General features: G+C 38.5%; 1 protein-coding gene across 1 annotated transcript; it reads left to right on the forward strand.

The window, feature by feature from the left end:
* The first annotated feature begins 5637 nt into the window (after positions 1-5637).
* dscama (Down syndrome cell adhesion molecule a) lies at positions 5638-98369 on the forward strand. The gene is given in 34 exon segments (XM_055046614.1): positions 5638-6672; positions 31396-31713; positions 31878-32027; positions 67010-67156; positions 67714-67992; positions 68137-68412; positions 68661-68957; positions 70140-70415; positions 72002-72280; positions 72415-72534; positions 73704-73883; positions 83352-83548; positions 84346-84442; positions 84546-84674; positions 84780-84947; positions 85901-85971; positions 86689-86932; positions 87746-87892; positions 88415-88570; positions 89744-89877; positions 90019-90172; positions 90507-90624; positions 90789-90952; positions 91034-91132; positions 91215-91403; positions 92350-92640; positions 92734-92910; positions 93000-93030; positions 93382-93497; positions 93608-93757; positions 95552-95629; positions 95632-95748; positions 95892-96194; positions 97104-98369. Coding segments are annotated over 34 exon segments (6075 nt in total). The 5' UTR covers positions 5638-6629; the 3' UTR covers positions 97484-98369.
* The last annotated feature ends 45810 nt before the right edge of the window (positions 98370-144179 follow it).

The raw sequence follows: 144179 nt of genomic DNA on the forward strand, positions 1-144179 counted from the left end.
AAAAGATGGCCACGGAGCCAACAGCAAGGCTAACATCTGTGCTCCCTGTGGGAACAACAGAGCAGCACTTTGTATGAAAGCAAGTCGCTGTGATAGTACGAGCTGACAGATGCTGTGTTTAATGTCCTGTGTGTTATCGCTGCTGCTGCGGATGGCTTATAAAGGCCTTGGAAAATCCCACACATGTGTACACACAAAGCCAGCGCTGTCTAGCGATCTGCCACTTCAATAAATATGTTTTGGGGATTAAATCCAGATTTAGTCTATGGATACCACAGAGCACAGATTTACATCCTGTAAGTCTATCACTGAGATTTGATATGGATAGTGGTGCAAGCATATAATCCAAATATCATTATGGATTCCTAAGCCTCTGTGCCTTTTTGTACTTTAAGGAACATCGCAGGAATGTTCTAGTGAAGCTAAACATCCTCTGAAATTGTGCTAATTTTCTTGTCACTGGATGCAAACCCCCCACCGCCAACTCCTTATGCTGCTCCATGCGGTCTGTGGCATGTGTCAGGTACAGCCTTTCATTACCACTCAGCTGCTCTCTCCCTGTCTGATGCACACACACACACACACACACACACACACACACACACACACACACACACACACACACACACACACACACGCACACACACACACACACACACGTACAAAGGACAGCATGTTTAGGGTCTGTTCATCTGGACTACGTGTCTGTGTCGATGTTTGTGTGAGACAGAGGGAGAGAGAAAACGCAGCACACAAGAGAATATGAAAAAAAGGACTTCATACATTTTTATGACCGCACCGATAAGGTCACTCATGTGCTGTGGTTACTAAGCAACGCTGACACCCCATGTTGGGCCGTTATGGACCTGAAGAGTCAAATTCAAAGATGTTTACTTTTGCTTCATGAATGACTGCTGACCAGTCGCTGACTTCTGGCATATCTGTAGAATATCATCCCAATAAGACAAATGTAAATATACAGAAACACTTCTTACAGCTGCTTCAGTGTGATGCAGGCCTTAGTGAAATCATCTCAGAGAAAATGCACTTGTGAAAATCATGTGCATGGGAATGGCAGGAGTAAAATTATTTCTGTCTGACTTTTCCACACAGGAGTAATTTAAAGGCAACCAAGACATCAGCCTTGGGGAACCTCAGAGATAACTGTTTCCTGACATTTAATTTAAAAAAAGGAAAGATAAAAATACACAAACTAAATTGTTATAAATGTGATACATTGAGACTTAAAAACTTTTTAAAAATTTGCCAGCACTTATCTATGAGTAATAGCTTCTGTATCAACAATTGTTTTTGTGGAAACAGGAAAATATGTTTGGTTTTCAGAGAGCTAATATAATGGTCCAAACAATTACAGTTATACTAAGACGCCGATATCAGCTTAGCTCTTTTTTGCGGATAACTCAAACTTGACAGGCGTGGATTTGACGGGAGAGACTGTTAAACCTGCATCTGCGAAGACACTTAACTCTCAATGTCAAGATGATCAGCAAAGATAACATTACCTTGCACTGATCAAAGAGGTTTTGCCTTCTTTTTAGATGACCACATGGTAGATAGTGCATATAATTAGCCAGCTGAATGATGCGTTCTAAACTGACCAATCACTTGTTTCAGTCCACTTTCAGCGACCTTTCTCTGCATCTCCTTAAGAACTTTGTGTTGTTAGATCACAAAATCTGCCCAACAACAGTCCTGTGTTTTCTGCTAATGTTTCAAGATGATCAACCATCAGACTAATAACATGCCCTTTTTTATTATTGCTTTAAATATCCTCTATTAAATATTATTAAAGAAATGACCAGATTAACAGGGTTTATATGTTGTTATAGTAGTCTATCTTTTATTTTTCAGGAACCATTGAATGAAGATTTTTATCTTTGCATTCATGCTAAATTGGGACAAGCGAATATGGAAAAGTCATACATTTGAAATATCTGCATTATTATTGTGAACATGCTTATGTGTTCCTCGCTAATGCTCTGTGTACACCTTCAAAGTGGCACTATTGTCTTGTTCCATTTTCAATCTAATGTCTACATCTGTCAAAAAGCAGCTTGAAGCTTGAAGGAAAAACAGCATTTTCACTCCAAACAGGTACTGTTAGAAAAACAATAACAGCACTAGTTTTGGAAAACCCCAAGTTATGAATAAACTTTCGTCATACTTGAACAGCTTTTTGGATGCCTAGGAAAGAATTAAAATGTTGTGCACTCATTTAGGGTGGAAGGAACAGCTTTCAGAAAAGTCAATTAATGAGCAGAAGAATATAAAGAGATTAGTGCCTTTTGATTTGATCATGACCTCACAACATGTCGGAGACCTAAAGAAGGGATTAGACAAATAAGGTTGGAGCTCTGTTTGAACATACTGCCAGTGATTTTAATCCAATCTCTGTACAGCATCCACCGGGATAAACGCCGGCGAGAACCATTCGGCATATGGCTGAAAGATTAGACAAACAATACAAAACAAGAATGATTTGGAAGTGTTAAAATGTTAAAACAAATGAAGGATAATGAATGAAAGGGATGTCTTAGTGCTTCCTGTTACAATCTTTATGGGTTGTGAGGATCCTAAAATCAAATTTTACAAGCAAGATTGCCATTTCATATTCAACTTTGAGTGGTAAGAGCACCATTTGGTGAAGTATGAATGCTGCAGCTGATTTCCAAACAATACTTTGAGCTAAAACTCTGGATTGATTTTGCTCAAACTGGCAGCGGAGGGTTGGATCTGAAAACATTTCTCCTCAGCTAAAGGGAACAAAATCCAAATGTGGCACTCCAAACATTCCTTAGAAATAACTAAGCACTTTATGGCCTTCGAGGAAACAAACTTTAACTTAATGAAAAAATAAACAGCAGAAAAAAAACTACTTTTGGCGTGCACATATATAATGAACCGTATTGGTAAGCATTTGATGTAGGTGTGTACGTGGAGATCTGTTTTGCTGGTGGATGCCTCGGATTGGTTTGTCAGTCGGCCGGAACAAAATAAAGAAAGCAGGGTTTCAAATAGTAATGTGTTTAAAAATGGATAGAGGGCATTGTACAGCACCAATCTGCAGATTAGAGCTGTGCACAATGAGGGGGGATTTGGTATAATCTTTACAAACACTGAAGCAAACACTTCTTGCACACACACACTCACACAGAGAAGCACTGCATGTTTCATCCCCACTGTCTTACGCCTGGTGGCTGCAGTGATAATAATCGGTTTTATTTTGGGACCGCCTGGCTGGGAGCGTATGCAGAGGCCAGACAGGCGGTGGCAGGTTGTACGTTCCTGGTGGAAAGAAGAATTGTTCACGTCTGGTATGGATGCTGAATCGATGAGACAGATATGAGGCTGGGTTTAGGGTTGGGGCTCGTTAGCGTAACTGGGTTGCGGAGATGTCACAAGTATTGGGGAGGGGTTTTTGTGTTGCACGTCTAAAGCGCTTCGTCGTTTGGTGAAATCTTGCCTTTGTAGTTTCTGCAACCAACTAAGTTTTTGTAATAACAGATGAAAAGTGGCTCTCGTGGGAGTTTTGTGAAGGAAAAAAACAGCCCCACAGCACGATGCTACCACTGCCACGCTAGGCAGATGCCCTGTTGTTAAGACTGAATTTGCCCAATTTTAATGTACAATTTAGACGTTCTCACTTATAACTTTCTTATTACACGCACATATTGGCTATTGAGTGTAAGCTTGTTAATCAGCCTCTCCTCAGGTTCTGATATGACTCGTTTTGTCGGATAAAAAGTATCGTTTCAAAATAACATCATAAAAGTAGGGATTAAACACACTTTTCCATAAAGCGCACATTTCTCTATTAAAAAAACGTGCCAGGTGTTTTGCATAAAGATGCTATTTTAGGTTTGCATGGCTTGGTTATAGGCGAACTCATTTGAGCACAACCTGAACACAACAACGGTCTTTTCCAGCGTCCCATCAAATCGTTTCTTGAAGTAACAATTAGCCTTCAGTGGGCTTTGCCATTCATCGTCATCGCTTGCGAATGCCGCGTGCGCGTCGGACTTTTGACAATTCCAAACTGTTCAGGCTGGAACCTTTTGCATTTAGAAAAAAAGAAGGGAAAAAAAAGCAATCATTTGCATTCAAATATTCAAAGTCTCAAATGTAGTTACAGTACAGTGAGAGTAGTTGGAACAAAAGTTAATTAAGTTTCCTTTTTTTTTTAAATGAAGATATCAATGAATAATCAATCAAGTTTAATCAGGTTTATTTGTATGGCACATTTCAGCAACAAGGCAGTTCAAAGTGCTCTACACAATAAAACCACAAAAATACATAGATCACACAGTCAACAACTGAAGCAGTTCAGTGACAATTTAAGGTGAAATTGACTATTGATTTCAAAGTAAAAAGGCCTATTAGAAGATATTTGCAAAACTGAATAGATTTTATGCGTTCCTAGTAGCACTTAAGCTGTGCTGTTAGAACAGAAAAGATTCAATAATTTCACATCCCAATATTAGCTCATATCTAGAGTCAGTGTTAACGTTGTAAAGAAACAGACTGCGTTAAAGGCTGAGGACGATCACTTGATTGGCCGTAGAGTAGGAAAAAAACCTTTCAAAGGATGCAGTTGTTTCAAACCGAGCCAGCGTTTTAGTCTCAGGTTGCAGTACAATAATTGCAGCACAGTCAATTATTTTTTTTTAACTTTATTCTGTGAAGTAAAAAGATTTAGCAGAAAATAATTCATTGCCAGGAAGTCGCCTTTGTCCATCACGCCAGTCTATTTTCTAAAGAGCCACCTGCTCATTACTAGCTGTGATATGTTAATGTGGAGGTCACCTCTAATTATTTCAAATGATCAACATTTACCTCGCAGTTTAGGCATTCAGTGAATCCCCCTCAGCCCTCTTGTGCAGTAGGAATGGACCAGAACTCATGGAGCGGGTCGGACCTGGCTGCTGTTTGAAGCCCCCTGCTGCAGACGGGGGGGATTACTACTCATATTTGTCAAGGTCAATTATTGAATGCAAGGGGGTTACAGCTGGAAGGATCCCCACCGCTCTACACACACACACACACACACACACACACACACACACACACACACACACACACACACACACACACACACACACACCTTGACCCTCCAGAACCTCCCCACGGAGTCATAAATGATCCAAACAACACATTTATTTTAAAGTCAGGATTTAGATCTCCCACCAATTAAGGTAATTTTTGTTGTTGTTTTTTTTGGTTCTCTCTCCTAAATGCTTCCATGGCCTCAAGTCAGGTGTCGGCTCCATCACTACCCCGTTCCTCCAGCCCTACACACTAGCAGTGCCAGCAAAAAAAAAAAAAAAAAAAAAAAAAACACAAACAAACCCCACAAGGATGTCCTGAATTACTAGATCTCTCTCACCTATTAAAGCAGCCCTGCCTCTGAGTGGGGCACCATGATCCGTCATCTCTGTGATATAGAAAAGAAAAAAAAATAATAATTTTTTTTTCTTGCTTTCTAACGCTCCTTCAGAGGCTCAGCTGCGCGCTCCCCCCTCCCATCCCCACGCACACCCCACCCCTGTACCTTTAAGGCAGTGGAGAGGGACAAAAGCGTGTGCTGAGAAGGAGGCGCGGGTTTATTCCGGCGCGCTCTGAGGCAGGGCAGGTTCTGAGCGCGGGGATCCACGGCAGTGCGCAGTGTGTGCGTGGAAGATGCGTGTGCTTGTTGCTCCGCGGACGGTGAGAGGCGGCGAAGAAGAGAGGAGTTTCCAGCGCAGCTAACAATCAACTCCATCCTCTTGATTTTTTTATTTTTGGTTGCTTTTTTTTTTGTTTGTTTGCTTTTCTTCTTCTTACCAACTTTTCGGCTGGGATGACTCATCTGGCTTCACGCTTCTAATTTTTCTTTAATATTATTATTTATTTCTCTTATATTTTAAAAGGCTTTTTTTTGTTTTGTTTTTATTGTTCTTGTAATTAAGTGAGCGCAAAAAGAAAAAAAAGATAGAAAGAGGCACTTTGCGTCTCCAGCCTCTGACTCAGCGGCAGCAGCAGCAGCAGCACCAGCGGAGGTGTCGGCACCACTCACCTGGACCGGAACGCGCCGAGCCGAGCTCGCTCATGTCCCCCGCAGAGCAGCGCTCCGATACGGGCGGACGGCTGCTCTGAGGCCCGGAGCAGCGCGGTCTGGTGCGGTCAAGTCCAAAAGGCGGCGCAGGGTGTGGAGGTGTGTGTGTGTGTGTGCGCGCGCGTGTGTGTGTGTGTATGTGTGTGCGCGCGCGCGGGGGGGGTCTGGGAAGGCAGCAGCAGAAGAAGACGCTACAGTTGTGGATCTTATACAATATCTGCGGCTGTACCAGGAGACAATCACCAGCAGGAAGAAGCTCTAACCTCCTCCTCTTCATCTTCTTCTTTCCCTCAACGTGCAGGATTGAGAGAGAGACAGAGAGAGAGGGAGAGAGGGGAAAAGATTTGCGAGCTCCGCTTTCTTTCATTGCAACTGACTTGTTGAAGGGATAATAATAATAATAATAAAAACTAAAAAAAGAAAAAAAGAACTAAACAAAAACGGAGAAACATCAAGAAAGAGCGCGTGGAGAGAAGAAGAAAAAAGCATTAAGATTGGATATTGAACGGAGCGGGGCATGTGGATATTGGCTCTTATCTTTTCCCAGTGCATCTTGAATGGTGAGTGATGCTTATGCGCACATCGGAACTTCAAGTTTAGCCTAATTATCGCAGGGTTTTCCGACGGTTCGAACCGCAGCCTGCACGGTGCCGGTCTGCGGAGAAAATTCAATTATTCTCTCTTTTTTTTCTGCTTTATAATGAACGGATGAGGAACAGGCTGTTGCTGTGTCCTGTCACAGGCTGTGGACTCTGGACGTGTGTGTGTGTGTGTGTGTGTGTGTGTGTGTGTGTGTGTGTGTGTGTGTGTGGAGCCCCCCCGCACACCCCCCCCCCCTCACATACAGAGCCCCCCCCTCCACACACACGTCCAGCTCTGTCCTCCTGGAGCTCAAGTGTAAAATTGTTTCAGCATTTCTGTAGGTTCAACATTTACAAATAACCCTTTTCTGAAGGGAGAAGAGAGGCAGACAGAGGAGAGGGAAGCAAAAAAAAAATAAATGTAGGCTGGTGATAGGTGCAGCCTGTGCTGCAGAAGCAACATTATGTATTTCCTAAAAAAATGTTTAAATTCCTCAATTAAACCTGAAATTTAAGGTTTGAACGACATCTGACAATTATTTAGCTTCATTATGAGCAGCTTCTGAAGGTGGTTATTTATTCTCTGTCCTAAATCTGCACAGGGCCTCAGTCTGTGTGGCTTTCCCTGCATTTGTTTGCAAATCAACAGCAAATAATCCTTTTCTGTTTATAAAACTTGCCTCAAGCAAGGATATTAATTGGCAGACAATTTTTCCTCAATGTACTCCAGCGCTTTCTTGGTGCAATCAGCAAATTGTTTAAATCTGGAAGCTGCATTTCTGATTTATTTCAGACAAATAACTTGTGTCCCTCAGCCCCCATTTAATCAGAACAATTATAATTGTTTGAATTCCACATGATAAATTGAGTTGGAAAACAAGCAAACATTTTTGGTGGAAACGGGATCTATTCACATGCATTTTGTAATACATGCATGCATTTTTATGATTTTAGGTTGTTGATGAATTGCTGTAACATGGGATTGCATGTTTTCATGTTTTGTTTTTTTGTTGTTTTTCCTGCAACATTCAAATGTGTAGCTTAAGAATTACGAATACATAGGTAGCCTGCGTTTTTTTGTTTTTTTTTCCCCGGCATTGCACCCGCCATATTAGAAGCGCAGACGTGGAGTCATTTTGAATTGGGGGGGAAAGGAAAAAAAGAAGACAAGCCCTTTATAACCCTTGCCTCAGTCCACGTCTCACTAAATGAATCTATACTTCGTTTTGAGCACCGCAAAAGTCCTCGAAAGACGGGCTGGAAAAGAAGCTTTCTGCTCACTTTGGAATGAGGGCTACTTTTTATTATGATTGTTACGGCGAACACAAGAATTGAGGAAAGGCGGAGGCTGTGAGGGGGGTGCACAGTGGTGATAGTGGGTGGGATGTGCGTGTGTTGGGGGGCAGATATTAGCTAGACAGAAAAGGAGGATGTTTAGAAGCTCTTCTGGGAGGAAAAAATTGAAAGAAAGGGGTTAAAAGTGGCCGGAGTGTGGTCTGAGATCAGAGGACGATGCGTCAGGCAAACCTGACTGGCAAACCATTTTGTGGCCATGCTACAAAATGCGAAGACAGGCGTTATTTGCGGGGGGGGGGGAGACTTGGAAAAGAAATGAAAAAAAATAAATAAATAAAGCAAACATGATTTTCTGGAAACAAAAGAGGACGCCGCTGGTCGCTGCAGGACTGCCTCTCTGTACCGAGCTTAAAAAAAATAAAATCCCTCTGTTTGCTTTGCTGGTGAATGGCTTTTTCAGTCTCTTTGGTCCAGGCAACAGTGTTGCAAAATGGCTGCTGCTACAGACGGCTAGAGGAAAACTTTGAACGGCAGACACAGCCAGTCGTGCAATAGTGACAAATGTTAGATTTGTCGTCTACATATATGTATATAAAAAGAAACCTTGCTCTGTTTGACACTGACCTTCTGTGTCGAGTCGAAGAATTAAACGCAGCTTTTTTTCTTTTTTGGGGGGATATAATGAAACACCCAGATGCACCATAAACAAGCCTCCCTTTATATTTTCACTCCTTTTCTTTCATTCGCAATAAGAAGCTGTGACTGCTGATCTCTGATAGCTTTGTTTCTGCTGCCTGTTTGTTGTGCTTGAATAGGCCTGCAGAGATTAAGGGGCTGGTGAGCAGCCTCTGGCAGAATGTTTTTTTTTTTTTCTGTTATTATTATTTTGCACCTCTTCTGGACTGAGAGCTGCAGCTCTACGAAATGAAAGCTTTTAGAGCTCCGGTCCAGTGCGGGCTGCTGATGTTGTCTCTATGGAGACCCAGGTAATGAGTGCTGCTGCAGTGTGGGCTTTGGGCAGGAGAAAACGCTGCACTCCGTTCAGGTGACCCGCGCAGCGCTTTTTCGCTATATTACAGCCCCTTTACTCCTTCCTTGCAATTACACGATGATTACCTTTCACTACTTGGTCTGATTTGCTTCAACGATCGCATTGATTTGTTTATATTTTGTTATGCCTTTTCATAAAGGAAGGAAAAAAAAAATCTAACTCCGCAATGAGCATTTGTGAGCCCGTCACACGTCCCCCACCCCACCACCACCGTCTCCCCTCATCCCCGTTTAGCGCCGAACTCCTATTTGCCAATTTGAGGACACATTTGCAAGCTCATCTCCAACGCATATAAACAATCCACTGCTGCAGAGAGTGAAAGCTGCTGTGGAGTTCACTTCAGCGCCGCTCGAGCCTTTGAAGTGCTCTCGCAAAAGCGCCTATTAAAACCATAAATGTAATAGGAACAAAATATTCAGATTATTAGGGGACAGAATGGAGGAAGTGGCATAATGTTGGTTTTTTGGGTTTTTTGCCCGGCCATGCCGGGGATGAGGACGAGGCCGAAGCGGACGCTCCATCAGACCCTAATAAGCTCTGTAAACATACAGTGGAGATCCTCTGTTGGCTTTCGAATACATTTAGCTTTCTGTGTGGAACTGAAAGACACATTAAGAGATCAGATCTTTTATTATAAGTTCATCATGTTATAAAGTCAAATTTAGGGTGTTGTTTTTTCACTGCACCTGGGTTTAGCGATAGTTTCTGCAAAATAAACTATTTACTTGGTCATTCATGTTAGAAAAATGCGTCCAAGTTGTCTGTCATCAGTAGTTTGACTGATCATCAGAGTCAGTGCAGCTCAGAGACAAGAGACAAGGTTGGAATAAAAATATCTTAGAAATGGTCTTAGATTGGCTCCAAGGAAACTCTTGATCACAGTGATTGGTCCAATGATGTGTTACCGTGGGTGGATGGTATGGACTTAGGATTTTGTTGTGATTTTTTTGTGGCACTATCGCGATAATGATAAAAATTATTCTTTAAAAAATTATTGCTTTTTTAGGTGCCTGTATGGTTATATTACTGCATTGCACAGTCTACAAAGCGCCACAAACACAAATCCTGATCTTGGAAAAATATTCTGATTTCAAACAGGCTTCTTTAGGATGTCAATGACTCACAGAAGAATGATTTATATCACCAAGCTACAAACAGTAACTACAAAAAGTTTATTTTCCAGATTCTCAATATTATTGTATATTATATTATTATACCAAAAAGAATAGGTAAATCTCTTTGACACTGTTCATAATGGAAAATGTCTCGACCTTTACAGAATACAAGAAGTGGATATTATTTTCAAAGGACAATTAAAGTGAAAAAAAAAGTTTTGATTTATAAAAAAAATGTTGACAAAAGATATTCACATGATTTGCATGATTAGGGTGAAGTGGACTAAAAATGTAGATTCAGCTTTTATTTTGGCAGACTAGTTCTATTTCCAAACTGCAGGTGGTAGTGCTGAGAAATAATACTGATGTGCTGCAGCAGAAGGAAGGCCTCACAGGTGTTTATTCACAAACCCAAAGTTTCATCACAATGATCAGATTTTACCAGAACAAACCATTTATGTATGTAGATTTTATCCAAAAGCTCCTCAGCATCTAATCATGGCTGCGGTACTGATCCACTGGTGTTAGAAATGTCTGATTTTTAGGGTTGTACTGATTAAACTTTTATGAACTGGTTCCAATATTTTAATATTTAAAAGTCCTTATTTTTCCAGATTTTTTTTTTGTACTAACTAAAGACAGAAACATAACTTTCTTCTAACTCTAGTTCAGCTACTTCTATAGCAAGTCTACAGTAATGGGCTTCTACATATTTTAGTAGCAGGCAGCTTTATGCAGTAGCTAAACTTCGATTGTAATATTTAGAAGCAAGAGCAAAATTTTTCTCGGATGTTTTTCATGTTTTTAATTTCTGGTTGAATTTGAAATTGCCTGCATCTCATAAGTTAATGTATGTTCACTGAAGTAGTTGTCAAACAAAATTCATTTGAACTTTGCTGATAGTGTCAAACACGGTTGTTTAATAAATTACGATTCATCAACATTATTTGGAAAACTTCTAAGTAAGGTTTTTTAAGAAGCCATATGATAGTAAATTTGATTTTTCAGAAATCCAGGGCAGCCACTTTGATAGAAAACATTTTTATAGTAGCAGCACTACAGAGGACGATCCACGTTCTGCGGTTCCTCAAAAGGCATTTTTAAAATTATTCTTAGACACCGTATTCTGTTCTAGTTTACGGTTTTAAGCAACTATCACCAGTCAAAACAAGAATGTTTAGAAGTCGCATGAGGGCCGGAGAGAAAGTGGGTCTCTGAAGACCCACGTCTTTTGGTTTACATTTGTCACTTCACATAGAGGAAGGAAGGGTTGACAGAGTCGCGGCAACACACATCAGCAAACATCAGCCGAGCTCAGCTCTTCAGTCGCACTTTAAAATCAGCACACCAGTCAACTGAATGTAGGCCACGGGGAGCAAAGCTTCAAAACGCTCGGTCTGAATAAAATGGTGGCCATATTTCCATTGGTTCCGTACAATAACACAGTGAAACGCGTCGTTATTTTAAATCCCGATACAATGATTTATTCTTAGTCACTTTTCAGGTTTTTATTTAAGACTGCTCATGACAGTGAATAAATTAAAGAGGCTTTAATCCCTCTGTAAACATGAGAAGTATCATAGCTGGTGCTCTAGATGGCAGTAAGAAGTAAGACCATTTTTATTTGTTTTAATAAGATGCTGAAGATGTAACATCAGAAAGGATTAGCGACTCACTCTTTTCGTGGACAGAGCGGACTAATCACTTCGGGATTTGTTGGCGCCATCGGGTCAGGATTCTTTTTAGTTTCTTTGAGGCTCCGCAGTGCGTACATGTGCCTAACTTGGCTGTGAGCAGACTCAAGCATATGTTAATGGATGCACATTGAACTGTTAAAGGTTTCATTTAACCCAGACTGGAATGCTTAAGGAGATGATAGTGTGTAGTGAGGCAGAAAAAGAGGGGGAGGAGAGAGGGAAAGACGGGACACGCAGAGACGGATCATCTTATTTTGCATCAAAAGCTCAAAGAGTCGGATCAAATTGGCTTGTTTTCTTTTTCTTCCAGAAACAAGATGGTGACACAGTCCTTATTCTTTGTTCGTGTCATTGTAAATACAGCAGGCCACGATCTGCAGGAACTAGACTAAACATTGTTGTTGCGCTTTTTGCCTTAGTAGTATGGGCTAATTTAAAGAGAGATTAAAACATTGTGTTGTGTTTTGAATTAAATATGGGAAAGATATTAGGTTAAATATACTAATTTGAAGTGAAATAGGCTAGAAAACAATTTCCAGTTGTAGAGAGAAATATTGCAGACATTAGGAGGCTGTAAGCTTGGGGAGGTTTGATAGCAAGACCTCCCCAAGCTTCCCATGGTGCCGTAATGTTGTGGTAAACCACCAAAACGTTTTTAGCAGTTATTCCACCTGCTGCAAAAACAGTGGATCATATTGTCGCAGTTGCAACATTGTTGTTTAAGGTCTTTATTTGGGTTGTTTTGACTTTGATAAACCATTTTGTGGAAATATGGAATTAAACCGTAATATCTAGGAGTAGGTTTCCTGTCTTTATCAAGTAACACGGACATAAAAAGTTCATATCATCTGGTTAATTGAATGGACTTTTTGCTCGGGTATCTAGCCTGCTGCTTGTCTGAGCTGCTGTTTAATGCTTGCCAAATCTATCTTTAATTTTCTGCCTTAAAACACCATGTAAAACACGCTTTAGTTTTCATACCATATTCAAGCATAAACTAACCTGTTTATGCACCTGCAGTGTTCAGCCGTTACTCGACACAGCCGATGAAAACTTTTCTCATTTAATCACTTTCTCTGGCTCATTTTCCACTAGTACCTTCTCAGCATGACTTCACTCAGCTCTGTGCAGTTATGAAGGTTTTGCACATGCAATGATTTTGTGGTACCAGGCCCATTTTGTCCTTCACTGGGACTCCCAGGGTGAAGAGTCGGGCAGAAGATGCATCAAAAGAGTGTTGGTCACTGGTTGGTTAGCGGGTGGAGTCACAAGGGTGACTCCCTTACTATAATAAAATACACCGTTTGTAAAAAAGCCACAACTGAGTCTGACAAAAAGCCATAGAGTGAGCCGTATATTCAACATGTCCTCCATTGTCGGGTACAGAACATGTCACGATACTTCAGACTCTGGAGTCACCCAACTAAATTAAATACCCGCCCACGAGGACTGTTACTCAACCATAACAGTGAACCTCTTAAACTGTTTAGATACTACAGCTCTTGACTGTCCTAAAAGTCACTCGATGATGTCACCAACTAATCTGCATATTTCTTCATGGGCTTTAAAAGAAAAACCTTAACGTCGGTAACTTAAAATGTGATTGAAAATACTCTAAATATGTTTTTGGCAAATAAATGACTGAGGCTGCGTGAATCAAAAGCACAAATTTATTTTAGTGTGGCAGTCTCAGTAAAACAACAACATAAAAATACTATATTTAGATTATATTTACATTCTTTGTAATTCAGAGTGGTATCAGTGGTAGGTTTGCACATTGCAGCGTGGGAATGGAATGGAGTTGGTCTCCTCTCTGCCCTGACTGCAGGCTGGGTTTGCTGCGCAATGAGGCGGCTGTCAGACTGACCACCTGCAGCTGTTGGGTTGGGAGGGTCTCAGTGCAGCGCTCACTGCTGATGTACGATTGGCTAGCGGGTGGAGTCACCCTGGTATGTTTTTGTTTTCACCAGGGTGACTCCACCCTTGTGAAATCACCCTTATGCTGTCGCCAAAATCACCAATAGCATAGAAAAAAGTTGCTAGATTTATGTCTAACTGCCTTTAAAAAAAAAAAAAGTTGCTAACTATAGCAACAAAGTCACTAAGTTGGCAACGATGTGTAGAGTAGAGCCGAGTCTGTAGAGCTGCTAGGTGCTTTTGGAAAAAGCACCTTCAGCGTATAACTGATCGCTAAGTCATACTGAATGCAGGTGCTCAACATGGCTGACAGCTGGGCGGACTTGCTGGGTTGGGCGAGGAAGCCGTTGATAACTGCTTGCAGTGAGTTCAGCAAGCAACAAACTGCAACAAAAAACAAGCAGCTTGCTTTCACAGACAGCTTGGAAACAGTAGAGCTTGTCTCTCAGGATAAAGAGAGGGATGGCAAACCTCATTAGTTGGATGTCTGTGAAATTTTCTGTTGTGCTCTGTCTTCTCTGAAAATGCCATGGCACCAAAAACAGCTTGGTCCAGTCATGCGCTGAAAGGAAAGGTGACTTAACAGGATAACAATTAGGTGTGTTATTTATGTCTGTGGACTTTTACATAAAGTAGGGCAGTAGGTCAATGCTGTGGCCAAGCAGGTAGTTGTAAATGAAGGATCCGGTCACTTTTTCTTCATTGTTTGGTTTTCTTTTTCCCACAGGAAGACAGATTTTAGGTAAACCTAAAACGCAATAAAGCTTAGTGAGGAACCTAACTGTAGGATTCATGGTGCTTTCTTCAGTTCATTTATGCGTAAAGTTTTTCAATCGCTAGAACATTGAGTATACAATGGAATTTAGCCTCCACCCATTTCCTTACCTTCCTAATTCCTAGTATGGTTTTTCAGCAGTCGTTGGGTAAAATTGTGGGGTACACCCTGGAAAGACTGCTGTGGCAACACAGAAGCAAACATCTTTGCAGACATACACATTTACTGTCATCCACCTGAGAGCCGCACATGTTTTAGACGGTGGGATGACTGGAGGGCCAGGGTACCAGCTCACAACGTTATATAAAAAAAAAATGGCAAGATTTACTCCACAACTCTATCTTGAATGTTGGCTGCTTTTATGTTGGGGTTTTGAAAATCAGAATACGATCACGCGTTTACACCGTTTGGAAATTTAACGCCTGGTGAAAATTCTGCGGTGATGCCTAAAAACATGTCGATTAGTTGATAAAAACCTGTTGTTGGATTTTTATGTCTGGGTCTTATTTTCCTCAAACAGGTTTATTAAACGTTTATTAAGCACACTTCTGTAAGATAGGGACTACTTCCTGCTGTCTTCTTTGTGGTTTGCGCCAGTGGCACCATCTGGTTGTTGAACGTGTGAGTCATGTGATGTTATCCTTGCAGTTTTGCAAAATTAATTAATTTTGATACAGCCCAAAAAATAAAAATTAAAATAAATAAACACCTCATGCTAGTGCTTCAACTTTTTTTTTATTGAAAAAAAAAAGTTTTTTCAAAATGTGGTGTTTTTTCTTTTAAGTGAATTTATTTTTGAATGAATGGAAATGCAGCTACTGTTCTCTGTGAAGCAGCACACATTTTTCATTTACAAGATGTATCTCTTTCCCAGTTAACTATCTTTACTTCTGCTCTGTTACAGTTCATCTGCGCCACAATAAGTTCACTTCCATCTATAAAATTGCAGCTGACACATGGAAGATGACGAGCAAGAAAAAGTCAGGGACTCTGGGGCTGATTTTGTGCCCCACTGACTTCCTTACTGGACATGTTCATTAGGCAGAGCCAAACTCTTGATTAGCATTCCTAATCCAGGTCTGTTCCCGCAGCCGGGAATGTGTAACATTTTCAAACATTCTGCCGAATGTTTCATTAAAGCGCTGTTAGCCCCCCAGCTCCCTTCCGCTCCAGTCTACGCTCTATCAGGCCTTACCCAGAAGTGATTATGCTAATTGCTGTTTGATCAGATGATTAAATTATAATTTGATTAATCCCGGGCACTAAACGCCCTGAAAACGTTGCTGTGTGTTTTTGCTGCCTGGCGGTGTTTGCCGGGCCCTCTGTCGCCGAGCTGCCGGTTTAGCACACGCGACCCAGGTGTCGGACGGGATGAGGGACACGCGCCAGGCTCCGACGGGAGGCGGGCCTCGGCCGTGAGTGAAACCCCGGTTTGATGTGCTGTGGCTTCGTTATCACAGGAAACACGGCAGTTAATGAAAGCCGCTTCTCATCTCTGTGCAGATTGAGTGCAGCTCTAATGCAGACAGCTGCCATTTTCTCAGTAGCGTCTGTCTGTGTTGCTCTCAGCCGACAGTGTATCCATCAGGATGATTTATCATAGCGGTGCATCAGGCTCCCTTCTACACCACTAAATGATTAGATTTCTAAACCATATTCCCAAATCACAAGGTGAGCTTTTAATGCACCGTGATGTAAGAAAAATACAGACAAAGCGATCTCTCATACTTTATGAATAACATAAAAGCAGAATGTAGATCCACCTGAATTCAGAATGTACTCTGCAGGTTTTGCATGGGGGAAGTAGTGAGGAATTAATACTGTTGCCTTCGAGGGAAATGGAAGGCTGAACATGGGAGGGGCTCTGAAAGTGGAAAGTCATCTGACCCACAATCCTTTCTTAACCCCAGGACTTTGATTTGCCCTCCACTGCCACCTGTGACCTGTTTTGTTGTTTTGTTTTTTTCACCTCTTTCTTTGTCTCTGTAGATAGCATGCACTGTGCTGAGGCTTCGCACGAAAGTGGTTGTATTAAAAAGAAAATCAGTCTATTTGAAATAATTCTTAAGCTAGAATCTGATGTCATGAAAGCAACACAAGGACTTTCAAATCAAAAGAATATGCACCAGTCAGATTGGTGGACAATTTCTAATCTCCGGTATTTGTGAAGCTATGACCCCACTGATAATGATGTTAAGTTGAATTCTCTTTTGATAAATAGACTTGAGAAGCATTCAGATTATTTTCTTCTAGACTTCCTACTGCGAGCGAGTTTTCATAATAAATGCAAAATCGCTCAATGAGTCTGTGAGTCCTAATTTAATGCAAAAAGAGACGATTGGAAGTTAGCATTTTAAACTGCCTTTGATATCTCATATTGACTGTTGTATACAGTTTAGTAATAAAGTAATCTATTGAGTGTTCTGGAGTAGATGAGCAAACAAATAAAAACTCGCCCCGTTCTGTAGTAGTTACCGAAACAAGTAAAAGAAATATTTGAAAAAGAAAAAAAACGCTAGTTAAAAAAACTACTCAGTGTTTTAAAAGAAAACATTTTAATGCAATATTATTAAAGTCTTTTGACAGGGAAACAAACCAATCACCTGTTGTCTGTGTTCTTGAACTGTTCTTTAGTCTTCGAGCTGTAATCGGAGCCAGGAATACCGATTAACCAGTGAATGGACTTTTCTAGACTAAGGTGTATTTATAATGCTATTACTGAGACCATCACTGCACTGAGCTGATCCTTGAACACCACTTGGCTGGACCTTTGTTAAATTAGGTCAGTTACCTGAAAGGGGGTGAATATTTACACAGTCACTTATTTTAAGTTACATATTCTTGTTGTTTAAGCTACATTTTAATATAAGTCAATATTTTTGCATAATCTGTTTTCTGTTTGATTTTAAAGGAGAATTTTACATTTGTTTTGGTCAAAAACTGATTTTTGTTGCTCATGACTAATTTGAAAACTGAATATTTATGTCCCAATAGGTTCAATACGTTTTGTAGGCCGTGTATTAAGAGCAGCTGCAGAAGCTGGTTTATTAGAAACATGATACCCAAATATTAATTGTGGAAATAATTTAGATTCTTGTCTAAATCCCTTCCACACCTCACCCTTATCTTCAGTAATGTTGCAACAACATCATCATTTTATCATTTGCAATTTCAATCCCTTATTTTACTGATTAGTTGAAAAAAAATTATTTGATTACAGGAGTGTGTTACTTCTAACGTTTTACTGCACATCACTGGTTATACTTACGTTGTTAAAGGGAGACCTAAAAATGCAGAAACGAGTGCTGGTGACAAGTTTCTTTCATGGAACGAATGAGCTTTAATTGCACTTTGTAGGAAAACAGATGACACTAAGAATGGACAGACAAGCTGAACATTGTGCTGTCATAAACATTTTCCACTGGCATTTTAGGTGCCTTGGGATTAATTGAAACAGACATGGTCACAATCCATCCGTAAATCTATGGTAAGATAAGAAGCTGTGTTTCCACTCACCTCATAATTGCGCAATGTGACATTTTGAGAACAAATTTGCTTCATGAAAATTTTGAAAAAACGATAATTTTTTATTAAAAGCTGTGGCGCTACGATGAGGTGGAGTTTTTTTTTTTTTTGCCACATCAAAATTGGTTTATTTCACAAAACTGCAGTGGAATTATTTTTTTTTCCCACATCATACGAGTCACTTGATCACAAACTGGATGTTGCCACTGGCTCAAACCACAAAGAAGACGACAGGAAGTAGCTGGACGGTGATGACATGGCATATTTTTCAATGACTTGTCATGTGAACACACTTATTCATGTGTGATTTCTTATTTAATCCCAATTTCAGAATTGGGATTTTTTATTTTTTGACATTAAGATTCACAAAGTTTTGCTCACATTTGTAACAGAAATGAAGTTATTGTGCCTCAAATGTATTTGTCCAGAAAAAGAAGTCAATGAAAAGTGAACTATTATAAACCACCATCTGCTGGTTTCTGGCAGATTAACGACACTGGAACTAAACATGTAGTGCCTCAGGTTATATTACGTATGTGCTGCAACATCGTATAAGTAGTGTAGATTAGCTTCAAGCTGTCAGCCTTCCCCCTCAAGCTAATCTCTCCATTCAAACACACACACTGAGTTTAATGTCCTCCCCCTCTTCCTACCTGAGCCGCTCTCTCCTTCCAACTCTTTTCCCCTCCATCAGCTCAGTCAGGCTGTGGTTTAGCAAGCGAGCAAATGTGGGTGGAATCTTTAATGAAACTGAAATAATGCCACTCAACCACTCTCTGAAAGCATGCACAGTGTATACTGCACTTCAAAGTATTGCATACAAATTTAAGTCAAGCACTGTCGAAAGGATCAGAAAGTCAGAGACTAAAGAGGACATCTCTAGCAAAAATGCTCTGTGTGAAACGCAGCACCGGCGGTGCCGAATGGAGGTAAGAAATTTAGGACTCCAAAGTTTCTGCACCAAAACCAAAGCCAACAAGGTGGTTGGAGCAGCATCCCTAAACATCCATCGCAAGCAGTGAGCATAGCCATGTCAACACACACGCAGAAATGCTGGAGACAGCAACGAAGTCAGTCGCAGAGTGAAATGAAAGTGTTTTTGAAGAACGATTGGAATTTATTTGCAAAATAGACCCGTAGAAGATGTCAGAGAGAAAATGTAGTCCATTTTATGAGTCCTCAGGCTGCAGAGCATGTTAAACATTAATGTGGTGAGCTGTGGGGAGTGAAGCACATAGTTAGGATTCTCTGTAAGATATGTCTATTATTACAAGGAAGGTAAGAAAATTCACAGCAAAGTATTTTTGGTCTAGTTTCTAGTGCAAATATCTTAGCACACTTGAAACAAATTTAAAAGTAACTTTTCATTGAGAAACGGGGGAGAACTAGTGCAAGTTATTAGAGAAATAATCTGCCAGTGGAACAAGAAATTTTCCCCATATTATAATTTAAAATGTCTTGTTCCACTGGCAGATTGTGGCATTTAGTTTTTCATCAGTCTTAAGGAATTATTGACTTAAACAAGCTCCTGCATTTTGCTGAAAAGTTATTTATTAGTCGCTTTTGTTGTATTTCAAGTGTACTAATAATATATTCGCACTAGAAACTAGATCAAAATCGCTTGATATGACTGTGTTTCGTCCGTGTTGACTGTTTTTCTTCATATATTAGGAATTAATTGGGGTGCAACATTATTTTCGAGAGGTTTAAATCTTGTACATAATTGCCACTTAGACTTGGCGAAGCCTGGAGATATCACAAATAGCAATAAGCAATGCTAAACTGGGAAAATATGAGGAGCAGTAAAACATGTAACTGGTCATTTTATTTGTCTTTATTTTAGAACAGTGATTTATTTAAAACAAATTGAAATCCATTTTCATCCCACCCTGACTGTGAGAGGTTCGTTCAACACACGGTTTTGCACGCGCACCATTCATTTATCTGTCTGGACGAGGATCTGGGATGTGGGAGGCCGCCGCTGTGCGAGGATTGGGCCACCTGTGAGAATTCAGGGTAGATGAGGGGCCCAAAGCAGAACCTGATGCTCATAGTAAAGAGTAAGAATGAACTGTGGTTTCACAGTAATGTCAGAAAAGTCACCAGATCTGTCACCGGTTGCTTTTACACAGTTTTATGTGTTTTCCCGACACATAGTGCCATTTTATAGCACAATCAATTAACTATGTTGACTTTAGTTGTTATAGAAATGCTATATGCATCAAACATGACTTGAAAGAAATTTTACTTAGTAATTTAGCACCTTGAAATTTGGCCTCTGTCTCTTTAAAAAATTCTGCTCTTTCTAACACTCCACCTACAAGAAGTCATCACATCACTCCTCTATTAACCGTTTAACGTTTTTGTCAGCGTTGCACTGAGAAGTAGTTCATATAATGATGTGCAGTTCCACCAAGTGTTTGCTAATTGCTGCTGGCTAGTCTGGAGGAGCTTTGATTTTTGATGAGGAAATAACATAGTATGATGCAAAGCACAAAGTTGTTTTTACGCAATAATGCCCCTCAAGAGTTACTATAGGGGTTCAAAACTGGCCGACTTGGTGACCATGACTATGCTTCAGTTTTTCTGTCCCAGTCAGGCCATCTGTCTTTGTTTCTCTGAAATACAAGCAGTATGACGGCAATGTGCATGATGTCTTTGATTAGCCTTTGACGGTCCTTACAGGTACTTTTGTCTAGAAAGTAGAAATGTTCACTAATGTTATAAGATATAAGAATTCATCATGTAATGTTAACCCAAATGCAAAGACGTATAATTATTATTTTTTTAAGTTTTAGACTTTTTGGATAATGAAACTTGCTTTCTCGTTGTTCTGTCTGTGTAGAAGGTTGCTTGGTTTCACATTCCCAGTCTGCGACATAGATAGTACTATCTGTGTCCCCTAGAGTTGTAGTCATATGCAAAAATGATGGTTTGCTACACTCTCCGGTTTCAAAATTATGTTTGGTATGTATTCAGTACATTACGTATTGAATTACTGGAGATTTGGTTACCTGAATACAAAATGGAAGGTCAACTGTCTGTGAAAACGTGTTTTATATATCGTACATAGGTAAACAATCCTGTTGTTGCACACAACCCCAATAGTGCAATTCAATAGATCCAACAGAGTCCTAACCCTAACCCTCTTGGTGTTGTGGATTTCTCTGGTCTCTGCTTGGTGTTTGTGTCCTAACACAAAAATGACTAGTGTCTTCTTTATCCAGCCTTTGTCCATTTATTCACTTGTTGGGGGTTCTCTTCTCAACTGTTCTTTTTTCTTCTGTCATTTGGTACCAGCCCTGTTTAGTCCACTTGAGTTGAACTAAACCTAGATCTCTGTTCGATGGCAGTGAACTGCATTAGGACTCTGGTGCAGTCCCAATGCATATATGTGATTGGGCACCATTCCAAAAGCAGGAACCAAACTATAGCGCAGGGCATTCTGGGTAAATGCAGTCAAATCAAACACTGTGTCGAGCAGGAGAAATGGCCTGTGATCAGACATGGATTAAAGGAGAGGTAATATTTTATATTAATAAGACAAAAGAGAGATACTACATCCACTAAAATATGACACCATTCTATTTTGCCTACATTTCATAAAGAAGGGAGTTGCGGTCTTTGTTTTCTTCACATTTTTTGTGCCGTTTCCTTCAGGGATTTTTGGGTCTTTGATGTGAAAACACTTTCAGTCAGTTTGATGTCACACATTTGTTATATACTTGATCAGTCTTCCAAGTAACAAGTGGTTGGGAACGTTGCTGTGGTGTACTGGCGTTCATGCAAATTCACTGCTATAGACCACTCAAAGGTGACTCTTATTTTGCCCTCCAGAGAGCTGACATCAGACGAAGGTAAAATTGGTTTTACATGGGAGCTGCATAGCCGTGAATGGGGATCTCAACATTATTCATGAGAGCAAATTGGGCACTGTTGATTTAGAAGAGCGGGGGGGACTCTTGCATGCATGCTCAGTGCGGTGCTTATCTTTGTCACTTATTGTGTAATCCCCTAGGGCAACCGGGGAAAGGGTGGAGGTTTGGGATGTCATCATGAAAACCAGCCTGTCCTCCACCCAATCTCCACCCTACCCTATCAGCTGGCCTTGCCCCTTCCCCCATCCCCACCACACTCCTTCCCCAGGCGGCTCCTTCAGAGTTCTGCCTTAATTACCTGATTTGCGTGCCATGAGCTGTCAGTGTGACTCAGTGCTGTAGCTTACCCCAGTGGAGTCGCCCTAATGCCTTGATGCCTCAGTGCAAGCTGTAGCACAACAAAGATCTCTGACCTGGTAAGGGGCACAGTGTGGCTCTGAGCCAATCAGACCCCGCTGTTTCAAAATGTTATCAGCCTTGAGCAGGGAGGACATGTTAAGGCTAATAGCTAATTTAATGTGATAAAACCCTGAACGAATGGAGGAAACCAAGTTGTTGTGTCAGACGGCGAAGCAGTGAAGCGCAATGATATGGCAAAAAGATGAAGCACCATGGAGTTTTTTTTATTTTAATTTTTTTGCAACAGGAATACTGGAATACTCTGCACAGGTTTTGCATAAGTTGATTAAAGTTGTATGGTTGAGATAAATATAAAATGAGCAGGCTTGAATTTTTATGGGCTAATATATGGGTTAATGTATAGACCTTTTTATGCTGCGTTTAAATGGGATGTGTATTGATCAAACGCTTACTTAAATAAATTGGTGAGGTAATTTTGAAAGCAACCACTGATTGACATTGTTAGAGTGGAGGATAATGGGTTATACACTGCAGGGTTCCAAAGCCTTTAAGAAAAGATTGGAATATTAGTATTATCCATGCCTGGATTCACATGGGAAGAAAAAATACGGTTTTGAAAAATATTTATATTGCCATTCATCCATTGAAAGATTTTTCATATAAATTGAAACAGTAAAAGTTAGTTTTGAAAAGTCTTGAACTTTGTTATGAAGAATGCTTCATACAGCGATGCCAACATGCAGGAAACAGCAAAACGCACTGTGAAGACATGAATGATGCAAACAAAAATTCAAATGAGACAAATCCTAAAAGCAGCAAAACAAATTTTAATAAAAAATTCTGCCACTGCAGGAAATACAAGTGGAAGGGAAAATGCCGAAAATAGTAAAAACAACATCAAATATGAATTGTTGCAAACTCACTTCACAAACGGAAGTGCTCCACACCTCGAGTTGGAATTGACCGCCAAATTGTATAGACTAAATCCTCAATGTTACAATGTAATAGGAGATATATATTTATTTATATATATATATATATATATATATATATATATATATATATATATATATATATATAGTTGCGATATTTTTTGTTAGCATTTGCTTTGGTGATTGTAGGTTTTTGCTACTATTTTCTGGGAGTGCAGCAGTTTTTGTTTGCAGCATTTTTCTGTTTCTTTTTTTGTCATTTGTTACGATGTTTTCCCTTGTTTCACGTGGTTGCATGAAACTAAAAAAAGAAACGTTTTTTTTAGCTTCTTTGTTCAGGACATACTTGTGTAATCTTATTTCTAAGAATGTAGCATTGTTAAAACATTTTCTCATTCAGACACTTCAAGATGAATCTTACGATTGCAGGCTAAACCCAACAAGATGTCTCTCTACCAAATTTGATCTGATGTCTTGCCTGCACACCAAGCCCAAGTCAGTATCTGTGTTTATCGGCTTCCAGACATTAACGCCCACCCCCTCGCACATGCACTTCCATCTGACACGCCTGCATACACTCTCCTTGACTGAAACACGTCTGGTGCCCTTGAGCTCTAAATGGTGCAGGAGCGGCTCCACAAAGGGGATGACTACGCGAGGAGTCACCTGCAATCCACGATTAGAGGATTTCAGCAGGGCCTGCCACCAATAGGTGTTGACATGTGGGACTGTGCTAAGCATTATTCCACACAGCTAGTGAAGGAGACCTACTTCACTGGCCCTACAGGACCCCGTCTCCCTGCTGCTGCCCCCTCCTCTGAGACTTACCAGGGCAGACAACGCAAAAGGAGAGTTCATTATTTATGCATGTGCGAGATTTATAATTGAACAAATGACTTCTTCTTTTTGGTGTGTTTTTCAGCAAAACTAAATCCAACATTAGGACAGCCCGGTGAAGTCGGAGGTGATTTGATTTTGGTGTTTTTATTAAGCAGTCAAAGGTAGTCTGCATTTTAAAGGGGCACTGCTATAGATGAATGTAATTTTACCTATATGGCAATAAGACAATGCAAAGTGTTTATGTATTTTATAGCCCTGTTAAGTGACTACATGAACTTCACTTGTTCTATCACATATGACTTAAAAGAAATTTGACATAGTAATTTAACACCTTGAAATTGAGCCTTTGTCTCTTTAAAAGCTCCTACTCTTTCTGAAATTCTGCCCCCAAGAAAGTCATTGCAACATCACTCCTCATTAACTTTTTAGCAACATTTTTACCAGCATTTCACTTAGAAGTGGCTCTTCTAAGGAGCTCAGCAGATGCACAGTTTGCTAATTGCTGCTAGCTAGTCTGAAGGAACTGTGTGAGGGAGTTTTGTGGGAAGGGTGCTGAATGGTTGCCACAGGAGATTAAATAATTTCTGAAACATGCATGAAAGAATCAAAGTATCACGAAAGGTATGTTTTTGATGAGGAAATAACATTATAATATTAAGTAAAGCTCCATAAGTTGGATTTTACATAATACTGCCCCTTTAGAGTGTCAATGTTGACAAAAGAAGAGAAGGTTTATGAAAAAAGAAAGAGGAAACCTTACTGTACAAAATTGTTTTTCATCTATTTAATAAATGTAAAGAAACAGGCAGAGACAGTCTTCAAATATTTCTCTAGCAGTCTCAGAGCTGACCGACTATCGACAGAATCCACATAAAAATTTCATCACATCTCTCCAGATTTCGTTGCCAGCCCCCGCTTTTGATCTCATGCCGGTGTCTTCGGAATCATCAACACATCTTCAGAAATGCGCTTCGCCACTTTTACGGAGTGCATCTGCGAGCGGCACATCTGTTGTGCGCTGCGTCTTACTTTTCATGCCAGCCATTAACGAGATTATCATTTAACAGCCGTGCACACAAACACACTTGATGACAGCCAACAGCCGCCCACGTGTTGTCTCTCTTGCTTGCGAGCGAGCGTTATTAAAATAAATTGTCTGGAATTCACAGCTGCACATTCGAATAATATGTCATAAAAATACAAATTGGGTTTATGTAATTTCTCCTTTATTAGATAATTCTCAGGGAAAAGTCACACACTGTTAGGGTTGTCTTCAAACAAACAATCCTTGTTATTTAACAGCCCAAGAAAATGAAAAGTGTCTGCCTGCAGGTGGGGAGATTCACTTTCTTCCCTTCTTCAACTCTAGGCTTTGTTGACATCTTTGCGCTCATGTATACAATCTTAATATCTTCATGGCAGATATTAAGGGAATGGTATTTGCCAAAAAATATGCTTTATTTGATATTAATTGATATCAGTTTTCACAAACCACACTGACAGGAACAGGTCACTGACCCAGTGGTTCTGCTTTTTAATTTTCAAGCATTGATGCCTCAGGAAAAAGTGTTTATCCCAGAAGTGTTCTGATATTAGTTCTATCGTGCCTGTATTTTGCTGAGATTTCAACACTCAACCTAACGGTAAACACAAACCACATAAGTCAGAGATTTAGTTTAAAAAGTCTGCAGTAAGATATCTGAAAAAACAAAGAGCAGCCGTTCTTTTCTATTCTCTTTTGATCAGCTTGCCCAATTGCATAAGCGAACCAGTCGATGATGAATGCTTGTTTTCTAAAAGCAGAAACAATGTTAATATTTAAATTTAAACATAGTCATATCTCCCTGCCTTGGATTTTGCAAATGTTGCCTTAAGTCAACGGCGATGCAGCGTCAGCTTCCTGAGAATCTGATAGGGTGGGATTTTACTGTCAAACCAAATTGTTGCATCTCCACTCTTCAGCATTTTTTGTGTGAAAATCAACTCAGTTGATGCACATCTTTCTGTGGTTTAATTGGTACACATCTATCATTGTTGCAGTACACAATTAATCAGTTAATTGCATGATTAATTAAGATGAGCTTGATCATTTCCACTCTAACGATTAATATATTTTGAGGGCCAATTTTGTTCACAGACACCAGGCCTGAAAATCCGTTTAAAAGTAACCAAAACAGCATATGACTTTGCAAATTCAAAAAGGGTTGAATTTGTATTTGGAAGACAAATGTTTTGGGTTTTATTTGTCCTGTTTCGTTTTGCTTGTTTTTATTTTTTAAAGGGAGGAAGGAGATGGTGGAGGGCCTTGATTTTATTTTTCATAAAAGAAAATCAAGTTTAAGCTGATTTTTTCCAACTTGAACTCAACTTGCCTCGTACTATCCTGCCACAACATAGTGTGGAAAATGCGTATTTTTGTAAAAGTTACATATTGCAGCTTTAGTGTTTTACAAAATAATGTGTTTTTCTTCATATTAGGACTCATAAAACATGTTTCTTGATATACACAAACACATGGAAAAAATAAGTAATAGTGACGAGCAGCTTTCTCAAGTGACAACTCTGGTCATTTCAAGTCTTCTTTTCTTAATGGTCTTTCCTCTGCTTCACCTTCACTGTTAAATTTGACCTACCTCCATTTTGAGAGCTTTCTATTTCCCTCCTTGCCCTCTCAAACCCCCACACTTTCTATTTTTCGTGACCTCCCTGCGCTAAAACCTCACCTTTGGGATCTGGGTGAGCTTCGCCTCCCCATCAGTTGCCGCCATCTTTACGGATCAGCCAGCCATAAACAGCTGATGGTGGCAGCGGAGGTGGTCTCCATTTTTTATGAGTTGGTGCAAATCATTTTATTGAGACAAAAGCAGTTATGAGGCGGGCTCTCCTCTCCTCATCACTCTGTCACCCTTTAAACATGCTGGGGCCATAGCCTGCCTGATGGCCGCTTGTTCTCATTTAGAATACAATTTCTCTGATGGATGATTACAGCCAAATGCTACTATACTGGGAAGGTGGATGAATGTGAATATATTATTCCAATGTGAAGAGATAACGCACTCTAAACAGATCCAGGCAGCATCTAAATTGGGTTGTTATTTCCTATGGTTTTACGACAATTTGTATTATTATTTCTTAATTTGTGACCCAGATCTGAAAACTAAAGAATTTTGAGTATCTCAAACTTTAAACTCCAGATTTTTCTTGTATAAAAATGCTGATTGGTTTAACATTTTCACTATTGAAACTCAGATATGATTAAGCGTGACAAATTATAATTTTATGTCATGTTTACTTACATTACCTTTAAGTTATTTAGGCCATAAAACCACTTATGGAGTCTGGTATTACCTAAAGTCGCACATAATCGTGCACTGTCCCGGTAACAGACAGATGCATTTGCTTTCATGGGGCCAAGAGGACTCAGCGGTATTTAGGAGATCATTACCAGAAATGTGGACAGATGGTGAGCGCCAATACTGAAACAGTAATACACATAAATGCCTCAAGCTCCCCGCTATTCATAGCAGATGCTGTGATTTTATGATCATCTTGATGGCAGATTTTCCTACTTGAGAAAACCCATGACAAGCTGTTACTCTGTGTGATTACAAGGCCGTAAATTAACCACTGAGAGGGCCGCCATGTATCACTGCAGGGAGAGCGCGATGTTCATTAAGCTGGTGTCTCTGATTTTGCCTCAAACGCTGGAGCTTTCTTGTGCCTAAACCCTGTTTATGAAAGAGTGTGGTACGGTGTTTGTCAACGCAATCCATCTCTATGAACACCCACAGCAAATAGTTTGTCATCTGAACAGTTCCTGAAAGCATGTGCAGCTTTAGCCAGAAGTTTCCATTTGCTCATCATGGTCATTTTGTATTATGTATTCCAAGCTTGAACCCTATGGATATTCTCTATTACACTCAAGGTCTAAATAGCATATACAACCTCCAATATAAGCTGACATTTCCCTAAATTTTGTAGTAAGTAGTTCTGCAGGTTAGACATTGTCTTTAACATTATCAGGCCTTATTGTCATTAGTACTCTCAAATGTCTGTGGCTTGTAATTTATCTTGGTCCTCAAAAAAGGTTTTGATTGCCATCACTCATTCGATTGACCAACGTGTAGAACAACAGGAATGTCTGAAGAGCTCAGTGAAGTGAAAGGGAACTTTGTAATTTTCTTAAAATGATAATTTCTTTCCTTTTCTTTTAGAATATCTTTGGACTTAGAATTCCCAGAATGTCAATTGAAACAAATGAATAGTAAATATCTGAATTATTCTCAAATTCCAGATTTGGGAAAACAGTTTTAATTAAATCTAACTATTCTGCCAAACGAAAATGGTTTGATATTCAATCAGAAGTAATAGACCAGCAAACTAGCAGATGACTTCAAAAAGTATACGGTTGGGTTGCTTGGAGTATTTAATCAAGTATTAGTGGAATATATGAATGTATGTGAGCCTCTGTTCATAATTCTGAACCTGTACGGTTTGAGAAAATTCACAATTACTTCAAAAGCTAAAATTTGTAAAAGTCCTTAAAGTTTTAATGTCATACAGAAAAAGAACCGATTAAATAACCATTAAAAAGTCCAAGCTAAATGTGCTGTTCACGCCTATTGCAGCTGACTATATCAAAGTTTGTCCCGCAATTTCCTTTTGTCTCCATTGCCTTCTTCTGACACCATTTGGATCAGAAACGGCAGTCTTGTATCTGTCGACAACTGCAGGCCTTCCTCTCTCAACACCTCCGGGCCCAACACTGGGAGTACCGCATGTGTGAAGTGAGTCTGGCTCTAAATGTGCAGAAACATGTGTTCGCCACATTGTTTGTTTGCTGTAGCAGGTTGAACGACCAGTGGGTGGAAGTGGCTGGTGACTTGAGAACGCTCATTAGGAATTTATGAAGCGCTAAAATGTTTGGTCTCCAGGGAGGGGGGATTGGCAGCTGTCGCGCAGCCAAGCAAGTGGGCTGGCGACAGAAGGAGGGATCCCACATTAGCGCAGAGTGGAGGCTGTGGTATACGGCAGCGGTGCCTGAAATATTTACAGTAGGTTACTGACACTGGTGTTTATGCAACAGCTTTACAAGGCTGCTCCTATCACAGAGCACGCAACGTAGAGTCAGCATTTGAATATTAACAGATTTTATGTTGTTTGTAGCTGCTCAGCAGATGGCATCAAAATTATTCACTGACTTCTAGTGTGTTGTAAATCCACTTGATCTTCAGCTTTGACTCTAAAATGCAATTAAATGCAATTATCCAAAATTATAGGATCGATCTTTTCAACCACATTTTTTTTTGTTTTTGACAGAAATTTGAAGTTTTTAGGTACACTGTTGTAAAACGTTGAGTATTACATGTTTAATGACCTTTATGAACTACAACTGTTGAGATACAAAATGTCCAAAAACTGGAAGTCTTTGAGTCAGTGCGTCCAACAAAGTTTTGTTCTCAGTCCCGTATCACCCTGTAGTTTATAGTGGTTACTGGCAATAGTTGTTCTAAGATGAATCTTAGTAGTTTACCGTTCCACTTCGAGACTTTTTAGTTTGTTGCAACTAAACATGTGTGGTTCACTAAAAAAGTTACACTAAATGAGAATAATGCTGCCGTAGCCCCCCAGGCCACACTAAAAACAAACATTGGTCACTGTGGATTATATGCTGATTTGTTAACTGTTTACGGAAAGATAGGAGAAAACAGCTAAGAAAATAAAGGGAGGAGTTTCTGACCTGGAAATTCATGGATTGTTTTTGGGCCCAGAGATGAAAGACCAGTGACACTCACTGCTCCTTTCTTCTACAAAAAAAAAAAACAAGTGTCAGTTCTGTTTTTCTTCCTCTGCTCCTGATGGCCCATGGTTTTCTTTATTCACTTTGTGTAAGTCGCTTTTAACCGAGGTTGCTTGGTCCACGTTGATGTGCATAGTAAGTGTAGGGGAAGTCAGTGAACGGTACCATCTGCTGTGCTACTATTGAATAGATTTACTTGTGTACGGATTCAAATTAAATGTATCAGATGAATATGTTATGTTTCTGTCTATACAGTTAGCACGTCATAAAAAAGGTAAAAACCTTTTAATACCATGGTATCTTAATGATCCATGCCTAGTCCAGGGTAAGGATGACCTGGTGAAAACCGGTCCTTATTTCCTTCATGGAGAGTGTCTGAGCTCTCAGCTGTTGAGAAACGATTGCTTCCTAGAGGCATGGATTGTGTTATGGTTTTAAATTTCACCCAATTGGTAACGTTTGCCAGTAATGTAGCAAGTGGAATTGCACTGGAAGGGAGCAGAGGAAAAAAGACTTGAAATCCTTGTGCCTAAGTTCAGGTGCGACTCAGAGTTAGGCTGGTGAGGGTCTGGCTATTGATGATTGCTTTGACAAAGCAACTATATTTCTCAACGGATGGATGGATGGAAGTACCTTGACATTTTTAAATACATAGTTCCCCTTAAAACGTCGTGCTTTGAACTCTTCCACAAATGTTTGTCAGATATTTGGTTGTCTGTCATTTATTTGAAATGAAAACGTTTCCAGCTATGCTTTAGGGTGTTGTTTCTCTTGTGCTAAAAGTGTAGTAGGAGTATATTTAACTGTGGATCTGTCAATAATGGCTGACAGTTACGGTGAAGGTCCTGGCTTCACACTGGCAATGTGGGTTGACTAATGTATTCAGGAGTGTATCACATCACATTGACTGCTGTAAAAATTAGAGTTTTGGCTACATGTTGTAAGTATTCACTGTTAAGAAACTGTATTAAAGTGTGTTTTCTGTTCTCAATCATTGATGACAGTAATCTTTTATGCTAGTAATATTAAAGCTCTGTTAAAGCTTTTGGACTCATTAGATTCCCTCATGAATAATGTGGAGATTTAAAGTAGCTCTAGCTGATGAAGTTAGAACTTGAAAAATATTGTTAGAATCGACAACTGAAGAAAATTTCCAGTTTTACATTGAAGCATCCGGTTGTAGACACGTTTCGCTTCATAGCCAAAATGAGTTCACTCATTTTAGCCGAAATGTTTTTCATACAAAATAAGATGGTTTCAGAAATGTGATTTCTACACAACAGTGCAAATTTTTATGTCTAAATCCACTACTTTTGTCCTTACAACAAAAGTAGTGGTATGTTGACTACTTCTAGTGAAGTAGTCAACATGCTACTAAGAGGCTACAGTTGGAGTCCTGCAGTTAGCACTAAAAACCCCAGTAAACTAACACTTTTTAGGTTCAAAAACCAGGACTAGAATTACGTTTTCTTACAATTTTGTAATCTTGTTCTTTTCCCTCTCTCTCTCTCTGCAGTTTTCTGTGAAGATCTACGTTCCAGCTTATATTTTGTCAATGCATCTGTGCAAGAGGTAGTGTTTGCCAGCACCACAGGGACATCGGTGCCCTGTCCCGCTGCAGGTGTGCCCCCTGTCTCACTGCGCTGGTACCTGGCCACCGGCGAGGAGATCTATGATGTGCCAGGGATCCGCCATGTGCACCCCAATGGCACCCTTCAGATCTTCCACATCCCCCCTTCCAGCTTCAGCAAACTCATCCACGACAACACTTACTATTGCACAGCGGAGAACCCCTCAGGGAGAATCAGGAGCCAAGATGTCCACATCAAGGCTGGTCAGTTTTTTGTTTTCCCTCTCCTCTTTGAGTGTCTCTGCCACCGATTGATTTGTTGTAGCCCTGGAAATTAACATTGCACTAAAGAGAGGTTGTTTGTCTGAACTCTGCCTGCATCGTTTTCCAGCTTAAACACTGCACACCTCTCTGTCCTCTACCTGTAGTCCTACGAGAGCCGTACACTGTCCGGGTGGAGGACCAGAAAGCCATGAGAGGCAATGTGGCGGTCTTCAAGTGCATTATCCCTGCCTCAGTGGAGGCCTACATCACTGTTGTGTCCTGGGAGAAAGACACAATGTCAATCAATGCTGAAAGTAAGGCATTGCACTTCTTTCTTCTCTAACAACCAATGTGATGATGTTTGCTAGACTATGACATGCTCAGATAGTGGTATACATGCTGATGGGAATGCTTGGTGAGGTATGTCTTGCTTGGACCTCTGGGGTGTGCTAATATTGATATTTGGGTTTTGGGTTTTTTTATATGCTGTGAAATAACAGTGCTTCCATGAGTGGGGCTGTGTGCCACTGCAGAGAGGGCTGTTTCTCTACATCTGTCTGACCCAATGACGGCAGGGTCCTGCTCGTCCTCCTTTTGCCTGGTCTTCCACGAGAGTGCAGGATGCCAGCAGTGTCACTTAGTCTCAGTGTATTGACCCATTTCTCTGGCTGATAGGATGCATTGCGGCGCGCCGATCATTCAAATCACTTAAATGGAACGCTCTTCTGCGTGATTGTTTCCCAGCCCTGGGGGGAAAATTCACTTTATGTGGGGCATTTAGCAAACTCAATAGACGAGTGCTAATGTCATTTTGCTTTTGGATGGAGGGCAAGTGCTGGCTAGCCATTGCTTTTTCCTTTTTTTTTGTTGACGTTTCACATTTGTCCACTAAGGAAATATTGGGCATGTTGAAATCTATATCAATCTCTAAATTGTACACAAATTGATTTTTGTGCTAGCATGTTCTGTGATGTCCCTGAACTGTTAGTTGTCTCGCTGCCAATGGTTTGGCAGTGCAGAGTCTGAGCCTGCCACAAAGCTGCTAGCCACAATTGTACTTCAGTTGCAGAACATGCCAGTTGTGGATATAAACGTTTGCTAAGGCTTCAAGAAATTGATGTTTTTCACTGCATCCTACGAACTTGTCTAACTGTGAGTAAATCATACCAGCTCATGCCTCATGGAAAATAAAAATGTGAATCTTTGACTGTTTGAGAATTTGAAACAGCTTTTCCTCATTACTTTTATTTACGTCTAAGTTGCAAATTCTAACAAGGTGCTTATCTCGACCAGTAAAAAAATCCTCCCATCAGCCATGTAAATGCTGTCAAAAAAATCATCTAGCCACCAATCCACTGCTCTCCTGCATGCTAAATAATGGATGACAGAAGCCTATGAATCTATGAGCAAGTGGTCTTTATTCACGTCTCGATGCACGCACCCTGCATCGCATCGTCCATTTCCCCCATTCTCTCCTACACAGTTTTTAAGTGCACTGTCTACGTGTGGGTGTGTGTGTGTGTGTGTGTGTGTGTGTGTGGTGTGTGTGTGTGTGTGTGGTGGGGGTGTGTGTGTGTGTGTGTGTGTGTTTGTGTGAGTGACAGCTCCACACAAGACGGCTCAACCCCTCAACCTCAAGACCAACCTAGGGCATTTCACAATTCAATTATTTAAAATCGTATCAACACTTTGACAAAGACAAAAAAGCTTTAAGAAATAAAGCTTTTCTGTCTCTAGCATGAATAATTGACAGAGTCTTCACTTTAGGAGATAGAGCCTGGTGTGCTGCACTGGTTAGACATTCCTACTGTCGGCCTCACTGGACTGGACATTTTCGAGCTGTTGCAGGGCAGATTAACAGAAGATTTATGCAAGGATCCTTTTGTCCATTTGAAAAGATTTTCAATTTATGATGAAAAGTGATTTAAGTCATTGCATACTGAAAAAGCAACTGGTATTGCTACTTGTCTTTTCCTTTTTTTTTTAATTCAAAGAACCATCAGAAAATAATCTTTTTGGAAAGGATCGGTATGATTTATCACAAAGTTTTACCAGATTAGCTCAAGAGAGCAGAGTTGCCTGTTGATTTAAATAAAGGAAAGGTGTTAAGACATTTCGAAGGGATTTTTATTCTTTACTCTTCACACAGGTAGGAAATTCACACTGAATGGCAGAGCTTATTTGCATTTTTATATCTACTCAAGCATAGTGGACTGTCCAAGGACACAAACCCTGATCCATTCAAAACCAACCAAACAGCTCTGGTCCCCTTAGAGAAATATGAAAATATTGTAGAAAATGTTAGAAATGTAACTTTGAACAGAAATCACATTCTTCTGTTGTTTGTTTTTGGTTTCTGTTTAAGGATAAAATCCAGTCTGAATAGTTCCCTACAGTAAAATCCAGATATATTGATACCACTGGCAGGTTTTGGTTGGAGAAAATCTTGACACATTTCCTCTGATTTCAGTGAATATTGTGGATTTTCCTTGTCAGAGTCCTAATTTGAATCTGATAGAAAATTTGTGGAAGGAGCTAAAGATGAGGGTGATGGCAATGAAGCCTCCAGTAAAGTCTGGTGTCCTGCCAGGTTACACTAGGGGGAAACCTGACTTTAAATCTATATCTACCATGGTACTAATAATTTACCTCAACGGCACCATTCTGATGAAGCTATTCCTGTCATGTGAACTTGGCTTTTTTTCAAATTCATCTCCTTGTAGAAAATGGCTGGTGCTGGCAGAATGGTGAAAAAGCACAAGAAATGTGTGTGCATATATAGGTTAGAATGAAAGGGCAGCAAGTACTTCATTTTTATCATTTATCCAATGTATTCCTTGTAAGTTAGAGAAAACAACCCCAAAAAAAAGCCCCATCTAAATGCAGATTGTACCTGGTAGAGCTGTATGCCTTGCCTGCAGGGTTGGCTCTCTGGATGTATTGGGGTGATGTGTGTGGCTGCGGCTGTGCTGCTGAGCAGGGCCATTCCCACAGGTGCAGCCTTTGCTGCAGTCACTGAGGAGGCCTTGTAGTCATTTGCCCCGGCCTGATGCTGTCTGCTCTGCATTCAGCACCCGTCGGGGCGAGAGGGGGCCAGCCCCCCAGCAGAATACTGCGGACACACACACACACATGCGCGCACGCACACAAGGGGGCTTTTTTTCATTCAGCACACAACCAGAACACAAAGGCCATTGGCCATCACACAGATTCTCTTTGCTTTGCTCTTTTCTCCCTCCACCTCCTTTGGTTTCGTCGTTCGGGTTTGAATTTGTTACTCTGCTTTTATATTATTACATAAACATAGCTCTAGAATCCAATTATGTAAAATTGTCAAATAAAATTATGGAGGCTTATTTGATGTCTGATAATAAGTGCCTCTTTGCTATCTTGGAGGTAGATTAGCACATCGCTTTACCACTTTCATTCAGCCAAATTATTTGTTGACGATTCAGATACGGTAGGTTTTCTTCGACCCCCAGTCCCTCACCAATACCCCGAAGCTCCAAAACATCTGGTACTTCTCTCTACGTGTCCAGGTCTGGACAGGCTGCCTGCCAGTCCATCTCAGGGCAACATGGAGACGTACTGGAGAAACAAAAATCAGAAGAGCAATGTTGCATAGCCATGCTTTGTGGAATCCAGAGTAGCCAGAGAAAACCCACGCATGCACATTCTCAAAGAGAACAAGCAACTCCTTGCTGATAGACGCTGTTCAGATAAAACCCAGGACCTTCTTGATGCAAGGCAACAGGGTTAACAACTGTTCCATCGTTTGCCTATAAACTCCACAGGACCATAGAATCCTGATCGGAGATCTGAATCCGATACATATTTCAAGAAAGATTTCAATAGTTTTCACTATTGAAGACACACCAGTTTCTAAAACATGTAGTTGCACTATTTTAATGTTTGCATGTGAGGTGGAAACTTTTTCTCCATTTGTAAATGATTGTAAATGAACTACCAGATTTTAAAGGGGCAGTATCGTGCAAAATCAACCCTTTTGAGCTTCACATAATATTATAATATTATCCAAAGCTGGAGTGCTATTTTGATTTTTATGCATGTTTGAGAAATCCTGCCATCTCCCATGGCAACCATTCAGTTGTGCAAAACGCCTGGCTGGACCTAGTGTCACCTCAGAGGCGAAACAGTTTCCGAGCTTCCAGCTTCCACCTCACAGAGCAGCCTTCCCCTGCAAATCCTCCTCTCGGCTCCTTCAGACTAGCCAGCAGCAATTAGCAAGCATCTGGTAGAACTGCGTATCTGCTGAGATCATTATACGAGCTGCTTCTCAGTGCAACGCTGGTGAAAACATTGTGAAAGGGTTAACAGAGGAGTAATGTTGCGATGACTTTCTGAAGGCGCAGTTCCAGGAGAAAAAGCAGAAGTTTTTAAAGATGTCAAAAAAAATTTCACCTTGTAATTTAAATCATATTTGATATGTACAGTATTTTTATAATAACGGAAGGTTATATGCCTGGAAAATACATAATACTGCCTCTTTAAGATAGTCCTGAAAAAAATATGTTTTAGCCATCCTCTGTTAACATGTAGAGGAAATTTGCCATTTATTTACTGACAAAATTTCCAGTAGCTTTATCCAAGTGTTTGGAAATGCTTTGGTCACTAACCAACATAAATACAGAAAACCCTTAAGCCAAAAATGACTGCTTGGCTGTGCTCAATAGATCGAGTTTGTTCTTCATTTAACTAGGAACACAAGGTAGTATCTGATCTGAGAGTGAACAAAAACAATTATACCACAAACAGCAATACTACTACAACCAGCGATTCACACGTTCTTCTTCACGGCTATCACTGTTACAGAGCAGTAAACATATTTATAGAAAGTAGGACTGGAGGTAATCCTCAGCCCACAGGTAGTGTGGGATAATGACCGGCTTTTGTCGAGAGAAGCTCTGCAGCTCACTCGCTGTCAGTTTTGCCCTTTTCTTAGAATTCATGTAGAAAGCGTCGCCATTGGCTGAGCGCAACCTTGAGCTAGGGGGCTGTAGAGGGTATGTAATGGCTTTACTGGTCCCAGTGTGGAAGGATATATATGGAGGGGGAGGAAGAAAGAGGATAACTAAGTCCTTCTTGCTCCCTTTTTCGTTCTCTCCTTCCTCTGCCTTCTGCTGTCGACAGGCAGGGTTGGTAATGTGACGTGTGACAGGCTGTACGCCGTTCTTTCTTCAGCGTCCGTCGTTCTGCCTGCTGTAACTGACCGGAGCGTTGTTATCCACTCGGAAAAAATGGGTCAGGTGGCCTGCGGAAAATGGCGGACGTACCTACATGCATCCCGCTCAGGGTGGGGCCGCGCCGTGCGGCAGAGCGGCTTCCGATGTTGGAAAAACCAAAATAAATCCAGCTTGCGTTTGGCGAGTTGCTTCTCTCCTCACACCCATTGGCCGGAGCTTGGCAAGATAAATACAGGGTAGCACTGAAAGGAGAGGAGAGGGGGAAAAAAAGAAAAAAAAAAGCTGGGAAGAAAATCAATACCTGTGTGCATAAATCTGGCTGCAGCTGCCACAAAGGATTATGGGAACATGACGGTTGGATACGGTGGGGCTGGGCAGTGTGCAGGCAGCATGATAAACACAAAATCAGGACCCGAAAACGACGGGAGATTAAAAACAAGACTTGTACAGATTAGGATTGAATCTTGTCAGAATTATAGTAACGGTTTGGAAATCCAGATAGGTACAGTCGTTTGAAAAATAAAATTTGTTTCCATGATTGGGTGATGAACTGCTTTGCAGTGTAGCTTTAAAAGGCTTCCTCCTGGTGGAATACATGAGTGCATATGTAGCAGCCCGCCGACCCTCAGTTAGCTTTCCACATTACTGTTCTCCACGCAGCCTGCTGCCTGAGACTGACAGAGATATTAATTAAATTGGCTGATTTTCTCTCTCTCTCTCTCTCCCTCTCTTTCTCTCTCTATCTTTTTCTATCTCTGCTGCAATGATTACGCTCCCACCTCCGTACTGTGCTGTTTGCTCGCCAATAACCGCAATTTGTTCTTTATTAAACTCTTGGGGCTGCAAACAATTAGGGTGTGAGCTGGAGGTGTGTGCTGGTGTGTCTGCGCATGGATATATTGAAGCACATGCTGGGCTGCAGGAGGAGGAGAAGGAGAAGGAGGGGAAGAAGCTAAACACTGTTTAATCTTTAATAAACAGTGAGGTCTCCTTTGTGCGGCTGCAGTTTGGCACGTCTTCTTCTCCATGCTGCTCAGCGTGGCGTTGGACCGGCTCATGGCTGCTGCCTCCGCGGCTCCTCAGCCTGGATGTGAGCCAGGTCATGTGTGGCTCCACGCCAGAGCACAGATTAGCTATAAGTGCAACTTGAGCTAACAGTGGAAGGAGCCCCCGATTAATTGGCACTTAGACTTTCTGCGGATCGAATGGACTCAGGACTGAATACTGTCACCTGGGTCGTAGGTGTCCTTAGGTTTATAGACATGTTCTCGTAATGTGAGGGTTCAATGTCTGTCAAATAAATATTGCTGCTAAAATTTGTTTGAGTTGAGGGGTAAAGATGCAGCGACTTTAAAAAAAAAAAAAAAACTAAAATGTTTATTTACATGTCTGTTAAAACATGTCACTTTGTCGAGACAGAACAATATGAGATGGATAATCTGTGAAAATGAAATGACAATTTCCTCTATCTTCTCCCAGTGCCATCTGCAGAAGTACACCGCTTGGTCAGAAACAACCAATCAGAGCCAAGAGGTGGGTCTTACCGTTGTCAATCACTCACTCGCCCTTCGCCACAGCCAGTTCCACACAACGGATTCTACCACGCAGGCTTAGGCTTATTAGCATGGCTGGATAACCAGGAGAAATTATTTTTCTGTAACGCTAAGTTGTTTCTCCTCCATTAGCACATTGAGCAGGGTGTTCATGAGCTTGACTGACAGCGCTAAGACCCTCCTCCTGGCTCTGATTGGTTGATTCTGACCAAGCGGTGTACTTCTGCAGATGGCAGTAGAACCACTGGGTAGAAGTGATTTTACACAAATTATCTGTCTCTTACCATACCAACACAAAATGACACATTTTTTTTTTTAGCAAATTTGTAGAAAAACCATCATTTTCTGAGTAAAAGCTACACACTGCAGCTTTAAAGGCATAACAGATTTGTCAAGTGAGCTGATGTGAAGTTAAACAAAAACTACTTACATTCAGTTGTTAATGATGATGATAAATTAGAGAAAGTGGGGGGATTATTTAGATTTAGGCACCTGTTTGTGCTGATTTTAATTATTTAAAGAAAAACACCCTGGACACATTGATGATCCATCACAGGGACTGGACAGTCGCGAAACAAACGACATATATGCATGCAATATGCAACCTTTACAACGTAAAACTACTGACATTTTGATGGTTCTGTAGTTCTCAATAGATAATACAGACAGGTTAAGATGTTTTTTTTTTTTTTTTTACATCAAGCCAAGCCAAGAGTTTTTATTAATTTTTTAAAGCAGAACTACAACAGCAGAACCTGAAGAATTAAGATTTTTTTTAAGGCTTGAGCCCTGAATATGATAGGACTTTAAAGAGCTTTTTTTTTTTAATTACCTTTTTTGGGGGACTAATCATAGGCAGTAAATATTAAATTTTTTACAGATCATACAAATATTCTCATTTCCATGGCACAATATGCACAATGGTGTCAAGACACAGTAAATCTCCTCAAGATGCACAAAAAGGTCTTTTGGGAATTTATGCATAATTGAACAGATAATCAGTCATTTTGGACCGAAGCTGCCGTTTATTAGTTTAGTTTTTTTTGTTGTTGTTTTTTTTTAATTGTAGACATTGTGGTGAACTTAGGATGCCATCCTAGGAAAAGATATATAGTTGGCAAACATCATAGGTGCATAATTGTGCCTTTGTGATTTAATCTTTACCAGCAAACTGCCTTAAATCTTCACATACCAGCCTTTGTAAGACCAACAGAATAAATTTATTTAAAATTACATAAGATTCCATGTTGGTACTGTATTTGACTTAGATTCATTTTGTTTAGTTCGGTTTTATTTCAGACTTTTGGCTTGAGCCATTCCAGCAGTTTGGAATATGGCAGAAGCTGCAGCTGAAGGGAATCTGAAGCCTGTGCAGCTGCTGACTACATGCTGGTGATTACTCAGACACCAGACTTTTTCTTTTTTTGCTATTTTTTTTAACCAAACAAAACAAAACAATTTTCTGTGACTCCATCGATTTATCACAAAGGCAGCTTGGAGTAGCCAGTACCGTGGAGGGACCCGCTGAGAGAATGATGTGCGTCTCAGTCTGCATTGGATGTGTGTGTGTGTGTTTGTGTGTAGGAGGAGGAGAAGGGGAGGGGGGGCAGACTTGGCTGTGAATGACTGCTCTTATCGCGCACATGCAGCTGCTGCAGTGTCTTTGAGAGACAGAGGGGCTGTCCATGCATGCCACTCACTCTGCCTATTCACAGCCGTCCTCCCTTCCCCGTGTCCCCCAGCCTCTCTCCATCTCTGTCCCCGTCAGCGCTGCATTTTATGTCAGGGAGGTAAACAAAAGAAAGACGGAAGAGCAAGAAGAAGAAGAAAAAAGAAGAGGAGAGAAGAAGCAAGCAGGGCTTTAATGCAGACTCATATGGAGCAAACCCAGCGATGATTCTCACAATAAGGGACAGGCAAGAAATTAAATGTCACCGGACATCAACGCATCACCTCCTCTGATGTGTGACTGTTTGCACACCAGCATGCCTCCCATCCTGCCGCCCCTCCCCTATCTGTTTGACACGGACATTTTAGTGGTTTCTGGTCATGGAAATCCTTGGTCAGCCTTGCATGCAGCACACAACGCCTGATGATTGTATTTATAGATTTCCTTCAAAGGAGCAAGTGTTCAGATGATGCTGCAGAGTGAGGGGAACGCATCGCAGGGCTCTGCAGAGCAGAGCCAAGAGAGAGGCAGGGAATATTTAAAAATAAGACAGACTGAAGATGCTGGTAGGAAGGTGAAATAATTCAGAATTAGAAGAAGTGATAGACAGTGTTCTGTGGCAGCGGCAGAGGAAGTGATGTCTCCATCCAGCGTTTGGTGCATGCGGTGTGCGTTCTGGTTTCTGTGAACCTCCCCCGCGGTCTCCCCCACTTTCCTCCGTTCTGTGCCCACGTGTCCTGTCATGTACGGCTGCACTCCTGCGGCACTTCTTTTTTTTCCACTCTCTCTCTCTTTTTTTCGAGCTGTCATATGTAACCTTGACTCTGGTGGAGCAGATGGTGAGAAAGGGTGATTATGAACATGTGTGGCTGAGAGGCCTGCAGAAAGAGACTTGGTATTTTCGTCTTAACGAGGGTCGCTGCATCCTTTGGTCGCGAGACGTTTTTTCTTTTCTGCTGCTGCCCTCTAAACTGACAAACAAAAAATAAAAAGAGAAAAAAAATACTTTTTAAAAAAAATATTCAAACGCTTAAGGAACATTTATTGATTTATTTATTTATGTATTTCCCTCACAATTTTGTTTAAATCTTTGAGTTAGCCACTCAATCATTTGGTTGCTACTGGCTTTTTGCCTTCCACTGATAACAAAAAGTATTAAATAAATGATTTTTCAAAAGAAATACTAGATTTGTAGTTGGATGTTTACATTACAAGTAAAGTAATTTGTTTGTGTCTTTCTCATCCTCGTCAGGAACTTTAAAGTCTCTAAGCAGCAGAAGCTGGAAGCGCCGCATAAATCATGTATCGCATCATGAAAAATGAAACTCAAGTTTTGGGACTTGGTATAAATAAAACACTCACAGGTGAATTGAAAGAACGTCGTTCATTTCCATGTAAAGTCTTTCTGGGAAACCTTGGTTTCGTTGACACATCCTGATATCTTTATGTGACAGTAATTTCATGCATACCACCCGTCTAGAAATGGGCAGCAATCAGGCGCCGCCCCATTGCAACGTGTATAATAATAAACAAGTCAGAAAAAAAACTGGTAGGTTTGATGTCTCAATGGGAAAACATCAATGTTTGGTTTCTGCTTGGCAGTGGTAGTACGTATTTATTTTTATCCAAAGGAACAAAACATTAATTTCTGTAAAAGAAATCAAATCAATTATAAACATTTTTTTTATTACCAAAACTGTGCATTATTCAGTTAACACATCTGTTTTTATGTATTTATGTATTTATTTATTTAAAATAGTACTCAAATAATCAGTTTTTTCTCCTCCTTTAATCTTTTTTTTATATTGTCCTCATTTGACACAAACCATTTAAACAAAACAAAAATCTTCAAATTATTATTTCTAAGAAGAATTAGAAATATTTATATTATTCATTATTCAGCTGATTTTATGGTTCTCGTTACCTTAAACTAATAGTACAAATTAAGCCACATTTATTCGTTATTATTTTTATTACATTTGCTTAATTGTCAAATGGATTACAATTTTATGCAGTTTAGCCATGAATAGACACAATTTTTGTTGATTTTATGTCATTATTAAATTGAGGTTTCTTATTTATTGATATTTAAATGACAGAAACAAGAAGCGTTTTGTAGGAAACTTAGAAAAAAAATTAACATTAATTTATGTGCGAGCAAAAATAAATGTGTGAAATGTTTGCTTATTAAATAAATAAATGCAATTAATTATTTGATCTGAGTGACTTTGAACTGGGACCGTTTTTTTTTTTTTTTTTTCTTGGCCCGGCCAACAAACGGCATTACTTTGTTTAAGTTGAGGAAACCTAATTTTTGTGGAAGTGCTTGCATAATCCTTTGGTTCCGCTAACACAACACTGAAGGGAGTGTGTGTGTAGCGAGGGGGGGACGATTCAGAGGACAAAGAAATAAAACTGATAAGCGAGCGCATGAAAGGTTGTTTGCATAATCCGAGTTAATCCACAATGCAGGAAAAAGTGTTTGTCAAAAAAAAAAAAGAGCATCTTTCTCTGCCTACAAAAAATGAAGGAGACATGTTTAATTAGCATGTCAGGAGCTGCTGCTTCTTCTGCAGTCGGTCGTAATAATAATAGTTATTATTATTATTATGTGAGGTTTCTCAGGTCTGTCTTGACTTCCATTGTTCCTCATTCAGTGGGAAGAGGAATGCAAAAATCTTAAACTGCAGTAAAATGAATTTATTCTCTCTCTGTATCTTTGTTTCTTTATTCATTTGACTAATTTCTCCTCATTTTGTCTGGGATTTGCTGGATGAGCAGTGATGGAACCCAAGGAGATTTTCCTCTTGAATACAGTAAATAGTCATATTGTTGCTGAGGGCCTGAGTTGACGCTGACAGCTGCACCTGATTGGCTGGAGAGCGGTATGACTCGTCATGCGCTTGGCCAATGCGGTTTGCTCTCAGCCCCCCTGCCACCACTCCTTACACACACACACGCGCGCACGCACACACACACGCACACACTAAATAAATTGCCTGGAGAAATTTAAAAAAAGAAAAAAAAAATTAGAGAAAGGCTTTCATCTAATTGAGAAGCTCATTTCAGCTGTGCTGGGAAGATAAGCTGCTCTCTCTCAGCAGCTATTAAGCTTACTGTTGGTTTGCCAGTTTCTTCCTTCTTTCATGTGAGTTTTATTTATTTATTTATTTATTTATTTTTTTGAGCTGTCAGCTCTCTGCTATCCGTGTCAGGCTTGACGTTGCATGTGTAGGTCACTGACAGGCATCTTTGGGTGTCTCAGGTGGGTCTGGCGGGCCACCTTACCTGCAGACTGGTGCAACGCTCCAAAATGGAAACCAGGTCAGGTGACCAGTGCAGCAGCCATTTAGTCATAGAGGGCAAAAGAAATGGGAGAAAAAAGCATGAAGAGTGCTGAAATATCCTCCTTTTATCCCTCTTTTATGTAATTATTATGTTTTGAGCAAAGATCACAAATTTTCTGTTCCAGTGAAGCCTCTGCTGGGATTCACCTGTGGTCTCGTTCGGAAGGTGCGGACTCTCCTCCTCCTCTTCCGTTGTGTCTTTCTGGTGCCTTGATCCCCTTCTTTCTCCTCCACCTCAACCCCCATTTGAGGATTACATCTCCACAATCTAATCCTGGTTTGGTGGCCTGAGGGTTGGGGGTGGGGGGGGCACACTTTAATGCCTGAAATGTCCTGGTGTGGAGGCGAGATTGTGGAAATTGTCGAGAGATGGAATAAAAAAAAACCCAAAACAATCAAGACTGTTTGATTTATCAAATTAGGTTGTTTATGTTTTCTTTTTGTCTTTATTTGATAGATAATTGCCAGAAAAGTGGGTAATGAGAAAAGGGGAAGACATGCAGCAAAGGTCACCAGGCCGGGAATCGAACGTCCGAAGTTGTTGATATTCTTTTGTTTGAAATAAATGCATTTCAGTGTCAAGGTCTTTAGAACAACTTAAAAAATATATTAGAATTTACTAGAAAGCTCTTCTGTTTTATTTGTTTATTGTTTAAAGAACATAAATATATATTGTTGTTCCTGTACCAGCAGCAAAGTGACAGGCAAAATGGAAGCACGTACATTCACACAAATATGAAAATAAATAGGAGAAAATTATCTAAAATTATAAGACCTAACAGAAAATACATTTACAGTTGCATTTGGGTTCGAAGAGGAGTTCTCCTGAGTAGCATGATTTAAAAAAATGGGCCACTGTCTCAAATTTAAAGGTGCATCAGCTCTCTGCTGATGGATCGACTTTGAAAATGATTAACAAGATTTACTGTAGTGGAAGTCTTTTGTTTTTTAGTTATGAAGTTTATTAAAACTGCAGATCGATTTGCTTAATTTTAACATTAACTTTTGATTCTGTTGTTTGGACTCAACAGGGACAGCTGTAAACACAAATACAAAAAGAAAACAACTCTAATAAGAAACACAATAAAAATCACACATAAATAAGTGTGTTCATGTGATAAACTGTTGAAAAAAAACGTCACACTGTCGTCTTCCTGCCACTTCTTGTTGTTTCTGCCAGTAGTAACATCCGGTTTTTGCTCACATGTGATGCAAAAAAATTATTTCCATTGCAATTTTGCAAAAATAATTATGAGTCAGCCGAAAAACCACCTGATCTGAGCGCAAAAGCTTTTTATCAATATATATATATATCAATATATTGGCATGTTTCCATTCAGATAATTTATTTTTGTAATTCCAATTTGTACAATTATACATTAAATGGAAATGTAGCTTGTGTGTCTGTAGCGTTAAATTGTTACTGACTTGTTTTGTTACTCTAATCACTGAGCACAAGAGTGAGTGGATCTTACAAATTTTAATTGCCAGGTTAAGTTTGGTAAATGTAACGTATTTTGAGCGATCAGAGAATCAGAAACTGCTGAATCTCTGGTTTCTATGGTTATTCCTACCATTGATGGAGCATGGGGGACGTTGGTCCTTAGCAAACTGGATTCACAGGGCTAAAAATCTACTACGTGTCATCAAAACACTGAGATGAACATTTCCTGATAAATCCCAACCTCACCACAGGCCCTTCTCTCTTTATGATCAGCCTTTGTCTTTGAAAATAAACCCTCCGCCGGTCTCTGCTGCTGCTCCAAAGCAGCCATTTTATGTCAGTCAGGCGTTATTGCTGTGGTTCAGAGCTCTTAATAGCAAACAAAAGAAAAAAAAACATTGAAAACACACTGAGGAATGTGTTAGTCGGAGCTCTAACCTTTAAATAAATTTGAGAAAGGTCAAAGGTAGAGGCCCTTATTCTGAGCTGAAAGTAGGAGGTTGTGTTGCCACTACCTCCCATCAACACACACACACACATCTATGCTCTCCAGCAGCAGGTGCTCTGCTCATCACTGCAAGTCACCTTCCTTCAGTTCAAATAGAGCATTTATCTGGCCGATAAGAGAGCGGCGCTCTCACAGCAGTATTGTGTGTCTGTCTGAGGCCTGAGCAAACACACCATGGATGGAAGTGTCCATTGGCTCATTCATTGAGGCCTCTTGATGGCCACCGTCATCCAGTCTTGTTTGCACTACGTTTTTGTGGCCTTGTCGTCCAGCAGATGTTCCACGAGGGATTAGACCCGCTAATGTGGAGATGTGGAGGAGGGAGGGCGGACTTAAGGTTTACACAAAGCTACAACCATCATTGAACAGTCAACTGACAGCGCTACAGGTCCTCCTTTGGATCTGATTGGTGTTTAAGTTGTGGATAAAACGGCCACAGTGTTTATTGATAACTGGTTTGTGCACAAATTTCACAACTTCAAAGGGGCAATATTATGTAAAATCAAATATTTTTATGAGCTTCACATCATGTTACAATGTTATCCTCTCATCTAAAACATACATGTAGTGTTGCTTTAATTAAGGCTATTGAGTCTACAATATTTATAAAAAATGTTTCCACCCTCAGAAGGTATCGAGTTTTCATCTTCAAGTATCGATACGTTAAACCAGCGGTCCCCAACCCCCGGGCCACGGACCGGTACCGATCCGTGAACCAATTGGTACCGGGCCGCACAAGAATTAATTAAATATTTCCGTTTTATGTATTATTTGAGTCTGCAGGATCTTTTATTTTGAAAATCCTTTGACCAGATTCTCTCAGTCTTGCGCACCAACATTGAACCATAAGAAACAAAATGAGTCAGAAACAGATCAGATTCTTTGGAAAGTTTCTTTGCGAAGGGAAAAGGCCCAGAGAAGAGACAGGAGAATGGATTTATCCTGCGAGGTGATTCCCACGTTCCAAGCTGCTATGCATGATATGGTGACCGGTTCGTTAATGAGGCAATAAAGCCTTTCTATGTGGAGAAACATGCTTGGTTTCTCCACATAGAGACCAAGCAGGCTGCACATAAGCAACACTTCAGGTGTCATTGTCTCTCATCACTCCCAGACGGGAGAAACAAGCTCAGGGCTCCCATTAGTCGTTATCATGAGTTAAAATTTTCACAAAGGTAAAATGTTCGTTTTTGTTGCTCATCTGTAGAGCACCCCTCCCCTGCATCTCCCACACTGCGCTCCTTCAAACTAGTCAACAGCAATTAGCAAACACCTGATGGGCTCCTGCTGAGCTCATTAAGTGAGCTACTTCTCAGTGAATCATTGGTATAAACATTGATAAAGGGTTAATAGCAGAGCGATGTTGTGATGACTTCCTGAAGGCGGAGTTTCAAAAGGGCAGCCATTTTTAAAGTGTCAGAGGCCCAATTTCAAGGTTTTAAATTAGTAAAGTAAAATATATCTTAAGTATATTCTCATATTTTATGATTTTTTTAACAACTGAAGTTAATATAGTTACACAGATAATAGTGCCCCTTAAACTTACATAGTTGAACATTATATCAGTTCCGTAAGGGAAGCTTTTTTTGTTTGTGTTTGACTGGAGAGCGGTGAAACCTGGTCCTTCAGTCTAGCTGTAATCACACTGGAAAGGCATATGTCCTGGATGGCCTAATCCCTAAACCCTCCACCCAGTTCGCCCCCCAACGCCGCACACTCACTCCCTCCCCATCCCTTAACATATGGAGACGGGTGGAATTAGTGCAGCAGAAGAAAATAAATTAGTTAACGAGGCCAGCAGCTTAGATCCCTCAGCATTCATTCCTGGATGACCCGTCTGTGATTTCTTAGATAATGCAGTCAATGAAGGCGACAGTATGCTGCATGCTCCCTCTGGAAACGTTACACTCTGAAGTGTTTTCACAATCGGTTAACACACAATATATCCATGATTGAATAATTCACAAACAATTCTCTGTTGTTAGTGGCATAGCCCAGACAAAAGATACATTGTTTTTGAAAAACACAATGCTTTTGGTGGTGATACCCACAAACTAACAGCTTGAGCCCAACGGGCTCCTCATGTGACCCTGTGTCTCGCCCCAGCCCAGTTTCAGACCAGATCTTGTTAAATAGGATTAGGCTGGCTACCTGCCATTGAGTGACTTGGACTGGACCTCTTATCTCCTGTCTTCAGATGGCTGCCAAGGACAACGTATTGGACAACGACCTACATTGAACAATACCTCATGCAGCTTTTGTAAAAGGCTTATATCTCACTGCCAGTGTCAGTATTGTCTTCCTGCTTCTAATTTTCCATGAGTATGGGTAGGTTACTAGGCCACTTACATGCCTAATTGGGACCTAATGGCTGAGCTCTTGCTAAAAGGCACAGAGACTCAAGCCAATTAAATGTTTTGATGCTCGCCTTGACCACTCATGTGTAAATTTGGGTGTCTGGTCATTGATCTTGCCTTGGTTTCGTTTCAAAGCGTCCATTAATTGTATGTCCTTTAGAGCATGTACCCTGCACTGTATATATTGTACTTTGATACTAGAGGTTTAGTCTGTGTGTTTAGTAGGACAGGACCCCTACGGGGACTGTTACCAGCAGGGGAGCCTGTGTCCTCCAACGCACATGTGACGAGTTTCGAGCAGCCGCCTTACTCTCCCTCGAAGCAGAGACACCAATTCAGTGGCGTAAGAGGCTTTGTGGCCAAATCCCCGGTTGAGCTTCATAAAGTTTGTGTCTTACAATTAAGTGCAGATGGTTTGCAGCTGGTTGTAAGGCTAGTAAATAACTTGGGTCGCTGTTTTCGCCAAGGATTTGGTGGGGTAATCCCTCTCCCTGACAGTTTACCAGATTTAAATCAGTTCAGGCTTTGCTTTCCTTGCTCCATTTCTTCAATCATTTTTCTCTCTTCCCACCCCTCCCTCGTTCTATCTAAAGCTCCTTATCTTCATTTGAATATGCTATCTTTTAGCACACACACCATTCGTTTGCACCTAACAAGACAAGGGCAAAGCGAGATTCTCTCCCAAGCTGAACGCCTTGTGTTCTAACAAGGCCAGGGTCTAGTATGAAATCCTTAACTCAAATACTACAGTTAAGATAAAAATGTATATAACAACACTACAACTAGAGATGGTCAACATAGTTTGGACTAACCTAATAAGGTTGTGCTAGATGTAAAGACAGCCTGGCTTTCGGAGACTTTTTATCTAAATTGGATAAAAAGATAAAAGCATTATTCTTTGTAGCAAAGTCACTTAATTTAACAGTTTGGTTACTAGTTTTTCATTGAAACAAAGTAATGACACAATATACATTTTAAGCTATCTTTAACTGCCTAATATTAGAGATGATCCTACTGACCATGAAAAGCTCAGTCCCAAAGGTTTTGATAATGCCCATCTTTTTTTCATAGATTTCCTAAAGGTTGCCAACATTTCCAGCATGTTCTATAACAGAGATTCAGAGCTCAAAAGGTCAAATCAGCACAATCCTTCCTGTTGTCTGCTGGACATCTGGCTCTCACTCATATCATCACTGAGCTGCAGACATGTTCTGTCAGGCCATAAAAGACCCTTTGAATTAGCTAACTACAGCTTAGTGTTGGGTCTGACTTAATTATGAGAACATTACCCAAAAAATAAAAGCAATCTTTGAAACATCATAGTCACAAACAATGTTACTGTAACATAGTTGGTCCCGAGTTGGTCAACATAGTTTTCTTTTCTTTTCTCTTTCTTGTAATTTATCTCTCTTTCCAAGTTACAGATTCTAAAGCATGTGGTGGTTTCTTCATAACTTCAATTGTCATATTTTGAAAAAAAAAAAAAAAAAAGGGAAAATCACAATTTTCTCAGGAATCAGTTTGATATTTTTTCTCCATTTCAGCTCTATGACCTGTGATCTGGTCAGACATGTGCAGAGGTCAGACACTTTCACTGACTGAAAAAAAAGATTCTTGAGTCTGTGTCAGGGCAGTCGCTCCATGGGTCCAATCCCGTACAGTGAAAACGGTCCATTCCAGTCGCCAGCTGATTCCTCTGTGCATCACCAATGATAACTTCTATTCCACATTCTCATGCCTGTAGCTCAATGCAGTCTCTGTCAACACCACCAGAAGTACGACTTTGAGTCATGGATATAATTTTTTTTTTCTTGTCATTTATCTCTCACAGTTGTCTGTCAACTGGAAAATCAGGGTTTCGATCCATGACTGAACAAGTCAACATTACAAAGAGCCCTTGGGCAAGAAAATGAATTCATCTTTTAATCTGGTGCATTCATTTGTTTTTCTTTGACAGAGAAATTTGACAGTGTATTGGTATAGTTCATGTAATGCAATTCAGCACGCATAGAGGACCGCCGTCAGGCAGATCTCTCTCCTGGGACTTTGCTGCTGCCAAAAGGCAGGCAAATTCTAATGAGCACATAGTTAGGGCAGTCGCATATCTTGGCGGAGCTGTGATCATCATCTGGGGTAAAGTAAACTCTCCCTAGGACACAGCTTGACCTCTGTGCTCCTTGTTTCTCCTTGACATTGTTATTTTTCTGACATATTTGTAAATGTATATTATTCTTCATCTGCTGCAAGTCGAAGGAGCTGGAACAGCAATGCCTCATCTGCATAAGATAGTAGGTAAGTGATCTAAAAGTGCCTTGGGACACGAACAGATGGGAGTGTTTAGCAACCTTACCCACCAAACCAAAACAAACACACACTTTTGCCAGAACCCACACAACTCTCGTTTCCCCCCACCAGCTCCGGATATCCCTATCCAAATGTTCACTTAACCTGTCAGTTCGCTTCGCCTGAAATCCAAGATGCCATATGCTTTTGACTTCCTCTCTTCTAACTCCCCCTTTTCCTTTTCTTCCTTTCCCTCGCGCTCTCTCCTTCATGGTGACATGAAAGCTCCCCTTGAAATATGAGAATGTGTCTCCTCTGTCATTTGATTCGAAACGCAGGACTGAGATCACAGTAGATGCAGGCGTAGCTTGTCTTGTAGAATAAAAGAGGTCGCTCAGAGCTGCACCGCTGCACTGTGGCAGCAGACATCCGCAAGACCTTTGATAATTTATCTCACGGAATACAGTGGAACAAATAGCGTGTTGCGAAAGTTATGTTGCAATACGCCAAGTTGTAAAAACGAAGGATGACTGACGGCGTGTGACGTCCAACGGGGAACTCATGACGTCTCCTCCGCAGGTGAGGTGACTAGCAGTAAAACATAGCAGCTTGTCTTGTCTGTTATTGTGTCACTTCTGTGAGCAGCGTCTGCTACTCACAGAAGTGAATTTCAGGCCGTTTGCCCTTCCTCAGAGGGCATCTCCCAGCAGGCTTGGCTACAGCCACAGAATGTTGTTGTTTATAAGGTCATTTCCACCACAGGGGGCAGCATATTCATTACACCCACCCCATGCTTCTGTTTGTCTTTGGCAGTCTGTTTCTCTGTGGGTTTCTGTCATAAGGTCAGGTAGTTCTTATCATCACCCCCATCATGTTTCGCAATGGGCCAGCTAAGTCATGATGGCAACAGAAGTAGAGAAATGTACGACGGCATAGAAGATGCAACAAAAAAGGAGGAGTAGGTTTTGTTTTGTTTTTTTACAAACGTCCTTGCAGATGTTTTTCATCCCATCTGAGTGAGGTGGAGCTATTTGGCTTAAAAACTGGTGTCTAGATGAGCGCCCAGAAATGCAGTTGTAGTCGCAGTAAAAAGTGGTTTTACTGCAACTGTTCTTTTTTCTTCCAGATTTTCACATGCAAAAAAAATCTGAAAACAATGTGTCCTTTTCTCTCTACCTTAGAGTTACGTGCTACTTTGTTGTGCTTTGGTTTTAGTTTGAACGAAACGTCCAAAAGCTTTAGGAGAGCATGAACACTTTGCAGCAAACTTCACACGTAACATCACCTTCGGAAGCCAGACAAGTTACAGAAACCGGTATGTTAGAATCCAAACATAAAATCGCTTCAAAGAGACGCTCGTGAGCAGTTTTGTGTCTCTGTGGAACGGAGTAAGAGAGAGAGAGAGACAGAGTTGGGGATAGAGCTGGGGAGTGGGAGCTCAGTGAGGTTGTTAGGAAGCGGCGCTGACAGTCCAATCCAGCGCTGCGACCGTTCAAAAGACAGCTCCTTTTGTTTCTGCCTCCCCTTTTCTCTGGCAGCGCAGGAAAAAAAAAAAAAGAGAGAGGGTGAATCTCTGTGTGTGCTGTAACCCACTGACACCTCCCTCTGATCTGCCTCCTGCACGCTAACCCCCTCCCTCCCCGCTGCATCCCTTCACCAGCACTCTAGCCTCACCTCCACCTCCCCACCCTCCCCCCACCCAATCCCTATGCTTATGCCATTGCCTACAGTCACTCTCCTGGTTGCCACAGTAACCAAGCTCACCTCTCTTCCCCCTTGTAGTCTTCCTCCCTCTCACAATGCACCTAAACTAGAGAATCTGTCTCGGTCTGACAGAGACGCAGACGAGTGAAATTGGAGGGAGGCATATTTCAGAAAGACGGCTGTTGTGCAGTCGTCCTCCCGCCTCCCGCTCCTCGTCCGTGCGTACGCACACACGCTGCCGGGGGAGACAAAGAAAGGTAGCAGGAGGAAGAACAAGGGGAACAGTCAAAACACGAGGGGGGGATAAAACAGAAAAGTGGAAACAAAGTAAACAATCTGGGAGTGACAACCTTTTTTTTTTTTTTTTTTTGTTACATCTTGTATTTTCCAGCTACTATAACACAGTGGCGTAGGTAACATCCTCCACCTCCTCCATCCACCCTGACCCTTCCCCCCTCCACCATGAGGCCACCCAACTCCCCCATCGCTCCCCACCCCCACGTCGGCCTGTCAGGTGGAGGAAATGGTGTCCTCCCCTAGACTCAGACACATCGAGCACCTGAGCACTCGGCATGTCTGTCAGCCAGCTCATCCGCTGCCATCGCTCCATCTCTAATAAGCCCACCACCCAATTACAGCCCTATTACCTCCTCATTACCCTGGACACAACAGCAACTGGTGGCACAATCACAAAGAGAGCAGAATGGAAATCACTCACATTCATTCAGACATTATTTGCTGATTTTTTTTTCCTCCACTGGGTAGTGGCATGTTAAATGCTCCCCCAGTGATTGTGGTAATTTAGTGCAATATGGTAATATGGGGTGCTGATGGCTATTTCTCTACTCACAACTCCCCGGTTTTTGTCCTTTTGTGAGCTGTTGACGGCCGGATTACATTGAAGATGTAATTGGGTATTTTAAATCGCAGTTGATGAACGATAGAAATCAGCTCAGTCATCATTGATTATCACTTCTCGGGGCACGCATCATAAATTAGGCCGTCATTTACTTGAGTGGATTCATTTGCATATAGGCTAAAGAGGGATAGCGGGATAGCGAAGCGCTGCCCGCTCTTAAAGAGGCGATCTGTCATCAGGGAGCTGTCGTAGCATGGCGGACATCATGTCTCCTGTTTGCATGTGTTTATGATTTGTGAATATCATTAATGATAATAAGCAAAAAATTAAAAGCTTGCTCTTCATTTTCTGATGTTTATCAGTGTTAATTAATTTGTCTGTAACACTAAATATTTAAACATAGTTACATGTGAGGATTTACTATGTTGCTCTGCGTTGTTTATTCAAGTCAAAATCTGATGGTTGCAAACTAATCTTGAATAAATGTTAGTCATTTAGAAGTTCAAATATGTATTTATTATCGAAACCAGAGCAAAAAAAAAAAGACTAAAGCAAACATTATTTTAGCTACTCCATTTACTGGGACAATATAGTTAGACAAACTACAATGACTTAAAATCTAGTTTATCTCAGCAACAAGATCAAAGTGATTTACTTCATAAAAATATCAACCAATTATTCAACAAGCAGGAAACATTTTGTCAAATGTAGAAGATCTAAGAACGCAACAGAGATACGTCCATTCATCCAGCCATCCATCATCCATCCATCATCCATTCATCCATCATCCGTCCATCCATTCATTCATCTTTTCTCACATCATCCATCCATCCATCCATCCATCCATCCATCCATCCATCCATCCATCCATCCATCCATCCATCCATCCATCCATCCATCCACCCCTGCAGTCTTGTGTGCAGTGCTGGGTTGCTTCCTCAGCGGGCGGAGTCCTTTAACGAGAACGGAGGGACAGCGTGGCACTAATTGCAGCGTTTGATTTATACCAGGCTGGGCCCGCTGCAACACAGGCAGACGACGGTACTCTGAGAGCAGCTGCTTTGCCCAATATTTACTTAACCCTCTGCCGGCGGGCCTGGCACTAGTGCGGCTGATGATGGGTCTGCAGGGAGTCGTTTCGCCACTGAGTGCTTTGTACAGCAGCCGGGCCGGGGCGGCGCGCGGGGACCGGCTTAGAGTGGGAGTGTACGGGCGGTAGATTGGAGCAATTAGCCGGAAGATTGTGATTGGTCCCCTGAGAATGTCACTAATCCGTGAGGGATGGTTGCCAGGTGATGCAACAACATTTTTTAAAATGTGCATGTAGCCTTCCAGCTGGGTTTGACAAAAACATAGAATTTAAAAAAAATGTTTGTCAATAGTTTCACCTCTTTTTTTTTCTTCAAATGGCCTTAATGGTGAACAGTTTTTACAATTAGCATGTTGCTACATTGGGCTGCCTTATTTTTAACCTCGTTCACTGTTCTGTCATGAGTTAGCAGTGACAGACACTTCCATCCCACGCCTGTCTGTGTGGCTCATCTGGAGTGATGGCCTGAAACGTCCTCGGGTTACATCTGCAACTCCATTAGTCACGCCTCAAAGAAATTAGCAACTGGAGGTGGCAAAACAGTGTTAGAAGTTAAACTCTGTGTAAACATTTGCAGCCTGCATGAGGCTGATGATTTATTTAGACTTCAGAGAGGTAAACACACACTCTTGATCGCATTTTGCCTCGTCGCAGGAGTGATGTGATGAACAGGGGCAAAAAGAAACGCAGGAGAGAAAACGGGCGGGGAGGGAGAGTCAGAATCGGTCTCCACAGCAACGTTGATTGATATTCTTCAGGTGGAGCAGCTGTCAAGCGGCCTGACCGCTGCAAGCTAATGCGTTGTGGGGGTGCAGGGAGCCGGGGGAGGGAAGGGAAGAAGACAAAAAGACCAAATAATAAAAAAAGGAAGGAAACAGAAGGGACCTGGTGTGAAATGGCAGAAGAGATGTTCTTTCACTGTGAGTGTGAGTCTTTCTAAGAGAGAAGGAGAATTTCATGGCCACATTTCAGTCAACTAATCCTGCAAAACAAAGGGTGTGTCTCCATTCTGTCCATTGGAGAGGTGCAGGGGCTGGACATTGAAATGTGTCAAGAGTTTCTGCATCAACACTGTTAGCTGGCTGGCATATAATGGGTTTAGTCTTTTTAAATAACTAGATATATGAAACCAGAATCCAGGTGTTCTTTTTCGCCCACTTAAACTGGGCTGCAGTTCGCTTTTGCTTCACTTTATGACAGACAATCATTCTGTTCCTGAGGCTTGTAACTTGTTTATTTCAGTAATTTAGAGAAGCACCCAGAAATTAGATTGTGACCAGAACAAGATTACTTTTTTTAGCTTGACTGGCCCTCAACGGCCATTCAGAAACCAAAACAAGTAACGGAATAACATAAATACTTTTTAGAGGTGAAGAGGGACGGGAAAGTGAATGAGGACGTCTTGAAACTGTTCACGGATCAGTGAAATGTTTCAAATGAAGTATCAAAAGTTCTTTAAGGGAAACTGCGTTTTATGAAACACGTCGACGTATGACTGAGGTACATTCAGGCAGAAAACTGTTTTGTTTTTGTCTTTTTGAGCTTTCAACCTTGTCCTGTCAAACAACGTGTTAGATTTGGAAATGTTGGCAACTTTTGGGAAACTCTTGAGCTAATGTAAAGATCTATGTTCGCTTTGAGTGCTAACAGTTTGAAATGTCATCTCAAATCCATCTGTCTTGTTTAAATTTGAAAACTCCTGTTTGACAAGTGCTTTTTATACTTACGTTACTTCTCCTTTGCTCCTAAAATAAAGTGAAAATTATTTCTGAAAGCGGACGTAGCAGATGTATTTCTAATGGCTGTTCTTAATCACTCCACTTCTTTAAACCTGCCCATCTTTGTGTGGTCATAGATCCATATCTGTCCTATAAATTACTTTATTTCTTAAGGTAAAATAGAGACTGGCTTACAGTCTATCTCAGATGAACAAACATGTAGATTAGAAACCTTGAGGTTCTAATGTGTTTTGGATTTGGTGTTTGTGTCTAAAGTCTGCTATGCTAATTGCAATTGTACTGTTTACATTTTTACCCATTTAAAACATTCCCATTGAAGTCTTTTTTACCAAATGTTTCTTCCAGAAATTTTTATATAGTTTAAACTTGTTGGTTGCACGATCGACTTCCCTTAAACTCATTCAGGTGATTTTTAAAACCGGTGAATCTCACTCAGATTGGGAACGCTGTCTGTTTCAGCACCATGGACAGCACCAATCAACAAGTTCCCCGGAGCTCCTGCTGAGACGTTTGTAGCTTTACAAATGCTAACCATCTATTACTCTTTGATTTAGTCATTGGTTCATATCTTAAATGTTCTTCTGAATTGATTCACAGCAAAAATAATTACTTTTTATGTCATGACTGCAGCAGAAAGTCTAAATAGTTTCAGAACTTTGAAACTGATAGTTTAAGCATTTTTTTTAAAAAACTGTTTTATATAGATAAACAAACACAGCTTCCCATTTTGCTCTCTGCTGTGCTGCAGAACCTGAATGCTATGGCGAGTCAGCATGGCCACCAATGTCAGCTTATAAATGAGTTTCCTGTAACAGAAAGTTGTGTTTCTGCCAATAGCGGAGACACAACTGTCAAATCTCGCATGCACAATATTGATTGACAGCACTGAGTCCCTCCTCCTGGTTCTGATTGGTTGTTTTTATCCGGGAGCAGTGAATTTTCAGACGATAGCAGCAGCTTCAACCGGATAACCTTTTCACATATAATCCGTCGCATGTTACATTTTGTCATTACATGGTGATAGATTTAACACATTTGGAAAATCACTTCTTTTTTTTTTAAGTTGCACACTAACTGTAATTACTTAACAACAAGAGTTTGTTGTGTTTTTTTTTTACGTCTGGAATGAAAACATTTTATACTGACCATGTTTGTCTGCTCTCACCTCAGCATCGTTCCACCTTCTCTCTCCTCCTCTCAGCTCTTCAGCCTCATCTCTAGGCACTCGCTTTCCCTCCCTCCTCAGTGGGGTTCCTGAATATTTAATAAGCTTGAATTACGGAGGCCCTCAACTGTAATGATGGGAAAATCAGACAATTAAAGCAGAAGGGCTCTGGCTTTAAGTCTCACCTCCCCCAGAGGAGCCAGAGATTATTTAAAGTGGCACACTGTTTGATTATCTAATCCTCCTCGTGCCCCCTCTGCTTTACTCACAGAGCAGCGTCGCCTTGCTCCACTTGCCACCACAAATTACCATGAAACGCCAATGAGCTCTGTGTTTAAACCCATTTTCATGAGCAGGAATGTTGTGCCAGGAAATCCCAAAGGGAGTATCCGTATATGGGTTAGCTCCTTTACATTTAGGTTATCCCTGTGCTGCTCTCGGCCTTCCAGAGTGTTCTTCCCTGGTTCACACTTAGCAAATGTAATTATTAGGATGTAGAGAGGGCCACAATTGAGTAGGAAAAAAACCAAACATGATACTTGGTTGGAAAATTGATGTTTCGTGCGATCAGATACGTGTCGGTCAAAGAGAATCCTGCGTCTAGTCGATATATCTTTTCCCCAGGTGGCACAAAGGCTATTCAAGCTTTTTTTTTTTGTTTTGTTTTGTTGTGTTTTTGCCTATCTCCTTTCATCAAGCAGAAGTAAAAGCGATGTAGAAAGGCAACTTTGACCTGCCGGTGTGTTGTTTGAAGCTGAAGGACTGGAAACAAGTTCTGTTTTCCCTCCGACAGAGCCGGATTTGTTTGGCTTCCCCGATGAGCTCGAGTTATTTTCCGGACAAAGTGATGGATCGTGATGGAGCAGACAGTTGCAGCTTCCTTAGTGTCTGCCAGAACTACACACACACACACGCATGCATACACACGCACAGAGGGAGGTTTTCAGAACACGCAGATGAATATTCATGATTGTACAGCTGAGGCTCAACACTGGCTCATTTAGTCTTGGCCAGAGAGAGACCAATGATAGCATTATAAACAAAACGGGGTTTAATAGCCGGACTCCACCGCTGGCTAATTACCCTGCACAGTTCGTCATATAGTGGCACGCAGATTTGAGAGCTATTGTGGTGAGATTTCCTCTCAGATTTGACTCTGATTGGAGGAACTTTTTGGAATAAAAAATGTTCCTTTTGGAATAAAAGGAGAGGCTCCAGCTGCTGCTCTCAGTCTGAGGGAAGAGAGAGATCTTTTATCAGAGCTTCCTAATGAGTTCTGCACAAATGGACTCCAGTCTACAAATATCATTTGATTGTTTGCAGCATAATGGACAAAGTATCTGGCGAAGACTGCTAGTGTTGGTTTTATATTAGACTTCGTTTCATGTGCAGAGAGCATTTCACATCCAGTCACCAAGGACCTGATTGAGATCTACATTTTTAGCTTTTTAATATATTTGTTAGGGTTACTCCTTATATGACAAGACTTTAATTAGTTTTAAAAAACAATAAATGGATGCAAAGGTTTGAATTTTCTGTGGATTTTCTATATAGATCTACATAAGTTTCACATGCTCAAATATACAAGCGGTCGCCGACATGTTTAGGCTACTAGCCTTTTAGTTTACAGCACTAATTTGATTGACATCTTGAGAACGTCTTTTAAACAAATTTCTAAATCACAGGAGACTGGCTTTCTGTCAGTTTACATCAACATGGATTGAGAGGCTGCTGACAGAGAAATAAGCCTGTACTCTAAAGAAAGCAACTTCGAGTTCAGCTGCCCACGTCGACAAGCCGAATGTCTCCTGCAGTTGTTTCATGAGATAAAGGTTGATCTGTTTGGACAAGAAGCATCTGGTTTTGAAATCCAAAAGAGCCGTTCAGGCTGCCCGGCACGGTGGTGGCAGCATCATGCTAGGGTCCTGCTTTGCTGCCAGCGGTACTGTTGCATTGCACAAACTTTCAGATTCTCCCACCTCATTTCATCTCAGGTCTCCAGCAAAATAGTTGAATATTTGACGTAATTGGATGTTTCCGAAGCACAAGGATCCCAAACTGCTTCTGAAATGGATAAAACAGACCAATAAACAGATCTGGTCTCGACCCTGTTAGAAATTAACTGACTAGAAGTAAAAACTTGATTTGTATTTGGAAAAAAAAAAATCCAAAAAAACTAATAAAACAAATGTTACAAATTCAACCTGAAACCTTGGGGAAATTATGCTCAAGTTTTATTCTTGTTGTGTAAAAATGTACTGTTTACATTTTTGTTAAAACTGCATCTATGTCATAACAGTATAAAATGAGACAGAAGCTCCTCTGGTGGACTCACAGCTGCTTGCAGAAGCAGAAACAACCAATCAGAGCCAGGAGGAGTGTCTTAGCGTTGCTCACATCCTTCACCTGCGTTCAACACGTAACATAATTTAAGCCAAAGATTGCTGGTGTGCTGCAGCTGTTCTAGTGGGGGAGAAATAACCTGATGTTACGGGAAAACCAACATTTCATTGAGTGGCTCCGGTGTGAGAGAGAGAGGGGCTTTCGAGGAAGGGTTGTAGCTGAGCGGAGAGTGGAGGGGAGGAGCTATGGGGGGTTTGTTCAAATCTTCAGTTCAATGTTTTCTCAGAACTTCCTACTGCAGCGTCAAGTGTCTTTTAATGAGACATGAATATATATGAACCGAAATGTTTTATTCTGCATAGATTGAAGAAAATCCACATTAAATTCAAACTTTTCCACATATTTCGTCTATTCATAAAAGTCTATATCTTTCAACCCAAGGCCCAAATTGAATGTATCATTCATGCTTTTGATGAGATTTTAGATTTCTAATCTGTATGAACAAGCAGAACATGCACAGTTTGTGATCCACTGAACGCAGAACCTTTAAATACCTGGAAATACCCTCCGCCGTCTTCCTGGGCGAAGCTGTGAAGACAGAAGATATCTCAGCTCCCTCGGCCCTTTTACTGGATTCGGGAATGTGGGGCAACTGTGTGGCTTCGGGGTTTAAGCTTTCCTTCAGCCTGCTGATTTGAATATCATTCAGCGTCTATTTGCATCTAGTTTTAATAGCAGTTTACTCACTGAAGCGGAAGATGACATCTTTATCTGCGGTTGACACATGAGGCCGGGCGCCTGCGGCTAGCGTGTGTCTAGTTAATGAGCAGAGGGATGCTGCTGCTGATTAGGGGCGGCAATAAAAAAAGAAAGAAAGAAAAAAAAAAACGCTCAGCCTCCTACACCGACTCAACTCCAGAGAAGGAATAAAACCGGGCCCAGACCCAGACAGTTACACACCGGGTTACTGCCAAGAGGTTTGCTTGTTTTTCCGTTTGTGTAATTGATTCTGAAATGAGAATTAGAGGAAAGAATTTAAGATGATATGTGAAATTGTTACTAAATGTTTGGATTTAGTCATTTCAAAATGAAAATAGAGATGTGTAAAAACATCTAATAATCCAACTTTAAATTCCAGAACTCTTCTTTATTTAATGTTTGAATTAAACGGCGCTAGAGGATAAAAGTTTATCCACAGATATGCATTGCTAAGTAAGGTGAAGGATCTAGTTGTTTTCTGAAGGTTATGAAAAGCTTTATTAAGCTTAATGACGTCATAAACTCCTTTAAATATTTTAAATTAAGACTTTAAATTAAAAAAAAAACATAAACTTTGCTGTGCAACTAAAGATCAGCCATCACTGGGTCTTTCAACATGGTAATGATCTAATATATATGTATGTAAAAAAAGGAGGAAGCGTTGATTCTTTATTTCTGTCCACTCAGATATTGGACTGGACCGGTGCTGCTCCGATGCTCGGAGTACTGCACGCTAAGCCAACGTGTTGTCATGGCAACCGCAGCAGCTGTCACAGCACCTCCTGTAAGAGTGACGGATGATCTTTATTACACGCGCTGTGAACGCTGGAAGCGTCCCCCTTCTTCCATCGGCACACGTACGCCAGCCTGATCAAGTCGTACTTCCAATGCCAATGATTGAGATGAGGCCTAATTAAAGCCCGGGCCCGCCTGGGCTCACAGTCCACTTGTTGTTACACACAGCCCACTCCGGCAGTTCTGGCACCGGTCCCCGTGTCACATTATCATACTGGGAGACAATGTGGCATCGCATACGGTAATATTATAGCCCCAATTACAAATTGATGAAAAGATAGCTGCTTGTAAATGTTTATTATCCCAAATGAATTTCTGTTCGTTATATCACAATATACTTGTGCTCATTATGAATAACCAGAATACAAAATTGCTCTATCTGCAGTGAGCTTCCATTTTTATCTATATAAGGTTGAGATTTAATCTGTAAGAGCCCTAGCTGTAAAAATTGGCTATAAAACGGCGCAAACTGGAATTACGAAAATGAATTTGCTTAATGGAAACATGTCAGTTTAAAGAAAGAAAGCGCTAGGATGAGGTAGTTTTTCTATGGCTACTACGGTTATTGTAGATAGAAAAAAATGAATAAATCTTGAATTTCCGACAAAAAAGAAAACTGAAATTTTGAGACAAATTTCAGGAATTTGAATTTCAATTGAATTTCAAAAAATTCTGAATTTTCAGAGTTTTTAGTGGAACCTTGGAACGTTGAAAAAGTTGGAATTGCTGGCTTTCGATTTAAGCAGCTAACTCAGGTGAGAGATGCTGCAGAAATTGACGCTTAGTACAGAAACAAAAACCGGGATTGTTTTCAGCAGTTTGTGTTCTGATCTTCAATCAATCAGTTTTATATATAAAGCAGCCTTCATACTGAAAGCAGCTCAAAGTGCTGTATAGATCATTCAAAACAATCCCACAATACAAACAATTACCCGACCCAACCTCACGTGAAGAAACACACAACTTTATGGAAGTTGCACAAATTATGTGGAGATGATCCAATTCAGGGAGTAGAGTTAAGAAGATGGGTCTTGAGCCTGCTCTTAATTTTTGTAATGAAAATGTTCCAGCACGCACGTTGCAAACCACATCTCTGAATAACAGGAAGGAGTTAAGAGGTTTGCTGGTAATTTGGCCTCGAGCTGCGAATTGTTGCCCCCGATTTTCGTCTCTCAACTGACTTTGAGTGGCCAAGGTTACGGTGACACCGTGTGCCCGGGCGCGTCTCCCGAGACCGCGCTCCGTTCACTAATACACTCGAAGACAGCTTCACAGCAGGGACTCTGATAGCAGAGTGATGAGGAGGCACTTTTTATCTGCGCGGTTTAGCTGACTGCACCGGTTTCCCCGTCAGTGGGCTCCAGACTGTTGTTGATCAAGTTCAAGTCAAAGTTTTTGAGGCGCTCTAAGGGAAAGTGACTTACTGCCACTTATTATCACCAGCATGTTTGTGCAGATGTGATTACAATTCAAAGAATAAGCTCTCTTTCCTTTTTTTTTTTTTTTTTATACCACACCACTCAGTTGCAGTGAGCAGTCGCTTTTTCGGCAGCATATTTCCAGTCAGGGTAAGACTCGGAGAGATAGAGGTGCCGGGTCCCCGTTGCGATCTGTCAGACAGACAGAGCTGACACTTTTGTTGATAATTGCTCTGCCTAGCCATGATCTGAATTAGCATATGAAAGTTGCCTCTTTTTTTTATCCCCTCCCTCCCCTCTCTCTGGAAGCGCATAGCTGTAAGCCAATTTGTAAGTCATTTAAGATGACAGAAAGTGGTTGTATCCCAGAGGTGCTCTTTTCCTCTTGATCTTTAATTTTTTTTTGTCTCTCTCTCCTTCAGTGTGTCTTCACCTGCTCCTCCCGTCTCATCCTTCCTCTTTTCATGTCTCAGTTAGAACCGCAGTGGAATGCCTTCAGCGATCCGTTCTGATCCTTTCGGGTTAAAGCGGGGTGGTTCGGGGCAGATGGTCGCCCAGCAAGCTCAGGTCAAAGTGCTCAGCTACGCCGCCATGTGTCATTGTGTCCCACCTCAATGGATACCCTGCTCTCTCAGTCCTTGGTGCGCATTATTAACCTTTGTGTCTTCTGATGACACATGTGCAAACTGTCCTTGGTCGAAAAGTGCTTCAATAGCACACAGGCAGGATTTTCACCCTTGCTGTTACGTTGCGCGAGCGATTAGGGCTTCGATGGCAAACTGCAAAGTGTCCTGGAGAACAAAACGTCTACTTGCAAGCTCAGCGTGGCTTAAACAGGGATTAATTGAAGCTATTTAGTGAGGAGCCACAGAAAGAGACTTGTGTTTGCAGCACCAGCGATGCCAAAGCAGCTGGGTGGGCCGGGAGGAAGGGAAGAGGAGACGACTGATGGTCCTGCAAGCCACCTGGACTGAAATGAAGTCGCAATTTACAAAGCGTACGCACAGGTGTGAACAGAAACCCCTCGCTCGTACGTCCGACATGTTCTAACACAAGCGGGAGGGGTCAGGCATGCGGTGGGCGGAGCAGGGAAAAGCCTCGGCGTGCATCTTCGGTCGTTATTATTGACCGTTGCTCCCTGCTGCTGCAGGAGGCGTTAGCGGATTAACAGTCACTTGCACGCACGCACGCATGAAATTACACAGAAAGATGTTAATATACAAACAGAAATCCCTACAGCCCACCAGGATGCAACCAGGTGGTACGTAAGTTTGGGCTGCAGCTTTGTGTTAGAGCTACTGAGCTACTGCTATGCAGGGAGGGGTCAGGGTTCATACAAAGAAGTAATGAAAATTGCTTGCAAAAAAAAAAAATATTGACACTTGCACAAAATATTTACTAAAACTGGTTCCAAACGTCTGCTACAGGAGCCATAACTGAAAGTTGAAAGTTCAAGCGTCCCATAATAAGAGCTTTTTTCTGTTTCTTGTTTTTTATTTTGTTATTTTACCTGCTTAAAAATGTACTTCACACAAACTACCTTAATGCAACTAGCAAATAATCTGCTTTTTTTCATAAAAAGAGGCATCTGTTCTGTAATACTCAACAATTTCCATTGTAAGAAGATTTTATTTGTCAATGAAAATGCCAAAGCCACAACCTCATCATGCTCACATCCAAGTGCCTAAAAAGACAACTACACAGTTTCCACACCTGTAAACATAAAAGGTCTGTGGAGTTCTTCTCTTGTTTCACCTGTCAAAGGAGAAGAAGAAGAATGAGGATGAGGAGCAGAAAGATCAGGAAGAAAAATAATACGCACAAGCTGCCAGTCGATCAGGACAGATGAGAGCTCAGCCTGGATCTGCTGCTGATTTAAGCAGGAGTTTTCCTTCCCACTTTCACCACATGCATCCTCAGGATGGGGGTTGTTGCAAAGGAACAACTGGATGCAATTAAAAGTCCACTGTTGGCGCTTATTTTAACAAAGAGGCAAAGTCAGTGACTCAATGCTTAGATAAGAACCTTTTACCAATTTAAATTATAAAATGAACCTGACTGCATTATTTTATGGTAGGACTGAACTGGAATGGATTTAATTGACTTTGACTCTGTACATTTTGCTAAAGTGTTTATGGTATTGAAAGAAGATAACACTGTGTAGGTCTGTAAGTACACATGAGAGCAGTTTCCTCTAATTGAAGCCTTGGCTAGAACCAAAACGAACGGCTCCTCTCCTCATACTGAGCTCGAATACGGCAGATCTTACAGAAGTTTGTTTTGTCCCTTTCCATGAATGCTGCTGTTGTTTTTGCTGATGCCAGACAATGTTCCTAGAAAAAGGAAGAAAGTGGAAAAGAGACGTACAAGCTATAGCCTGCTAAATGGAAACAACACACCCTCACATGTCATCCTCCTGCTTTTGATTCCATTGAATTTGTTGTGGACACTTTTGCAGCATCTGAGCAACTAGTAAACAAAATACCCTGCAGGAGGTCAAATCCATGATGTCCTGTTTCTAACTAGGTCCTCACTTGCTTACAGTATCACAGCCACAGCTCTTTACTCTTCTCCTCCACCAGTTTTACTTCTTTTTCTGTCGTTCGTGTCGTTCTTAAAGCTGCAGTTTGTAACTTTTATTAAATGTTTGCTGAAACTGTCCCATTTTGTGACAGTTTGTTATGAGACAAACAGATAATTTGTAAAAAAAAAAAAAAAAACTCCTCTCTGAGTTATTGTCATCTGATGAAATGCACCACTCCCGGTCAAAAACAGCCAATCACAACCAGAAGGAGGGTCTTAGCGCTGTCAATCAACATTGTGAAGGCACTGCTCAATGTTCTAATGGCGGAGAAACTTTATTTATTGCATGCTAGCAAGCCTGAGAGTTCACAACAGGTTGTGTTTGCTGCAGCATAGCAGAGAGCAAGGAGGAGAAGAAAGGGGGCGATGAACAGCATCACATGGAAGGTCATAGGCAGCGCTAAGACCCGCCTCCTGGCTCTGATTGGTTGTTTCTATGTTAGCACTAAGAGAAGGAGCTAAATTTCTCCACAGATTATGTTTCATACCGTTCTGTCACAACAAATTTGCAGTTTTAGCAAATGTGTAAAAAAATACTCATCATAAAAGTTACACACTGCAGCTTTAATTCACCAACAAACTCAAGATAGATGCTGTTATGTGCTGTGTTTGGTGATCCATATTCCCTTATTTTAAGGATGTGCTGTGTAAGAGTCTCCCCCAGCAGTCTTAATCAGTGTTAAACTGGCATGACAGGACTAAATGAGGGTAATTCAACACCCCATAAAGTCTGCATCATGATGAGTCTCGCAGTACCTCCAGAATCCCCCCGCCATGCGCCAGCCTCATTTGATCACCATCCCTGATAGGCCTCTCCATCATTTGTGACATAAAATACTCCAGCAGCCACCGGCTACGGCGCACATCGCCCCCTCATAAATATTGACTACCTCCGTCTCCTTCCACGTGTTCATGCAAATTAGCGTTACATTACCGCCATCCGACCTGCGCAGCCGTGCCTTATCAAAGAGCTCTGTGATCCCCGGCTTCTCGCACTTTAGTCTGGAGCGGGAGGAGAAAAAAATAAAAAATAGAAGAGCAGACCTGTGTGTGAGAGTTTCCCCCAGGAGAGAGAGGGAAGAGCGATGAGCTACATGATAACGAGCTGTGTTACACTGCTACACAGCACACAGTCTTGTCACTGCGCCTCAGAGCTGTTCGGAGCTAAATGGGCTGCAGCAGATGTTTGGTGACTACAATCACACAGGGCTGCGTACCTCACTTGACTTGCAAATATTTGCTAAGTGACTTCAATATTGGATCTTCTCTGTTCCCCGCTTCTACAATGTATAAGACGAAACGAATACACTCTTCTGTCTTTCTCTGCTACCGTCTGTGATCGTCACGTCTTCTTTTGTTATTATTATCTTGAAAAGCCAACCTTCTCCTGTGGTGAAATCTGGAGGCACCTGGTCCTTCGCTTATTTCTTTCACATGTCAGTCATGATTCTTTAGACTCCAAAAATGGCAGTCCTTGAAAAAAATGACCATCTTTTTCTCAAATATCTTCTGGTGTTTTCCAAATCTTTCTATAGTCATTGACCAAAGCACTAGAGCACCACGCTAAGCATCCCAAAGCAATGCTTTGATTTTAATGATATTTGGAAGATCATTTTGCTAGGATATGGTGTGTTTACAAAGGCTGAAGAGCAGCCTCTGCTGCTAGCAAGTCTAGCAGCAGAGAGCTACTATCCTGCAACCTTTAGATGCATTCCTGCTTCAAAACACCTTAATCAAATGGTTACTGGATACCAGGCCTCTGTAGATGTCAAATGACATCCTGTTAATGTCATTAATTCAGGTGTGTTGACAAGGGATGCCTCAAAACTTTGCAGCACAGGATTTCTCCAGGAACGGAGACACTGGAAGCATGTCACTGGAACCCATTGACTGGAGCCATTAACCCGACAGTGAAGGTGACCTGGCAGAAGATGTTTTGTTTACCCATCTGGACTTATGGGCCTTGGCTGACAGACCTCTGTTTTTATAAGAAATATTGTACGTTTGTTTCAGCTGCAGTAATCATCTATGGGGTGAATCCTTACACCACGGTGCTTTTGTGTTTCTGTTTTGGTTCATTTCTTGGCATGAGAGTGACAGCAACAGGCCAAAGCACATGAGAGACTCTAGTTGTACTTGTCTAGCGTGATACAGTGGTTGACTATTTATTTTAATGTTTATTGCACAAGACAATTAAGCTGAGTGGGAACACAGCAGCGACTAATGAATCAAGAGAAGATGCTTCATGGGAAGAAATAGATAGCTTTTCCGCACTTTGCAGTGTGGTGCACTTACCTTGTGGGTAACATAAATATGTCACATGTTGGAAAGGCTTCCCACACAGGCATTTAAAGCATTTATGGGTGTCATTTTATCATCTACGTTTCGCTGATTTTATGATTTCATTAAGGTACATCTACACTTAGAAATGCTTTATAGTGTGCTGATATTGCTTTCTAAATGTGTTTCTTCCCAGTGTCACGGTTTCTAATAACGTCCACGGGCGCCCTGTATATCCTGGATGTGCAAATGGAAGACGGGCTTTACAACTACAGGTGTATGACACGACATCGGTACACAGGAGAGACCCGACAGAGCAATAGTGCCCGTCTCATTGTCTCAGGTAAGAAACCAGAGTTTTTAAAGTCCCCATCATCAATGTAATCAGACAGCATTTCTAAAAGCGAATAGATTTTTTTAGCTGTTTACCAAGTTTTTAGCTGTTTACCAAGTAGGGATTAAAACACCAGCATGAGGGAGATTGAGGTCATCTGAACCTCAATCTCCCTGAGAGAGACAGGTGAGAGACAGTGCTCCTTCTCTTCAGCAATATGAAGAGGCAGTACTAGTTCTACAAAATGAAACTGGGAAGGACAGAATTTACCCCAAACGGGGTGAATTCTTGCTCAAGGACATTTGCGTCTGTGGTCAGGGCAGAGCTGAATCTGAGCTGCTGACCTTGTGCTCACCAGATGACTTATTTGTTCACTGGTTCACAGTGTCCTCAGTTCATTGCAGACAAGTTTAGTATAAAGTTCCTGGACCTAATTATCACAAGTTACTTAAAACATTTCAGTAGACGCTCTTGACGACCAAGACAAGTGTCACACATTGGGTAAATGTCAACCTGTAGCAACAAAGCTTACAGCCCAACTTACACCTCGCTATTTTGCTCTTCAGATCCAACCAACTCAGCACCGCACATACTGGACAGCTTCGAGCGTCGCGAGGTGATGACGAATCATCGAGTGGAGCTGCCCTGCAAGGCCTCAGGTCACCCGGCACCCAAATACCGTTGGCTAAAGGACAACCGACCGCTGGAACCAGACACACGCTTTAGACAGAGTGTCACAGGCCTGTTGATAGAGAGAGCCCAGCCCAGTGACACGGGGGCATATGTGTGTGAAGTGTGGAATGGCTACGGCAATGCCGAGGTTGTTGGCAGGTTGCACGTAAAAGGTCCGTGCTCTTTGGTAATCTGCTTACCCACCGTGGGGAGTTAAATCAGTTTTATCAGATATCTAAAGTGCTTAATGTGACAATGTACATATTTCTCCTATTTGACATTGATCACTGATGTCTGATTACCTCCCTAAAACACAGAACCCCTGAAGGTAATGGTGAGTCCACGGAAGGTGAAAGGCAGCGTGGGAAGCCAGGTTTCCTTGACCTGTGGTGTAACTGGCTCTGAGGAGTATCAGCTATCTTGGTACCGCAATGGAGAGCTCATTTACCCCAGCAACAGTGTCCGCATGACAGGCCAAAGCAGAGAGAATCTGGTTATGGCTGGAATGGCCAAGAGCGACGGAGGAGCCTATCAATGCTTCGCCAGGCATGGCAAGATGTCTGCCCAGGACTTTGTTCAAGTGATACTTGAAGGTCAGAACTCACAGAGATAAATGGGTGCTTGGGAGTTTGTATCAATTTGTGAATATGTGATCTCTAAGTGCAACTTCTATGCAGTTTGTGCCCGGCACGATTGAATAATTATTTCAGCACTGTAATGGCAAGTCTGCTGAACTTTCAAAACATTTGTTCTGTTGATGTTTGAAATAGGATTTTCTAACACTCTTCGAATGATCTTAGGAGACACCATGTGACTATATTTAAATCCCATCTGTGTCCAGATGGCACCCCAAAGATTCTGGCTTCGTTCAGCGAGAAGGTCTACAACGTCAACGAGTTTGTGTCACTGTCGTGTACGGTGAAGGGCACACCGGAGCCCAGAGTAACGTGGTCGCTGGATGACGAACCTGTGATCCGGGACAGTCGGCACCGCATCTCCTACTACATCAACGGCGAAGGCCACGTGGTCAGCCACCTCAACATCACCCAGACCCAGGTCCCTGACGGAGGGGTGTACCGCTGCATCTGCAACAACTCGGCAGGGACGGTTTCCTACCAGGCGCGAATAAACGTAAGAGGTGCTTGTCAGATCAACTCTTCCAGCATACCATCACATACACACATCAACATGTCTTGAGACGTTTCGGTTTGATGCGACCTTAAAAGCACCAGGATGTGCAGACGCAGAAGGAGTGCCTCACTAAGTTTGTAAAAAGCGTTTAGGTCTTTGTGTTATACTTTGGAGGAAAAATAAACATTGGTTTCAGCTCAATCGTTTGAGTACTGAGAAAGTGGGTTTTTTATTTAACTCGTCTCTACAGTTATTCAGTTATTATCGAAATAGGAGTTGAAATAAACTCCACATGTGATCTCAGCCGTGTAATTTAACAAAATATTTCATAGATTTGTGTTTTATTTACTTATACGAAGTATGAAAGTCTATATCAGTGGATATTTTCCGATATGCGGTTGAAAAAGCAAAGGGTTGAACTCACTGCAGTACCAGACAAAACAACACACAAGTGAGTACTGAACCAAATGTGGATGCAACACAACGTTGAATCTACTTCTTGCTGTTGTTTAAAACTAAATATTTCTGTTCAAGCTTAAACCAGCTACTTAGGGGTAGCTGCTTTACCGGTCATATAACTTCTAAACATGTTTAAGAAGTAAAATTCAAGTTTCTACATCATGCAAAAGTGGAAAAAAACAAAAACTGAAGATAAAACAAATATTGACATATTTTATTTAATGTCTCACAGCCATTGCAATGGAAAAGACCCAACCTGTGCAGAGCCAAGTTGAGTTAACTTCATTTTGAGAAGCAAAATCACGGCTTTCTAATATTGCAACATCTTGTTCCCCAGGAACTTGTTACAACCAGAAACAATTGGATTGAGTACTAAAATGGTAGATAGTTGTTGATAAGTTGCTATACTGCTCTGTCAGATGGACCTTGAACAAACATCTACTGTGTAATAGAAGCATCAAGCTACGCAGTGAAAACAAAACACGAGTGAGAAAAGCAGAAAGGTTATGTCTCTGGTTGAGATTGACACTTTTCAATGTCGTGAAGAAAACGTAGTGAGGCATTCTGGAACGCCCTAACAGCTTTTCGTCCTCTCACTTTGTTTAAGAATAAACAAGGCATGGAACCTTTGTGTTGTTTTTAGAACAAACACAGCACAGCTATCATTCAGCCAACCCCACAAGCCTCAAAATCATTTTAAGAGAGTTGTCTCTCCAATGTTGTCCTCAAGGGCCTGCCAGCATCAGACCAATGAAAAACCTCACTGCCATTGCTGGCCGGGACATGTACATCCACTGCCGCGTCATCGGCTACCCTTACTATTCCATCAAGTGGTACAAGGACTCCAATTTGCTGCCGTACAACCACCGGCAGCGGGCCTTTGAGAACAACGGCACCCTGAAGCTGTTTGATGTGCAGAAGGATGTGGACGAAGGAGAATACACGTGTAACGTGCTGGTGCAGCCTCAGCTGTCCACTCACCAGAGCGTCTATGTCACTGTCAAAGGTAAGGCCTCGGTCTAAACCGTTGTAATGCCACGCAGTTAGAATGTCAGACTAGGCGGATTATCACCAAAATATTAACAATGCTATTTTTTGTCGCAACAACAATTTGTAGTTATTGGTTTGGCATCATGATGAATGCCAACATGTGGTGCTGTTTGGGGAACGTTGGTGGTATGTGTGTGTTTATTATTACAGAAATGATGAGGCAATGAGTCATCAATGTCGTCAATGTAGAAATTCCTCTGCGCACAGATTTTACACAACCCAAAAAGGCTTAATGGATTTGTATAGCACATTTCAGCAGCAAGGCAAAATGAAAACATAATACCAACTTTGAAACAAGCAGTAAGCATCATGTTTTGTCAAATCCCATCAAGAGTATTCATCATCTGTTGTACATCAAATGTATTAAACGATGACCCCATTGTTTTTAATCGACAGCAATTCAATTCTGGAAGTTTGTTTCAGATTAATGAAGCGTTGAGACTGAAAGCTGCTTCTCCATGTTTGGTTCTGGTTCTGGGGATGCAGGGCACAACCAGAAGACCTGAGAGGTCTGGAAGGTTGTTGCAATAACAACAAATCTTTAATGTATTTTGGTGATAAGCCATTCAGTGATTTATAAACATTTAATGAATATTTTAAAGTCTGTTCCCCAAGATTGAAAGCTTCAGCATCCGTTCTAACAGGTTTTTGAAGACTAAATTTTTTCTTTATCTGTGATTCAGAATGAGCTACATTAAAAAAAATACAAGGATATTCTAAACAAACGTCAGATTCATATTGTTTTGTGTCGCCAAACCTTTCCCTTTTTCTCACTCATATAAACGAGTATTCATTGACAACATTGCATCGTTATAGATCTATACCATGTTTAATTTTGGGTGATTTAGAAAATGCATTTTACAGTTCACACAGAACAAACAGATATTTGTTGGTTGTTTTATGTACATAGCGGAGCTCCATCTCCATCATCCCAGCCAGCCAGTTCATCTGAAACGCATCGGAATATGCATCAGTGCTGAGCACAGCCAGATGAAGATAACCTCAGATGGCTCTCTTTATTCAGTGACGCTGCATAATTTGCAAAACCGGATGGGTCTTCCGGTTCCCCTCCCTCTCTCTGACGAGCTAACGAATGTGCGAAGGGGGGAAATCACACAGCGTAGGCAAAAGCTACAGTGCGATTCCACCTCGGCTAATTTGGCTCTGGGCTGCTTAGCATTCCTCCGCTTCTGAGAGGGAATCCCCAGGAGCCTATTATGCCTGTTTTGTTGTGAATTAAATAAGCACTGAAGTGCTGCTTATTCCAATGCTATTTTAAATCATTAATTTTCCAAACGATCTGCTTCTCACGATGGCTGCAGCGTCCCCAGAGAGAGAGAGAAAAAAGGGGTGCAATGTTGACTGTGTTATTAGAGATATTTCAGCTGATTCACAGAAAATAAGCAATTTTCATTCCTGCGAAAAAGCCAACCTGTAATGGGGAGGAGAAATGCGAACATGTGCTGCTGATGTTAAACTTTAATGAACAGCATGTAAGCCACATGCCTGCAGGGGAAATAAATTTGCATGTCTCCTCCGCAGTCCCACCTACCATCCACCCGTTTGAGTTTCCCCGGTTCTCCATCGGCCAGCGAGTCTTCATCCCGTGCGTCGTCATGTCCGGCGACCAGCCCGTCTTCATCACCTGGCAGAAGGACGGCCGGCCTATCCCGGCCAGCCTGGGCGTCACCATCGACAACATCGACTTCACCAGCTCGCTGCGCATCTCCAACCTCACGCTGGCCCACAACGGAAACTACACCTGCATCGCTCGCAACCAGGCTGCTGCTGTGGAGCACCAGAGTCAGCTCATCGTCCGAGGTGAGGAAAGAAGTGGAGACGATAGGCACAGAAATGCAAGCAGTAGAATTGCTTAGATTTGCTTTTATTTGCTACAGAATCCAAACCAAAGACACATTTAGGCATCAATAACCAGAAGTCTGTTTTACTTGCAGTTCCTCCTAAATTTGTGGTGCAACCAAAGGACCAGGATGCCATCTACGGCAAGGCGGTGATCCTCAACTGCTCAGCTGAAGGCTATCCAGTTCCTACCATCCAGTGGGAGTACTCCAAAGGTAAACAAATGATTTGGCCATTTATGCTGACATTTTGTAAATTTTTGTTTCTATCAATTCAGTTTTTGGGGGGCAGTTAGAATATACTTACATTAGTTCAGAAGCCAATTCTGTAATTAATTTTTATATTTGGAATTGCTTAGATTACTTTGGTAACTTTCAGACCCGTCAGTTAATTGAAGGGATTAAGAACACTCCAGGTGTGAGCTGGGGCTGCTTTTGTTAGGCAAATGTCCAGAGTGATGACAGAAGGTTTTCCTGAGCTGATTTTTTCTTGACCACTTTTTTTCAACTTAGTTGTAAATACATTTTTAGTAATTGTTTGTCTATATTTTTGCAAGTAAGAAAGGGTATGTACTTTTAAAACAATCAAGTTGGAAGTTGGTCCAAGAACCAAATTACCTTTTGCTACCCAATGCTTTGATTGGAAAATTTTGGGTTTTGGATCTTAGGGGGTCAAACATACATAAACAAAGCAAACATGTGGGAAGAAAATGTGCTGGTGACAGAAAAAAATTTACTTTTTCGTCTGGATGCAAAACATCTATGTGAGGGAACTTAGTGCATTGGCACTGTGAAACACGGTGGTGGTAGCATGATGCTGTGGTGATACTATTTTTCAGCAGGGGACTGCAGCTGGAGCTAAACACTTGTCAATTCTGGAAGGAGACCTCTTAAAGGGGCAGTATTATGTATTTTTTTGACATATAGTGCCATTCTATAGCACAATCATGTAACTATGTTGTAGTTTTTATGATAACGCTGTGTGTGTCAAAACCAACTTAAAAGGCATTTAAGTTGTTATCTGATGCCTTGAAATTAACTTCTGTCTCTTTAAGAAGCTCCTACCTTTTCCATTATTCCACCTCCAGCACATCATCACAACAATACTTCTCTATTGATGGCATTTACAGTCATTTTTAGTTTGTATGATAATCTCCGCAGACCAGCTCCACCGGGTGATTGCTAATGATTGCTATGTGGGTTGGGAGCTTTGGGAAACAAAATAGACATTGAATGAACAGGGATTAAAGCAGGTGTTTTCTATGGGATAACATATTAGTAAACGACATTTTACTTTCCTTCATATTTTCACAAATGTCCATTGTTTTGCAATGATTCATCACAGTCTAACCCAAATGACTGTCCCGCTCTGCTTTCTCTGAAAGGTGCCGGGGTGCCTCAGTTCAAACCCATCGCCCTCAACTCAGGCTTTCGCATTGAAGTTCTGGTGAACGGCTCTCTGCTCATCAAGCACGTGCTGGAGGAAGACAGCGGCTTCTACCTCTGTCGGGTCAGCAACGACGTCGGCGCCGATGTTAGCAAGTCCATGTATCTGAACGTCAAAAGTAAGTCTCATCTTCAAATCAATCTGTTCTGAAAAGACTCATTTTATTCCTTTGGTGTGGTTTGTCCCGGTCTGGTGATGTTCTAGTAATAGTTACTGCTAAAACTCAGAGGTGAAGCTGCATTCAGGGCATCTAAGAGATAGCATCCTGCTGCTTGCTCTGCACAGAGTCTGTACTTCCTGTTAACTGCTGCTGTTGCATTGGTGAAAGTAAACAATTTAGTTGCTGAATGAGAAAGTGGGGATTTTTAAGTACTTTGGATTAAGCCCTGGATTCTGCTTATAGCCAGAAACTGCAGTAAGGAATTTTTGTGGAACAGGCGTTTGAGAGAACTGTGGAGATTTCTTCACCTTGCTAAAAGACAGAAATATTTTCTTCACGGTGCAAACAAACACCTAACAGTACAGCATAACATTGAGAACGTCAGAGTTTTTTGTTTTGTTTTGTTTTTTCAAAACTGCCAGAATTGTGCCATCTCCAGCTTTATTCTGGCTGGATGCACATTTTGATCAGTCATTGCTAGATGAGGCTTAGGACCCTGCAGCTCTTATCAACCTTAAGCAGAGGACTTCCTGCCGAGATCCTCGCTGTCTGCCAAACGGTACAGTTCCTCTGCGACTTTCTTACTGAAGGCTCAGAATTAGAACCACATGTCTAAAAATATTGGAACAGGGCAACACTTCATGATGTGGTGAAAGAGTGTTGCTTCTCTTTATAGATTTCTTTCCGTTTTGCATTTCTTTTTCTCTCTTCTTTGTAGAATTGTTTTAATTCTGCATCATGAGCAGTCATTATGCAGAATTATATATATATATATATATAGCATTTCTATAACAACTGAAGGTAACGTAGTAACTTGATTGTGTTATAAATTGCCACTATGTGTCTGGAAAATACATAATACTGCCCCTTCCTGTCAACTGCACACTGGTTAAAATCACCTGGAATGAATTAGGGGAAGTCAAGAGATATTAGTTCTAAATTATTTATTGCAGACATGATTTGAACTGGAGCTGTGTGAACATACACCAGAATGAAAAATAACAGGAAATTTCTTTGGAAGATAAAAGGGGTGCAAATGAAGCTGCGAGGAACTCAGTGTCTGGTGTGCACAGCTTTTCCCTCACAATGACTGTGAAACTGTTGCTATTACATTCGCTTAGCATATGCTGCCTTATGCCTTCTGATATTATTCATCAAGGACTTCTCAAGACGTTTTGTGTAAGGCTGCAGGACGGTTCCTTTGGGCTTTTTCTTGACGGAAACCTTCCCGTTTTCCACTTGCAATGCTAGCTTGAGGAGCAAAGCAGCTTGGTAAACTTGACAGTCAGTCAATCAGAAGGATGGACATTTCAGTAATGTATTTTATTTACACTGATTGAAAAATGAAATAGTTCCTTTTTTTTTGCATTTTCTGTCTCATCTTCTTTCTAATTTTCTGAGACCCCCATAACACCTTGTTTGGTCCACTCCTGGATCCCGTTACACCCACTTTGAAAAACACTATAGTAGAGCGTCATCATAGTAGAAACTGTGAATAAAAGGCATGGAAACTCCACATTAACTGTTCCTTCAGTGCAGACTGCTGCGTTTGCGCTGTCATGCTTGATTGTTTTTAGCAATAGATCTCCCAGAAGCTTGGAGACGCTTTCATTACTTTGGCTTCTTTTTGTTTTTTTTTCTTCTATTAACCCACATTATCAATAACATGTCAAGGCAGTCCTGAAACCTGGGCTTCATATCACAGAGTATCGATCTCTGTCGTGTTTCCTGTTTTTCAGGCCTTTGTGTGTCTGTTTGCGGCCCCTCAGGCTCGTTCTCTGCTCCAGAGCCATCTTGCTGTTGTGGCACTTTTCCCTTCCTGATTTGTGTCTCCTCTCTGCAGGAGGAAGGCCCCTGGGAACAAGGGAGAGCCACACCTTGCTGCATGTCCCTCGTGGGGGATGTGTGTGTGCATGTGTGTGTGCATCCAGACAATGAGCTCATTAACCTTTAAAGCTTCTCCCTACGTTTTCTAGGTGTAATGTAGACCATCTGAAGCTATGATGTTCTGTACGCTGTGTGCTGTTTATCCAGGCCAGCCTACGCCACTCCAGCAGCCGTGGCTACTTAAGAGGCTTAGGAGCCAATTAGGGTGGAACGCAGGCTGACGCGCTCTCATGTGATGGATAGCACGGCGTGTGTGTGCGTGTGTGTGTTACCGGCTGTCCAAATGTGGCTTGATGTGTGAGTAAACACACAGGAGAAAAATCAATAGAGCGAATCTGAGATGTATGGAACAGATGCATGGATGGCAGAGATGCTCTCAGGTGAGCAAACAAGCACACACAAAGGCGCCCATTTCACACAGGACCGCGCCATTTAACATAAAGAGCTGGCTCCGCCGCAGCCATTACAAAGGAATAATGGCCCAGACGAGCAAGCTAGCGCTTCCCCGTAGATTCCTCTCCGCCGCGCTATTGTGGTGGACTCCCCAGGAAATGAATTGCTGCTATTCTGATGTCATAACTTGGCACTTTCATTGTTATGAGAAGTGTGTGCGCGCACAAGCTAATGTCTGGTCATAATACGCCATGCATCATGCGCCGGCTGCTCTAACAGCTTGCCCTCGCTGCACCAGAATTAAAGCTCCTAGGAACTTCTATGAAATATGTAGTTTTTAAATACTTGTCAAAACCGTCATCGTGTTGTGATAATATGACAATGGACAGATAATGTGTGAAAAGATAGATCTCCTTCACATCTACCCTGAGCTGTTACTGCCGCCTGAAGAAACACAGCGCTCACGACCAAAAACAACCAATCAGAGCCAGGAGGCGGGTCTTGTCGCTGTCAATCATGTTCAGTGTGCTCATGGGGGAGAAACAACTCACCATTTAAGGAAAAGCATTAGTGACCATGCTAACTAGCCTTAGCGTTAACTACAGGCTCTATCAGGAAGCTCTGCTATCAGGGATGAGCAGCACATACATGGGTGTGATTGATAAGCACTCAGGCTCTCTTCCTAGCTCTGATTAGTTGTTTCTATTTAGCACTGAGAAGGCAGCGGAGCTTGATATTTTTCTGTCTCAATACGTAGAAGAACATTATTTTATAAATGTTACATGCTGCAGCCTTAACCCTGTGAGAACGCAAATGAGCTCCTGCATTCGGGTTCGCTCAGCCTCCCTCAGCATCCATTTCTTTAGTGGATCCAGTTAGTCCCCAATCCAGCTGCAGGTGGAAGTTTGAACTAATGATTTTAACGCAATTTTCAGTCAAGCATCTCCACGATGGGTCCAAAACAGATGCAATTCAGCCAATTCATTACCAATGCACAGTGGATGCTATCAGAGCTAGCCAGCAGCCACTCAATGTTTATCAGCCAGTTAAGATCCATCAAGCCCGCTAGACATCATAATGTCTGAAGACCGTGATGAGGGCAGAGTGTATAATGAGGTTTCAGCGGAGAGCGCCGCTAAATGGTCTCATGGTCACTGAGCCGTTCGTTAAGATTTCCACGCTGCACTGCAAAGGTATTCACACCCCCAGAGGTTTTTCACATTTTGTTTTACGTCCCAAATTTAGTGAATTTTATTGCCATTTTCTGTGAGGATTGTGTAGTGGAGGATTTTTTTTTTTTTTTTCGGAACGTCTACCAGCTTTGCTTTTGTAGAGACTTGAACATTTTCCTGGTCGTCTTTGCTCAGACTCACTCAGATTGGATCTGTGAGTCAAGTTTTGATTTGAATTTAGGCCTGGACTTTGATTAAGCCATTCGAGCACAAGAACATGCTTTAATGTCCACGTTTGGGGTTGTTGACCTGCTGGACAGTGGAACCTTAAAATCCTAAGACTTTTCCAACAGGTTTTCTCCCAGGATTGACCCACATTCAGCCAAATACATCTCACACCTTTTAGGTCTTTATTTGCCAAAACCTTTCCGCTTTTATCAGCATGTGCTGCCATTTGAATAAAAATCCTGAAAATATGGGGTTGCAACATGACAAAATACAAGAGGGTTCAAGAAGATGACATATTTATCTACCTGTGACCTTCATTTGATATTATCATTATCCAGCCCTCCTCTGTGCAGCTCCACTGCCAAGCTACAGGCTGCTATCATGCTCCATGTCCGAGCCAATTGTGCAGCTAAGGGAATTATTTCAGTACATTGCAGACGGCCATTGAACCAGTCAATGATGTGCGATTTTGCTTTTTTACCCCTCTCCCAACCCCCACCCCACTTCGGCACCCACATACAGTCTGGCCCCCGGGGCGAAAAGCCGCATGCTCATGTTCCCTCGCCCAGCGCTCTCCGTGGTGCCAGGCCGCCGCGTGGCCCATCCTACAGAACAGGAGAAGCCGCTCAGCACACTGCATGTGGACCACAGGGCGTGTTTTAACGAAGCTGGATATTTATTTTAAATCCAAACAAACAAGAAAAGAGAAGTGATGTCCAATGTGAGGCATCAATTTCCTGAAGATCTTGCAGGTTGAGGAATGATGGATTCCAGTTTTAGCAACCTCTGTCAAAGGCTTTTGACGGAGGTGAACCGCTCGGATTTACCGGAAAAAAATTATCAATTACTTGGGTTTTCCGGCTTCATGCAGTGCAAAAAGTTGCACCAGTCGTCCGTCGACAGGTTGAGAGAAGGCTACTCCAGTTTTGCCTCATTTTGAAAAACGACGTTTTGACTGTGATGTTTAAAAATATTCCAAACATTTCATAAAAAAAGAAAAGGAGGAGAGTAAAAGAAAATTGGGTAAGAATTAGAACATTAACACAGGCTCCTGCGGTACGACAACAAAGAAATTATAATCTCAGATGGAAAGTAAAGGAGCAAAACATGGAGGTGTGAAAATTTATGGTCATATAAAAATGGACACTCAGTCACTCTATCATCGTTTTAAAACTACAGCAGGCTGAACATATATTACATATTCTTCCTATGTGGGTTAAATGTAGATTACAGTTACACACTCACTTAAACTAATCAACAGTTGTTTGTAGAGGAATAATGTTATTTCTGTACTGGTAAATTGTCTTCTATTGTAGTAAGTTCATAAAAAGACACTTGAATTTATCTGAAACCTTCTATAACAATGAACTAACTGAAGTCCAGTCACCAAATTATTCAATTGTAATAAATATTTTTTAGTATTGGTATCAGTGATATTAAACATATTTGGTATCAGATAGATCCCAAAATTCCCAGTATTACACTACCAACTGGAAAGTGTGGTTTGCCAGAACGTCAACAAAATCCTGAAATCTGCTCCCTGTTCTGAAGTACAACAAAAAACGGCAACGCTTTATTCGACGGGTTGTGAATAAGACTAACGTAAACATGTCATGAACTTTAAAAATTATGTAGCTTTATATCATTAAAGCTCAAGTTTAATCAGTAATAACTTTATAACAAATTTATGTCAGATCATAATTTCTTGTCATAACAAAGACATTGTGAATAATGTCAACTTTGCATTAAAAATGTCATTATTTACCAAATGACACTTTATGACAAGAGTCATAAATATTCATGAGGACCATGTTTATGACAGTGTTATTCACAAATCATCAACTAAAGCGTTAACCCAAAAATTGTGCCTGTTGAGCAAATAAATGCCAAATCACTAATAGAATAATTATTAATGAGCATAATTTTCCACGTGGCTTTTATGAATGTACACATGTTAGCATGAACGCACACTACAATATGATCATGTTAAACGTGATTCGATGTAATCAGCTGGGTTTCTTTACATCAATTTTTCTCAATTCTGCATTGTATTTCAACTAGAACCAAGTTGCAATTTACTCAGTTTAATCGAAATATGTGTTAAAACCGACATCCATTTGGATATAAATTGGGTCAGTTTTCCTTCTGAAGCGCAGTAAGATGACATTAGTTGTAAATCGGCACTGTACAAATCGGCACTGTACAAATAAACTGAAGTGAATCAGGACATTTATAACCACAAAATGCCACCAACAGCTGAAAAACAACAGATTTCTCACCCAGTGACCCGAGTTATTTTTGATTTTTTACCTCCTGATCGCAGCTGAATGGCCTGTCACTGAATCAGCCGTCCACCTGTAATTATGTTGTATCATCATCATCCTCCCGTCAAGCCCACCTGGCTAATTTTGTTTGCCACATCACTAACACACGGCAGTTAGACACATTGGCAACATTTTTCTTTTCGTGATGTTTTTTTTTTTTTTTCCCCTGCACTGCGACATTGCAGGACGTGATTGTGCAATCATCCCACTCCAGTGGAAATCAATGGCAGGTCCATTTTCTATTCCTGGCTACTAGAAATGGCCCTTTTTTTGCCAGGAGTCTGTAAAGAGGGAGAGAGAGAGAGAGAGAGAGAGAGAGAGAGACTGTCCGATGCTGGTTGGCATGGTAACCTGGCCAGGTGAAAGGGAGTCTGGGAGAAGGGGGTGGGGGGGTAAAGAGAGAGGGAGGGCGTATACAGGGGGGGTGTCTCAGGGGAGTAACCTATCAGCAGCCAGCCTATCCCCCACAATCCCTTGCAGGCTTAAGCGTATCATCACTGCCCTCTGGGTTGCTGTGGAGGAACAGGGCTCTCCTCACCTCCACATAAAAGACACTTTGTACTGCGCAGCAGACAGGCGCTGCACGCTCGGCTGTTTCTTCTGCACTTTCCAAACAGCCAAACTGCTGATGTGTCGCTCTGCAGCACAACACTGAAGGACATTCGCTGCTTTCCAGATGTGTGTGTCAACATGAACACACCGGCCCACAAGGATCCATGAGAAGATGAACGTTCAGTAACATTCAGTTAAGATACAGTACATATGTATCAGTTGATTTTGAAATGAAGCCCATCACCGGGTTTAATTTCGGAGCTCTCCGCAGCTCTTCCTTTCGCAATAATTCTGCAGCATATTAAAGAAATAAATCAGCACAACAATCACAGGGTCTTGGCTACAGAGCACTCACACAAAGCGCTTCCCAGAGGCCTCGCCATGTTCCACACACTCTGATTATTGAGTCTTTCTTTTTCTGCTCTTCATGGACATTATTTTGGAGACGTGTTCAGTTGAAATTGTGGCCTTCTCAATGATGCCTAGGTCACAATTTTGATCGAAATTGGAGAGTTTTGAGGAGCTGCTTTCAGGAATTACAAATTAAAACCTTGGTTTTCTTCTACTAAGAATATATGTAATAAATACTAATATAAATATCCATTGGTGTGTTGACCTTGAAGATGTCTTTGTTGAAATGCTTTGGCAGTATCTGTGCTTCCATTGTGCACTTGTACTTGAGCAATTTCAGGTTTGAAAAAAAATTTGCCTAGTGGAAACATGGCAATTTAAAAAAGTATTATTTTTCAAGGCAAAGTTTTTGCTCTAGGATGAGGTGGTTTTTCATCTATATTTGCAAAACTGCATTTGAAACACTTTTTTTTCACATCAAGAGTCATGATCAACAACCAGATGTTAGTGTTGGCGCATTGTACCATTTTATACCGCAGTCAAGTAACTATGACTGTAACTATTCAGTTGTTTTGAATTTGCTGCATGTGTAAAAAATAACTTAATGGAAACTTGAATCTGCATCACTGTTGAATCTTAAGCCTTGAAATTGCCCTTTTTAAGAAACTTTAATCATTTTAGATGCTTCCTGTTCAGAAAATCATAACAATTCTTCACCGTGATGCTGTTTACAACCCGCTTCAGGAGTGTTTTTGATGAAGGAATAACTTTACAGCGTAATGTAAAGCTCAAATATTTTGATTTTGCGCCCTTTAGCAAGAAAAACGTCTGGAGACTGACCAGGTTTTGAAAATCCTAGCAAGTGGATGCAGACATGAACAGCTGTAAGTTTACAACACACTAAATGATTAGTAAACAAAAAATAAATTATGGTTGACATTTTAACACCACTTCAAAATGACTAGCAACCTTTGTTCAGGATGAGAGGAGGATTTTTAGCAAGCTCTGGTGTAATGATGTTGAGATTTATTTACCTTTTAAGTTACTCCTGTTGTCCCTTTGCTCCTGTTGCAATGATGGTTTCATACACACAATACAAAACCAATGCAAAAAGGAAGAGAAAGAAAAAAATTTCAGCTGGAAACCATAATTACTCCTGAAAATGGAGTAAAGCTGATCATCATTAAGTGCATAAAACAGTTAATATACATTTTTATTACAGAAAAGAAAACATCAAAACTCAAGAACAGTGAAAGTGAGGCTTAGTCCTAGATGAGCAATCTGCCCTCTTCCAACTCTGACTTAATGAAATCATGAATAAGTTCATGTTTTCATCTTGTGGAAGATTTAAGAACTGTTCTTAATACAGGGGCTGACCACAGTTAGCAATACAAGTCGATAAGTTTCAATGTTTGGAAACACAAAATACATAATATACAAAATGGTACAGATTTATTAGTGGCAACTGATTTAATGAGAACCAGATTATTACTGTTTTGTAAAATGTGGCAGCCATGTTGAAATGTGAGGCTGGAGTTCGATGTGTTCTAGTTGATATTTCTGACCTAGAATTTGAATTTTGGCGTACTTCATCTTCTGCCTCCACTTTCCAGCTTCTGTTGAATTTTTTTTTTTCTACAATCTGATCTTTTTCTGTTATGTCACACATCGGGACTGTACCTGGACAGACGGGATTTTCCCTTTTAGTCCCCAAAGTGTTGAAACGTGTGACGTTCGCCCTCTACACATCCTCTACAGACCTAATGGCTGGAAACGTATCAGCCTCCCGTATCGCTGTCACCTCGCAGAGTACACCACTCTGCCAGAGGTGTCAACAAAATAACCAAGCCTTTTTTTAGGGCGGGATCAAAGGAGCCGCGCGCTAAAACGAAAATGTTTACATAAAACCCAGGCAGCTGTTTCTTCCCCGGCGCTCGTCCCAAATGTGTCTCACAAAAAATTCATACTTGTCATGCAAAATAAATCAGCATTCGTTTCCGTAGCCGAGCCCCAAATGGCGGCAGAGTGAATAAGAGATGAGGCTTAAATGTTTGCAACCTCTTGCCTGACACTTTCCATCACATCATCGGAGTTGTGCTTTGTGTGTTCATGTGTGTGTGAGGCCCAGACCGAATGTGTGTGTGAGCTGACGTGCGTGTGCAAAAGCGTCTGGGAGTTCGGGCTTGTTATACACTCCGCTGTGGGTGTAATGAGCCATGCATATCGTTATTGTGCGTTAAGTGTGGTGTCTTCAGAGGGTTGTTACAGCCTCCCTGCACCATTAAGGAGCCTCTGATACAAGATACGCAGTGGGGCCACACGCTTCCTTAAAGTCAGCATTAAAGTGAAACCTCATGTGTGCTTACAGCTCATTAGCTATGCACAGGACTTTCAGAAAGTGAGCTGTTCCTGACTTCCTGCAAGGGAGAAAAAAAGGATTCTTTCTGTGCCGCATCAGCATATGGAACCAAAACCGCCTGCAAGGGAATTCTGACAGATACGCCTGTTTGTCTCCTCAGTTCCTGCCATGATCACGTCCTACCCAAACACCACGCTGGCCACGCAGGGAGAGGAGAAGAAGATGAGCTGCACGGCCCACGGAGAAAAACCCATCATGGTGCGCTGGGAGAAAGAGGAACGCATCATCAACCCGGAGACCAGCCGCTACGTTGTTTCCGTTAAGGAGGTGGGCGATGAAGTCATCTCCACCCTGCAGGTGAGGACGGAGCTGTTCCCAGGTGAAGAAATTATGCTAATATAAAGATGGCAACACATGTAGGTATTCGTATAGATAGAGATACAGCTATATGTAGGGTCGGCTTTAACGTCAAGGAAATTACTGGAAGAGAAAAAAGCAACCAAACTTTCATGAATTTGAATTTTTTAAACTTAAAACCAAATGTAAAATTGGTAATTTTGAAATTAAAAATCTAAACAAACATCTTATTGTTGATATTAGAAAAACAATAATTTTGTTTTGAAGAAACAAAGTTAGTTTTGTTTCTTCAACAGCTCTAGAAATTGTTTTGTCGAACTGGACCGAGGTCTGTATCGATATAAATATCGCCGTATTTACTTCCGATCAACACCAAAAACATGCAGCATCGCCAGCACACCTACTGGCTGGGCGAACTTTGTCATTGTTATCATTTTTCTCTATTATCCTCATCTCACATAAAAAGAATCTGCAACACATTCATCTGAGTTTTCCTGTTTAGGGTCTTTAGGAGCTGCATCCCACATAAATACATGAGGGTATTCCTCATTCAGTTAATCACAAACAGGAGCTTCTAACAAGGCAGAACAATAAACAGATGGATTTTTATTTCTCTACAAATATATTAAGCTGAATAAATAATCTAATCACAGTTAAGCTTGCATGGTCCATTTCTGGTTTTATGAATAGGGGGAGGGTGAAAAAGCCTTTTTTTTTGTTTTCTTATAAAACACAGTTTCTGCACCATCCACCTCTCAGCTGATGTCCATTTTAACGCCTCCTTTTCCGTCCACCAGATCATGCCTACAGTGAGGGAGGACTCAGGCTTCTTCTCCTGCCATGCCATCAACTCCTTCGGTGAAGATAGAGGAATCATTCAGCTCACAGTGCAAGGTAGATCTCACCCACCGAAGTGCTCTGAGAACTTGTTCCGGTCAGATTCATGACTGAGCTGCTGCTAAGAGTAAACCGTGTCGGACGACTTCCTGCTTCACAGAGCCGCCGGATCCTCCTGAGGTGGAGATCAGAGAAGTGAAGGACAGAACCATCGCTCTGCGATGGACCATGGGGTTTGACGGCAACAGTCCCATCACAGGCTTCGACATCGAGAGCAAAAACAAATCAGGTGCAAAAACAGTCCCCAGAGTCAGACGGTTCTGGGTCAGTGCTGGGATTTAACGGGACTCACTTTAATCTGGCCCAATAAAAACCCGCGTGTTTCCCCGCTCAGCGTCCTGGGACACGGCTCAGAAGACCAAAGACGTCTCGCCTCAGCTGAACCAGGCGACCATCATCGACCTCCACCCCTCTTCGACTTACAACATCCGCATGTTTGCCAAGAACCTCATCGGGAAGAGCGAGGCCAGCAACGAGCTCACCATCACCACAGATGAAGCAGGTGAGTCGGAACGGACGGCATCTATATGTAAAATCAACTTTTCAACGTTATAATGTTATTTCCTCATCAAATACGCACCTTGATTCTTCCATGAATGTTTGAGAAATCTTCGAATCTCCCTTGGCAACCACTAGGGTTTGTAAAATCCTCGGGGGCAGCTGCAGTTTCCAGGCCAGAGTTTGTGCCTCACAAAGCAGCCCCTCCCCCAAACCTCCACCACTCAGCTCCTTCAAACTAGCAGCAGCACCAATTAGCAAACACACAGCGGAACTGCGCATATGAACAACTTCTCAGTGCAGTCATAAACAGTTGTAAACACTTAATAGAGGAATTTTGAAGAGATTACTTGAAGGCAGAGTATCAAATGATGCAGGAGCTTCTTAAAGAGACAGGCTCTCAATTTCAATTACATTTTGCAAAGTCAAATTTCATTTAAGTCTTACTTGATATATGGCATTTTTGTAACAACTGAAGACGACATAATTACTTGATTGATACTATGTGGCTGTAAAAGACGTAATACTTTAAATAACTCTCTTTTATTAAAATCTAACTATCATCAACTGTAATCATACAAATAAATTAGGTTTCAGAAATGAGAAGGTGTTGTTAACCGAGTTGAGAACATTTCCAATCCGGAGCCCCATTGGTTCTGTTGCGTTACTGAACACACGTTGATCTGATGCTAAAAGCAGAACTTTTCAATTAGCGGCCTCAGTAGTAAATGTCACACCACGGTCAGCAGATTGAGGCTGCACGTCTTTTTGCAAGTCATCCCCGCACTCCTTCATCTCACCCCTCTGTGGGCGCTGCAGCGCCCTGCAAGGCGCTTCTCCTCACCCCCAGGATGCACCAGCAAGTCCAAGCGTCCCATCTGTTCACACACTCAGTCTTCATGCTCTGTATTTTCTGGGGTTTTTTCCATATCTGAATGGTGCGGATGATGATCGCAGCTCCCGATGGTCCTCCTCAAGACGTGCAGCTGGAAGCTCTCTCCTCTCAGAGCATCCGGGTCACATGGAGGGTAAGTCCCCACAATGTTTCTACCACATGCGACCCCGACGCACCTCACTGCTGCTGTTGACTTTGAGAGGAGACAACATGTCCCATCAACTGTTTGCAGAAACTATCAGAGAATTTGTGTCACTGAGGGAGAATGTTGGTGTTTCCTTCTGTCAAGAATTGTTTCAACTGAGATCCACTGGAGGGTTTTCCATCATGAATGCCCTTTTTATAGTCATATTAGTCAGAAATAACTGCAGAATTTGACTAGGACTTTTAACATTCTTCCTTTTTTTCTGTTTTAACCATTCAGAGATGGATTTGCTGGTGTTCTTTTGGTCACTGCAATCATGCAAAACTAAGAGGTGGTTGAATTAAAGAATTCATGAACTCTTTCAGGATTTTCTGCAGGAGAACAGAAAATCACTGTTCCACAATTTACGCCAGCAGCCCAAAACCACCGAACTACCAAACCTAAAGTTTGACGTTTCTGACATGTTGTGGTAATTTGTTCCAGATTACCAAAATAAAATAACTGAATGAATGAATGAAATGTAAAATGAATGTTGCAGGAGATTAGCCTTCCCAAAGCTTTTAGTTTCGTCCCAAAGTTTATGGAAATCAAGATGATTTAGATGATTTATATATATGTATAACCCAGATTGTTGGGATCTGGGTTGTTGAAATCACATAGTGTGAAAAACAAGCTTTCAAATCACTTATATGATTTGTGTGCCAGCCGCCCAAGAAGCACCTGCAGAACGGGGCGATCCGCGGCTACCAGGTGGGCTACCGGGAGTACAGCTCCGGTGGGAACTACCAGTTCAGCGTGATCAGCGTGGAGACGACTGGGGACAACGCAGAGAGCCTGGTCCTGGACAACCTGAAGAAGTTCACCCAGTACGGAGTGGTGGTCCAGGCCAGCAACAGCGCCGGGACCGGGCCGTCTTCCACTGAGGTGGCTGCCACCACTCTGGAGGACGGTAGGAAAACGTTTTCTTTTTCGACTTGGTAAATGAGGGCCATTGAACTGAAACGTTTCGTTCATTTAAAAAGTGGGATAGAATACAGTCCTTGTTTCAGGATACAGTTATTATACAACATTAGATGGTTGTCCTTTAGGAGACTGAAAACCTGTTGTTCTTAAAGCTCTGGCATGTAACTTTTACAAGAATAGACTTTTTACATATTTGTTAAAACAGTCACCATGTTGTGGCAAGCAGAGAAACAACTTACAATTCCAGAAAAACTGTTTATCTGCTGTTATCAGTGGTCATGCTAACTAGCCTTAGCATTCACAACTGTGAATGCAAATGCATTGTGGGTTGTTAGTTGTAGAGAGGCAGAGAGAAAGGGGGAGGCTGTGAGCAGCACATACAAGAGACTTATTGACAGCGATAAGACCCTCCTCCTGGCTCTCATTGGTTGCTTCTGACAGAGTGGTGTATTTCATACCATGCTGTCACAACATAATGATACTTTAACAAATAGGTAAAAAAAATAAAACATATTTTAAAAAATTATATACCGTCGTTTTACATCTTTCCAAAATAATTTATCTCCATACTTGTCAAGAACTGGATACGATCAAAACATTTTTCAAACTTTCTCAGACTATTTTAAACTATTCAAAGAAAAATCCTGGTTTGACATTTATTTGGCTGATAAATGTAGGGCAGGAGGCTTTGAAATAAAGAGCATGTGTGAGGATCTGTCACCATCTAGTGGCTGTTAGAGGGTACTGCCCTGCATTTCTGCCCTCCAGTGTCTAACCTGTCCTCCTTGTCCTCGCTCAGTGCCGAGCCGTCCTCCTGAGAACGTCCAGGCCGTGGCCACGTCTCCAGAGGTCATCTCCCTGTCCTGGCTGACTCCTCCCAAAGATGCCCTGAACGGCAACCTGCTGGGCTTCAGGGTCATCTACTGGGCCAACCTGCCTGATGGAGGTACACGGTCACACTTTGGCTTTAAACAAAGAAAAACACACGTGTAAACACGGCACAGCTCTGAGAAAATATTTTCAAACCGTGAACAAAGGCTGCTTAATTTCTTGATTTAGTTGGACGGAGTGTCTGAGATGTCCTCTGCTGGACATCAGACAGCATGGCATGGTGCTGTCACATGCTGCGTTTGTGCTGCTGGGATTGGTTGTGACAGTGTGATTACCTTTGGCCCCTGCATGTCACATCATGTTGGCCCGCCTGGACAACATGCCGGTTCTGACTTGACAGCCAGAACCGGCTTGCATAGTAACAGTGGGGGAACGCTTATAATGGTTTTAGATGATTGTTTGACTGATATTAAATGCAAATGAAATTCAGTAGACATTTGGTATATTCTGTTTATGTAATATTGGTTAGCAATATTCCTATATTCCTGGTTTCTGGATCAGAATATAGTTCTGGCTGAGGCTCAGAGTTTCTGACTGCTCTCTTTGGCTCCTTCCTGTTCCTCCTTTGCCTCTTCAGAGCTCGGGGAGATCAGGAACGTCACGACCTCGAAGCCCTCGCTGGAGCTGGACGGACTGGAGAAATACACCAACTACAGCATCCAGGTGTTGGCCTTCACCAGAGCAGGAGACGGCGTCCGCAGTGAGCAGATTTACACCCGCACCAAGGAGGACGGTAAGAAGACGAACACATCTCTCTAAAAGAAAAATAAATAAATAAGACGGCTGTCAGATGGCAGGTATCAGGATCTGTTGTCTTACAAATACACTGAAGTTTCATAAATTAACTGTGAGGCAACAGTTTCTTAGTGTTTTATTCAATATAAGAAATGAAAATAAAAAAACTTTCATATCTTCTATACCTCAGAATGACGTCAAAAGAGATAAAAATGTTGCATTAGTTTCACTGATATGTAGCGTAATCCACGGTAAGACGTAATCGGTGAGTGTTCTAGATACTCCATTGGCATATATATTGCACATTATGAGTGAATATACATAATGTGTTTTATTATTAATATCCATTGCCTGGACACTGTAGGATAATCTGTAGTCTTCTCTGTGTGCTGCTGGTGTTTTAGAGCAGTGACAGACAAGCTGGCCAGTTATCTGCTGAAGTCCTGTCTGATCTCACGCAACTAGTTTGGGTCTTAAATTGGCACTTAGAAGTGTATTCATATCCTTCTGTGAGGAAAATTAGTTTTTCTAGATCAAATTATGTATAAGTGGAGTTTTAGATTTCCTATATTCAGTTTCTGGTAAACCAAATTCCATTTTTCTTTAAGAACTAGAATATAAAACGATATGAGAAGGATTACTAAAGATATTGTTTTTATAGCCTCTCTGCGTCTTATTTTAGCAGTAGCATTAGCTAGCACTGCAGGTTGTAGAAAAGAAATAGCCCTCTGCATTCTGCATGTTCTGGAGAACATAGAACCTCCTTTAGCTCTGAGGTTGCCAGGATTTTCAGATCCGAGGTACTCCATGACAGACAGAGGCTAAAAGCTCAAGTTAACGTCCCCGTTGTCTGCTCACAGCGATGCTATCTCACAGCGTGAAAGAAATGCAGACATGTCTTAACATGTTGCATGAATCACTAATATAGCTTCTTACATCTCTCGACTTCCTCTAATTTTCTTGTAAGCGTTTAAAGTTTGTGATCTTTTCTCAATAGTAACTTCTGCAACAAAGACAGTTGTTGTCTCAGGGTTCTGGTAGCACTTAGTGTGGTGTGTTCACTTATTGAAAAAAGACTGTATTTTCTATATTTTTTTGGTTTCTAACTGGTTTGTCATTGATCAGGCCTCATTAAGCATCTCTACTATAGCCGATCTCCTTCTGCTTTCAGTTCCTGGTCCTCCAGCCGGTGTGAAAGCTGCAGCTGCATCCAACTCAGTGGTGTTTGTGTCCTGGCTTCCTCCTCTCAAAGTGAACGGCATCATCAGGAAATACACAGTTTTCTGCTCCAATCCACACCCTACGGTAAAACCAATTCCACCAACTTTCCTGTTCCATCATTTCGGTTTCAGTACTCAGCTTGTTCAAGACGGGTAAGAAAATGGGATTTGCAGCAGGTTCAGCTTGCTTTAAGTGTTTGGGTTTTCTCCCACCTTCCTCCTGCAGGTGAGCAGTGAATTCGAAGCGGCTCCAGATGTTTTCTTCTACCGCATCCCTAACCTGAGCAGGAACCGACAGTACAGCATCTGGGTGGTGGCCGTCACTGCCGCAGGCCGCGGAAATGCCAGCGAGATCATCACTGTCAAACCCATGGCTGAAGGTCAGTACCAAACACATGCACGTTTCTTTATCAAAGCCCACAGTTGAATTCAAAGGTGATCCATTGTGGCAGACTGATGTGGATGGAAATAGAGATCTCTTTTCTGTTTCTTCAGTTTAATGCAAATAAGCCGTCATTCACGTACAAGCTTGAGTGATAGCCGATGAGCTGATTGGGTTTGCTGATAGTTCCTGAGGTGTCAGGAGTCAAGGCATCAACGTCGTCTTCACTGTTAACACACCGAGCCGTGACTCGGTTGGCTGAAGGGCCACAAAACGCGAACGGTGCTAGGAGGGAGCTGCGATGTCACAAGCCTGCGTGTTTGTATTTGCAGCTCCGGCTCGAATCCTGACCTTCAACAGGACGGTCACGACTCCCTGGATGAGGGACATTGTGCTCCCCTGTAAGGCGGTCGGCGATCCGTCCCCAACCATCAAGTGGCTGAAGGAGATGTGAGTGTGGTGCAAATAAGAACATAAGAAAGAAAAAACTATTTCAGTCACCATTTAGCATGACACTGTAGACGTCCAGCACACTGGTTTGTAGTTGGTGAATACATTAAATGTTGATATTTTCTGAAATCAGAATATTAACTGGATATCTGTCTGCGTTCCAGCAATGGAACCCCGGCTCCTGTTGTGATAGACAGCCGGCGGAGTGTCCACGGAAATGGCAGCCTTGTTATTCGCACAGTGAAAGCGGAGGATTCTGGGAATTACACTTGTGTGGCCAGTAATAGCTTTGGTTCAGATAAGATCGTCCTCAATCTGCAGGTTCAAGGTGAGCTTCACTACTGGAGCCGAAAAATTAACGGACCACTAGTGATTTTACTTCTCAAATAAATCCTTGTGGTTCCTCTAGTTCCACCTGACCAACCTCGCCTCACCGTCACCAAGACAACCACCACCTCAATCACCCTCTCTTGGATCCCAGGAGACAACGGCGGCAGCTCCATTCGAGGTCAGACGCGGTTCAGCGATTCTGCTTTCGTAGAACCGAGCTCGACGGCTGACCGTTGTTGTTCCCGCCCGGCTCTTTTCAGGCTACATCCTGCAGTACTCGGAGGATAACAGCGAACAGTGGGGTAACTTCGCCATCAGTCCCAGTGAGCGCTCCTATCGGCTGGAAAACCTCAAGTGTGGCACCTGGTACAAGTTCACCCTCACGGCCCAGAACGCAGTCGGTCCTGGTCGCATCAGTGAAATCATAGAAGCAAAGACCCACGGCAAAGGTACCCGCTTTGTTTTATTTCCCGCACTTCAGCAGGCATCTGTGATTGAGGCCTATTGTCCTCCAAACTGGTCACAGCTGCCCTCCTAAAGTATGACTCTGATAGCTGCTTTCTGACAAAATGCTGCTGCAGTCTGAACTGAGATCCATTCATAGCAAGACAACCTCTTACCCAATCAGATTAAATGTTACCACTTGATTGAAACTAATTTGGTATCTTCACTGCTCTCAGTATTTTCAACAAAATTTCTGGATGATTTTTACTGGTTTTCGAAGCCAGGAGTTGGATTAGATTCCTAGATATCAGGAATCCAATCCTCCTGATGGCTGGAGGATCAGCTTATTTATTCAATTTGATTGATATAGCTTGTATTTAATAAGCTTAACTCAAATTAATAGCATTATTTTATGAATAATAAATCAATGTCTAGTATATGTTGAGAACTTGGTGGCCTTAAAGTGAGATAAATTAACATAATAAATTTACTCACCACTCCACCTATTGACCATTGACCTCATGGATGTCGATGGACGGATGAAATTGATGAAAGTCCAGTTTAGCTTTACTTTTTTTCTTGTTTTGTTCAAAGCCTACTTCAGCACCAGTTCATGAGGTTCAGAAAGCTACACTATCAAACTCACAAACACATCACCTAAGATAGATGCAGCTTCATTGACAGTTTTTAGAGATATATTTGATGCTTCACTAAACGATGCTCCTTCTGACCACTTTTGTAGTTTAATGAAGTGCTGTGCTAACATTAGCATGCTAACTTCCTGTATGGTTCATTAGAAATGCAGCTTAAAGACAAAGTTGTCAGAACTTCACTGAGTGGACTTTCAGTTCTTGATCTTTCATCAAACAAGTTAGTGACAATGAATCCGTGTTGAGAACAGAAGCAACATTTGCATTTTTTCTTCTTCTTTGTTCGTTGTGTTTGAAAAAGAGCCTCAATACTCAAAGGAACAGGAGCTTTTCACCAGCATCAACGCCACCCGGGTCAAGCTCAACCTCAACGGCTGGAATAACGGCGGGTGTCCGATCACCTCCTTTACCCTGGAGTACCGGGCCGTGGATGCGCCCACCTGGACCACGGCGCAGCGCACGTCCCTCACCAAGAGCTACATCCTGTACGACCTGCAGGAGGCCACCTGGTACGAGCTGCAGATGAAAGTTTCCAACAGCGCCGGCTACGCCGAGAAGAGAGTCAAGTTTGCGACGCTCAGCTACGATGGGAGTACGTCGTTTTCTGTGTTTGCAAATAAATAAAAAAATGACAATGAAATGAAATTCAGCTTGTCCTTAACGCCGCACCACGACCTGTCCACAGGTACCATCGCCCCTTTGGTGAAAGCGCCCAATGTGAGCGAGGACACGTCCGGGGGAGGCGAAGGTTTGAAGATGATGGTGACCATTTCCTGCGTGTTGGTGGGGATCGTTGTGATCTTCATTGGGCTGCTGGTGCTGAGGAGGAGGAGGAGGGAGCAGAGGCTGAAGAGGCTGAGAGGTCAGAGAAGCTGTTGCTCGACTCTCTCACTGCTCGTGTGTTTGCTGCAGTTTCAAACACATTAAACACAAAGTCTTCTTGTTTTCCAGATGCGAAAAGTTTGGCTGAAATGCTCATGAGGTGAGTGCTGAACGTCATCGTCTTTAGATGAAATAAAGCTGAAATAAATAAGACGTTTCCATGCACAGTAACTCACTCTGATGTTAGACTGAACGGTTTCTGTGCTAATTCAGGTAGGATTGGCAGAATTATTTCCATTTCCAAAACGCCTATTTCAAGGCATTAAATTAGGAGGTAAAATTCTTTGAAGTCATATTTGACATGTTTGGCATTTTTATCACTACTGAAGTTACTTCATTGTGCTATAATCTGGCACAATCTGCAAACATGACAAGCTGTGTCTTTCTGTTCAGAACAATATAAGATGCTCTTCAGATATTAACCGTTTTGGTTTGTTTTTGTGTTCCTCAGTAAAAACACGCGTCCGGCAGAACCAATCAACAAACAGCAGCAGACGCTGCGCATGCACATCGACATCCCCAGAGCCCAGCTCCTCATTGAGGAGAGGGACACCATGGAGACCGTTGGTAAGCGTCGCAGGACACAAAGCTCAAGGCCGCCGGTGTTCTGGCCCTGATCTCGTGTTTTGGCCCTGATCTCGTGTTTTGGCCCTGATCTCGTGTTTTCTGTCCGGCAGACGACAGATCCACTGTGCTGCTGACGGATAACGACTTCGGAGAGACGCAGAAGCAAAAGTCGTCCACGGTCACCCACACTGTCCACTACCAGTCCCTCTCCCAAGCCACTGGTCCACTGGTAGATGTATCAGATGCCAGGCCAGGAACCAGTAAGTCCAGTACGGAATCTTTTTCTTTCACATCATTACACATAAACGCTGCAGGCTTTGCTTTGTTTTGCGCTGCAACTTTTCCTCTTTGTTCTTCAGAATTTGTGTTTCGTTGTCCGACATTTGCGAGGTTCTTCGGTCAGGGTGACACTTTTACTCAAACAGTTGTTCTGTATTCTTCTTTCTTCATGTTCAGGTTTACTGTTTGAAATCTAGTTACTCCTCAGTATGTGGCTGCAGCCGTCTTAGAAGGAGCTTAGTGAAGTATCTCAGAAGAGGAACTTTTGTCCTTCTTTTATCATCTTTCTTCCATGGAAGACATTTAGTCATCCTTTATAAATTCTTATCTTAAAAAATAATTTTTCCATACACCCTTAGTATGAAAAAAGAGCAGGAATTTCCTCAGACGAAACAAGCTACACCAACCTGCAGCTTTAGTCTTTCAGCCTTCCACAATTACTCTTAATAACTACGGCAAAAAAGGTTTGTGAATATGGACAAATATGGACACATGCAGGCTTAAGCAGTTGAATTTATTTTTATTGAATAATAATACCAAATTTCAACAGCAGAATGACACAAAAAGTATCTGTAGTATATTTTTATACCCAGTTTTCTTGGAAACTATGTGCTGAATTTTCCACAGTCATTAACATGCCATAGAAGGACATTGATTTACTCTCTTTTTGCCAATTTTAAATTTAAAAAATGTGTTTTTAAAACCACAACAGTGGAAATAAAATTGGCACTGATTAAACATGACAAACTTCCTGGATTACTAGTCAAAAACGATGTCTTTTTTTCAAACGGTGCCTTAATATCTGTGGCTCTTGACGCGTTTCATCTCACTGGACTGAAGGTAAAAATGGCTATTTGCGCTGTCAAGGTTTCAGAGCCTTGATCAAAACCTTTAAGCGAGGCTCTCGGAAGAAACGTCTCGACCAGGACGTGATTGGATCTGCAGGCGGAGCAAATGCAGATGATTTCTGTAAGAGAGCTGGGACAGTCAGACCACAGTCAGACCAAACACCTGAGGGCACAAGCAGTCAGTTCAAGTGAACGACAGTGTTGTCACTGTTGCCAGGCGTCCAACAGTCAGCAAAAACACAGTTTTGACTTTCCTGCTCTTGTACTACATTTTATTTTATTTTAATCCTTAAAGGTTCCTGAATAATTGTTTTCTTTGCCCGCCTGCCTTTAACAAGAGACTGTCCATGTTTTTTGCTGAACGCTGATACAAAGTGTGATATGTTATTTTACAATGTTCACCAACTGTCCTTCATTGTTCGTTGAATTTTAACCTCTTCTGTTTGGGAAAAAAAATCTAACACAATTACAACATGGTAGTGTTGAAGTTCCTTTGGTGTTTGGTGCTTTGGTGTCTAAGCACCACGTTTTCTGTACTTCTGAGAGGAACATGATGATCGACTGGCCCCCAGTTTACACTAGAAACAAGAAATACTTGGTAAGATGCTGCAATTTGTTCATTTGAAACACTTCAAAAGCAACATAAAAAAATCCCCAGACATGACAGGAGCTGATGTTTAACAAACAGAACTGCATTGCTTCATATTTGATCACATAAATCAACATAAATGGCAAAAATAAAAAGCAATGTGACGGTGCAACATACTGAGAAGAAATGATGAATCGGTTGTTTAATTTCTTCCTACAGTAATGACTGAAGTCTTTTTCTCTTTGCCAAATGTGATTCTTTTGTTTTGCCTTTTTTTTTGGGTAAAAATGACTTATCCCATTATCTGTATGAAGCTCGGCTCTCCTCCTCATCCTTAGACCCGACTGCCCGCCGTACAGCCAAAGCCGGCCCAGCTGCCCGCAACCGCTACGCCAGCCAGTGGACTCTAAACCGCCCCCACCCCCTGTCTCCTCCCACACTCTCAGCACTGACTGGCGGCTGCCAACACCCAGAGTCGCCGGCTCTGTTGACAAAGAGAGTGACAGCTACAGCGTGAGTCCATCTCAGGACACAGGTGAGCTCCCAGTCGACTGCCCACGCTGTTTCCTAACATCAGTTTGTGTGCCGTCAGAGCCACGTGTCACTAAGCTCTTAGGTTCCTTGTTCTGCCACTAACTCTCGGCACTAATCCTTCCACTAACTCCACGCCACGTCCAGACCGAGCGCGGAGCAGCATGGTGTCCACAGAGAGCGCCTCTTCCACCTACGAGGAGCTGGCCCGGGCCTACGAGCACGCCAAGATGGAGGAGCAGCTGCGCCACGCCAAATTTACCATCACCGAGTGCTTCATCTCCGACACTTCCTCGGAGCAGATGACGGCCGGCACCAACGACTACACCGACAGCCTGACGTCCAGCACGCCGTCCGAGTCGGGCATCTGCCGCTTCACTGCTTCCCCGCCCAAGCCTCAGGACGTCAGCCGGGTCATGAACATGGCCGTGCCCAAGGCCCACAGACCGGGTGAGGCCACGGCGGTCCACTTATCAGAGCCTGAAAGGCTGCAGCAGCGTGTTGAAGCTTAACAACCTCTAATGCAGACATGTTCTACTAACACTAACTTTACGAAATCTTGCAGTTTATGGATTTAGAAAGCAAATCTTCTCCAGTGCATCAGAATGCAGCTGTAGTTAATATCTTAATGTGTCGTTATCAAGTAAGGTTTTAGGATTCAAACTGCCCCTTTTTAAAGGGACAGTGCTTTCTAAAACCAACCTTTTTGAACTTTACATCATGTAATAATGTTCCCTCATCAAAACCATACCTGGAGTTTTGCCTTGATTCTATCACGCATGTTTGATAAATCCCTGAACCTCCCGGTTCGGGTTTGTAAAATACTCCGGGAGCAGAGTACCCCCTCCCCCACCCAGCTCCTCCAGACTAGCCAGCAGCAATTAGCAAACATTGTCTTTTCATCTGCTAGGAAAATTAGTATGAAGGAAACATTGGAGGCCAAACCAAATCAGACAGATGCCCCCAAACGTTTGTTTCATGGATTTTCTTGAACAAGAGGAAGACAAGAGTCATCACATGTCTAACTAACAGAGGAAATGCTCTCACGTATTAGGTGAGGGTCTAAACAACACGTCCTTATATTTGGGACAAGTCTTTGTCTTATTATGAGAAATGAACCAGTTGCACTTCAGTTGTCTGTATTTTTATCATCCTGAAACCAAACTGCTCTGAAAATATAAATAAAAGGGACTCAAGCAAACAACAAGAACATAATGATGCAAAATTACTAAGAAAACAAATCAAATGGATATATAAGTAGATAAGCATGAAACTAAACACAAGATGATTAAAATAATAATGCGATGATTATAACATGAGGATGTTTTTACTAACTGTGCTTCCTCTGTTGTCCTGCAGGAGGCGAGCTGGTTCACCTTCCTCCATACCTGCGCATGGACTTCCTGTTAAACCGGGGCATGTCCTGCTCCGGCTCCTCCAGGGGGACAGCAGGCGGCGAGAGAGCCGCCATGGGCCAGACCTGCCTGGAGCCCCAGAAAAGCCGCTCGCTAAAGCGGCCGTCTCGCATGGCGCCGCCCACGCCCACGGAGGCCCCTCAGGCCAGCAGGGACCCGGCGGCCCAGTGGCAACCCGGCTCGGCGGCCACGCTCCCCCACAGGGAGGGCTCGGAGCTGGCCCAGGCTGCCAAGCTCAGCACCTCCCAGGAGTCCCTGCTGGACTCCAGAGGACACCTGAAACAGAGCAGCAACCCCTACGCAAAGTCCTACACGCTGGTATAACAGCAGGCGCGCCTGGGCCGGGACCAGAACTCACTCTAACACTGGACTTAACACTCAAGTGCAGTAAACTGACTCTCACCAAGCAGTTCTGTATATACGTGCCCCCCCTTCATGGCAGGGGGGGGTCACTTTTACTAATCTCATTTTATTGATTTTAGAGTTTTTCTTTGCAGTTTATTTGTATTTTCATTTATTTTTTTGCTTTCGTTTCACCTTGGGAGGAAACATTCACTCATCCGGAGCGACTCCAGGAGGAGTTTGCCAAACCAATTGAGCAACAAGGGAGCGTTATTTATTCTTGGTAATTCTTTATTATTAATCAATGATTATTAATTTCCAGCTATTAACGATCATTAATTACCAAACACCAACTGATCTATCGTCAGCATTACTGCTCTATGTTTTTATAAGATCCGAGACATTGTTCATTCCTCTTTTTTTTGTTTGTTTTTTTAAGTTTCCTGCAGTGGGAGATGACGATTTGGAGTCATTTTTTTCCTAGGGAACGTTTTGTTGTTCCCCCCCCGAGACGCCAAACGAAACCTCGGAGGGAACATGGGGGGGGAGGAGAAACCTTGGAATGAAAAGCAATTGACACCAGTCCAAACTTTTCAGCTGCTCTCAAATTGTTACTTTTTTTGAAGAGAAAAGAAAAGAAAAAAAAAAATATTTCCTATGGATGCATGGGGACTGACCACCTAAAAGACGATGATTACGGCCGCGGCTGGGTTGTCCAGTCGGGCGTTTTGTCACACTATGAAATGATCCAATGTGAAGATTTATTATTCTTATTACTATAAATATATATATAAAAAGAGAAATCGCTTTTATTTGTGGATATTACAGGGAAGAATTTGATTTGGTTAATAAAGTCCTTAGTCATGTTTGCACATATCTTGTTTTAATTAGGAAATGGAGTCTCTGTTAATCTTTCTCTGTGTCCCATTCTTGATGGTGCAATATGATAAAAAGATAAGACAAGTATATGAAAACTATTGATCTATACTGTACTGTAATGATGAGAAATAACTATGTTGTGAGTATAAATACAGGGCTGGACGCTCTCCGGCTCTTGTCTTCAGGTGTAGTTTGCCACTGCTTGTTTGCCCGGGTGGTAAATGATGTTAGCTAAAACAGGGAGGCTTTTAGAGAACTGAGGGTTTGCACTTCAAGTGTGTCCGGATAGATCCCCCCCCACCCTGCCCTTTTCTCCCCCCCTTTGACCTCTGACCCCCTACCCTCTCCTTACAGTGCACTAGGTGGAGTCGTCGTGGCTCTCGCTCCTCTCAGTAGATTTACTGTTGCTGCGTTGGCAGCAATGATCCTCGACAGGGAAGATGAGACATGTGAGACAATCCAGCAGAAATCCCCCACGTCAAACCAAACTTCTAACGTCTATGGGAAAAAATGAGTAAATAAATGAAAATGAAGATGAGGAAAAAAAAGTATGAATAATGTGGATATACATACAAAAAAAAAGAACAAAAAACATGTTTTTAATTCCTGTCTGCCCTGGCCCACTTCTGTTCGTTTCAGTTTTTTTTTTTTTTTGAGTTAGTCTGAAGGGACGAGAGTTTGATACAAAACGCTGTGAGGTCATGCTGTCGTTTTCTACGATTAGTTTCTATTATTAACTGTCTTCATTCTGATTATACATTTTAACAAAATACGGAAGAAAAAAAAATGTCACTTTTTTTTTTTTTAACATTGGTGTTCACCATGGTGGCACTGGAATAAAGAGAAACTAACACAAAGGCTCAAATTTGACTAATAAAATGGCTGTTCCCCAACGTGTCCCGCGCAGGTTTGACATGACACCCCATGAAACGACAAGACACAGAGCAGAAACAAAACATTTTACACGTCAGGAGAAACATCATTATTGTCATAAAAGTGGATGAAGATGTTTTGCATTTCAGTTCAAGTACGACTATCACAATCATTCCTGTTTGCAAAATGCCAGAATAATAGCAAACAAAGACTCTCTTCAACTTCAGGAGTTTATATTTATGTCCTCAATACTTATCAAAATTGTCTCTTAAACTTTGTGACCGGAGTCAAACAAATTGGGTTTCCTTCCACTCCTCTGAACAGAACTTCTCGGTTGAACACATTTCACATTTTAAGTCCATCAACTGTCTGAAAGATCAGGATGGGGGTTTTGTGATGGTCACTCCAAACATTGACTTTGTCGTCCTAAAACTACTTTGTGACTAATTTCCTGGTATGTTTAGAGTCTTTGCTCATTTGAAAGATCCATTTGTGCCCAAGATTTAACTTCCTGCTTGGAGCATTGAGATGTTGCTTTCTTTGGTTTTACCAAATAATGTTCTTTCACCAATTCAACCAGCAGCATAACACACACACACACACACAAACACACACACACACACACACACACACACACACACACACACACACACACACACACACACACACACACACACACACACAACATGATGCTGCCAACCCTGTATCTCATTTTTCTGATGATGTTTTAAGTTTTGAAGGTCCACTTTTTCCTCCAGGTGTAAAAACTCATTAAGGAGAAACGGCTTCATTTAAAAAAAATCTTTAAAAAGTATTTGTGTATTTGCATTATCAGTGTTTTTAAGGTAAGATTTTAACAGTTGTGTGTAAACCAGACACATTTATAAATAATTAGCGATTTACAATGATAACAAAAATCAACCATTCTTGTGACGTCTAATAGTGACGCAGCTGCTATTATTCATATTTATGAATAATATGCTGATATCCAGCTGCTGGTCTTAAGCATCATGACAACAGTTTATATATAGATCAAGTAGGAACGGCAGTCAGATTACATTCACTGAAACAAACAAACGCTGTGAATAAAAGGTTGTGATACACTGACGCTAGCTAACGTACTGCAGTAATAGTTGTACTAAAATTAGATGTTTTACCTGAGAAAATTAGAATTAAAAGCACAGTTCAGTTTTTTTAACGGTTACATTTTGTAACAGTTTCTAGTCAGACGGTTCTGGGAAAGGATAAATCCTCAAAGCAGATGGAGGCTAACAGCTATACAGACAAACCGTGTCCCGCTGATATTAACTATTTAAAACAAGTCAAACTGGAAATATGTACATCAGCGGCATATTAGCAAACATTAAACACCCACACGTTTTCTTAAGAAAATTAATAATAAAAATGTAAAAAATAAAAGCACTTCAAACCCATTTATAAATACAAGGTAGGATCTGTGGTGCTGTGGGCCTGTTCGTTTTCTACATCTCTTGTTAGACTCTTATGGAGTTTATGAACGACATGAACTCCAGACTAACAGGACATTTCTAAAAATAATCTGGTGGAGTCTGTAAGAAAACTATAAATGGGTCGTCTTGAAGTCTTTCAGCAGAAAAATTAACATGAAAATATGCAAGAGTTCAACATTATGCCACTTGCGTAACTTTTTCTTATTTACTAAAAGGTGATCAATGAAGCTGAGATTAGCTGCACATCAGAAATGACTCAAAGAATGGGAAGTGATAGACCTGGATCAAGGTGCATTTCTGGAACATTAGGCATTTTCATTGACTTTCATACACTCAATACTAATTGTTGATAAAACATAACAGCTCTTGAAATACTATTTATCTGCTTAGACACAAAAACATTTCAGTAGGTACATTTTACAAAGTGAAAATCAGACGTTTACTTTGTTTCAATTTGTTTCCAGAAGTGCTCCTCTCTTAGCAACAGCATAAAAGTAAACATTGTCGCTATCGTTTTAAAAAACACAAGATTTCTTCAACTCTTTTCAATGTCTCATATCTAATCGATCATAAAACATAAGAGCTATAAAATACTATCTAGCTCCTTAGACAAAAAAACCTTACAGTTTGTAAATTTTAGAAAAGTAAAATTTAGACGTTTACTTCATTTCAATTTAGCAGAACGAACGCTTGTCTCTTAGCAACAGCTTAAATGTTATTGTTTTAAAAAGTATAGAATTCCTTCCACTCTTTTAACATGTCTGAACACTAATTGATCATAAAACATAAGAGCTATTGAAATTCTATTTAACTGCTTTGGACAAAAACTTTACAATTGGTAAATTTTACAAAAGTGAAAATCAGACGTTTACTTCGTTACAATTCGTTACCAGAAGTGCTCGTCTCTTAGCAACAGCATAAATGTTATTGTTTTAAAAAACAGAGAATTTCTTCCTCTCTTTTGAAATGTCTAAAATCTAATTGTTCATAAAACATAAGAGCTATTGAAAAACTATTTATCTCCTTAAACACAAAAACTTTACATTAAGTAAATTTTACGAAAGTGAAAATTAGACGTTTACTTCGTTTCAATTCGTTAACAGAAACTTTGCTCGTCTCTTAGCAACAGCAAGTAAACATTGAGACTGTTTTAAAATATATAGGATTTCTTCCACTCTTTTGAAATCTCTCAACACTCTAAATGTTCATAAAACATGAAAGCCATTGAAAGACTATTTATCTGCTTTGGACAAAAACTTTACAATAGGTACATTTTACAAAAGTAAAAATTAGACGTTTACTTCGTTACAATTTGTTTCCAGAAGTGCTCGTCTCTTAGCAACAGCATAAAAGGAAACATTGTCGCTATTGTTTTAAAAAATATAGAATTCTTTCCACTCTTTTAACATGTCTGAACACTAATTGATCATAAAACATAAGAGCTATTGAAATTCTATTTAACTGCTTTGGACAAAAACTTTACAATAGGTAAATTTTACAAAAGTAAAATTTAGACGTTTACTTCGTTACAATTTGTTAACAGAAGTGCTCGTCTCTTAGCAACAGCATAAATGTCATTGTTTTAAAAAACAGAATTTCTTCCTCTCTTTTGAAATGTGTAAAATCTAATTGTTCATAAAACATTAAAGCCATTGAAAGACTATTTATCTGCTTAGGCACAAAAACTTTACAATAGGTACATTTTACAAAGTAAAAATTAGAAGTTTACTTCGTTACAATTTGGTACCAGAACGCACGCATGTCTCTTAGCAACAGCTTAAATGTTATTGTTTTAAAAAACGTAGAATTTCTTCCACTCTTTTAACATGTCTGAACACTAATTGATCATAAAACATACGAGCTATTGGAATCATATTTATCTGCTTCGGACAAAAACTTTACAATAGGTAAATTTTACGAAAGTGAAAATTAGACGTTTACTTCGTTACAATTTGGTACCAGAACGCACGCATGTCTCTTAGCAACAGCATAAATGTCATTGTTTTAAAACACATAGAATTTCTTCCTCTTTTGAAATGTGTAAAATCTAATTGTTCATAAAACATTAAAGCCATTGAAAGGCTATTTATCTGCTTAGGCACAAAAACTTTACAATAGGTACATTTTACAAAGTAAAAATTAGAAGTTTACTTCGTTACAATTTGGTACCAGAACGCACGCATGTCTCTTAGCAACAGCTTAAATGTTATTGTTTTAAAAAACGTAGAATTTCTTCCACTCTTTTAACATGTCTGAACACTAATTGATCATAAAACATAAGAGCTATTGGAATCATATTTATCTGCTTCGGACAAAAACTTTACAATAGGTAAATTTTACGAAAGTGAAAATTAGACGTTTACTTCGTTACAATTTGGTACCAGTACGCACGCTTGTCTCTTAGCAACAGCATAAATGTTATTGTTTTAAAAAATGTAGAATTTCTTCCACTCTTTTAACATGTCTGAACAATAATTGATCATAAAACATAAAAGCTATTGAAATTCTATTTAACTGCTTTGGACAAAAACTTTACAATTGGTAAATTTTACAAAAGTGAAAATCAGACGTTTACTTCGTTACAATTCGTTACCAGAAGTGCTCGTCTCTTAGCAACAGCATAAATGTTATTGTTTTGAAAAAAAAGAGAATTTCTTCCTCTTTTTTGAAATGTCTAAAATCTAATTGTTCATAAAACATAAGAGCTATTGAAAAACTATTTATCTCCGTAAACACAAAAACTTTACATTAAGTAAATTTTACGAAAGTGAAAATTAAACGTTTACTTCGTTTCAATTCGTTAACAGAAACTTTGCTCGTCTCTTAGCAACAGCAAGTAAACATTGAGACTGCTTTAAAAAATATAGGATTTCTTCCACTCTTTTGAAATATCTCAACACTCTAAATGTTCATAAAACATGAAAGCCATTGAAAGACTATTTATCTGCTTTGGACAAAAACTTTACAATAGGTACATTTTACAAAAGTAAAATTTAGACGTTTACTTCGTTACAATTTGTTAACAGAAGTGCTCGTCTCTTAGCAACAGCATAAAAGGAAACATTGTCGCTATTGTTTTAAAAAATATAGAATTCCTTCCACTCTTTTAACATGTCTGAACACTAATTGATCATAAAACATAAGAGCTATTGAAATTCTATTTAACTGCTTTGGACAAAAACTTTACAATTGGTAAATTTTACAAAAGTGAAAATCAGACGTTTACTTCGTTACAATTCGTTACCAGAAGTGCTCGTCTCTTAGCAACAGCTTAAATGTTATTGTTTTAAAAAACAGAGAATTTCTTCCTCTCTTTCGAAATGTCTAAAATCTAATTGTTCATAAAACATAAGACCTATTGAAAAACAATTTATCTCCATAAACAAAAAAACTTTAAGTAAATTTTACGAAAGTGAAAATTAGATGTTTACTTCGTTTCAATTTGTTAACAGAAACTTTGCCTGTCTCTTAGTAACAGCAAGTAAACATTGTGACTGTTTTAAAAAATATAGGATTTCTTCCACTCTTTTGAAATATCTCAACACTAAATGTTCATAAAACATGAAAGCCATTGAAAGACTATTTATTTGCTTTGGACAAAAACTTTACAATAGGTAAATTTTACGAAAGTGAAAATTAGTCGTTTACTTCGTTACAATTTGGTACCAGTACGCACGCTTGTCTCTTAGCAACAGCATAAATGTTATCGTTTTAAAAAACATAGAATTTCTTCCTCTCTTTTGAATTGTGTAAAATCTAATTGTTCATAAAACATTAAAGCCATTGAAAGACTATTTATCTGCTTAGGCACAAAAACTTTACAATAGGTACATTTTACAAAGTAAAAATTAGAAGTTTACTTCGTTACAATTTGGTACCAGAACGCACGCATGTCTCTTAGCAACAGCTTAAATGTTATTGTTTTAAAAAACGTAGAATTTCTTCCACTCTTTTAACATGTCTGAACACTAATTGATCATAAAACATAAGAGCTATTGGAATCATATTTATCTGCTTCGGACAAAAACTTTACAATAGGTAAATTTTACGAAAGTGAAAATTAGACGTTTACTTTGTTACAATTTGGTACCAGTACGCACGCTTGTCTCTTAGCAACAGCATAAATGTTATTGTTTTAAAAAACATAGAATTTCTTCCTCTCTTTTGAAATGTCTAAAATCTAATTGTTCATAAAACATTAAAGCCATTGAAAGACTATTTATCTGCTTAGGCACAAAAACTTTACAATAGGCACATTTTACAAAGTAAAAATTAGACGTTTACTTCGTTACAATTCGTTACCAGAAGTGCTCGTCTCTTAGCAACAGCATAAAAGGAAACATTGTCGCTATTGTTTTAAAAAATATAGAATTTCTTCCACTCTTTTAACATGTCTGAACACTAATTGATCATAAAACATAAGAGCTATTGAAAAACTATTTATCTCCATAAACACAAAAACTTTAAGTACATTTTACGAAAGTGAAAATTAGACGTTTACTTCGTTTCAATTTGTTAACAGAAACTTTGCCTGTCTCTTAGCAACAGCAAGTAAACATTGTGACTGTTTTAAAAAATATAGGATTTCTTCCACTCTTTTAACATGTCTGAACACTAATTGATCATAAAACATAAAAGCTATTGAAATTCTATTTAACTGCTTTGGACAAAAACTTTACAATTGGTAAATTTTACAAAAGTGAAAATCAGACGTTTACTTCGTTACAATTCGTTACCAGAAGTGCTCGTCTCTTAGCAACAGCATAAATGTTATTGTTTTAAAAAACAGAGAATTTCTTCCTCTCTTTTGAAATGTCTAAAATCTAATTGTTCATAAAACATAAGAGCTATTGAAAAACAATTTATCTCCTTAAACACAAAAACTTTACATTAAGTAAATTTTACGAAAGTGAAATTTAGACGTTTACTTCGTTTCAATTCGTTAACAGAAACTTTGCTCGTCTCTTAGCAACAGCAAGTAAACATTGAGACTGTTTTAAAAAATATAGGATTTCTTCCACTCTTTTGAAATATCTCAACACTAAATGTTCATAAAACATGAAAGCCATTGAAAGACTATTTATCTGCTTTGGACAAAAACTTTACAATAGGTACATTTTACAAAAGTAAAATTTAGACGTTTACTTCGTTACAATTTGTTAACAGAAGTGCTCGTCTCTTAGCAACAGCATAAATGTCATTGTTTCAAAAAACATAGAATTTCTTCCTCTCTTTTGAAATGTCTAAAATCTAATTGTTCATAAAACATTAAAGCCATTGAAAGACTATTTATCTGCTTAGGCACAAAAACTTTACAATAGGTACATTTTACAAAGTAAAAATTAGAAGTTTACTTCGTTACAATTTGGTACCAGAACGCACGCATGTCTCTTAGCAACAGCTTAAATGTTATTGTTTTAAAAAACGTAGAATTTCTTCCACTCTTTTAACATGTCTGAACACTAATTGATCATAAAACATAAGAGCTATTGGAATCATATTTATCTGCTTCGGACAAAAACTTTACAATAGGTAAATTTTACGAAAGTGAAAATTAGACGTTTACTTCGTTACAATTTGGTACCAGTACGCACGCTTGTTTCTTAGCAACAGCATAAATGTTATTGTTTTAAAAAACATAGAATTTCTTCCTCTCTTTTGAAATGTCTAAAATCTAATTGTTCATAAAACATTAAAGCCATTGAAAGACTTTATCTGCTTAGGCACAAAAACTTTACAATAGGCACATTTTACAAAGTAAAAATTAGACGTTTACTTCGTTTCAATTCGTTTCCAGGTGCTCGTCTCTTAGCAACAGCATAAAAGGAAAATTATCGCTATTGTTTTAAAAAATATAGAATCCCTTCCACTCTTTTAACATGTCTTAACACTAATTGATCATAAAACATAAGAGCTATTGAAAAACTATTTATCTCCATAAACACAAAAACTTTAAGTAAATTTTACGAAAGTGAAAATTAGACGTTTACTTCGTTTCAATTTGTTAACAGAAACTTTGCCTGTCTCTTAGCAACAGCAAGTAAACATTGTGACTGTTTTAAAAAATATAGGATTTCTTCCACTCTTTTAACATGTCTGAACACTAATTGATCATAAAATATAAAAGCTATTGAAATTCAATTTAACTGCTTTGGACAAAAACTTTACAATTGGTAAATTTTACAAAAGTGAAAATCAGACGTTTACTTCGTTACAATTCGTTACCAGAAGTGCTCGTTTCTTAGCAACAGCATAAATGTTATTGTTTTAAAAAACAGAGAATTTCTTCCTCTCTTTTGAAATGTCTAAAATCTAATTGTTCATAAAACATAAGAGCTATTGAAAAACAATTTATCTCCTTAAACACAAAAACTTTACATTAAGTAAATTTTACGAAAGTGAAATTTAGACGTTTACTTCGTTTCAATTCGTTAACAGAAACTTTGCTCGTCTCTTAGCAACAGCAAGTAAACATTGAGACTGTTTTAAAAAATATAGGATTTCTTCCACTCTTTTGAAATATCTCAACACTAAATGTTCATAAAACATGAAAGCCATTGAAAGACTATTTATCTGCTTTGGACAAAAACTTTACAATAGGTACATTTTACAAAAGTAAAATTTAGACGTTTACTTCGTTACAATTTGTTAACAGAAGTGCTCGTCTCTTAGCAACAGCATAAATGTCATTGTTTTAAAAAACATAGAATTTCTTCCTCTCTTTTGAAATGTCTAAAATCTAATTGTTCATAAAACATTAAAGCTATTGAAAGACTATTTATCTGCTTAGGCACAAAAACTTTACAATAGGTACATTTTACAAAGTAAAAATTAGAAGTTTACTTCGTTACAATTTGGTACCAGAACGCACGCATGTCTCTTAGCAACAGCTTAAATGTTATTGTTTTAAAAAACGTAGAATTTCTTCCACTCTTTTAACATGTCTGAACACTAATTGATCATAAAACATAAGAGCTATTGGAATCATATTTATCTGCTTCGGACAAAAACTTTACAATAGGCAAATTTTACGAAAGTGAAAATTAGACGTTTACTTCGTTACAATTTGGTACCAGTACGCACGCTTGTTTCTTAGCAACAGCATAAATGTTATTGTTTTAAAAAACATAGAATTTCTTCCTCTCTTTTGAAATGTCTAAAATCTAATTGTTCATAAAACATTAAAGCCATTGAAAGACTATTTATCTGCTTAGGCACAAAAACTTTACAATAGGTACATTTTACAAAGTAAAAATTAGAAGTTTACTTCGTTACAATTTGGTACCAGAACGCACGCATGTCTCTTAGCAACAGCTTAAATGTTATTGTTTTAAAAAACGTAGAATTTCTTCCACTCTTTTAACATGTCTGAACACTAATTGATCATAAAACATAAGAGCTATTGGAATCATATTTATCTGCTTCGGACAACAACTTTACAATAGGTAAATTTTACGAAAGTGAAAATTAGACGTTTACTTCGTTACAATTTGGTACCAGTACGCACGCTTGTTTCTTAGCAACAGCATAAATGTTATTGTTTTAAAAAACATAGAATTTCTTCCTCTCTTTTGAAATGTCTAAAATCTAATTGTTCATAAAACATTAAAGCCATTGAAAGACTTTATCTGCTTAGGCACAAAAACTTTACAATAGGCACATTTTACAAAGTAAAAATTAGACGTTTACTTCGTTTCAATTCGTTTCCAGGTGCTCGTCTCTTAGCAACAGCATAAAAGGAAACATTATCGCTATTGTTTTAAAAAATATAGAATCCCTTCCACTCTTTTAACATGTCTTAACACTAATTGATCATAAAACATAAGAGCTATTGAAAAACTATTTATCTCCATAAACACAAAAACTTTAAGTAAATTTTACGAAAGTGAAAATTAGACGTTTACTTCGTTTCAATTTGTTAACAGAAACTTTGCCTGTCTCTTAGCAACAGCAAGTAAACATTGTGACTGTTTTAAAAAATATAGGATTTCTTCCACTCTTTTAACATGTCTGAACACTAATTGATCATAAAACATAAAAGCTATTGAAATTCTATTTAACTGCTTTGGACAAAAACTTTACAATTGGTAAATTTTACAAAAGTGAAAATCAGACGTTTACTTCGTTACAATTCGTTACCAGAAGTGCTCGTTTCTTAGCAACAGCATAAATGTTATTGTTTTAAAAAACAGAGAATTTCTTCCTCTCTTTTGAAATGTCTAAAATCTAATTGTTCATAAAACATAAGAGCTATTGAAAAACAATTTATCTCCTTAAACACAAAAACTTTACATTAAGTAAATTTTACGAAAGTGAAATTTAGACGTTTACTTCGTTTCAATTCATTAACAGAAACTTTGCTCGTCTCTTAGCAACAGCAAGTAAACATTGAGACTGTTTTAAAAAATATAGGATTTCTTCCACTCTTTTGAAATATCTCAACACTAAATGTTCATAAAACATGAAAGCCATTGAAAGACTATTTATCTGCTTTGGACAAAAACTTTACAATAGGTACATTTTACAAAAGTAAAATTTAGACGTTTACTTCGTTACAATTTGTTAACAGAAGTGCTCGTCTCTTAGCAACAGCATAAATGTCATTGTTTTAAAAAACATAGAATTTCTTCCTCTCTTTTGAAATGTCTAAAATCTAATTGTTCATAAAACATTAAAGCCATTGAAAGACTATTTATCTGCTTAGGCACAAAAACTTTACAATAGGTACATTTTACAAAGTAAAAATTAGAAGTTTACTTCGTTACAATTTGGTACCAGAACGCACGCATGTCTCTTAGCAACAGCTTAAATGTTATTGTTTTAAAAAACGTAGAATTTCTTCCACTCTTTTAACATGTCTGAACACTAATTGATCATAAAACATAAGAGCTATTGGAATCATATTTATCTGCTTCGGACAAAAACTTTACAATAGGCAAATTTTACGAAAGTGAAAATTAGACGTTTACTTCGTTACAATTTGGTACCAGTACGCACGCTTGTTTCTTAGCAACAGCATAAATGTTATTGTTTTAAAAAACATAGAATTTCTTCCTCTCTTTTGAAATGTCTAAAATCTAATTGTTCATAAAATATTAAAGCTATTGAAAGACTATTTATCTGCTTAGGCACAAAAACTTTACAATAGGTACATTTTACAAAGTAAAAATTAGAAGTTTACTTCGTTACAATTTGGTACCAGAACGCACGCATGTCTCTTAGCAACAGCTTAAATGTTATTGTTTTAAAAAACGTAGAATTTCTTCCACTCTTTTAACATGTCTGAACACTAATTGATCATAAAACATAAGAGCTATTGGAATCATATTTATCTGCTTCGGACAACAACTTTACAATAGGTAAATTTTACGAAAGTGAAAATTAGACGTTTACTTCGTTACAATTTGGTACCAGTACGCACGCTTGTTTTAGCAACAGCATATATGTTATTGTTTTAAAAAACATAGAATTTCTTCCTCTCTTTTGAAATGTCTAAAATCTAATTGTTCATAAAACATTAAAGCCATTGAAAGACTTTATCTGCTTAGGCACAAAAACTTTACAATAGGCACATTTTACAAAGTAAAAATTAGACGTTTACTTCGTTTCAATTCGTTTCCAGGTGCTCGTCTCTTAGCAACAGCATAAAAGGAAACATTATCGCTATTGTTTTAAAAAATATAGAATCCCTTCCACTCTTTTAACATGTCTTAACACTAATTGATCATAAAACATAAGAGCTATTGAAAAACTATTTATCTCCATAAACACAAAAACTTTAAGTAAATTTTACGAAAGTGAAAATTAGACGTTTACTTCGTTTCAATTTGTTAACAGAAACTTTGCCTGTCTCTTAGCAACAGCAAGTAAACATTGTGACTGTTTTAAAAAATATAGGATTTCTTCCACTCTTTTAACATGTCTGAACACTAATTGATCATAAAACATAAAAGCTATTGAAATTCTATTTAACTGCTTTGGACAAAAACTTTACAATTGGTAAATTTTACAAAAGTGAAAATCAGACGTTTACTTCGTTACAATTCGTTACCAGAAGTGCTCGTTTCTTAGCAACAGCATAAATGTTATTGTTTTAAAAAACGTAGAATTTCTTCCTCTCTTTTGAAATGTCTAAAATCTAATTATTCATAAAACATAAGAGCTATTGAAAAACAATTTATCTCCTTAAACACAAAAACTTTACATTAAGTAAATTTTACGAAAGTGAAATTTAGACGTTTACTTCGTTTCAATTCGTTAACAGAAACTTTGCTCGTCTCTTAGCAACAGCAAGTAAACATTGTGACTGTTTTAAAAAATATAGAATTTCTTCCACTCTTTTATCATGTCTGAACACTAATTGATCATAAAACATAAGAGCTATTGGAATCATATTTATCTGCTTCGGACAAAAACTTTACAATAGGTAAATTTTACAAAGTAAAAATTAGACGTTTACTTCCTTACAATTTGTTAACAGAAGTGCTCGTCTCTTAGCAACAGCATAAATGTCATTGTTTTAAAAAACATAGAATTTCTTCCTCTCTTTTGAAATGTCTAAAATCTAATTGTTCATAAAACATTAAAGCCATTGAAAGACTATTTATCTGCTTAGGCACAAAAACTTTACAATAGGTACATTTTACAAAGTAAAAATTAGAAGTTTACTTCGTTACAATTTGGTACCAGAACGCACGCATGTCTCTTAGCAACAGCTTAAATGTTATTGTTTTAAAAAACGTAGAATTTCTTCCACTCTTTTAACATGTCTGAACACTAATTGATCATAAAACATAAGAGCTATTGGAATCATATTTATCTGCTTCGGACAAAAACTTTACAATAGGTAAATTTTACAAAGTAAAAATTAGACGTTTACTTGGTTTCAATTCGTTTCGAGGTGCTCGTCTCTTAGCAACAGCATAAAAGGAAACATTGTCGCTATTGTTTTAAAAAATATAGAATTCCTTCCACTCTTTTAACATGTCTTAACACTAATTGATCATAAAACATAAGAGCTATTGAAAAACTATTTATCTCCATAAACACAATAACTTTAAGTAAATTTTACGAAAGTGAAAATTAGACGTTTACTTTGTTTCAAATTGTTAACAGAAACTTTGCCTGTCTCTTAGCAACAGCAAGTAAACATTGTGACTGTTTTAAAAAATATAGGATTTCTTCCACTCTTTTAACATGTCTGAACACTAATTGATCATAAAACATAAGAGCTATTGAAATTCTATTTAACTGCTTTGGACAAAAACTTTACAATAGGTAAATTTTACAAAAGTGAAAATCAGACGTTTACTTCGTTACAATTCGTTACCAGAAGTGCTCGTCTCTTAGCAACAGCATAAATGTTATTGTTTTAAAAACAGAGAATTTCTTCCTCTCTTTTGAAATGTCTAAAATCTAATTGTTCATAAAACATAAGAGCTATTGAAAAACAATTTATCTCCTTAAACACAAAAACTTTACATTAAGTAAATTTTACGAAAGTGAAATTTAGACGTTTACTTCGTTTCAATTCGTTAACAGAAACTTTGCTCGTCTCTTAGCAACAGCAAGTAAACATTGAGACTGTTTTAAAAAATATAGGATTTCTTCCACTCTTTTGAAATATCTCAACACTAAATGTTCATAAAACATGAAAGCCATTGAAAGACTATTTATCTGCTTTGGACAAAAACTTTACAATAGGTAAATTTTACAAAAGTAAAATTTAGACGTTTACTTCGTTACAATTTGTTAACAGAAGTGCTCGTCTCTTAGCAACAGCCTAAATGTCATTGTTTTAAAAAACATAGAATTTCTTCCTCTCTTTTGAAATGTCTAAAATCTAATTGTTCATAAAACATTAAAGCCATTGAAAGACTATTTATCTGCTTAGGCACAAAAACTTTACAATAGGTACATTTTTCAAAGCAAAAATTAGAAGTTTACTTCATTACAATTTGGTACCAGAACGCACGCATGTCTCTTAGCAACAGCTTAAATGTTATTGTTTTAAAAAACGTAGAATTTCTTCCACTCTTTTAACATGTCTGAACACTAATTGATCATAAAACATAAGAGCTATTGGAATCATATTTATCTGCTTCGGACAAAAACTTTACAATAGGTAAATTTTACGAAAGTGAAAATTAGACGTTTACATCGTTACAATTTGGTACCAGTACGCACGCTTGTCTCTTAGCAACAGCATAAATGTTATTGTTTTAAAAAATATAGAATTTCTTCCTCTCTTTTGAAATGTCTAAAATCTAATTGTTCATAAAACATTAAAGCCATTGAAAGACTATTTATCTGCTTAGGCACAAAAACTTTACAATAGGCACATTTTACAAAGTAAAAATTAGACGTTTACTTGGTTTCAATTCGTTTCGAGGTGCTCGTCTCTTAGCAACAGCATAAAAGGAAACATTGTCGCTATTGTTTTAAAAAATATAGAATTCCTTCCACTCTTTTAACATGTCTTAACACTAATTGATCATAAAACATAAGAGCTATTGAAAAACTATTTATCTCCATAAACACAAAAACTTTAAGTAAATTTTACGAAAGTGAAAATTAGACGTTTACTTCGTTTCAATTTGTTAACAGAAACTTTGCCTGTCTCTTAGCAACAGCAAGTAAACATTGTGACTGTTTTAAAAAATATAGGATTTCTTCCACTCTTTTAACATGTCTGAACACTAATTGATCATAAAACATAAAAGCTATTGAAATTCTATTTAACTGCTTTGGACAAAAACTTTACAATTGGTAAATTTTACAAAAGTGAAAATCAGACGTTTACTTCGTTACAATTCGTTACCAGAAGTGCTCGTCTCTTAGCAACAGCATAAATGTTATTGTTTTAAAAAACAGAGAAATTTCTTCCTCTCTTTTGAAATGTCTAAAATCTAATTGTTCATAAAACATAAGAGCTATTGAAAAACAATTTATCTCCTTAAACACAAAACTTTACATTAAGTAAATTTACGAAAGTGAAATTTAGACGTTTACTTCGTTTCAATTCGTTAACAGAAACTTTGCTCGTCTCTTAGCAACAGCAAGTAAACATTGAGACTGTTTTAAAAAATATAGGATTTCTTCCACTCTTTTGAAATATCTCAACACTAAATGTTCATAAAACATGAAAGCCATTGAAAGACTATTTATCTGCTTTGGACAAAAACTTTACAATAGGTACATTTTACAAAAGTAAAATTTAGACGTTTACTTCGTTACAATTTGTTAACAGAAGTGCTCGTCTCTTAGCAACAGCATAAATGTCATTGTTTTAAAAAACATAGAATTTCTTCCTCTCTTTTGAAATGTCTAAAATCTAATTGTTCATAAAACATTAAAGCCATTGAAAGACTATTTATCTGCTTAGGCACAAAAACTTTACAATAGGTACATTTTACAAAGTAAAAATTAGAAGTTTACTTCGTTACAATTTGGTACCAGAACGCACGCATGTCTCTTAGCAACAGCTTAAATGTTATTGTTTTAAAAAACGTAGAATTTCTTCCACTCTTTTAACATGTCTGAACACTAATTGATCATAAAACATAAGAGCTATTGGAATCATATTTATCTGCTTCGGACAAAAACTTTACAATAGGTAAATTTTACGAAAGTGAAAATTAGACGTTTACTTCGTTACAATTTGGTACCAGTACGCACGCTTGTCTCTTAGCAACAGCATAAATGTTATTGTTTTAAAAAACATAGAATTTCTTCCTCTCTTTTAAAATGTCTAAAATCTAATTGTTCATAAAACATTAAACCATTGAAAGACTTTATCTGCTTAGGCACAAAAACTTTACAATAGGCACATTTTACAAAGTAAAAATTAGACGTTTACTTGGTTTCAATTCGTTTCGAGGTGCTCGTCTCTTAGCAACAGCATAAAAGGAAACATTGTCGCTATTGTTTTAAAAAATATAGAATTCCTTCCACTCTTTTAACATGTCTTAACACTAATTGATCATAAAACATAAGAGCTATTGAAAAACTATTTATCTCCATAAACACAAAAACTTTAAGTAAATTTTACGAAAGTGAAAATTAGACGTTTACTTCGTTTCAATTTGTTAACAGAAACTTTGCCTGTCTCTTAGCAACAGCAAGTAAACATTGTGACTGTTTTAAAAAATATAGGATTTCTTCCACTCTTTTAACATGTCTGAACACTAATTGATCATAAAACATAAAAGCTATTGAAATTCTATTTAACTGCTTTGGACAAAAACTTTACAATTGGTAAATTTTACAAAAGTGAAAATCAGACGTTTACTTCGTTACAATTCGTTACCAGAAGTGCTCGTCTCTTAGCAACAGCATAAATGTTATTGTTTTAAAAAACAGAGAATTTCTTCCTCTCTTTTGAAATGTCTAAAATCTAATTGTTCATAAAACATAAGAGCTATTGAAAAACAATTTATCTCCTTAAACACAAAAACTTTACATTAAGTAAATTTTACGAAAGTGAAATTTAGACGTTTACTTCGTTTCAATTCGTTAACAGAAACTTTGCTCGTCTCTTAGCAACAGCAAGTAAACATTGATACTGTTTTAAAAAATATAGGATTTCTTCCACTCTTTTGAAATATCTCAACACTAAATGTTCATAAAACATGAAAGCCATTGAAAGACTATTTATCTGCTTTGGACAAAAACTTTACAATAGGTACATTATACAAAAGTAAAATTTGACGTTTACTTCGTTACAATTTCTTAACAGAAGTGCTCGTCTCTTAGCAACAGCATAAATGTCATTGTTTTAAAAAACATAGAATTTCTTCCTCTCTTTTGAAATGTCTAAAATCTAATTGTTCATAAAACATTAAAGCCATTGAAAGACTATTTATCTGCTTAGGCACAAAAACTTTACAATAGATACATTTTTCAAAGCAAAAATTAGAAGTTTACTTCGTTACAATTTGGTACCAGAACGCAAGCATGTCTCTTAGCAACAGCTTAAATGTTATTGTTTTAAAAAACGTAGAATTTCTTCCACTCTTTTAACATGTCTGAACACTAATTGATCATAAAACATAAGAGCTATTGGAATCATATTTATCTGCTTCGGACAAAAACTTTACAATAGGTAAATTTTACGAAAGTGAAAATTAGACGTTTACTTCGTTACAATTTGGTACCAGTACGCACGCTTGTCTCTTAGCAACAGCATAAATGTTATTGTTTTAAAAAACATAGAATTTCTTCCTCTCTTTTGAAATGTCTAAAATCTAATTGTTCATAAAACATTAAAGCCATTGAAAGACTATTTATCTGCTTAGGCACAAAAACTTTACAATAGGCACATTTTACAAAGTAAAAATTAGACGTTTACTTGGTTTCAATTCGTTTCGAGGTGCTCGTCTCTTAGCAACAGCATAAAAGGAAACATTATCGCTATTGTTTTAAAAAATATAGAATCCCTTCCACTCTTTTAACATGTCTGAACACTAATTGATCATAAAAATAAGAGCTATTGAAAAACTATTTATCTCCATAAACACAAAAACTTTAAGTAAATTTTACAAAAGTGAAAATTAGACGTTTACTTCGTTTCAATTTGTTAACAGAAACTTTGCCTGTCTCTTAGCAACAGCAAGTAAACATTGTGACTGTTTTAAAAAATATAGGATTTCTTCCACTCTTTTAACATGTCTGAACACTAATTGATCATAAAACATAAAAGCTATTGAAATTCTATTTAACTGCTTTGGACAAAAACATTACAATTGGTAAATTTTACAAAAGTGAAAATCAGACGTTTACTTCGTTACAATTCGTTACCAGAAGTGCTAGTCTCTTAGCAACAGCATAAATGTTATTGTTTTAAAAAACAGAGAATTTCTTCCTCTCTTTTGAAATGTCTAAAATCTAATTGTTCATAAAACATAAGAGCTATTGAAAAACAATTTATCTCCTTAAACACAAAAACTTTACATTAAGTAAATTTTACGAAAGTGAAATTTAGACGTTTACTTCGTTTCAATTCGTTAACAGAAACTTTGCTCGTCTCTTAGCAACAGCAAGTAAACATTGAGACTGTTTTAAAAAATATAGGATTTCTTCCACTCTTTTGAAATATCTCAACACTAAATGTTCATAAAACATGAAAGCCATTGAAAGACTATTTATCTGCTTTGGACAAAAACTTTACAATAGGTACATTATACAAAAGTAAAATTTAAACGTTTACTTCGTTACAATTTGTTAACAGAAGTGCTCGTCTCTTAGAAACAGCATAAATGTCATTGTTTTAAAAAACATAGAATTTCTTCCTCTCTTTTGAAATGTCTAAAATCTAATTGTTCATAAAACATTAAAGCCATTGAAAGACTATTTATCTGCTTAGGCACAAAAACTTTACAATAGGTACATTTTACAAAGTAAAAATTAGAAGTTTACTTCGTTACAATTTGGTACCAGAACGCACGCATGTCTCTTAGCAACAGCTTAAATGTTATTGTTTTAAAAAACGTAGAATTTCTTCCACTCTTTTAACATGTCTGAACACTAATTGATCATAAAACATAAGAGCTATTGGAATCATATTTATCTGCTTCGGACAAAAACTTTACAATAGGTAAATTTTACGAAAGTGAAAATTAGACGTTTACTTCGTTACAATTTGGTACCAGTACGCACGCTTGTCTCTTAGCAACAGCATAAATGTTATTGTTTTAAAAAACATAGAATTTCTTCCACTCTTTTAACGTGTCTGAACACTAATTGATCATAAAACATAAGAGCTATTGGAATCATATTTATCTGCTTCGGACAAAAACTTTACAATAGGTAAATTTTACGAAAGTGAAAATTAGACGTTTACTTCGTTACAATTTGGGACCAGTACGCACGCTTGTCTCTTAGCAACAGCATAAATGTTATTGTTTTAAAAAACATAGAATTTCTTCCTCTCTTTTGAAATGTCTAAAATCTAATTGTTCATAAAACATTAAAGCCATTGAAAGACTATTTATCTGCTTAGGCACAAAAACTTTACAATAGGTACATTTTACAAAGTAAAAATTAGAAGTTTACTTCGTTACAATTTGGTACCAGAACGCACGCATGTCTCTTAGCAACAGCTTAAATGTTATTGTTTTAAAAAACGTAGAATTTCTTCCACTCTTTTAACATGTCTGAACACTAATTGATCATAAAACATACGAGCTATTGGAATCATATTTATCTGCTTCGGACAAAAACTTTACAATAGGTAAATTTTACGAAAGTGAAAATTAGACGTTTACTTCGTTACAATTTGGTACCAGAACGCACGCATGTCTCTTAGCAACAGCTTAAATGTTATTGTTTTAAAAAACAGAGAATTTCTTCCACTCTTATAACATGTCTGAACACTAATTGATCATAAAACATAAGAGCTATTGGAATCATATTTATCTGCTTCGGACAAAAACTTTACAATAGGTAAATTTTACGAAAGTGAAAATTAGACGTTTACTTCGTTACAATTTGGGACCAGTACGCACGCTTGTCTCTTAGCAACAGCATAAATGTTATTGTTTTAAAAAACATAGAATTTCTTCCTCTCTTTTGAAATGTCTAAAATCTAATTGTTCATAAAACATTAAAGCTATTGAAAGACTATTTATCTGCTTAGGCACAAAAACTTTACAATAAGTACATTTTTCAAAGTAAAAATTAGAAGTTTACTTCGTTACATTTGGTACCAGAACGCACGCATGTCTCTTAGCAACAGCTTAAATGTTATTGTTTTAAAAAACGTAGAATTTCTTCCACTCTTTTAACATGTCTGAACACTAATTGATCATAAAACATAAGAGCTATTGGAATCATATTTATCTGCTTCGGACAAAAACTTTACAATAGGCAAATTTTACGAAAGTGAAAATTAGACGTTTACTTCGTTACAATTTGGTACCAGTACGCACGCTTGTTTCTTAGCAACAGCATAAATGTTATTGTTTTAAAAAACATAGAATTTCTTCCTCTCTTTTGAAATGTCTAAAATCTAATTGTTCATAAAACATTAAAGCTATTGAAAGACTATTTATCTGCTTAGGCACAAAAACTTACAATAGGTACATTTTACAAAGTAAAAATTAGAAGTTTACTTCGTTACAATTTGGTACCAGAACGCACGCATGTCTCTTAGCAACAGCTTAAATGTTATTGTTTTAAAAAACGTAGAATTTCTTCCACTCTTTTAACATGTCTGAACACTAATTGATCATAAAACATAAGAGCTATTGGAATCATATTTATCTGCTTCGGACAACAACTTTACAATAGGTAAATTTTACGAAAGTGAAAATTAGACGTTTACTTCGTTACAATTTGGTACCAGTACGCACGCTTGTTTTAGCAACAGCATATATGTTATTGTTTTAAAAAACATAGAATTTCTTCCTCTCTTTTGAAATGTCTAAAATCTAATTGTTCATAAAACATAAAGCCATTGAAAGACTTTATCTGCTTAGGCACAAAAACTTTACAATAGGCACATTTTACAAAGTAAAAATTAGACGTTTACTTCGTTTCAATTCGTTTCCAGGTGCTCGTCTCTTAGCAACAGCATAAAAGGAAACATTATCGCTATTGTTTTAAAAAATATAGAATCCCTTCCACTCTTTTAACATGTCTTAACACTAATTGATCATAAAACATAAGAGCTATTGAAAAACTATTTATCTCCATAAACACAAAAACTTTAAGTAAATTTTACGAAAGTGAAAATTAGACGTTTACTTCGTTTCAATTTGTTAACAGAAACTTTGCCTGTCTCTTAGCAACAGCAAGTAAACATTGTGACTGTTTTAAAAAATATAGGATTTCTTCCACTCTTTTATCATGTCTGAACACTAATTGATCATAAAACATAAAAGCTATTGAAATTCTATTTAACTGCTTTGGACAAAAACTTTACAATAGGTAAATTTTACAAAAGTGAAAATCAGACGTTTACTTCGTTACAATTCGTTACCAGAAGTGCTCGTCTCTTAGCAACAGCATAAATGTTATTGTTTTAAAAAACAGAGAATTTCTTCCTCTCTTTTGAAATGTCTAAAATCTAATTGTTCATAAAACATAAGAGCTATTGAAAAACAATTTATCTCCTTAAACACAAAAACTTTACATTAAGTAAATTTTACGAAAGTGAAATTTAGACGTTTACTTCGTTTCAATTCGTTAACAGAAACTTTGCTCGTCTCTTAGCAACAGCAAGTAAACATTGAGACTTTTAAAAAAAATATAGGATTTCTTCCACTCTTTTGAAATATCTCAACACTAAATGTTCATAAAACATGAAAGCCATTGAAAGACTATTTATCTGCTTTGGACAAAAACTTTACAATAGGTACATTTTACAAAAGTAAAATTTAGACGTTTACTTCGTTACAATTTGTTAACAGAAGTGCTCGTCTCTTGGCAACAGCATAAATGTCATTGTTTTAAAAAACATAGAATTTCTTCCTCTCTTTTGAAATGTCTAAAATCTAATTGTTTCATAAAACATTAAAGCCATTGAAAGACTATTTATCTGCTTAGGCACAAAAACTTTACAATAGGTACATTTTTCAAAGCAAAAATTAGAAGTTTACTTCATTACAATTTGGTACCAGAACGCACGCATGTCTCTTAGCAACAGCTTAAATGTTATTGTTTTAAAAAACGTAGAATTTCTTCCACTCTTTTAACATGTCTGAACACTAATTGATCATAAAACATACGAGCTATTGGAATCATATTTATCTGCTTCGGACAAAAACTTTACAATAGGTAAATTTACGAAAGTGAAAATTAGACGTTTACTTCGTTACAATTTGGTACCAGTACGCACGCTTGTCTCTTAGCAACAGCTTAAATGTTATTGTTTTAAAAAATATAGAATTTCTTCCTCTCTTTTGAAATGTCTAAAATCTAATTGTTCATAAAACATTAAAGCCATTGAAAGACTATTTATCTGCTTAGGCACAAAAACTTTACAATAGGCACATTTTACAAAGTAAAAAATTAGACGTTTACTTCGTTCAATTCGTTTCGAGGTGCGTCTCTTAGCAACAGCATAAAAGGAAACATTGTCGCTATTGTTTTTAAACAATATAGAATTCCTTCCACTCTTTTAACAGTCTGAACACTAATTGATCATAAAACATAAGAGCTATTGAAAAAACTATTTATCTCCATAACACAAAAACTTTAAGTAAATTTTACGAAAGTGAAAATTAGACGTTTACTTTTCAATTTGTTAACAGAAACTTTGCCTGTCTCTTAGCAACAGCAAGTAAAAATTGTGACTGTTTTAAAAAATATAGGATTTCTTCCACTCTTTTAACATGTCTGAACACTAATTGATCATAAAACATAAAAGCTATTGAAATTCTATTTAACTGCTTTGGACAAAAACTTCACAATTGGTAAATTTTACAAAAGTGAAAATCAGACGTTTACTTCGTTACAATTCGTTACCAGTACGCACGCATGTCTCTTAGCAACAGCATAAATGTTATTGTTTTAAAAAACATAGAATTTCTTCCTCTCTTTTGAAATGTCTAAAATCTAATTGTTCATAAAAAATAAGAGCTATTGAAAAACAATTTATCTCCTAAACACAAAAACTTTACATTAAGTAAATTTTACGAAAGTGAAATTTAGACGTTTACTTCGTTTCAATTCGTTAACAGAAACTTTGCTCGTCTCTTAGCAACAGCAAGTAAACATTGAGACTGTTTTAAAAAATATAGATTTCTTCCACTCTTTGAAATATCTCAACACTAAATGTTCATAAAACATGAAAGCCATTGAAAGACTATTTATCTGCTTTGGACAAAAACTTTACAATAGGTACATTTTACAAAAGTAAAATTTAGACGTTTACTTCGTTACAATTTGTTAACAGAAGTGCTCGTCTCTTAGCAACAGCATAAATGTCATTGTTTTAAAAAACATAGAATTTCTTCCTCTCTTTTGAAATGTCTAAAATCTAATTGTTCATAAAACATTAAAGCCATTGAAAGACTATTATCTGCTTAGGCACAAAAACTTTACAATAGGTACATTTTTCAAAGCAAAAATTAGAAGTTTACTTCGTTACAATTTGGTACCAGAACGCACGCATGTCTCTTAGCAACAGCTTAAATGTTATTGTTTTAAAAAACGTAGAATTTCTTCCACTCTTTTAAACATGTCTGAACACTAATTGATCATAAAACATAAGAGCTATTGGAATCATATTTATCTGCTTCGGACAAAAACTTTACAATAGGTAAATTTTACGAAAGTGAAAATTAGACGTTACTTCGTTACAATTTGGTACCAGTACGCACGCTTGTTCTTAGCAACAGCATAAATGTTATTGTTTTAAAAAACATAGAATTTCTTCCTCTCTTTTAAAATGTCTAAAATCTAATGTTCATAAAACATTAAACCATTGAAAGACTTTATCTGCTTAGGCACAAAAACTTTACAATAGGCACATTTTACAAAGTAAAAATTAGACGTTTACTTGGTTTCAATTCGTTTCGAGGTGCTCGTCTCTTAGCAACAGCATAAAAGGAAACATTGTCGCTATTGTTTTAAAAAATATAGAATTCCTTCCACTCTTTTAACATGTCTTAACACTAATTGATCATAAAACATAAGAGCTATTGAAAAACTATTTATCTCCATAAACACAAAAACTTAAGTAAATTTTACGAAAGTGAAAATTAGACGTTTACTTCGTTTCAATTTGTTAACAGAAACTTTGCCTGTCTCTTAGCAACAGCAAGTAAACATTGTGACTGTTTTAAAAAATATAGGATTTCTTCCACTCTTTTAACATGTCTGAACACTAATTGATCATAAAACATAAAAGCTATTGAAATTCTATTTAACTGCTTTGGACAAAAACTTTACAATTGGTAAATTTTACAAAAGTGAAAATCAGACGTTTACTTCGTTACAATTCGTTACCAGAAGTGCTAGTCTCTTAGCAACAGCATAAATGTTATTGTTTTAAAAAACGTAGAATTTCTTCCTCTCTTTTGAAATGTCTAAAATCTAATTATTCATAAAACATAAGAGCTATTGAAAAACAATTTATCTCCTTAAACACAAAAATTTACATTAAGTAAATTTTACGAAAGTGAAATTTAGACGTTTACTTCGTTTCAATTCGTTAACAGAAACTTTGCTCGTCTCTTAGCAACAGCAAGTAAACATGATACTGTTTTAAAAAATATAGGATTTCTTCCACTCTTTTGAAATATCTCAACACTAAATGTTCATAAAACATGAAAGCCATTGAAAGACTATTTATCTGCTTGGACAAAAACTTTACAATAGGTACATTATACAAAAGTAAAATTTAGACGTTTACTTCGTTACAATTTGTTAACAGAAGTGCTCGTCTCTTAGCAACAGCATAAATGTCATTGTTTTAAAAAACATGGAATTTCTTCCTCTCTTTTGAAATATCTAAAATCTAATTGTTCATAAAACATTAAAGCCATTGAAAGACTATTTATTTGCTTAGGCACAAAAACTTTACAATAGGTACATTTTACAAAGTAAAAATTAGAAGTTTACTTCGTTACAATTTGGTACCAGAACGCACGCATGTCTCTTAGCAACAGCTTAAATGTTATCGTTTTAAAAAACGTAGAATTTTTTCCACTCTTTTAACATGTCTGAACACTAATTGATCATAAAACATAAGAGCTATTGGAATCATATTTATCTGCTTCGGACAAAAACTTTACAATAGGTAAATTTTACGAAAGTGAAAATTAGACGTTTACTTCGTTACAATTTGGTACCAGTACGCACGCTTGTCTCTTAGCAACAGCATAAATGTTATTGTTTTAAAAAACATAGAATTTCTTCCTCTCTTTTGAAATGTCTAAAATCTAATTGTTCATAAAACATTAAAGCCATTGAAAGACTATTTATCTGCTTAGGCACAAAACTTTACAATAGGCACATTTTACAAAGTAAAAATTAGACGTTACTTCGTTTCAATTTGTTAACAGAAACTTTGCCTGTCTCTTAGCAACAGCAAGTAAAACATTGTGACTGTTTTAAAAATATAGGATTTCTTCCACTCTTTTAACATGTCTGAACACTAATTGATCATAAAATATAAAAGCTATTGAAATTCTATTTAACTGCTTTGGACAAAAACATTACAATTGGTAAATTTTACAAAAGTGAAAATCAGACGTTACTTCGTTACAATTCGTTACCAGAAGTGCTCGTCTCTTAGCAACAGCATAAATGTTATTGTTTTAAAAAACAGAGAATTTCTTCCTCTCTTTTGAAATGTCTAAAATCAAATTGTTCATAAAACATAAGAGCTATTGAAAAACAATTTATCTCCTTAAACACAAAAACTTTACATTAAGTAAATTTACGAAAGTGAAATTTAGACGTTTACTTCGTTTCAATTCGTTAACAGAAACTTTGCTCGTCTCTTAGCAACAGCAAGTAACATTGAGACTGTTTAAAAAAAATATAGGATTTCTTCCACTCTTTTGAAATATCTCAACACTAAATGTTCATAAAACATGAAAGCCATTGAAAGACTATTTATCTGCTTTGGACAAAAACTTTACAATAGGTACATTATACAAAAGTAAAATTTAAACGTTTACTTCGTTACAATTTGTTAACAGAAGTGCTCGTCTCTTAGCAACAGCATAAATGTCATTGTTTTAAAAAACATAGAATTTCTTCCTCTCTTTTGAAATGTCTAAAATCTAATTGTTCATAAAACATTAAAGCCATTGAAAGACTATTTATCTGCTTAGGCACAAAAACTTTACAATAGGTACATTTTACAAAGTAAAAATTAGAAGTTTACTTCGTTACAATTTGGTACCAGAACGCACGCATGTCTCTTAGCAACAGCTTAAACGTTATTGTTTTAAAAAACGTAGAATTTCTTCCACTCTTTTAACATGTCTGAACACTAATTGATCATAAAACATAAGAGCTATTGGAATCATATTTATCTGCTTCGGACAAAAACTTTACAATAGGTAAATTTTACGAAAGTGAAAATTAGACGTTTACTTCGTTACAATTTGGTACCAGTACGCACGCTTGTCTCTTAGCAACAGCATAAATGTTATTGTTTTAAAAAACATAGAATTTCTTCCACTCTTTTAACGTGTCTGAACACTAATTGATCATAAACATAAGAGCTATTGGAATCATATTATCTGCTTCGGACAAAAACTTTACAATAGGTAAATTTTACGAAAGTGAAAATTAGACGTTTACTTCGTTACAATTTGGTACCAGTACGCACGCTTGTCTCTTAGCAACAGCATAAATGTTGTTTTAAAAAACATAGAATTTCTTCCACTCTTTTAACATGTCTGAACACTAATTGATCATAAAATATAAAAGCTATTGAAATTCTATTTAACTGCTTTGGACAAAAACATTACAATTGGTAAATTTTACAAAGTGAAAATCAGACGTTTACTTCGTTACAATTCGTTACCAGAAGTGCTCGTCTCTTAGCAACAGCATAAATGTTATTGTTTTAAAAAACATAGAATTTCTTCCTCTCTTTTGAAATGTCTAAAATCAAATTGTTCATAAAACATAAGAGCTATTGAAAAACAATTTATCTCCTTAAACACAAAAACTTTACATTAAGTAAATTTTACGAAAGTGAAATTTAGACGTTTACTTCGTTCAATCGTTAACAGAAACTTTGCTCGTCTCTTAGCAACAGCAAGTAAACATTGAGGACTGTTTTAAAAAAATAGGATTTCTTCCACTCTTTTGAAATATCTCAAACACTAAATGTTCATAAAACATGAAAGCCATTGAAAGACTATTTAACTGCTTTGGACAAAAACTTTACAATAGGTAAATTTTACAAAAGTAAAATTTAGACGTTTACTTCGTTACAATTTAACAGAAGTGCTCGTCTCTTAGAAACAGCATAAATGTCATTGTTTTAAAAAACATAGAATTTCTTCCTCTCTTTTGAAATGTCTAAAATCTAATTGTTCATAAAACATTAAAGCCATTGAAAGACTATTTATCTGCTTAGCACAAAAACTTTACAATAGGTACATTTTTCAAAGCAAAAATTAGAAGTTTACTTCGTTACAATTTGGTACCAGAACGCACGCATGTCTCTTAGCAACAGCTTAAACGTTATTGTTTTAAAAAACGTAGAATTCTTCCACTCTTTTAACATGTCTGAACACTAATTGATCATAAAACATAAGAGCTATTGGAATCATATTTATCTGCTTCGGACAAAAACTTTACAATAGGTAAATTTTACGAAAGTGAAAATTAGACGTTTACTTCGTTACAATTTGGTACCAGTACGCACGCTTGTCTCTTAGCAACAGCATAAATGTTATTGTTTTAAAAAACATAGAATTTCTTCCACTCTTTTAACGTGTCTGAACACTAATTGATCATAAAACATAAGAGCTATTGGAATCATATTTATCTGCTTCGGACAAAAACTTTACAATAGGTAAATTTTACGAAGTGAAAATTAGACGTTTACTTCGTTACAATTTGGGACCAGTACGCACGCTTGTCTCTTAGCAACAGCATAAATGTTATTGTTTTAAAAAACATAGAATTTCTTCCTCTCTTTTGAAATGTCTAAAATCTAATTGTTCATAAAACATTAAAGCCATTGAAAGACTATTTATCTGCTTAGGCACAAAAACTTTACAATAGGTACATTTTACAAAGTAAAAATTAGAAGTTTACTTCGTTACAATTTGGTACCAGAACGCACGCATGTCTCTTAGCAACAGCTTAAATGTTATTGTTTTAAAAAACGTAGAATTTCTTCCACTCTTTTAACATGTCTGAACACTAATTGATCATAAAACATAAGAGCTATTGGAATCATATTTATCTGCTTTGGACAAAAACTTTACAATAGGTACATTTACAAAAGTAAAATTTAGACGTTTACTTTATTACAATTTGGTACCAGTACGCACGCTTGTCTCTTAGCAACAGCTTAAATGTTATTGTTTTAAAAAATATAGAATTTCTTCCACTCTTTTAACATGTCTGAAAACTAATTGATCATAAAACATAAGAGCTATTGGAATCATATTTATCTGCTTCGGAAAAAACTTTACAATAGGTAAATTTACGAAAGTGAAAATTAGACGTTTACTTCGTTACAATTTGGGACCAGTACGCACGCTTGTCTCTTAGCAACAGCATAAATGTTATTGTTTTAAAAAACATAGAATTTCTTCCTCTCTTTTGAAATGTCTAAAATCTAATTGTTCATAAAACATTAAAGCCATTGAAAGACTATTTATCTGCTTAGGCACAAAAACTTTACAATAGGTACATTTTACAAAGTAAAAATTAGAAGTTTACTTCGTTACAATTTGGTACCAGAACGCACGCATGTCTCTTAGCAACAGCTTAAATGTTATTGTTTTAAAAAAAGTAGAATTTCTTCCACTCTTTTAACATGTCTGAACACTAATTGATCATAAAACATAAGAGCTATTGGAATCATATTTATCTGCTTCGGACAAAAACTTTACAATAGGTAAATTTTACGAAAGTGAAAATTAGACGTTTACTTCGTTACAATTTGGTACCAGTACGCACGCTTGTTTCTTAGCAACAGCATAAATGTTATTGTTTTAAAAAACATAGAATTTCTTCCTCTCTTTTGAAATGTCTAAAATCTAATTGTTCATAAAACATTAAAGCCATTGAAAGACTATTTATCTGCTTAGGCACAAAAACTTTACAATAGGTACATTTTACAAAGTAAAAATTAGAAGTTTACTTCGTTACAATTTGGTACCAGAACGCACGCATGTCTCTTAGCAACAGCTTAAATGTTATTGTTTTAAAAAACGTAGAATTTCTTCCACTCTTTTAACATGTCTGAACACTAATTGATCATAAAACATAAGAGCTATTGGAATCATATTTATCTGCTTCGGACAAAAACTTTACAATAGGTAAATTTTACGAAAGTGAAAATTAGACGTTTAATTCGTTACAATTTGGTACCAGTACGCACGCTTGTTTCTTAGCAACAGCATAAATGTTATTGTTTTAAAAAACATAGAATTTCTTCCTCTCTTTTGAAATGTCTAAAATCTAATTGTTCATAAAACATTAAACCATTGAAAGACTTTATCTGCTTAGGCACAAAAACTTTACAATAGGCACATTTTACAAAGTAAAAATTAGACGTTTACTCGTTTCAATTCATTTCCAGGTGCTCGTCTCTTAGCAACAGCATAAAAGGAAACATTACGCTATTTTTAAAAAATATAGAATTTCTTCCACTCTTTTAACATGTCTGAAAACTAATTGATCATAAAACATAAGAGCTACTAAAAAAACTATTTATCTCCATAAACACAAAAAACTTTAAGTAAATTTTACGAAAGTGAAAATTAGACGTTTACTTCGTTTCAATTTGTTAACAGAAACTTTGCCTGTCTCTTAGCAACATGTAACCCAGGGTAAAAACTGCCCTTAATCCGCCTTTGTTGCTCATTGGTTGGCGTGATAGTCAATCACACAGAGTAGTCAGCCAATCATTGCACCTGGAGTGTTTTTTAGGCCTGCTCCAGCTTTTCCCAATCAGGTGTGAGGGGGAGAGCTGGAGACAAAGGAGCTGCAGGTTTGTGTTTCCAAACAATTAGTTGATCTCTTTGTTGTTATGCACTTTTAAAACCTCACAATATAAAAATTACGTAGATCTGGGTATCCAGTGAGCTTGGAGCCAGGAAGTTCTCATACAGCGATCTATAAATGGAATTGGTGAGTAATGAATATGTTTTGTTGGTGGTGGTATCCAATGCTAATTGTTTATGAAATATACCATCTAACTTTTAAATTCTAAACATGTATTTAAGATAATGAAATGAATGCTGATATCTTTAAGTTGTTTTAAAGATTTGATTGTGGATATGATTGTATTTATTTCTGGATATAACTGAAAAAAACAGTTAGTTAACTAGGAGGATGGTAATTTACTGGACCGTTTATTTCAATACAGGCCAGGTGACCCTTTTGGGTTAAAGGATGGTGAGCTTCTGATAACTGGCTGGAGCCAGGAGAACCTGAAATTGACTCCATACTGGTCTGGTAGGAGGCTGATGGTCCACAATATTTCCCCCTCCATCTCACTACATAGACACACTTCATTATTCATCTTTTCATCGGACACAAATGCGCTTGGACATTCTCCTCTTGAATATCTGGAAAAAACACACAATGGACTTTTAAATGTGTGTCGGTCAGACATTGTACTGACCAGGCGGGGAAAAGTGAAGGACTTTTGTGCACAATTATATAGAAGATTTACTGCAGTGCTGTGTATATATTTATTGTGTTTTTGTTTGTATGTTTTGTCTTGTAATGTTTACTTTCTTTAAAATACATAGTATTGAAAGCAATTATTCTTTTGTTTCGTTTGATTACTGACAACAGCTCCAGTAGATGAACTTAGTCTTCTGATCTCAGATGCTACTTAGCCTTGTGTACATTAAATACTGCTACATTATTGGTGAGCTAGCCAGGAGCTGTTTGATCAGTAATCAATAGAAAGCCGTTGAATTGAGTTGCACAAATAAGTCTGGTTCATACTCACCAATTCAGTTTTCATCATGGAAGTTTTTGAAACTTTTGGTCTAAAAATCTCTAATACAGTATTGATTGATGGAGTCTCAGAGAACCCCACTGATGAGCTTATTGATTTTCTTGAACAGTATGGTAGTATTAAGCAGAAAACTACCATAGATTTACGTGAATCAGAATTGATCAAAGGTTGGCTGTTGAATATGATTCTGGATTATCTTTAGCACGCTTATCTCCAATATTACCCTATATATTTACATCAAGTGGAGGGTGATAAATTTCATATTGAAAGTTTATCTGAGATTTATGCCTCAAAGGTTGGTGGCTTAAAGACAAACAAGTATTTGGCGGATTTACAAGAAATTGCCAAGCTGTCTGGAAAAAATTATGCTGAAGTCCTCACAGAAGTGATGTCCCCAGATACAGCAGTCTGTTTCAGAGTTTTGTCCTGTGGTGCCAGTGAAGGCAAAAGAAGAACAACCTGCAGAAGCAGATGAAGCACAGCAGCCATCAGCTCATGCCACAACTCGACTCCCTTTTCCTTTATCATCCATTCACAGTCAGATCCTCTTCCATCCAGTTCTTCTGTCTCCATCAGAACTGAAGCACAAGGTCAGGAGAAGCAGTCCACGTTAATTTCTGCTGGTGACCTTAATCCTCCTGAGGTGCAACGCTACATTGTGGAGCATGTTGTCAGGAGTGGGGACAACTCTCTGCATATGCATACATCTCATAGACTGAGAGTATTCTCTGGAAAAGTCCCGAGGCCAAGTCATGAGACAGACTATGACACATGGCGGGCTAGTGTTGATCTAATTCTTCAAGATTCTTCTATGTCACAGTTGCAATGTACCAGACTAATTCGTGATAGTCTTCTTCCACCTGCCTGTGATATAGTGAAACATTTAAGTCCTGATACATTGCCAAAGGTGTACATGCAACAACTTGATTCAGCTTATGGAACTGTTCAAGATGGAGAGGAGTTGTATGTTAAATTTATGGACACCTATCAGGATAGTGGAGAAAAGCCATCTGCTTATTTGCAGCGTCTGAAAGTTGTGCTACAGCATGCAGTAAAGAGAGAGGTGTTTTGGAGAAGGACATGGATGCACGACTGTTGACCCAATTTTGTAGAGGATGTTGGGACAACAATCTAATATCAGAACTTCAACTCAAACAGAAAAAAAATAATCCACCTTCATTTGCTGAGTTGTTGTTGCTGCTTAGAACTGAAGAGGACAGGGAAACAGCAAAGACTTTAAGGATGAAGCACCACTTGGGGAGCACTAGACAGAAAGTTGCATCTCAAGTCCAGTTTGCACATATGATCAGGAAACTAACCTGTGTGTTGCTTTGAATAACATGACTAAACAGCTTTCACAACAGATGGCAGCAATACAGCAGCAGCTCACTTCTTTAACAACAGGTCAGATGAGCACTAAGTACCTTTTGCTGCAAAAGTTACTTCAAAGCCTAATGTGAAAAAAACCTGTTAAGGATGTAAATCTCAGCAATTCTAGCTCTAAACCTGGGTTTTGTTTCCGTTGCGGAGAGGATGGCCACATTAAGCCTCAATGTGACAATGAGCCCAATCCAGTATTGGTCAGTGCAAAGCGGAAATTGTTTTATGATAAACAGAAGAGACGGAGACAAAATCCCTCTACTTCAGGACATTTAAACTAGTTCCAGTTCCTGTTGAGGGGCAAACAGGAGCTGAATTGGACCAATCTTGTCCCGCAGAGAGAGCGTCTGTTGAGTGTGCTAAATTGCAGACAAGAACTAAAACTAACTTGCCAAAGGGATTGATCGGCTCCAGATGTACAGCAGAAGTCAATATTGCTGGCTACAACTCTCAATGTCTTCTGGATACCGGCTCTCAAGTTACTACAATTCCTGTTTCTTCTTTAATGAGCATCTTTCAGATTATCCAGTTCACTCGCTAAATGATCTACTTCATGTTGAAGGGGCTGCAGGTCAACATGTTCCCTATTTGGGTTATGTTGAAGTACCAATAACATTTCCAAAAGACTTCATTGGTAGTGAATTAACAGTTGAAACCCTTGCTTTGGTTGTCCCTGATGTGAGACCTGGATTTCCAGTTTCAGTATTAATTGGCATGAACACACTTGAAATTCTCTATGAAAAATTTTGTTCCAGTGACTGTCCAACATTTCAACCTGCTTCATATGGGTTTAAAACAGTTCTGCATCAGTTAATGCATCAGCAGAACTGTGGTAACCATTTAGGTGTTGTGACACTCAACAGTAAAACCCCTACTTATTCCAGCTGGTTGCACAGTGGTGGTTGAGGGTTGTGCCAAACTGTCTCGTGCGGCCAGTCAGTGTGCTATTGTTCGGCACCCAGTTTCAGGCCTGCCGGGTAGCCTCGTTTAGTAGTTGTTTGGTTGCACTTCAAGTGGTTTACTCAATAAGGTTCCAGTTGTTGTCTCCAATGAAACAAGCAAGCCACTTCCATATCTGCTTCAAATATCATTTGAACTGGAAGCCTATGCAAGTATCATTTCAGAGCACGATGAGATCAATCATACAGCTAAGGAGACATCAACAGCACCTTTGAACATCAATTTTGGTGAGTCACCAATACCATCAGAATGGAAGGAAAGAATCATTACAAAATTAAATGCCATACCTGAAGTTTTCTCCCATCATGATTTAGATTTTGGTTGTACCAAGCAAGTGAAACATCACATTAATCTTCATGATAACACCCCCTTTAAACATCGTGCGAGACCAATTCACCCACAAGACATAGAGGCTGTTCGTAAACATTTACGTGAACTTCTGGATGCTGGTGTTATTAGAGAATCCGAATCACCTTTTTCATCTCCAATTGTTGTTGTTAAAAAGAAAAATGGAGACATAAGGCTGTGCATTGACTACCGTAAACTTAATTTACAAACTGTCAAGGATGCATATGCTTTGCCTAATCTGGAAGAATCATTTACAGCACTTAGAGGATCAAAATGGTTCTCTGTGCTTGACCTGAAATCTGGTTATTATCAGATTGAAATGAATGAAAACTGATAAAGCGAAGACCGCTTTTGTTACTCCACTTGGGTTCTGGGAGTTTAATCGGATGCCTCAAGGGGTTACTAATGCACCATCAACATTTCAGAGATTGATGGAGAAATGTATGGGTGACCTGCATTTGAAAGAGGTTTTGGTTTTTTTGGATGATTTGATCATATTTTCTAACAGTCTTGAAGAACATGAAACCCGTTTACTCAGAGTTCTAAATCGTCTGAAAGAGTTTGGATTAAAACTCTCCTGAAAAATGTAAATTTTTCCAAACATCTGTCAAATATTTGGGCCACATTGTTTCAGAGGAAGGTGTTGAGACAGACCAGAAAAGATTTCTACAGTGAAATCCTGGCCAATTCCTACCAATTTGAAAACTCTGAGATCTTTTCTGGGATTTACTGGCTATTATAGGCGTTTCATAAAAGGATATGCTACTATTGCCAAGCCTCTTAACAATCTGACCCGTGGGTACCCATCAACTAATAAAACCTCAAGAGCACAATCTAAGTGCTCACAGTTTGATCCAAAGCAACTCTTTGGTTCCAGATGGACTCCTGAGTGTCAGTTGGCTTTTAATACTCTGATTGACAAACTTATTACTGCACCAGTCTTGGGGTTTGCTGATCCTGTATTACCTTACATCCTTCACACAGATGCCAGCACCACAGGACTGGGTGCTGCCCTCTACCAGGAGCAGGAAGGGAAGCTCAGGGTAATAGCTTATGCTAGCCGGGGGTTGTCAGCCAGTGAAAGTCGATATCCAGCTCACAAACTTGAATTCTTAGCACTAAAGTGGAGTAACAGAAAAGTTTCACGATTTTTTGTATGGAGCGGATTTTACAGTGGTCACTGATAGTAATCCCCTTACTTATATTTTGACATCAGCTAAGTTGGATGCTACCAGTCATCGTTGGCTGGCTGCACTTTCTACTTTCTCCTTTAAGTTGCAGTATCGAGCAGGGAAACACAATCTAGATGCTGATGCACTTTCCCGCGTCCCTGTGAAAAATCTGTGACAGATGAGGTTGAACATAAAGATCAGGAACTCATTCTCAGTTTGCTCAACAACATCTTTTAAGCAGCACTAACGATGAGATATTACCTGAAGTGATTGATGCAATTTGCCAAAGTCGTCTAGTTCGGACCAGAGTTGAAAGTCTTTGGTTGAATCGCTCTCAGTCAGTGCAGATATAATTCCTGTGGACTACTCTGAAGATTCACATGGACTTCCTGTTGTTCCTGTGATGTCTCATGCAGACCTACAAGACCATCAGAGAGCTGATCCTAGTATTAGGGAAGTAATCCATCAGTTGGAGACTGGTGAAAAGATTCCTTCAATAATCAGGGGTGAACTTCCAGAACTTCTCTTCTCCTTAGGGAATTAACTAAACTGGAGATGATTGATGGCATTCTGTACAGAAAACGCAGGAACATGAACAATATAAAATACCAAACTGGTCCTTCCAGCAGACCTTCGTCAATCTGTTCTCCATAGTCTCCATAATGAGATGGGCCATCTGGGAGTGGAGCGAACCCTGGACCTTGTTAGGGCTCGATTCTATTGGCCAAGAATGGCTATGGAGGTGGAGAAGAAAATAAAAACATGTGGACGTTGTGTTCGGCGGAAAAGTTTGCCAGAAAGAGCGGCTCCATTGGTCAACATTCAGACTTCACGTCCTTTGGAAACTCATTGTATGGATTTCCTCAGTATTGAGCCTGATAGCAGCAATACCAAAGACATTCTTGTGCTGACAGACCATTTCACCAAGTTTGCTATTGCCATTCCAACGCCAAATCAAAAGGCAAAAACAGTCGCCAAATGTCTTTTGGAAAATTTCATAATATATTTGGAATACCAGAAAGACTACATACAGATCAAGGTCCGGATTTTGAGTCCAAGTTGATAAAAGAGCTGTGTGCTATGATAGGAATCAAGAGTCATACAACACCATACCACCCAAGAGGAAACCCTGTAGAAAGGTTTAACCGTACACTGCTGGCAATGTTAGGAACTCTTGAATCAAAACAGAAGTCAAAATGGAAAGAGTATGTTAAACCTCTCGTTCATGCGTACAACTGTACCAGAAATGAAGTGACAGGATATACTCCTTATGAACTTATGTTTGGACGTTGTCTCGACTTCCAATTGATCTTGCTTTTGGTCCCTGTTTTTAAAGAGAAATGTCCATCACATTCACAGTATGTACAGAACCTGAAGTCACGGTTGAAAGAGAGTTATCAGATGGCATCAAAGAACTCTGCTAAGAGTGCTGAAAGGAACAAGACTCGGTTTGATCAGCGGATTCTACCATCCAAGCTGGAAGTTGGAGATCGAAGTACTTGTGCGGAATGTGAGACTCAGAGGTAAACACAAACTCTGTGATAAATGGGAACAAGATGTCTTTGTGGTGGTGAAGTGTGCTGGAGATCTTCCAGTTTATAGTGTAAAACCAGAGTGCAAAGATGGCCCAATACGCACACTACATAGAGATCTTCTTCTTCCGTGTGGTTTTCTCCCTACAACAGATGCTGAAAGATCAACTGAGACTGTGTCAGTTCCAAAAATCCAGAGACATCAACAACTTGAGAAATGGCAAGAATCTCCTGATGACTCTGTAGAAGGTGAAGACTGGAACAAGAGATTCATTCTATCTAGTTCCACCTCAAGTGACGGGTTGAAGTGGAGAAAAACACTCACAAAGTCATCTTCTGATGTAGAGAACTCTGTTGCTCTAACAGCCTCTCCAATGAAGAAACAATCTGTTTGAAATTCCTTCAGAGTGAGAGTGTGAAGTCAGTTGTTGAAGTGGAATCAACTGAACTAGAATCAGTGCTGAAGACCAATCTGATGTGGTTGTAGAGCAAGTTCCATCTGATTCTGAAGACGTGCCTGATCCAGGAAGCCCAATTGGTGAGACTGTTCAAGCTTCTGATTCTGACGTTACTTTGAATACATCCCTAAACTTTGATGGCATAAATCAAATTAATGACGTTCCTCCAAAACGTTCAACACGTCACAGAATGGTGCCTAAACGACTTCAATATAGCACTTTAGGCAATCCGCTTATTTCAGTTGTTCAAACTTTATTACATAGTTTGTCCGATGCCCTCGTTTCGACACCCACTACTTTCTAGCACTGTTCAAATTATCTAAATGTTTACATGTCACGGGACGTGCATGATTTAGGGGGGGAGGGTGTAACCCAGGGTAAAAACTGCCCTTTAATCCCGCCTTTGTTGCTCCATTGGTTGGCGTGATAGTCAATCACACAGAGTAGTCAGCCAATCATTGCACTGGAGTGTTTTTTAGGCCTGCTCCAGCTTTTCCCAATCAGGTGTGAGGGGGAGAGCTGGAGACAAAGGAGCGCAGGTTTGTGTTTCCAAACAATTAGTTGATCTCTTTGTTGTTATGCACTTTTAAAACCTCACAATATAAAAATTACGTAGATCTGGGTATCCAGTGAGCTTGGAGCCAGGAAGTTCTCATACAGCGATCTATAAATGGAATTGGTGAGTAATGAATATGTTTTGTTGGTGGTGGTATCCAATGCTAATTGTTTATGAAATATACCATCTAACTTTTAAATTCTAAACATGTATTTAAGATAATGAAATGAATGCTGATATCTTTAAGTTGTTTTAAAGATTGATTGTGGATATGATTGTATTTATTTCTGGATATAACTGAAAAAAACAGTCTAGTTAACTAGCAGGATGGTAATTTACTGGACTGTTTATTTCAATACAGGCCAGGTGACCCTTTTGGGTTAAAGGATGGTGAGCTTCTGATAACTGGCTGGAGCCAGGAGAACCTGAAATTGACTCCATACTGGTCTGGTAGGGAGGCTGATGGTCCACAATATTTCCCCCTCCATCTACTACATAGACACATCATTATTCATCTTTCATCGGACACAAATTGCGCTTGGACATTCTCCTCTTGAATATCTGGAAAAAACACACAATGGACTTTTAAATGTGTGTCGGTCAGACATTGTACTGACCAGGCGGGGAAAAGTGAAGGACTTTTGTGCACAATTATATAGAAGATTACTGCAGTGCTGTGTATATATTTATTGTGTTTTTGTTTTGTATGTTTTGTCTTGTAATGTTTACTTTTCTTTAAAATACATAGTATTGAAAGCAATTATTCTTTTGTTTCGTTTGATTACTGACAACACAGCTCCAGTAGATGAACTTAGTCTTCTGATCTCAGATGCTACTTAGCCTTGTGCTACATTAAATACTGCTACAAACAGCAAGTAAACATTGTGACTGTTTTAAAAAATATAGGATTTCCACTCTTTTAACATGTCTGAACACTAATTGATCATAAAATATAAAAGCTATTGAAATTCTATTTAACTGCTTTGGACAAAAAACATTACAATTGGTAAATTTTACAAAAGTGAAAATCAGACGTTACTTCGTTACAATTCGTTACCAGAAGTGCTCGTCTCTTAGCAACAGCATAAATGTTATTGTTTTAAAAAACAGAGAATTTCTTCCTCTCTTTTGAAATGTCTAAAATCTAATTGTTCATAAAACATAAGAGCTGAAAAACAATTTATCTCCTTAAACACAAAAACTTTACATTAAGTAAATTTTACGAAAGTGAAATTTAGACGTTTACTTCGTTTCAATTCGTTAACAGAAACTTTGCTCGTCTCTTAGCAACAGCAAGTAAACATTGAGACTGTTTTAAAAAAATATAGGATTTCTTCCAATCTTTTGAAATATCTCAACACTAAATGTTCATAAAACATGAAAGCCATTGAAAGACTATTTATCTTTTGGACAAAAACTTTACAATAGGTACATTATACAAAAGTAAAATTTAAACGTTTACTTCGTTACAATTTGTTAACAGAAGTGCTCGTCTCTTGGCAACAGCATAAATGTCATGTTTAAAAAACATAGAATTTCTTCCTCTCTTTTGAAATGTCTAAAATCTAATTGTTCATAAAACATTAAAGCCATTGAAAGACTATTATCTGCTTAGGCACAAAAAACTTTACAATAGGTACATTTTTCAAAGCAAAAAAGAAGTTTACTTCGTTACAATTTGGTACCAGAACGCACGCATGTCTCTTAGCAACAGCTTAAATGTTATTGTTTTAAAAAAACGTAGAATTTCTTCCACTCTTTTAACATGTCTGAACACTAATTGATCATAAAACATAAGAGCTATTGGAATCATTTATCTGCTTCGGACAAAAACTTTACAATAGGTAAATTTTACGAAAGTGAAAATTAGACGTTTACTTCGTTACAATTTTGGTACCAGTACGCACGCTTGTCTCTTAGCAACAGCATAAATGTTATTGTTTTAAAAAACATAGAATTTCTTCCTCTCTTTTGAAATGTCTAAAATCTAATTGTTCATAAAACATTAAAGCCATTGAAAGACTATTTATCTGCTTAGGCACAAAAACTTTACAATAGGTACATTTTACAAAGTAAAAATTAGAAGTTTACTTCGTTACAATTTGGTACCAGAACGCACGCATGTCTCTTAGCAAACAGCTTAAATGTTATTGTTTAAAAAACGTAGAATTTCTTCCACTCTTTAACATGTCTGAACACTAATTGATCATAAACATAAGAGCTATTGGAATCATATTTATCTGCTTCGGACAAAAACTTTACAATAGGTAAATTTTACGAAAGTGAAAATTAGACGTTTACTTCGTTACAATTTGGTACCAGAACGCACGCATGTCTCTTAGCAACAGCATAAATGTTATTGTTTTAAAAAACATAGAATTTCTTCCTCTCTTTTGAAATGTCTAAAATCTAATTGTTCATAAAACATTAAAGCCATTGAAAGACTATTATCTGCTTAGGCACACTTTACAATAGGCACATTTTACAAAGTAAAAATTAGACGTTTACTTCGTTTTCAATTCGTTTCGAGGTGCTCGTCTCTTAGCAACAGCATAAAAGGAAACATTGTCGCTATTGTTTAAACAATATAGAATTCCTTCACTCTTTTAACATGTCTGAACACTAATTGATCATAAAACATAAGAGCTATTGAAAAACTATTTATCTCCAAAACACAAAAACTTTAAGTAAATTTTACGAAAGTGAAAATTAGACGTTTACTTCGTTTCAATTTGTTAAACAGAAACTTTGCCGTCTCTTAGCAACAGCAAGTAAACATTGTGACTGTTTAAAAAATATAGGATTTCTTCCACTCTTTTAACATGTCTGAACACTTAATTGATCATAAAATATAAAAGCTATTGAAATTCTATTTAACTGCTTTGGACAAAAACTTTACAATTGGTAAATTTTACAAAAGTGAAAATCAGACGTTTACTTCGTTACAATTCGTTACCAGAAGTGCTCGTCTCTTAGCAACAGCATAAATGTTATTGTTTTAAAAAACAGAGAATTCTCCTCTCTTTTTAAATGTCTAAAATCTAATTGTTCATAAAACATAAGAGCTATTGAAAAACCAATTTATCTCCTTAAACACAAAAACTTTACATTAAGTAAATTTTACGAAAGTGAAATTTAGACGTTTACTTCGTTTCAATTCGTTAACAAAACTTTGCTCGTCTCTTAGCAACAGCAAGTAAACATTGAGACTGTTTTAAAAATATAGGATTTCTTCCACTCTTTTGAAATATCTCAACACTAAATGTTCATAAAACATGAAAGCCATTGAAAGACTATTTATCTGCTTTGGACAAAAACTTACAATACATTATACAAAAGTAAAATTTAGACGTTTACTTCGTTACAATTTGTTAACAGAAGTGCTCGTCTCTTAGCAACAGCATAAATGTCATTGTTTTAAAAAACATAGAATTTCTTCCTCTCTTTTGAAATGTCTAAAATCTAATTGTTCATAAAACATTAAAGCCATTGAAAGACTATTTATCTGCTTAGGCACAAAAACTTTACAATAGGTACATTTTACAAAGTAAAAATTAGAAGTTTACTTCGTTACAATTTGGTACCAGAACGCACGCATGTCTCTTAGCAACAGCTTAAATGTTATTGTTTTAAAAAACGTAGAATTTCTTCCACTCTTTTAACATGTCTGAACACTAATTGATCATAAAACATAAGAGCTATTGGAATCATATTTATCTGCTTCGGACAAAAACTTTACAATAGGTAAATTTTACGAAAGTGAAAATTAGACGTTTACTTCGTTACAATTTGGTACCAGTACGCACGCTTGTCTCTTAGCAACAGCATAAATGTTATTGTTTTAAAAAACATAGAATTTCTTCCTCTCTTTTGAAATGTCTAAAATCTAATTGTTCATAAAACATTAAAGCCATTGAAAGACTATTTATCTGCTTAGGCACAAAAACTTTACAATAGGCACATTTTACAAAGTAAAATTAGACGTTTACTTGGTTTCAATTCGTTTCGAGGTGCTCGTCTCTTAGCAACAGCATAAAAGGAAACATTGTCGCTATTGTTTTAAAAAATATAGAATTCCTTCCACTCTTTTAACATGTCTTAACACTAATTGATCATAAAACATAAGAGCTATTGAAAAACTATTTATCTCCATAAACACAAAAACTTTAAGTAAATTTTACGAAAGTGAAAATTAGACGTTTACTTCGTTTCAATTTGTTAACAGAAACTTTGCCTGTCTCTTAGCAACAGCAAGTAAACATTGTGACTGTTTTAAAAAATATAGGATTTCTTCCACTCTTTTAACATGTCTGAACACTAATTGATCATAAAACATAAAAGCTATTGAAATTCTATTTAACTGCTTTGGACAAAATCTTCACAATTGGTAAATTTTACAAAAGTGAAAATCAGACGTTTACTTCGATACAATTCGTTACCAGAAGTGCTCGTCTCTTAGCAACAGCATAAATGTTATTGTTTTAAAAAACATAGAATTTCTTCCTCTCTTTTTAAATGTCTAAAATTTAATTGTTCATAAACATAAGAGCTATTGAAAAACAATTTATCTCCTTAAACACAAAACTTTACATTAAGTAAATTTTACGAAAGTGAAATTTAGACGTTTACTTCGTTTCAATTCGTTAACAGAAACTTTGCTCGTCTCTTAGCAACAGCAAGTAAACATTGAGACTGTTTTAAAAAATATAGGATTTCTTCCACTCTTTTGAAATATCTCAACACTAAATGTTCATAAAACATGAAAGCCATTGAAAGACTATTTATCTGCTTTGGACAAAAACTTTACAATAGGTACATTTTACAAAAGTAAAATTTAGACGTTTACTTCGTTACAATTTGTTAACAGAAGTGCTCGTCTCTTAGCAACAGCATAAATGTCATTGTTTTAAAAAACATAGAATTTCTTCCTCTCTTTTGAAATGTCTAAAATCTAATTGTTCATAAAACATTAAAGCCATTGAAAGACTATTTATCTGCTTAGGCACAAAAACTTTACAATAGGTACATTTTACAAAGTAAAAATTAGAAGTTTACTTCGTTACAATTTGGTACCAGAACGCACGCATGTCTCTTAGCAACAGCTTAAATGTTATTGTTTTAAAAAACGTAGAATTTCTTCCACTCTTTTAACATGTCTGAACACTAATTGATCATAAAACATAAGAGCTATTGGAATCATATTTATCTGCTTCGGACAAAAACTTTACAATAGGTAAATTTTACGAAAGTGAAAATTAGACGTTTACTTCGTTACAATTTGGTACCAGTACGCACGCTTGTCTCTTAGCAACAGCATAAATGTTATTGTTTTAAAAAACATAGAATTTCTTCCTCTCTTTTGAAATGTCTAAAATCTAATTGTTCATAAAACATTAAAGCCATTGAAAGACTATTTATCTGCTTAGGCACAAAAACTTTACAATAGGCACATTTTACAAAGTAAAAATTAGACGTTTACTTGGTTTCAATTCGTTTCGAGGTGCTCGTCTCTTAGCAACAGCATAAAAGGAAACATTGTCGCTATTGTTTTAAAAAATATAGAATTCCTTCCACTCTTTTAACATGTCTTAACACTAATTGATCATAAAACATAAGAGCTATTGAAAAACTATTTATCTCCATAAACACAAAAACTTTAAGTAAATTTTACGAAAGTGAAAATTAGACGTTTACTTCGTTTCAATTTGTTAACAGAAACTTTGCCTGTCTCTTAGCAACAGCAAGTAAACATTGTGACTGTTTTAAAAAATATAGGATTTCTTCCACTCTTTTAACATGTCTGAACACTAATTGATCATAAAACATAAAAGCTATTGAAATTCTATTTAACTGCTTTGGACAAAAACTTTACAATTGGTAAATTTTACAAAAGTGAAAATCAGACGTTTACTTCGTTTCAATTCGTTAACAGAAACTTTGCTCGTCTCTTAGCAACAGCAAGTAAACATTGAGACTGTTTTAAAAAATATAGGATTTCTTCCAATCTTTTGAAATATCTCAACACTAATTGTTCATAAAACATTAAAGCCATTGAAAGACTATTTATCTGCTTTGGACAAAAACTTTACAATAGGTACATTTTACAAAAGTAAAATTTAGACGTTTACTTCGTTACAATTTGTTAACAGAAGTGCTCGTCTCTTAGCAACAGCATAAATGTCATTGTTTTAAAAAACATAGAATTTCTTCCTCTCTTTTGAAATGTCTAAAATCTAATTGTTCATAAAACATTAAAGCCATTGAAAGACTATTTATCTGCTTAGGCACAAAAACTTTACAATAGGTACATTTTACAAAGTAAAAATTAGAAGTTTACTTCGTTACAATTTGGTACCAGAACGCACGCATGTCTCTTAGCAACAGCTTAAATGTTATTGTTTTAAAAAACGTAGAATTTCTTCCACTCTTTTAACATGTCTGAACACTAATTGATCATAAAACATAAGAGCTATTGGAATCATATTTATCTGCTTCGGACAAAAACTTTACAATAGGTAAATTTTACGAAAGTGAAAATTAGACGTTTACTTCGTTACAATTTGGTACCAGTACGCACGCTTGTCTCTTAGCAACAGCATAAATGTTATTGTTTTAAAAAACATAGAATTTCTTCCTCTCTTTTAAAATGTCTAAAATCTAATTGTTCATAAAACATTAAACCATTGAAAGACTTTATCTGCTTAGGCACAAAAACTTTACAATAGGCACATTTTACAAAGTAAAAATTAGACGTTTACTTGGTTTCAATTCGTTTCGAGGTGCTCGTCTCTTAGCAACAGCATAAAAGGAAACATTGTCGCTATTGTTTTAAAAAATATAGAATTCCTTCCACTCTTTTAACATGTCTTAACACTAATTGATCATAAAACATAAGAGCTATTGAAAAACTATTTATCTCCATAAACACAAAAACTTTAAGTAAATTTTACGAAAGTGAAAATTAGACGTTTACTTCGTTTCAATTTGTTAACAGAAACTTTGCCTGTCTCTTAGCAACAGCAAGTAAACATTGTGACTGTTTTAAAAAATATAGGATTTCTTCCACTCTTTTAACATGTCTGAACACTAATTGATCATAAAACATAAAAGCTATTGAAATTCTATTTAACTGCTTTGGACAAAATCTTCACAATTGGTAAATTTTACAAAAGTGAAAATCAGACGTTTACTTCGATACAATTCGTTACCAGAAGTGCTCGTCTCTTAGCAACAGCATAAATGTTATTGTTTTAAAAAACATAGAATTTCTTCCTCTCTTTCGAAATGTCTAAAATCTAATTGTTCATAAAACATAAGAGCTATTGAAAAACAATTTATCTCCTTAAACACAAAAACTTTACATTAAGTAAATTTTACGAAAGTGAAATTTAGACGTTTACTTCGTTTCAATTCGTTAACAGAAACTTTGCTCGTCTCTTAGCAACAGCAAGTAAACATTGATACTGTTTTAAAAAATATAGGATTTCTTCCACTCTTTTGAAATATCTCAACACTAAATGTTCATAAAACATGAAAGCCATTGAAAGACTATTTATCTGCTTTGGACAAAAACTTTACAATAGGTACATTATACAAAAGTAAAATTTGACGTTTACTTCGTTACAATTTGTTAACAGAAGTGCTCGTCTCTTAGCAACAGCATAAATGTCATTGTTTTAAAAAACATAGAATTTCTTCCTCTCTTTTGAAATGTCTAAAATCTAATTGTTCATAAAACATTAAAGCCATTGAAAGACTATTTATCTGCTTAGGCACAAAAACTTTACAATAGATACATTTTTCAAAGCAAAAATTAGAAGTTTACTTCGTTACAATTTGGTACCAGAACGCAAGCATGTCTCTTAGCAACAGCTTAAATGTTATTGTTTTAAAAAACGTAGAATTTCTTCCACTCTTTTAACATGTCTGAACACTAATTGATCATAAAACATAAGAGCTATTGGAATCATATTTATCTGCTTCGGACAAAAACTTTACAATAGGTAAATTTTACGAAAGTGAAAATTAGACGTTTACTTCGTTACAATTTGGTACCAGTACGCACGCTTGTCTCTTAGCAACAGCATAAATGTTATTGTTTTAAAAACATAGAATTTCTTCCTCTCTTTTGAAATGTCTAAAATCTAATTGTTCATAAAACATTAAAGCCATTGAAAGACTATTTATCTGCTTAGGCACAAAAACTTTACAATAGGCACATTTTACAAAGTAAAAATTAGACGTTTACTTGGTTTCAATTCGTTTCGAGGTGCTCGTCTCTTAGCAACAGCATAAAAGGAAACATTGTCGCTATTGTTTTAAAAAATATAGAATCCCTTCCACTCTTTTAACATGTCTGAACACTAATTGATCATAAAACATAAGAGCTATTGAAAAACTATTTATCTCCATAAACACAAAAACTTT

This window comes from Poeciliopsis prolifica, unplaced genomic scaffold (genome assembly GCF_027474105.1).
Source record: "Poeciliopsis prolifica strain line A6 unplaced genomic scaffold, Auburn_PproV2 SCAFFOLD024, whole genome shotgun sequence".
Classification (NCBI taxonomy): domain Eukaryota; kingdom Metazoa; phylum Chordata; class Actinopteri; order Cyprinodontiformes; family Poeciliidae; genus Poeciliopsis; species Poeciliopsis prolifica.